The sequence below is a fragment of the Chiloscyllium plagiosum genome, unplaced genomic scaffold, assembly GCF_037043375.1.
Source record: "Chiloscyllium plagiosum isolate Xiang-an unplaced genomic scaffold, Cpla_swu_hap1 HiC_scaffold_50, whole genome shotgun sequence".
In the NCBI taxonomy this organism is placed as follows: domain Eukaryota; kingdom Metazoa; phylum Chordata; class Chondrichthyes; order Orectolobiformes; family Hemiscylliidae; genus Chiloscyllium; species Chiloscyllium plagiosum.
Genome location: NW_028270188.1, coordinates 49812996 through 49954008, shown reverse-complemented (window position 1 = coordinate 49954008; position 141013 = coordinate 49812996). Strand labels below are relative to the sequence as shown.

At 56.0% G+C, this 141013-nt stretch overlaps 1 protein-coding gene across 2 annotated transcripts; it reads right to left on the bottom strand.

The window, feature by feature from the left end:
* Positions 1-23671: 23671 nt before the first annotated feature.
* LOC122545672 (thrombospondin type-1 domain-containing protein 4-like) lies at positions 23672-126779 on the bottom strand. Of its 2 annotated transcripts, none has more exons than XM_087984964.1 (18): positions 126723-126779; positions 106465-106636; positions 101127-101199; positions 97388-98040; positions 90616-91624; positions 84217-84319; positions 53829-53965; positions 52940-53144; positions 52666-52835; positions 43333-43438; positions 41192-41428; positions 40624-40753; positions 39346-39550; positions 34623-34796; positions 33143-33316; positions 30687-30866; positions 29925-30069; positions 23672-25550 (listed from the first exon to the last, which is right to left on the bottom strand). In XM_087984964.1, exons 2-18 carry the CDS (start codon positions 106491-106493, stop codon positions 25384-25386), a joined length of 3897 nt encoding a protein of 1298 aa, XP_087841090.1. In that variant the 5' UTR covers positions 106494-106636; positions 126723-126779; the 3' UTR covers positions 23672-25383. The 2 variants fall into 2 exon arrangements, with proteins under 2 accessions (XP_087841090.1, XP_087841089.1); XM_087984963.1 differs by lacking the exon at positions 126723-126779 and adding an exon at positions 126453-126710.
* Between the last annotated feature and the right edge of the window lie 14234 nt (positions 126780-141013).

Genomic DNA, 141013 nt, shown 5'->3' with positions numbered 1-141013 from the left:
GAAACCTGGGGGAAAGGCAACGTTACGCACCTTGGAGGGAAGGGCAGAGAAGCTGAACGTTATTTCAATGGAGAAAGACTGCAGAAAGCTACAGCGCTGAGGGACTTGAGAGATGTACAGCATGGAAGCAGACCCTTCAGCCCAAGTCGTCCATGCCGACCAGACATCCTAACCCAATCTAGTCCCATTTAGAGTCACAGAGATGTACTGCGCGCAAACAGACCCTTCAGTCCAACACATCCATGCCGACCAGATATCCTAAATTAATCTAGTTCCATTTGCCAGCACTTGGCCCATATCTCTCCAAACCCTTCCTATTCATGTCCCCATCCAGATGCCTTTTAAATGCTGTAATTGTACCAGCCTCCACCACTTCCTCTGGCAGCTCATCCCTTACATGCACCACCCTCTGGGTGAAAATGTTGCCCCTCTCACCCTAAACCCATGCCCCTCTCGTTCTGGACTCCTCATCCATCAATCCCAAAAAAGCAGGTCATTGTCACGGCAAATGGACTGTTGGCCTTTATCACAAAGGGAACAGAGTGTAAAAGTCGGCAGGCTTTGCTAACCCCGTGAATGGTTTCAGGGCCCTGTATCCAAGCAAAGATAGACTGGAGGCAGTCCAGATGAGGTTCACTCGCCTGATCCTGGGGATGGAGGGACTGTCTTATGAGGGAGAGGTCAAGTCGGTTGGGACCTGTACCTCATTGGAGTTAAGAAAAATGGGGTCAGTGAAAGAATCTCAGGACAAGAACAGAAACTGCTGGAAAAGCTCAGGCAGATCTGGCAGCATCTGTGGAGAGAAAACAGAGTTAATGTTCTGGGTCGTGGGATTCTGAGGAAGGGTCACCGGACCCGAAATGTTAGCTCTGATTTCTCTCCGCAGATGCTGCCAGATCTGCCTGGGCTTTTCCAGCAGTTTCTGGTCTGCAGTATCCACAGTTCTTTCAGTTAATGTTCTCAGGGGGATGTTGACAGGGTGAGATGTGGAGAGGGTGGTTCCCCTCTGTGTGTGGGAGAGTCTAGGGACCAGAGGGAGCATCATCTCAGAGTGAGGGGCTTCCCCATCGAAGACAGAGATGAGGAGGGATTTATTTTCTCTCTCTCTCAGGGGAGTGAGTCTGTGGGATTCTTTCCCACAGAGGGCTGTCAAGGCTGGGTCATTCAGGATATTCAAGGCTGAGGCAGACTTTTATTCAGGAAGGGAATAGAGGGTATTTGGGCAGGAGTGGGGGTAAAAGGCAGGGACATGGAGCCCCCCCCCCCCCCTCCACACTCACCCAATTTCCCTACCTTATCCAAATTGGCAGAGTAAGTGCCTGATTGAGGATGTCACTCAGGGTCCTGACCCTGAACCATCTCTGCTCTCACCTTCCCCGACCACCAATACCAAACCTCCAACCTCCCCCCTTACCTCACCCTAAAGGGAGACACATGTTGCACCAGCTTTTCATCGTCCTTGCTTCAGGACACACGGGCAAGAATACCAAATCCAGCGATTTGCAACACAGGGAGAAAACTGTGCCGCTTGCTGCTCTGATTGGTGGGGCGTGTAACAGGGAACGCTAGGCAAAGAGGCGACTTTGCAACGGCCCTTTTCTCCACGTGCTGGGTAATTGTTGTGAGAATTTGCAGCATGGCACTCTTGCGGTGGATCCTGAGGAGTGCAAGGTGATGAGTTTCGCTCGGGCCAGCTGAGGCACGGCCCGGTTTCCTGGCAGCATGCTCTCTCCATGTCTCCCTATTGTTTAAGGACTTTCCTTCTTCCTTTTTTTTGTTGTCATTAAAAAAATGCTAATGTGCAGAAACCAAACATGACTTTGCACTTCCTGGAAAATTCCACATTGGTTGCCTGGCGACAACCAGTGGGGCTTAAAAAGAGACACACTTGGAATTTCCACTGTGTGTGTGTGTGTGTGTGTGTGTGCACTGTGGCATTTATTTTAAAACGTGTGTAGATCTCCATGTTTGTATTGATATATTCCCTCTCTGTGGCCTGTACTTGCAGTGTTAATGTTTGACCTTGTTCTGTGTGCCCAGTGCTTGCAAGGTCTCTGAGCACCCTCAGCTAGTCTGACCATGGACACCACAATGGCTCATGGTTACTGTGCTTGCACCGGTTCCCAGTGAGGGATCAGCTGCCAGTGGAGATCAAAGGGAGGTTTTCAGTGTAGCCCAACCAGGATAAAGCTGGACTGGCTCCCCCCTAAACACACCCCAGGATAGGGACAGCACGGGGTTAGAGACAGGGTAAAGCTCCCTCTACACTGTCCCCCCATCAAACACTCCCAGGGATAGCACGGGGTTAGATACAGGGTAAAGCTCCCTCTACACTGTCCCCCCATCAAACACTCCCAGGGACAGGGACAGCACGGGGTTAGATACAGGGTAAAGCTCCCTCTACACTGTCCCCCCATCAAACACTCCCAAGACAGGGACAGCACGGGGTTAGATAGAGGGTAAAGCTCCCTCTACACTATCCCCCATCAAACACTCCCAGAGACAGGGACAGCACAGGGTTAGATACAGAGTAAAGCTCCCTCTACACTGTCTCCCATCAAACACTCCCAGGGATAGCACGGGGTTAGATACAGGGTAAAGCTCCCTCTACACTGTCCCCCCTCATCAGACACTCCCAGGACAGGGACAGCACAGGGTTTGATACAGAGTAAAGCTGCCTCTACACTGTCCCCACATCCAACACTCCCAGGACAGGGACAGCACGGGGTTAGATACAGAGTAAAGCTCTCTCTACACTGTCCCCCCATCAAACACACCCAGGACAGGGACAACATGGGGTTAGATACAGAGTAAAGCTCCCTCTACACTGTCCCCCATCAAACACTCCCAGGACAGGGACAACATGGGGTTAGATACAGAGTAAAGCTCTCTCTACACTGTCCTCTTCATCCAACACTCCCAGGTCGGGGACAGCACAGGGTTAGATAGAGAATAAAGCTCCCTCTAGATGGTGCCCCATCAGGTACAGAGTGAGGCTGTGGGATTTGGATGGGGTGGGAATGCTAGTGAGATAGCTGGAGCTTCCTTACTGAACAGTGAGCTGACCTTGGTTCAGTGTTGGGTGCTGTTGTTGCTGATTGAGGTGACCCTGTGTTACCCATGACCCACTGTGGTATCCCACAATGCAGCATGCCGTGCTTGGTGCTGCCCATTACTGATTGCTGAGCATGTCTTACCCACCATTAACCACTCTCTCTCTTTCTCCCCCTTTCTCTTTCACTCTCTCTCTCCTATTATCACCATCTTGTCTCTTCCCCTATTTATCTCATCCTTGTCCCCATCTCTAATTTCCACTCTCCCCTTTCACAATCACTCCGTCCTCCCCTGCACCCAAAACATTGTTGCGCCCTCTCTCCCCACCACATCTTCCATGCTGTCCAATCCCCACCATCCTTCCCCCAACCTCATGTTGGCCTCTCTCCCTCCCTCCTCCCTGAATCCTCACCATCTCTTCTTGCCCCATCCCTCATTGCTCTCCACCTCGCCACCCTCACCTCCCTTGCCAACACTCCCCCCATCTTCATCCCTCCCTCCCCAACACTCCCCCCATCTTCATCCCTCCCTCCCCAACACTCCCCCCATCTTCATCCCTCCCTCCCCAACACTCCCCCCATCTTCATCCCTCCCTCTCCAACACTCCCATCTTCATCCCTCCCTCCCCAACACTCTCCCCGTCTTCATCCCTCCCTCACCTCCCTCCCCAACACTCCCATCTTCATCCCTCCCTCACCTCCCTCTCCAACACTCCCCCGTCTTCATCCCTCCCTCCCCAACACTCCCCCATCTTCATCCCTCCCTCCCCAACACTCCTCCCATAACTGTTTTCATCTCCCTCACCTCAACACCCCCGTGTCACATTCTTCAATCTCCCTACTTCAATTACCCCCCTCCCCCACGTTGTTTTGGTCTTCCTCATCATGTTCCCCCCACCCACCCCTCCTCTGTTTCCTCTCCGTACTCTGCACCCCCCCACCCCCCTCGTCCATCCCACCTTCTCTCTCCTGAACTCCAATCTGTTCTAGGCTCATTGCTGGAAGGAGATGTCAGACTGTTTCCTCTCTCTCCTCCCCCTACCCCGTTTTCTCCCCCAAACCCATCTCTCCCAGCACAGTCCTCCTCCGGCCAGCTCTTCGGGAGGGACACCTCGCAACCGGACGCCATTCCCAATTTCCTGCCCTGGTCTCTGCAGGTGGGATGTGACCTGGGTAGCCCAATCGATGGATTGCTGTCTTTTCACTTGGAAGTTTGCTCCATTTAGGTGTTGTTGTTTGTGGTGGGGGGGGGGGGGGGGGGGGAGTGGGTGCAAATGGAAAGGAGGGGCGTGGGGAGAGGTGGGGAAACCACAGCTAACATGAAGCAAGCCAGAGACTGACCCGTGCTCCCCTTCCCCCATCCCCTCCAGAGTCTCTCCACCCTCCCATTCTCCTTTTGCTCAAGTTGCCCCCCCCCCCCCCCCCTTTCCCCGGGGGATGAGTTGTTCAACTGGGGAGGGCATGGTGATGCCACCTGATGCCATCCAAACTTCAAATTATACTTATCCCCCCCCCCATCCATCCTACACCCCAAAACGTCATTGAACAGGAAGGGTGCCCCAAGGCATGAGGTGACACTACCTTGATGCCCTCACTGCAAAGTCTATGCCCTGAAGGATGACAAAAGCTGGCATTGTGGAAAACAGAAGTGAGAGTAGGCCATTCGGCCCGAGTCCACCATTCAATCGTCCGACTGAGTCCCCTGTTCCTCGCTTTCTCCCCTTTAGAACGGTATCCCACTCCTTCCTGAAACTGTTCAATGCTCTGGCCAGAGGATTCCACAGGCTCCCCCACTCTCTGGGTGAAGACCTTTCTCCCTATCTCAGTCCCACCCCGTCTCCTTTAGCCTGTAACCATTGACAAACCACCCGAGGCCTCACATACTCTCTTGACAAAAGCTTCAAGCATTTTCTGTTTTGTGGGGCACACATTTTAAGTGATCCCCGTCTCTCTCTCTCTCTGGGGACAGGAACAAGAAACGGGTCAAGGGGAAAGCTGCTGTTTATATGTGAATGAAAGCTGGCAGATTTCCTTCCTCGTTACTGAACTCCTTCCCTCCCCCCTCGGGTATTTTTAAACCACAATCAATTACAGTTGTCGTGATCTGACGAGAAACCAAATCCAGGTTTCATTATTTATTTGAATTTAAATTCGACCAGCTGCTAGTTTGGGATTCAAATCCACTTCCCCAGAGCATTATTCTGGGCCCCTCACCCCCACCCCGGCTTACTAGATTGCCACTAATCAGCACCTGAAGAGATCTCCCCCATTCACGCCACAGCCCAGTTTTCATCTCTAGGGGAGTCTAACCATCACCCCCTTGACGTACAATGGTGTTATCATCACTGAATTCCCCCCCCCCCCCACTGTCAACATCCTGGGGACTACCGTCTCCAACAAGAGAGTCTAACCATCACCCCCTTGACGTACAATGGTGTTATCATCACTGAATTCCCCCCCCTCACTGTCAACATCCTGGGGACTACCGTCTCCAACAAGAGAGTCTAACCATCACCCCCTTGACGTACAATGGTGTTGCCATCGCTGAATCCCTCCACTGTCAGCTTCATGAGGGTTACCATTGACCAGAAACCGAGCTGGTCCCACCATATAAGCCCAGTGGTTACAAAAGCAGGTCAGAGGCTGGGAATCCTGCATGGAATACCTCACCTCCTGACTCCCCCAAAGCCTGTCCACCATCTACAAGGCACAAGTCAGGAATGTGTGGCAATACTCCCTACTTGCCCTGGATGGGGGCAGCTCTGACAACACTCAAGAAGCTCAACACCACCCAGTACAAAGCAGTCCCCACTTGATTGGCACCACATCCACTCCCTCCCCTACTGACGCTCAGTAGCAGCAGTGTGTACCATCTACAAGATGCACTGCAGACATTCACTGAGGCTGGACAACACCTTCCAAACCCACGTCCTCTTCTGTCCAGGAGGTACACGGAAACAACCGCAAGTCCTTCTCTGTGCCGCACACCATCCCGATTTGGCTGTCCCTTCAGGTTCACTGGGTCAAAATCCTGGAGTTCACTCCCGAAACAGCACCAGCCCTACATCAGATGGGGGGGTGGGCGTGGGGAGGTGCTGTAGCGGTTCAAGAAGGCAGCTCACCCCCCACCTTCTCAAGGGAGGGGGGGGGGGGTTGAAAAGACCACGTCCTCTGTGTGTGGTCCCCTGGTTGACAATGCCACACTTTCTGAAGAGTGGTGGACTTGAAAATGGAGGCACAGTCTCAGAAGTATTGCTCATCTTCTGCCATCTACCCCACCACCCCTCTGTATATGGCATCGAGTAAATATTTATTGCACATTTGGATAAAAAGGGGTGTTGAAGAAATTTCGATCCGAATTGTGACATCCCCAGAAAATCCTGCATTAGCAGAGCCCTGAGACACGAGCGAGGGTCCAGTGAGAGCAATAGGATGAGGCTGTGGGTAATGAATACGCACTGCAGATTATCATAGCACCTCTGTCTCTCTCTGTCCATGTTTCGATAGTGCAATATGGGAGAGCCTTTACAATATTCCAGTAGGTGAAAGATGTTGGAATCGGGTTCTGATTTAATTTATTTTTAATTTATTCTTTTATTTAAAAGGCAAAAAAAAACTTTAGCTCAATTCAATAAAAAATTTCCAAAAATCTAAATCTGCCTGATTGTTTGCTTTCAACTTGAGTGAGTGTTTATAACGTGTTCCCACCCCCTCTTAGTTGTTCTCAGCTCAGGAGCGGGGGCGAGGGTGTTCGGGGAAGGAGTTGGGGTCCCGCCCTCTGATTCTTTGCAGAGTGTGGCTGAGGCATAATCTGCTCTGGCCCAATTGGCAAGCAGTTGCAGAGGGAGCTGGGTGCCCGCGTGGATGAACCACAGGTTAGTGAGCAGGTACAGCGGGTAATTTGGAAAGCTAATAGAATGTTGTTGTTTGTCAAGAGGGGATGGTAATAAAGAAATCGGGAGGCTATGCATCAGTTTGACAGGGCTGCCATTGAGACCCAAAGATAGTCTGAAAGTTTGTGATTCCAAATAAACCGGTTAGTCTAATAACCTGGTGCTGTGCGACTTCCGATTTGGGGCACCCCAGCAGCTCCACATCATCATTAGAGTGAGGCGAATGGTGATGGCTGAACCATCAATGCTTCAGGGAGAGCTCGAGGAGAGTCCATCCTTGTAACCTCAATCAGTGCGGGAATCGAACCCATGTCGTTGGCATCACTCTGTCAGTGCTGGAGGACCAGAGTGGGACAGTGGCTCAGCAACAGACTTGACACGGCTGCCTCACAGCACCAGGGACCCGGGTTCGATTCCCCCCTCGGCCGACTGTCTGTGTGGAGTTTGCACATTCTCCCCGTGTCTGCGTGGGTGTGCTCCAGGTCATCCAGTTTCTTCCCACAGTCCAAATCGTGCAGGTTAGGGTGGGATTGGCCGTGGGAAATTGTCCCATAGTGCCCAGGGATGTGCAGGTTAGGGTGGATTGGCCGTGGGAAATTGTCCCATAGTGCCCAGGGATGTGCAGGTTAGGGTGGGTTGTCCATGGGAAATTGTCCCATAGTGCCCAGGGATGTGCAGGTTAGGGTGGATTGGCCGTGGGAAATTGTCCCATAGTGCCCAGGGATGTGCAAGTCAGGGTGGATTGGCCACGGGAAATTGTCCCACAGTGCCCAGGGATGTGCAGGTTAGGATGGGTTGGCCACGGGAAATTGTCCCACAGTGCCCAGGGATGTGCAGGTTAGGGTGGATTGGCCACGGGAAATTGTCCCACAGTGCCCAGGGATGTGCAGGTTAGGGTGGATTGGCCGTGGAAAATTGTCCCACAGTGCCCAGGGATGTGCAGGTTAGGGTGGATTGGCCGTGGGAAATTGTCCCACAGTGCCCAGGGATGTGCAGGTTAGGGTGGATTGGCCGTGGGAAATTGTCCCACAGTGCCCAGGGATGTGCAGGTTAGGGTGGATTGGCCGTGGGAAATTGTCCCACAGTGCCCAGGGATGTGCAGGTTAGGGTGGATGGGCCGTGGGAAATTGTCCCACAGTGCCCAGGGATGTGCAGGTTAGGGTGGATTGGCCGTGGGAAATTGTCCCATAGTGCCCAGGGATGTGCAGGTTAGGGTGGATTTGCAGTGGGAAATTGTCCCATAGTGCCCAGGGATGTGCAGGTTAGGGTGGGTTGGCCGTGGGAAATTGTCCCATAGTGCCCAGGGATGTGCAGGTTAGGGTGGGTTGGCCGTGGGAAATTGTCCCATAGTGCCCAGGGATGTGCAGGTTAGGGTGGGTTGGCCGTGGGAAATTGTCCCATAGTGCCCAGGGATGTGCAGGTTAGGGTGGATTGGCCGTGGGAAATTGTCCCATAGTGCCCAGGGATGTGCAGGTTAGGGTGGATTGGCTGTGGGAAATTGTCCCGTAATGTCCAGGGATGTGCAGGTTAGGGTGGATTGGCCGTGGGAAATTGTCCCGTAATGTCCAGGGATGTACAGGTTAGGGTGGATTGGCCGTGGGAAATTGTCCCGTAATGTCCAGGGATGTACAGGTTAGGGTGGATTGGCCGTGGGAAATTGTCCCGTAATGTCCAGGGATGTGCAGGTTAGGGTGGGTTGGCCGTGGGAAATTGTCCCATAGTGCCCAGGGATGTGCAGGTTAGGGTGGATTGGCTGTGGGAAATTGTCCCATAGTGCCCAGGGATGTGCAGGTTAGGGTGGATTGGCTGTGGGAAATTGTCCCATAGTGCCCAGGGAGATAGAACATAGAACAATCCAGCGCAGAACAGGCCCTTCGGCCCTCGATGTTGTGCCGACCTTTGAACAATACTGAGCTCGTCCCCCTGCACTATCCCAAAATCATCCACGTGCTTATCCAAGGATTGTTTAAATCTCCCTAATGTGGCTGAGTTGACTACATTAGCAGGTAGGGCATTCCACACCCTTACCACTCTTTGAGTAAAGAGCCTGCCTCTGACATCTGTCTTAAATCTATCACCCCTCAATTTGTAGTTATGCTCCCTCGTACACGCTGACATCATCATCCTAGGAAAAAGACTTTCACTGTCTACCCTCTCTAATCCTCTGATCATCTTGTATGTCTCTATCAAATCCCCTCTTAGCCGCCTTCTTGCCAATGAGAACAGGTTCAAGTCTCTCAGCCTTTCCTTGTAAGACCTTCCCTCCAGACCAGGCAACATCCTGGTAAATCTCCTCTGCACCTTTTCCAATGCTTCCACATCCTTCCCGAAATATGGGGACCAGAACTGTACACAATATTCCAAGTGTGGTCTCACCAGCATTTTGTATAGTTGCAGCATGATATTGCGGCTCTGGAACTCAATCCCTCTACGAATGAAACCTAACACACTGTATGCCTTCTTAACAGCACTATCCACCTGGGGGGCAACTTTCAGGGATCTATGTACATGGGACTCCAAGATCCCTCTGCACATCCACACTACCAAGAATCTTTCCATTGACCCAGTAATCTGCCTTCCTGTTATTGTTCCCAAAGTGCATCACTTCACATTTAGTTTCATTGAACTCCATTTGCCATCCCTCAGCCCAATTCTGCAATTTATCCAAATCCCTCTGCAACCTGTAACATTCTTCCACACTGTCCACTACTCCACCAACTTTAGCGTCTGCAAACCCATCCACCTGTACCGCGTCCATGTCATTTATAAAAATGACAAACAGCAGTGGTCCCAAAACAGACCCTTGTGGCACACCACTAATAACCGGACTACAGACTGAATATTTTCCATCAACCACCACTCGCTGCCTTCTCACAGAAAGCCAGTTTCTAATCCAAACTGCTAAATCACCCTCAATTCCATGCCTCTGCATTTTCTCCAACAGCCTACCATGGGGAACCTTATCAAAGGCTTTACTGAAGTCCATGTATACCACATCAACTGCCCTACCCTCATCTACATGCTTAGTCACCTTCTCATAAAAATCAATGAGGTTTGTGAGACATGACCTGTCCTTGACTATCTGAAATCAAATTGTTGGCTTGCTAGATGATCTTATCTCTTATTATGTGCAGGTTAGGGTGGATTGGCCATGGGAAATTGTCCCATAGTGCCCAGGGATGTGCAGGTTAGGGTGGGTTGGCCATGGGGAATTGTCCCATAGTGCCCAGGGATGTGCAGGTTAGGGTGGATTGGCCTTGGGAAATTGTTCCATAGTGCCCAGGGATGTGAAGGTTAGGGTGGGTTGGCCGTGGGAAATTGTCCCATAGTGCCCAGGGATGTGGAGGTTAGGGTGGGTTGGCCATGGGAAATTGTCCCATAGTGCCCAGGGATGTGAAGGTTAGGGTGGGTTGGCCGTGGGGAATTGTCCCATAGTGCCCAGGGATGTGCAGGTTAGGGTGGGTTGGCCGTGGGAAATTGTCCCATAGTGCCCAGGGATGTGAAGGTTAGGGTGGGTTGGCCGTGGGAAATTGTCCCATAGTGTCGAGGGATGTGCAGGTTAGGGTGGGTTGGCCATGGGGAATTGTCCCATAGTGCCCAGGGATGTGCAGGTTAGGGTGGATTGGCCATGGGAAATTGTCCCATAGTGCCCAGGGATGTGAAGGTTAAGGTGGGTTGGCCGTGGGAAATTGTCCCATAGTGCCCAGGGATGTGGAGGTTAGGGTGGGTTGGCCGTGGGAAATTGTCCCATAGTGCCCAGGGATGTGAAGGTTAGGGTGGGTTGGCCGTGGGAAATTGTCCCATAGTGCCCAGGGATGTGCAGGTTAGGGTGGGTTGGCCGTGGGAAATTGTCCCATAGTGCCCAGGGATGTGCAGGTTAGGGTGGGATTGGCCATGGGAAATTGTCCCATAGTGCCCAGGGATGTGCAGGTTAGGGTGGATTGGCCATGGGAAATTGTCCCATAGTGTCCAGGGATGTGCAGGTTAGGGTGGGTTGGCCGTGGGAAATTGTCCCATAGTGCCCAGGGATGTGCAGGTTAGGGTGGATTGGCCGTGGGAAATTGTCCCATAGTGCCCAGGGATGTGCAGGTTAGGGTGGGTTGGCCGTGGGAAATTGTCCCATAGTGCCCAGGGATGTGCAGGTTAGGGTGGGTTGGCCGTGGGAAATTGTCCCATAGTGCCCAGGGATGTGCAGGTTAGGGTGGATTGGCCATGGGAAATTGTCCCATAGTGCCCAGGGATGTGCAGGTTAGGGTGGATTGGCCATGGGGAAATTGTCCCATAGTGCCCAGGGATGTGCAGGTTAGGGTGGGATTGGCCATGGGAAATTGTCCCATAGTGCCCAGGGATGTGCAGGTTAGGGTGGATTGGCCATGGGAAATTGTCCCATAGTGTCCAGGGATGTGCAGGTTAGGGTGGGTTGGCCGTGGGAAATTGTCCCATAGTGCCCAGGGATGTGCAGGTTAGGGTGGATTGGCCGTGGGAAATTGTCCCATAGTGCCCAGGGATGTGCAGGTTAGGGTGGGTTGGCCGTGGGAAATTGTCCCATAGTGCCCAGGGATGTGCAGGTTAGGGTGGGTTGGCCGTGGGAAATTGTCCCATAGTGCCCAGGGATGTGCAGGTGAGGGTGGATTGGCCGTGGGAAATTGTCCCCTGGTGTCCAAGGCCGTGTGGGTTAACCATGCGAAATGCAGGCTTACATGGAGAGGGTGAGGTGCTTGGTGGAGACTAGATGAGCAGAATGGTCTCTTTCCGCACCGTAGTGAGTCGGGGGGAGGTAACTGCATTGGGACGGGTTCAGGTCTGGTCAATGTTGACCAGTCTCATACCCAGACTGGAGCTGGGTTGTCTAGGGTGGAGAAGGCTTGGGCAGACCTGGCTCATACCCAGACTGGAGCTGGGTTGTCTGGGGTGGAGAAGGTTGGGCAGACCTGGCTCATACCCAGACTGGAGCTGGGTTGTCTGGGGTGGAGAAGGCTGGGCAGACCTGGCTCATACCCAGACTGGAGCTGGGTTGTCTGGGGTGGAGAAGGCTGGGCAGACCTGGCTCATACCCAGACTGGAGCTGGGTTGTCTGGGGTGGAGAAGGTTGGGCAGACCTGGCTCATACCCAGACTGGAGCTGGGTTGTCTGGGGTGGAGAAGGTTGGGCAGACCTGGCTCATACCCAGACTGGAGCTGGGTTGTCTGGGGTGGAGAAGGCTGGGCAGATCTGGCTCATACCCAGACTGGAGCTGGATTGTCTGGGGTGGAGAAGGTTGGGCAGACCTGGCTCATACCCAGACTGGAGCTGGGTTGTCTGGGGTGGAGAAGGCTGGGCAGACCTGGCTCATACCCAGACTGGAGCTGGGTTGTCTGGGGTGGAGACGGCTTGGGCAGACCTGGCTCATACCCAGAATGGAGCTGGGTTGTCTGGGGTGGAGAAGGTTGGGCAGATCTGGCTCATACCCAGACTGGAGCTGGGTTGTCTGGGGTGGAGAAGGCTGGGCAGACCTGGCTCATACCCAGACTGGAGCTGGGTTGTCTGGGGTGGAGAAGTCTGGGCAGATCTGGCTCATACCCAGACTGGAGCTGGGTTGTCTGGGGTGGAGAAGGTTGGGCAGATCTGGCTCATACCCAGACTGGAGCTGGGTTGTCTGGGGTGGAGAAGGTTGGGCAGACCTGGCTCATACCCAGACTGGAGCTGGGTTGTCTGGGGTGGAGAATGCTGGGCAGACCTGGCTCATACCCAGACTGGAGCTGGGTTGTCTGGGGTGGAGAAGGCTGGGCAGACCTGGCTCATACCCAGAATGGAGCTGGATTCTCTGGGGTGTAGACGGCTTGGGCAGACCTGGCTCATACCCAGACTGGAGCTGGGTTGTCTGGGGTGGAGAAGGCTGGGCAGACCTGGCTCATACCCAGACTGGAGCTGGATTGTCTGGGGTGGAGAAGGCTGGGCAGACCTGGCTCATACCAGACTGGAGCTGGGTTGTCTGGGGTGGAGAAGGCTGGGCAGACCTGGCTCATACCCAGACTGGAGCTGGGTTGTCTGGGGTGGAGAAGGCTGGGCAGACCTGGCTCATACCCAGACTGGAGCTGGGTTGTCTGGGGTGGAGAAGGTTGGGCAGACCTGGCTCATACCCAGACTGGAGCTGGATTGTCTGGGGTGGAGAAGGCTGGGCAGATCTGGCTCATACCCAGACTGGAGCTGGGTTGTCTGGGGTGGAGAAGGTTGGGCAGACCTGGCTCATACCCAGACTGGAGCTGGGTTGTCTGGGGTGGAGAAGGTTGGGCAGACCTGGCTCATACCCAGACTGGAGCTGGATTGTCTGGGGTGGAGAAGGCTGGGCAGATCTGGCTCATACCCAGACTGGAGCTGGGTTGTCTGGGGTGGAGAAGGTTGGGCTGATCTGGCTCATACCCAGACTGGAGCTGGGTTGTCTGGGGTGGAGAAGGTTGGGCAGACCTGGCTCATACCCAGACTGGAGCTGGGTTGTCTGGGGTGGAGAAGGTTGGGCAGACCTGGCTCATACCCAGACTGGAGCTGGGTTGTCTGGGGTGGAGAAGGTTGGGCAGACCTGGCTCATACCCAGACTGGAGCTGGGTTGTCTGGGGTGGAGAAGGTTGGGCAGACCTGGCTCATACCCAGACTGGAGCTGGGTTGTCTGGGGTGGAGAAGGCTGGGCAGACCTGGCTCATACCCAGACTGGAGCTGGGTTGTCTGGGGTGGAGAAGGCTGGGCAGACCTGGCTCATACCCAGACTGGAGCTGGGTTGTCTGGGGTGGAGAAGGTTGGGCAGACCTGGCTCATACCCAGACTGGAGCTGGATTGTCTGGGGTGGAGAAGGCTGGGCAGATCTGGCTCATACCCAGACTGGAGCTGGGTTGTCTGGGGTGGAGAAGGCTTGGGCAGACCTGGCTCATACCCAGAATGGAGCTGGATTGTCTGGGGTGGAGAAGGTTGGGCAGACCTGGCTCATACCCAGACTGGAGCTGGGTTGTCTGGGGTGGAGAAGGTTGGGCAGACCTGGCTCATACCCAGACTGGAGCTGGGTTGTCTGGGGTGGAGAAGGCTGGGCAGACCTGGCTCATACCCAGACTGGAGCTGGGTTGTCTTGGGTGGAGAAGGCTGGGCAGACCTGGCTCATACCCAGACTGGAGCTGGGTTGTCTGGGGTGGAGAAGGCTGGGCAGACCTGGCTCATACCCAGACTGGAGCTGGGTTGTCTGGGGTGGAGAAGGTTGGGCAGATCTGGCTCATACCCAGACTGGAGCTGGGTTGTCTGGGGTGGAGAAGGTTGGGCAGACCTGGCTCATACCCAGACTGGAGCTGGGTTGTCTGGGGTGGAGAAGGTTGGGCAGACCTGGCTCATACCCAGACTGGAGCTGGGTTGTCTGGGGTGGAGAAGGTTGGGCAGACCTGGCTCATACCCAGACTGGAGCTGGGTTGTCTGGGGTGGAGAAGGTTGGGCAGACCTGGCTCATACCCAGACTGGAGCTGGGTTGTCTGGGGTGGAGAAGGTTGGGCAGATCTGGCTCATACCCACTGCAGTATCGAAGCGGGGGGGGCGGATGATGGTGAAAAGATACCAAGAGGTCTTGGCCAGATGGATGTGGAGAAGATCATCCCGGGTTCAATTCCACCCTCGGGCGACAGTGTGGAGTTTGCACATTCTCTCCCTGCATCTGCGAGAGTTTCCTTCGGGTCCTCCAGTTCGTTCCCAAAGTCCAAGGGAAGGTGGGAGGGGGAACGCTGTTGACAAATCAGGGCTATCGCCCACAGAAAACCGAGAACACGGACCTGAGATGTGAACGAGGGTCCAGTGTTAATGTGGTGAGGCGGTGGGGGGGGCGGTGAGGGGAGGGGATGACGACGAATGTTCAGTGCACCCAAAGGTGGTGGTGATCCTTTGGGGAAAAGGTGCTGGTCCCCGAACCTCTGTGTGTGGGCTTCCCATGGGGAAGGAGGAGCAGGCACATCAACACAACTGACGTGCGGGCAGCGTGGGAATCACTGACCAGAGACTGTGCGTGGTACTTTCAACGGAATTTATTTCCATAAAACACGACTCCTGTGTAAAATATATACCTTTAAAATTTCTTGCCAGCACTTACTTCTTTTTAAAAAATAAATTATAGCGGGGGGGGGGGGAGGTCACAGCAATACGGGTCTAACGATAATCGCAAGGTCTGGTCTCAGTCGAGTGGCAAATAGAAATAAACATTTTTAAATATTGTGGCCCCTCTTACCAGTCAGAGCAGCTGCCGTTTACTAAACACCAAAGGTCAGCCCCACAATAAACTGGCACTTCCACAGCCAACTGAATACTGTATATGGTTAACAGCATCCTTATGTTCTCCATGGTAGGGAGAGTCTCTCTCTCTCTCTCTCTCTCTTTCTCAGAGATATCAACCCCACTCCAACTTCCTTCCGGACACCAGGTCCTGCACCCCAACTATAAACAAACCATCTCTCGGAACTGGCTGGGAATACAATGTCTGAGAGACGGAGGTGTGATCAAACACTGTGCTAACCTGGGTAGGAACTTACATCTGCTTCACTTCAGACTCACTCAGTCAAGGGACGCCAGCTAATTCAAACACTCCCAGGGACAGGGACAGCACCGGGTTAGATACAGAGTAAAGCTCCCTCTACACGGTCCCCAATCAAACACTCTCAGGGACAGGGACAGCACCGGGTTAGATACAGAGTAAAGCTCCCTCTACACTGTCCCCAATCAAACACTCTCAGGGTCAGCGACAGCACCGGGTTAGATACAGAGTAAAGATCCCTCTACACTGTCCCCCCATCACACACTCCCAGGACAGGGACAGCACAGGGTTAGATACAGAGTAAAGCTCTCTCTACACTGTCCCCAATCAAACACTCCCAGGGACAGGGACAGCACGGGGTTAGATACAGAGTAAAGCTCCCTCTACACGGTCCCCAATCAAACACTCTCAGGGTCAGGGACAGCACCGGGTTAGATACAGAGTAAAGCTCCCTCTACACTGTCCCCCCATCACACTCCCAGGACAGGGACAGCACGGGGTTAGATACAGAGTAAAGCTCCCTCTACACTGTCCCCAATCAAACATTCTCAGGGACAGGGACAGCACGGGGTTAGATACAGAGTAAAGCTCCCTCTACACTGTCCCTCCATCACACACTCCCAGGACAGGGACAGCACGGGGTTAGATACAGAGTAAAGCTCCCTCTACACGGTCCCCAATCAAACACTCTCAGGGTCAGGGACAGCACCGGGTTAGATACAGAGTAAAGCTCCCTCTACACTGTCCCCCCATCACACACTCCCAGGACAGGGACAGCACGGGGTTAGATACAGAGTAAAGCTCCCTCTACACTGTCCCCAATCAAACACTCTCAGGGTCAGGGACAGCACCGGGTTAGATACAGAGTAAAGCTCCCTCTACACTGTCCCCCCATCACACACTCCCAGGACAGGGACAGCACGGGGTTAGATACAGAGTAAAGCTCCCTCTACACTGTCCTCCCATCACACATTCCCAGGACAGGGACAGCACGGGGTTAGATACAGAGTAAAGCTCCTTCTACACTGTCCCCAATCAAACACTCTCAGGGTCAGGGACAGCACCGGGTTAGATACAGAGTAAAGCTCCCTCTACACTGTCCCCCCATCACACACTCCCAGGACAGGGACAGCACGGGGTTAGATACAGAGTAAAGCTCCCTCTACACTGTCCTCCCATCACACATTCCCAGGACAGGGACAGCACGGGGTTAGATACAGAGTAAAGCTCCCTCTACACTGTCCCCAATCAAACACTCTCAGGGTCAGGGACAGCACGGGGTTAGATACAGAGTAAAGCTCTCTCTACACTGTCCTCCCATCACACACTCCCAGGACAGGGACAGCACGGGGTTAGATACAGAGTAAAGCTCCCTCTACACTGTCCCCCATCAAACACTCCCAGGGACAGGGACAGCATGGGGTTATTTACAGAGTAAAGCTTCCTCTACACTGTCCCCCATCAAACACTCCCAGGGACAGGGACAGCACGGGGTTAGATACAGAGTAAAGCTCTCTCTACACTGTCCCCCAATCAAACACTCCCAGGGACAGGGACAGCATGGGGTTAGATACAGAGAAAAGCTCTCTCTACACTGTCCCCCATCAAACACTCCCAGGGACAGGGACTGCATGGGGTTAGATACAGAGTAAAGCTCTCTCTACACTGTCCCCCAATCACACACTCCCAGGGACAGGGACAGCACGGGGTTAGATACAGAGTAAAGCTCCCTCTACACTTTCACCCATCACACACTCCAGGGACAGGGACAGCACGGGGTTAGATACAGAATAAAGCTCCCTCTACACTGTTCCCCATCAAACACTCCCAGGGAGTGATACTCCCAGGGTTAGATACTGAGTAAAGCCTCCTCTACACCCTCCCCCTATCAAACACTCCCAGGGACAGGGACTGCATGGGGTTAGATACAGAGTAAAGCTCTCTCTACACTGTCCCCCCATCAAACACTCCCAGGGATAGGGACAGCACGGGGTTAGATACAGAGCAAAGCTCCCTCTACACTGTCCCCCCCATCAAACACTCCCAGGGACCGGGACAGCACGGGGTTAGATACAGAGTAAACCTTGCTGTATATTAATTGCCCTCTGAAATAGCAAGCCAGTCAGTGATACGAGAACATAGCGAGGAATCTGTGGGGAGTACCTTCCCCACACTGACTGCAGCATTCTGAAAGGCACAACTCGGAATGAGGCAATGAAATGGCCCCCTTCCTAGTTACACCCACCTTCCCTTGAAATAAAATCCTGCTCGTCTGGCCACAGGTATTTCTGTTCAGATGGGCAACCAGATCCGAATTTCACACTTCGCACTAATTACAAATGCAGCGTCATCAAGCTCCAGGCATTGTATAGATAAATGAAGGAGTTAAACCCGGGGGAATAAACTGGTACGGTAGGAATAGAGAGACAGGTGGAACTCTAACAGCAAACTGATGGGTTTCCCCTCCTTATACTGGAAAGCCCAGAGTACACTTCTCAGCTTGTTCCCCATCCTGCAGAGGGTTTCAGTGGGTGACTGATCTGTATGGAGTGGGCAGCCTGGGTTTCTGTGGCTATCACTTACACCTCCAACCACCCTTCCCTTGGACATCTCCGCAGTGGCTGAGGGTGCTCAGTGGGGCACAACAGGCCACATGCCCCACCCAGACTGCAAAAGGCTGGTGCAGGAAGGCACCCAGAGCCCAGGGAGAGACAGGGAGACGGGGAGAGGGAGAGACGGTGATATGGGGGGAGAGGGAGAGATGGTGATACGGGGGGGGGGGGGAGGGAGAGACGGTGGTATGGGGTGAGAGGGAGAGACGGTGATACTGGGGGAGAAGGAGAGACGGTGATACTGGGGGAGAGGGAGAGACGGTGATACTGGGGGAGAGGGAGAGACGGTGATACGGGGGGGGGGAGAGACGGTGATACGGGGGGAGAGGGAGAGACGGTGATATGGGGGGAGAGGGAGAGACAGTGATATGGGGGGAGAGGGAGAGACGGTGATACGGGGGGAGAGGGAGAGACGGTGATACAGGGGGGGAGGGAGAGACGGTGATACGGGGGGAGAGGGAGAGACGGTGATACGGGGGGAGAGGGAGAGACGGTGATACGGGGGGAGAGGGAGAGATGGTGATACGGGGGGAGAGGGAGAGACGGTGATACGGGGGGGAGAGGGAGAGACGGTGATATGGGGGGAGAGGGAGAGACGGTGATATGGGGGGGAGGGAGAGACGGTGATACGGGGGAGAGGGAGAGACGGTGATACGGGGGGTGAGGGAGAGACGGTGATACAGGGGGGGAGGGAGAGACGGTGATACGGGGGGAGAGGGAGAGACGGTGATACGGGGGGAGAGGGAGAGACGGTGATACGGGGGGAGAGGGAGAGATGGTGATACGGGGGGAGAGGGAGAGACGGTGATACGGGGGGAGAGGGAGAGACGGTGATACGGGGGGGAGGGAGAGACGGTGATACGGGGGGGAGGGAGAGACGGTGATACGGGGGGAGAGGGAGAGACGGTGATACGGGGGGAGAGGGAGAGACGGTGATACGGGGGGAGAGGGAGAGACGGTGATACGGGGGGAGAGGGAGAGACGGTGATACGGGGGGAGAGGGAGAGACGGTGATACGGGGGGAGAGGGAGAGACGGTGATACAGGGGGGAGGGAGAGACGGTGATACGGGGGGAGGGAGAGACGGTGATACGGAGGGAGGGAGAGATGGTGATACGGGAGGAGATGGAGAGTCAGTGATACGGGGGGAGAGGGAGAGACGGTGATACGGGGGAGAGGGAGAGACGGTGATACGGGGGAGATGGAGAGTCAGTGATACAGGGGGGAGAGGGAGAGACGGTGATACGGGGGGAGAGGGAGAGACGGTGATACAGGGGGGAGGGAGAGACGGTGATACGGGGGGAGAGGGAGAGACGGTGATACGGGGGGAGAGGGAGAGACGGTGATACAGGGGGGAGAGGGAGAGACGGTGATACGGGGGGAGAGGGAGAGACGGTGATACGGGGGGAGAGGGAGAGACGGTGATACAGTGGGGGATGGAGAGACAGTGATATGGTGGGGAGGGACGGTGATATGAGGAGGGAGGGGGGCGAGGGAGAGATGGTGATACAGGGGGGGGAGAGACGGTGATACGGGGGGAGAGGGAGAGACGGTGATACGGGGGGGTAGAGACGGTGATACGGGGGGAGAGGGAGAGACGGTGATACGGGGGGGGGAGAGACGGTGATACGTGGAGGGGAGGGAGAGACGGTGATACGGTGGGGGGGGGAGAGAGATACGGCGATACGGGGGGAGGGAGAGACGGTGATACGGTGGGGGGGGAGAGAGATACGGCGATACGGGGGGAGGGAGAGACTGTGACACGGGGGGAGAGGGAGAGACTGTGACACGGGGGGAGAGGGAGAGACGGTGATACGGGGGGGGAGGAGAGACGGCGATACGGGGGGGGGGGGAGAGACGGCGATACGGGGGGAGGGAGAGACTGTGACACGGGGAGGGAGGGAGAGACGGTGATACGGGGGGAGAGGGAGAGACGGTGATACGGGGGGGGGAGAGACGGCGATACGGGGGGAGGGAGAGACTGTGACACGGGGAGGGAGGGAGAGACGGTGATACGGGGGGGGGGGAGAGACGGTGATACGAGGGGAGAGGGAGAGACGGTGATATGGTGGGGGAGGGAGAGACGGTGATACGGGGGGGGAGAGACGGTGATACGGGGGGGGAGAGACGGTGATACGGGGGGGGAGGGAGAGACGGTGATACGGAGGGGGGAGGGAGAGACGGTGATACGGGGGGGGAGGGAGAGACGGTGATACGGGGGGAGAGGGAGAGACGGTGATACGGGGGGGGGGAGGGAGAGACGGTGATACGGGGGGAGAGGGAGAGACGGTGATACGGGGGGAGAGGGAGAGACGGTGATACGGGGGGGGAGGGAGAGACGGTGATACGGGTGGGGAGGGAGAGACGGTGATACGGGGGGGAGGGAGAGACGGTGATACGGGGGGAGAGGGAGAGACGGTGATACGGGGGGGGAGGGAGAGACGGTGATACGGGGGGAGAGGGAGAGACGGTGATACGGGGGGAGAGGGAGAGACGGTGTTACGGGGGGAGGGAGAGACGGTGATACGGGGGGAGAGGGAGAGACGGTGATACGGGGGGAGGGAGAGACGGTGATACGGGGGGAGAGGGAGAGACGGTGATACGGGGGGAGAGGGAGAGACGGTGATACGGGGGGAGAGGGAGAGACGGTGATACGGGGGGAGAGGGAGAGACGGTGATATGGGGGGGAGGGAGAAACGGTGATACGGGGGGGGAGGGAGAGACGGTGATACGGGGGGAGAGGGAGAGACGGCGATACGGGGGGGGGGGGGAGTGACGGCGATACGGGGGGAGGGAGAGACTGTGACACGGGGAGGGAGGGAGAGACGGTGATACGGGGGGAGAGGGAGAGACGGTGATACGGGGGGGGGGGAGAGACGGCGATACGGGGGGAGGGAGAGACTGTGACACGGGGAGGGAGGGAGAGACGGTGATACGGGGGGGGGGGGGGAAGAGACGGTGATACGAGGGGGGGGGAGAGACGGTGATACGGGGGGGGAGAGACGGTGATACGGGGGGGGGAGGGAGAGACGGTGATACGGAGGGGGGAGGGAGAGACGGTGATACGGGGGGGGAGGGAGAGATGGTGATACGGGGGGAGAGGGAGAGACGGTGATACGGGGGGGGGAGGGAGAGACGGTGATACGGGGGGAGAGGGAGAGACGGTGATACGGGGGGAGAGGGAGAGACGGTGATACGGGGGGAGAGGGAGAGACGGTGATACGGGGGGAGAGGGAGAGACGGTGATACGGGGGGAGAGGGAGAGACGGTGATATGGGGGGGAGGGAGAAACGGTGATACGGGGGGGGAGGGAGAGACGGTGATACGGGGGGAGAGGGAGAGACGGCGATACGGGGGAGGGGGGAGTGACGGCGATACGGGGGGAGGGAGAGACTGTGACACGGGGAGGGAGGGAGAGACGGTGATACGGGGGGAGAGGGAGAGACGGTGATACGGGGGGGGGAGAGACGGCGATACGGGGGGAGGGAGAGACTGTGACACGGGGAGGGAGGGAGAGACGGTGATACGGGGGGGGGGGGGGAAGAGACGGTGATACGAGGGGGGGGGAGAGACGGTGATACGAGGGGAGAGGGAGAGACGGTGATATGGTGGGGGAGGGAGAGACGGTGATACGGGGGGGAGAGACGGTGATACGGGGGGGGAGAGACGGTGATACGGGGGGGGGAGGGAGAGACGGTGATACGGAGGGGGGAGGGAGAGACGGTGATACGGGGGGGGAGGGAGAGACGGTGATACGGGGGGAGAGGGAGAGACGGTGATACGGGGGGGGGAGGGAGAGACGGTGATACGGGGGGAGAGGGAGAGACGGTGATACGGGGGGAGAGGGAGAGACGGTGATACGGGGGGGGAGGGAGAGACGGTGATACGGGGGGGGAGGGAGAGACGGTGATACGGGGGGGAGGGAGAGACGGTGATACGGGGGGAGAGGGAGAGACGGTGATACGGGGGGGGAGGGAGAGACGGTGATACGGGGGGAGAGGGAGAGACGGTGATACGGGGGGAGAGGGAGAGACGGTGTTACGGGGGGAGGGAGAGACGGTGATACGGGGGGGGAGGGAGAGACGGTGATACGGGGGGAGGGAGAGACGGTGATACGGGGGGGGAGGGAGAGACGGTGATACGGGGGGAGAGGGAGAGACGGTGATACGGGGGGAGAGGGAGAGACGGTGATACGGGGGGAGAGGGAGAGACGGTGATACGGGGGGAGAGGGAGAGACGGTGATATGGGGGGGAGGGAGAAACGGTGATACGGGGGGGGGGTGGGAGAGACGGTGATACGGGGGGAGAGGGAGAGACGGTGATACGGGGGGGAGGGAGAGACGGTGATACGGGGGGAGAGGGAGAGACGGTGATACGGGGGGAGAGGGAGAGACGGTGATACGGGGGGGGAGGGAGAGACGGTGATACGGGTGAGAGGGAGAGACGGTGATACGGGGGGGGAGGGAGAGACGGTGATACGGGGGGAGAGGGAGAGACGGTGATACGGGGGGAGAGGGAGAGACGGTGATATGGGGGGGAGGGAGAGACGGTGATACGGGGGGGGAGGGAGAGACGGTGATACGGGGGGGGAGGGAGAGACGGTGATACGGGGGGAGAGGGAGAGACGGTGATACGGGGGGAGGGAGAGACGGTGATACGGGGGGAGGGAGAGACAGTGATACGGGGGGGAGAGACGGTGATACGGGGGGGAGGGAGAGACGGTGATACGGGGGGAGAGGGAGAGACGGTGATACGGGGGGAGAGGGAGAGACGGTGATATGGTGGGGGAGGGAGAGACGGTGATACGGGGAGGGGAGGGAGAGACGGTGATACGGGGGGGGAGGGAGAGACGGTGATACGGGGGGGAGGGAGAGACGGTGATACGGGGGGGGAGGGAGAGACAGTGATACGGGGGGGGGGGGAGGGAGAGACGGTGATACGGGGGGGGGAGGGAGAGACGGTGATACGGGGGGGGAGGGAGAGACGGTGATACGGGGGGGAGGGAGAGACGGTGATACGGGGGGGGAGGGAGAGACGGTGATACGGGGGGGAGGGAGAGACGGTGATACGGGGGGGAGGGAGGGAGAGACGGTGATACGGGGGGGGAGGGAGAGACGGTGATACGGGGGGGGAGGGAGAGACGGTGTTACGGGGGGGGAGGGAGAGACGGTGATACGGGGGGGAGGGAGAGACGGTGATACGGGGAGGGAGGGAGAGACGGTGATACGGGGGGGAGGGAGAGACGGTGATACGGGGGGAGAGGGAGAGACGGTGATACGGGGAGGGAGGGAGAGACGGTGATACGGGGGGAGAGGGAGAGACGGTGATAAGGGGGTGGTAGAGACAGTGATTTGGGGGGGGGAGGGAGAGACGGTGATACGGGGGTGGGGAGAGACGGTGATACAGGGGGAAGGGAGAGACAGTGATACGGGGGGAGAGACGGTGATACGTGGAGAGGAGGGAGAGACGGTGATACGGGGGGCTGTGGGAGAGACAGTGATACGGGGGGGGAGGGAGAGACGGTGAATACGGTGGGGGGGAGATCAAAAGAGAAAGAGAGGGAGAGACGGGGAGGGAGGGAGAGACGGGGAGGGAGGGAGGGAGAGAAAGAGAAATGGGAAGGGGGAGACAGGATAGAAGACAGTGAGAGATGAGGGGGGGAGGGAGAGAGTGAGAGAGAAAGAGAGAGATAGGGGGAGAGTGAGCAACGGATAAGGTGGGAGGGGGAGAGAGAGAGAGAGAGAGATTTGGGGGACAGAGAGACAGGAAGGGAAAGAGGGAGTGAGAGAGAGGAATGACAGTGATGGGGAGGGAGGAAGTGAAAGAAATGGGGAGGGAGAGAGGGAGTGAGAGAGACAGGGAGGGAGAGAGTGAGTGAGAGAGAGGGAGAGGGAGAGAGAGAAAGGGAGATAGGAAGGGAGGGAGAAGCTGGGTTTGTTCCCCTCAGCGTGGAGGAGGTTAAGGGAGAGATTGAATCGAGGCGTTTCCATTCACAAAGGGGAGTTCGATAGAGGGGACTGAGGCAGAATCATCTCTCACCGGCAGACGGTTCAGTCATTCCAGGGGAGGGGGATGCAGATGGAGGGGAACTGGGAAATGAACCAGAGGAGGAGAAGTTGAGAGGCGTGGTCAGGAACACGCTGTCCCAGAGAGGGAGTAGACTCTTCAAGAGGAACATCCAAAAGGGACAGAATCTCGGGACTAAAACACCTCATTCAGAAAATCACAGGATAGCAGGGAGATGGGGGTCGACAGATGGGAAATATAGGATGGAACATCACGACAGCACCAGACCCTTCAGCCCCTTGGGCTAGTGCTGTTATCCCACAGTTTGACCAGTACCTGAACACTGCCATCCAGCTCCAGAACAGCGATAAACCTGGCTTCCCCTGGGGCTCCCCCGAGGACCCTGCTGCCCACCCACGGACAGCACTGACAGAGCAGACAGAAGCACAGAGAGAGGGAGCAGTCAAGGATTCGGAGAAGGGACAGTGAGAGTCGGGACTGCGGGCCCGATGATCAGAGGGAGCGGGGAGTTCTGATAGACTGGGACAGGACACCATGTGCTGGCCCTCCCAGTCCGAGATGGTGCAAACAGGCCCATAATCCAGGCCGTGATCAGGTCCCACTGCCCCAATGGGGGATACTCCAGAGGCTGGGGCTGGCGGAACTGACAGAGATAGGGAGGGGGTATAGGGGCTGGAGGGGGTTACAGAGATAGGGAGGAGGTGTCGGGGCTGGAGGGGGGTGACAGAGATAGGGAGGGGTGTAGGGGGCTGGAGGAGGTTACAGAGATAGGGAGGGGGTGCAGTGGGCTGGAGGGGGGTTACAGAGATAGGGAGGGGGTGTAGGGGCTGGAGGGGGGTGACAGAGATAGGGAGGGGGTGCAGTGGGCTGGAGGGGGCTGACAGGGATAGAGAGGGGGTGTAGGGGACTGGAAGGGGTGACATAGATAGGGACAGAGTGTAGGGGCTGGAGGGGGTGACAGAGATAGGGAGGGCATTTATGGGGCTGGAGGAGGTTACAGCGATAATAAATAAAACTGGTTTTAAAGACGGCCCTGACCCACGTACATTGCCCTCGAGGGATACCAAAGTGTTGTGTCCGAGGGGAAGCAGCTGTGCAGGCTGCCCGCCAGGCCTGAGGCCCAGTCGGTTGCCATGGGCGACGGCAGAGCCCAGGAGGGATGGCGTCAGTTGCCCGATGGCTCTTGGCTTGGGGTCTGTGACTATACAGAGGGTGGTGGTGGACGAGTGGGTGGGGAGGGTGGAGGGGAGGAGGATGAGGGGAGGATCCTCAGGTTCCCCTGCCCCTTCCTGCAGCATGGCGTCCTCGTGGGTCTGAGGCTCGGCGCTCAGCGTGTGTGCAGGCCGCACAGCAGACATTCTTGTAGTAGGAGTAGACACAGAGGCGGGCCTGAACCACCACCTGACAGTTGTAGTACTTGTCCTTGCAGTTTTCATCTGGGGTGGGGCGGGAACAAAGAGAAGGTAAAACACTCAGCGTTAGCTCTGTCTTGGGGACCGGCGAGCAGACATTTCGTCAAGGGGACACCATTTTGCCTCGCTCAGACATGCCAGAATGGCCTCCTCCTGTCTCTGAAACAGGCTCAAGAGACAGGACTGAACAGCCTCCTGTCCCTGTGACACAGGCTGGAGGAGGGGGCTGAATGGCCTCCTATTCCTGTGTAACAGGCTGGAGGAGGGGGGGCTGAATGGCCTCCTGTTCCTGTGTAACAGGCTGGAGGAGGGGGGCTGAATGGCCTCCTGTTCCTGTGTAACAGGCTGGAGGAGGGGGGGCTGAATGGCCTCCTGTTCCGTGTAACAGGCTGGAGGAGAGGGGGCTGAATGGCCTCCTGTTCCTGTGTAACAGGCTGGAGGAGAGGGGGCTGAATGGCCTCCTGTTCCTGTGTAACAGGCTGGAGGAGAGGGGGCTGAATGGCCTCCTGTTCCTGCGTAACAGGCTGGAGGAGGGGAGGCTGAATGGCCTCCTGTCCCTGTGTAACAGGCTGGAGGAGGGGGGCTGAATGGCCTCCTGTTCCTGTGTAATAGGCTGGAGGAGGGGGGGCTGAATGGCCTCCTGTTCCTGTGTAACAGGCTGGAGGAGGGGGGGCTGAATGGCCTCCTGTTCCTGTGTAACAGGCTGGAGGAGGGGGGGCTGAATGGCCTCCTGTCCCTGTGTAACAGGCTGGAGGAGGGGGGGCTGAATGGCCTCCTGTTCCTGTGTAACAGGCTGGAGGAGGGGGGCTGAATGGCCTCCTGTTCCTGTGTAACAGGCTGGAGGAGGGGGCTGAATGGCCTCCTGTTCCTGTGTAACAGGCTGGAGGAGGGGGGGCTGAATGGCCTCCTGTTCCTGTGTAACAGGCTGGAGGGGAGGGGGCTGAATGGCCTCCTGTTCCTGTGTAACAGGCTGGAGGAGGAGGGGCTGAATGGCCTCCTGTCCCTGTGTAACACGCTGGAGGAGGGGCTGAATGGCCTCCTGTTCCTGTGTAACAGGCTGGAGGGGAGGGGGCTGAATGGCCTCCTGTTCCTGTGTAACAGGCTGGAGGAGAAGGGGCTGAATGGCCTCCTGTCCCTGTGTAACAGGCTGGAGGGGAGGGGGCTGAATGGCCTCCTGTTCCTGTGTAACAGGCTGGAGGAGGGGGGGCTGAATGGCCTCCTGTTCCTGTGTAACAGGCTGGAGGGGAGGGGGCTGAATGGCCTCCTGTTCCTGTGTAACAGGCTGGAGGAGGAGGGGCTGAATGGCCTCCTGTTCCTGTGTAACAGGCTGGAGGGGGGCTGAATGGCCTCCTGTTCCTGTGTAACAGGCTGGAGGGGAGGGGGCTGAATGGCCTCCTGTTCCTGTGTAACAGGCTGGAGGAGGAGGGGCTGAATGGCCTCCTGTTCCTGTGTAACAGGCTGGAGGGGGGCTGAATGGCCTCCTGTTCCTGTGTAACAGGCTGGAGGGGAGGGGGCTGAATGGCCTCCTGTCCCTGTGTAACAGGCTGGAGGGGAGGGGGCTGAATGGCCTCCTGTCCCTGTGTAACAGGCTGGAGGGGAGGGGGCTGAATGGCCTCCTGTCCCTGTGTAACAGGCTGGAGGAGGGGGGCTGAATGGCCTCCTGTCCCTGTGTAACAGGCTGGAGGAGGGGCTGAATGGCCTCCTGTCCCTGTGTAACAGGCTGGAGGAGAGGGGGCTGAATGGCCTCCTGTCCCTGTGTAACAGGCTGGAGGGGAGGGGGCTGAATGGCCTCCTGTCCCTGTGTAACAGGCTGGAGGAGAGGGGGCTGAAAGGCCTCCTGTCCCTGTGTAACAGGCTGGAGGAGGGGGGGCTGAATGGCCTCCTGTTCCTGTGTAACAGGCTGGAGAAGAGGGGGCTGAATGGCCTCCTGTTCCTGTGTAACAGGCTGGAGAAGAGGGGGCTGAATGGCCTCCTGTTCCTGTGTAACAGGCTGGAGGAGGGGGGGCTGAATGGCCTCCTGTTCCTGTGTAACAGGCTGGAGAAGAGGGGGCTGAATGGCCTCCTGTTCCTGTGTAACAGGCTGGAGGGGTGGGGCTGAATGGCCTCCTGTTCCTGTGTAACAGGCTGGAGGAGAGGGGGCTGAATGGCCTCCTGTTCCTGTGCAACAGGCTGGAGGGGAGGGGGCTGAATGGCCTCCTGTCCCTGTGTAACAGGCTGGAGGGGAGGGGGCTGAATGGCCTCCTGTTCTTGTGTAACAGGCTGGAGGAGGGGCTGAATGGCCTCCTGTCCCTGTGTAACAGGCTGGAGGAGGGGGGCTGAATGGCCTCCAGTTCCTTTGTCACAGGCTGGAGGAGGGGCTGAATGGCCTCCTGTTCCTGTGTAACAGGCTGGAGGAGGGGGGCTGAATGGCCTCCTGTTCCTGTGTAACAGGCTGGAGGAGGGGGGGCTGAATGGCCTCCTGTTCCTGTGTAACAGGCTGGAGGAGGGGCTGAATGGCCTCCAGTTCCTTTGTCACAGGCTGGAGGAGGGGCTGAATGGCCTCCTGTTCCTGTGTAACAGGCTGGAGGAGGGGGGCTGAATGGCCTCCTGTCCCTGTGTAACAGGCTGGAGGAGGAGGGGCTGAATGGCCTCCTGTCCCTGTGTAACAGGCTGGAGGAGGGGCTGAATGGCCTCCTGTTCCTGTGTAACAGGCTGGAGGAGGGGCTGAATGGCCTCTTATTCCTGTGTAACAGGCTGCAGGAGGGGGGCTGAATGGCCTCCTGTTCCTGTGTAACAGGCTGGAGGAGGGGCTGAATGGCCTCCTGTTCCTGTGTAACAGGCTGGAGGAGGGGCTGAATGGCCTCTTATTCCTGTGTAACAGGCTGGAGGAGGGGGGCTGAATGGCCTCCTGTTCCTGTCGGACAGGCTCGAGGAGGGGGCTGAATGGCCTCCTGTTCCTGTCGGACAGGCTCGAGGAGGGGGCTGAATGGCCTCCTGTTCCTGTCGGACAGGCTGGAGGAGGGGGCTGAATGGCCTCCTGTTCCTGTCAGACAGGCTCGAGGAGGGGGGCTGAATGGCCTCCTGTTCCTGTCGGACAGGCTCGAGGATGGGGCTGAATGGCCTCCTGTTCCTGTCGGACAGGCTCGAGGAGGGGGCTGAATGGCCTCCTGTTCCTGTCGGACAGGCTGGAGGATGGGGCTGAATGGCCTCCTGTTCCTGTCGGACAGGCTCGAGGAGGGGGCCTGAATGGCCTCCTGTTCCTGTCGGACAGGCTCGAGGATGGGGCTGAATGGCCTCCTGTTCCTGTCGGACAGGCTCGAGGAGGGGGCTGAATGGCCTCCTGTTCCTGTCGGACAGGCTGGAGGATGGGGCTGAATGGCCTCCTGTTCCTGTCGGACAGGCTGGAGGAGGGGGCTGAATGGCCTCCTGTTCCTGTCGGACAGGCTGGAGGAGGGGGCTGAATGGCCTCCTGTTCCTGTCGGACAGGCTCGAGGATGGGGCTGAATGGCCTCCTGTTCCTGTCGGACAGGCTCGAGGAGGGGGCTGTATGGCCTCCTGTTCCTGTCGGACAGGCTGGAGGAGGGGGCTGAATGGCCTCCTGTTCCTGTCGGACAGGCTGGAGGAGGGGGCTGAATGGCCTCCTGTTCCTGTCGGACAGGCTTGAGGAGGGGGCTGAATGGCCTCCTGTTCCTGTCGGACAGGCTCGAGGAGGGGGCTGAATGGCCTCCTGTTCCTGTCGGACAGGCTCGAGGAGGGGGCTGAATGGCCTCCTGTTCCTGTCGGACAGGCTGGAGGATGGGGCTGAATGACCTCCTGTTCCTGTCGGACAGGCTCGAGGAGGGGGCCTGAATGGCCTCCTGTTCCTGTCGGACAGGCTCGAGGAGGGGGCTGAATGGCCTCCTGTTCCTGTCGGACAGGCTGGAGGATGGGGCTGAATGGCCTCCTGTTCCTGTCGGACAGGCTGGAGGATGGGGCTGAATGACCTCCTGTTCCTGTCGGACAGGCTCGAGGAGGGGGCCTGAATGGCCTCCTGTTCCTGTCGGACAGGCTCGAGGAGGGGGCTGAATGGCCTCCTGTTCCTGTCGGACAGGCTGGAGGATGGGGCTGAATGACCTCCTGTTCCTGTCGGACAGGCTCGAGGAGGGGGCCTGAATGGCCTCCTGTTCCTGTCGGACAGGCTCGAGGAGGGGGCTGAATGGCCTCCTGTTCCTGTCGGACAGGCTGGAGGATGGGGCTGAATGACCTCCTGTTCCTGTCGGACAGGCTCGAGGAGGGGGCCTGAATGGCCTCCTGTTCCTGTCGGACAGGCTGGAGGATGGGGCTGAATGGCCTGCTGACCATCAGGGACTGGAACCGTGGCAGCCAGGGGAGAGAGTCTCACCCCTTCCCCCACCCCCTCCCCCCACCAGCCTCACTCACCAAGATCCGGGATGCAGGGGTGGCTGTGGCAGATCCTCTGGTCACTGGGTCTCTGGGCCTCATTGCAAAGGTTGCTGGGAAAGCCGCCATCGTCCAGGCATCGCACCTCCCTCGCTTGGACTCCTCCCATGCAGGACTTGGAACACTGGGGGGGGGGGGGGGGGGTCACGGAAACCAATCAGTGAACTCCCTCCCTCACGTTGCCCACCCACCCATCGTTCCTGCCCCTCCCAACCTGACCCTCCGCCATCCCTTCTCGCCCCGCAGCAAGACGCCCTCCCTCGCCCTCGTCACTCCTCTCCCTGAAACAGCGACGAGGTGAACTCGAACCACCCTCCATCAGTCAGGGGAAGGGGGGGAGGGACTTGGTGGGGGCGCATGGGGGGGGGTGTGGTGGACAGACAGGGGCAAGGGGCTTGGTTACCTGAACCAGTGGCCTACAGCCGGGCCCCCGCGCCACGGCAGCCACATCCCTCGAGAGCCTCAAACTCTGAATGGAGGATTGAGGCATGCTCTGTTCTACGGGAGGGTGGGGTTCAGGTTAGCTGTGGGGAGGGGTGGGGGGTGGTCGGAAGGGCCCAGGACACCCCTACCCTGGGGGACCTCTGCAGCAAAGGTCACGGTGTGCCCCACACCACCCCCCTCCCCAAAGGAGGTGACATCCTGCCCACAATGTGGACGACATCCCCTATCCATCCAGGTCACCCTCCCTCGACCGGCAGCGCTGGCTGCCTCGGCTACAGGGGGACGGTCAGCGCTCACCTCGCTCCAGTCTGTGGTGAACCAGCGAGGGCCGCACGCACCCGCACTGCAAGGCTGCACCGAGGGAGGCTTCTCGAGGTGGGCACACTCTGCTGGCGCCATGACAGTGAAATTGTTGCCCACTTTGATGACGCAGATGAGGTCTCGATTCTGAGTCGCGTTCCCACACTGAACAGGGCACTGCAAGGGAGAAAGAGCAGAGTTAGTCAAATGTGAAGGAACAGCCTCCCTACACCCCCTCCCTGTCCCTGTTACCCCCTCCAGCCCCTACACCCCCTCCCTATCCCTGTCACCCCCGCCATCCCGCTACACCCCCTCCCTGTCCCTGTCACCCCCTCCAGCCCCTACACCCCCTCCCTATCCCTGTCACCCCCGCCATCCCGCTACACCCCCTCCCTGTCCCTGTCACCCCCTCCAGCCCCTACACCCCCTCCCTATCCCTGTCACCCCCTCCAGCCCCTACACCCCCTCCCTATCTCTGTCACCCCCTCCAGCCCTACACCCCCTCCCTATCTCTGTCACCCCCTCCAGCCCCTACACCCCCTCCCTATCTCTGTCACACCCTCCATCCCCCTACACCCCCTCCCTATCTCTGTCACCCCCTCCATCCCCTCCCTGTCCCTGTCACCCCCCTCCACCCCCTCCCTATCCCTGTCACCCCCTTCATCCCCGACACCCCCTCCCTATCCCTGTCACCCCCTCCATCCCCTCCCTATCCCTGTCACCTCCTCCATCCTCTCCCTATTCCTGTCACCCCCTCCATCCCCCTACACCGCCTCCCTATCGCTGTCACCCCCTCCATCCCGCCCAACCGCTCCCTATCCCTGTCACCCCCTCCATCCCCCTACACTCCCTTCCTGTCCCTGTCACCCACTCCATCCCCCTACACCCCCTCCCTATCCCTGTCACCCCCTACATCCCCCTACACCCCCTCCCTATCCCTGTCACCCACTCCATCCCCCTAAACCCCCTTCCTGTCCCTGTCACCCCCTCCATCCCCCTACACCCCCTCCCTGTCCCTGTCACCGCCCCCAGCCCCTATACCCCCTCCCTATCCCTGTCACCCCCTCCAGCCCCCTACCTATCCCTGTCACCCCCTCCATCCCCCTACACCCCCTCCCTATCCCTGTCACCCCCTCCAGCCCCTACACCCCCTCCCTATCCCTGTCACACCCTCCAGCCCCTACACTCCCTCACTATCTCTGTCACCCCCTCCATCCCCCTAAACCCTCTCCCTATCCCTGTCACCCCCTCCATCCCCCTACACCCCCTCCCTGTCACTGTCACCCCCTCCATCCCCCTACACCCCCCTCCCTATCTGTGTCACACCCTCCATCCCCCTACAACCCCTCCCTGTCACCCCCTCCATCCCCCTACACCCCCCTCCCTATACCTGTCACCCCCTCCATCCCCCTAGACCCCCTCCCTATCCCTGTCACCCCCTCCATCCCCTCCCTATCCCTGTCACCTCCTCTATCCCCCTACACCCCCTCCCTATACCTGTCACCCCCTCCATCCCCCTACACCCCCTCCCTATCTCTGTCACCCCCTCCAGCCCCTACACCCCCTCCCTATCTCTGTCACCCCCTCCAGCCCCTACACCCCCTCCCTATCTCTGCCACCCCCTCCAGCCCCTACACCCGCTCCCTATCTCTGTCACTCCCTCCAGCCCCTACATCCACTCCCTATCTCTGTCACCCCCTCCAGTCCCTACACCCCCTCCCTATCTCTGTCATCTCCTCCAGCCCCTACACCCCCTCCCTATACCTGTCACCCCCTCCATCCCCCTACACCCCCTCCCTATCTCTGTCACCCCCTCCATTCCCTACACCCCCTCCCTATCTCTGTCACCTCCTCCAGCCCCTACACCCCCTCCCTATCTCTGCCACCCCCTCCAGCCCCTACACCCCCTCCCTATCTCTGTCACTCCCTCCAGCCCATACACCCCCTCCCTATCCCTGTCACCCCCTCCATCCCCCTACACCCCCTCCCTATCTCTGTCACCCCCTCCAGTCCCTACACCCCCTCCCTGTCACCCCCTCCAGCCCCCTACCTATCCCTGTCACCCCCTCCATCCCCCTACACCCCCTCCCTATCCCTGTCACCCCCTCCATCCCCTCCCTATCCCTGTCACCCCCTCCATCCCCTCCCTATCCCTGTCACCCCCTCCAGCCCCTACACTCCCTCCCTATCTCTGTCACCCCCTCCAGCCCCTACACCCCCTCCCTATCTCTGTCACCCCCTCCAGCCCCTACACTCCCTCCCTATCTCTGTCACCTGCTTCAATGCTTCGATTCTGCTCTCTGTGCCAGAGGATTCCTCAGGCTCCCCCACTCTCTGGGTGAAGACATTTCTCCCCGTATCAGTCCCAGTCCATTGCCTTTAGACTCATTCTCCTTAACCCCAGTGATTACCGTCCTGACTGATCCAAACCCCCGCCACCACAAGGCACCCACCTCGTTCCAGGGACTGGCGTACCACTGGACCTGCCGGGGGCAGTGTGGCCGGGTACATGCCCTGCTGTCGGGGGGTCTCAGACCCTCGCAGCTGCTCGCCGAATGTTCCTCGATTTCGTTGTTCAAACAGACCACGGACCGCTTCTGTATCCCGAGGCCACAGTCCACGGAGCACTGTAACAGAGGGGAGCCCCAGGGAGGCAGGGAGAGGTATTCCCGGGGGATACACAGGAGGGAGGGAAAGCCCGGGGGTGGGGAAACAGGGGAGGGAGGGGTCGCACAAGGGGAAAAAGGCTGTCAATGATGGGCATCGGCAGGAACCCTCTTAAGGTAGAGAGTGTCTCTTCTACCCCTCCCCACCTCCAATTCCCCCCCCACCTCCCCCCCAATCCCACTGGGACCCACCGCCCCCCCCCCCCCGCCACTTATCCTCACCCCCACCCCCTTTGGGAGAATCTCCCAGCCCCATTTCCCATCCTGTGCCCTCCCCGCTCCCAATTACATCCTCCCCTCACCCCGCCCCACTACCACCAGACCCCTGGGAGACCTTGCCCCAGCAGTTCCTACAGCACACCCCCCCAAACCTCCGAGACCCCAATGCCTGCAGGTCATCCATCTCCATCCCTCTCCACGCCCACGACCGTCCCCCCCGTGGGAAATGGACACCCTGCCCTCCTTGTTGAATAGCCGATCCCCCCCACTTTGGGAGACTATCCATTCTGCAGCCGACAGGGGTTGGTGGCGGGGTATCAGTTTCCATCTACCAACCTCTGGTGAGCGTTACACCCCCAGCTGAGGAGAGACACATCCTTCCCACTCAGGTCAACAACGCCCCCCCCCCCCGCCCCACCACCTCACTGGGAGACATGGCAGAGTGGTTAGACTAAACGTTCCCAGGGACACAGGTTCAATCTCCCCCAAGGCCCCTTGGAGGAATTTAAATTCAATCCTGAAAATGCAGAATTGGAAACGAGTTCAATCCGGGGCCGTACGGGTCACTGACAGGGGCCAGCGCTTACTGCCCTGCTCCTGTTGGCCCTGCCGCCTCGCAGCATCAGGGATCTGGGCTCAATTCGATTCACTGGTGGGTGGGGGTGAGCTGCCTTCTGGAACCGCCGCAGTCCACCTGCTGTGCGTCGTCCCTCAGGGAGGGAATTCCAGGATTCTGACCCCGAGGGAAGGGCCGAAATATTCCCAAGCTGAGGGGCTCGGAGGGGAACTTGCAGGGGGTCGGTGTTCCCGTGTATCTGCTGCCCCTTGTCCTTCCAGATGGAAGTGGTGGCGGGTTTGGGAGGTGTTGTCTGAGGATCTTTGGTGAATCTCTGCAGGGCAGCTTGGAGACGGTCCACACAGCTGCCACTGAGTGTCAGTGAGGGAGGGAGGGGGGCATGGTGCTAGTCTAGCGGGGTCTGCGTTGTCCTGGACGGTATCGAGTGTTCAGTGAAACCAGGGTGAGCCCACTCCTCCAGCCCCAGCTCACCTTGTTGCTCCAGTCCGTATAAAACCAGCTGGTCACACAGGGGCCCATGTCACACGCCTCACTGTCGGTGGGTTTCTGCTTGGCGCTGCACTCTCCCTCACCTACCACGTTGCCCTGGTTACTGACGCAGCGGATGCTTCTCTTCCTCTGTCCCACTCCGCACGGCACAGAACACTGTGGGCACAGATAGACTGGCATGAGCAGAGGGGCTGGCAGGCCGCGGAGGGGCCAAGGGGTCAGCTACTCATCGCAGGGCGGGGTGGGACGCAGGCCCGAATGGCCCCTGTGGCAGGGGAATACGTACAGGGCAGAGAGCAGCGCTGCACCGTGCGGCCATCAGGGAAGTGGGGGGAGAATGGGGGACTCGCTCCCACGGGGAGTGGGGGGAGAATGGGGGACTCGCTCCCACGGGGAGTGGGGGGAGAATGGGGACTCGCTCCCACGGGGAGTGGGGGGAGAATGGGGGATTCGTTCCCACGGGGAGTGGGGGGAGAATGGGGGACTCGCTCCCACGGGGAGTGGGGGGAGAATGGGGGATTCATTCCCACGGGGAGTGGGGGGGAGAATGGGGGACTCGCTCCCACGAGGAGTGGGGGGGAGAATGGGGGATTCGTTCCCACGGGGAGTGGGGGGAGAATGGGGGACTCGCTCCCACGGGGAGTGGGGGGAGAATGGGGGACTCGCTCCCACGGGGAGTGGGGGGGAGAATGGGGGACCCGCTCCCACAGGGAGTGGGGGGAGAATGGGGACTCGCTCCCACGGGGAGTGGGGGGAGAATGGGGGACTCGCTCCCACGGGGAGTGGGGGGAGAATGGGGGACTCGCTCCCACGAGGAGTGGGGGGGAGAATGGGGGATTCGTTCCCACGGGGAGTGGGGGGAGAATGGGGGACTCGCTCCCACGGGGAGTGGGGGGAGAATGGGGGATTCGTTCCCACGGGGAGTGGGGGGAGAATGGGGGACTCGCTCGCACGGGGAGTGGGGGGAGAATGGGGGACTCGCTCCCACGGGGAGTGGGGGGGAGAATGGGGGACTCGCTCCCACAGGGAGTGGGGGGAGAATGGGGGACTCGCTCCCACGGGGAGTGGGGGGGGGGGGGAGAATGGGGACTCGCTCCCACGGGGAGTGGGGGGAGAATGTGGGACTCGCTCCCACAGGGAGTGGGGGGAGAATGGGGGACTCGCTTCCACGGGGAGTGGGGGGGTAGAATGGGGGACTCGCTTCCATGGGGAGTGGGGAGGAGAATGGGGACTCGCTCCCACGGGGAGTTGGGGGGAGGGGGAGAATGGGGAGAGAATGGGGGACTCGCTCCCATGGGTGTGGAGGGGAGAATGCGGGACTCGCTCCCACGGTGAATGGGGGGAGAATGGGTACTCGCTCCCACGGGGAGTGGGGGGAGAATGGGGACTCGCTCCCACGGTGAGTGGGGGGAGAATGGGGGATTCGCTCCCACGGTGAGTGGGGGGAGAATGGGGACTCGCTCCCACGGGGAGTGGGGGGAGAATGGGGACTCGCACCCACGGTGAGTGGGGGGAGAATGGGGGACTCGCTCCCACGGGGAGTGGGGGGAGAATGGGGGACTCGCTCCCACAGGGAGTGGGGGGAAAATGGGGGACTCGCTCCCACGGGGAGTGGGGGGAGAATGGGGGACTCGCTCTCACGGGGAGTGGGGGGAGAATGGGGGATTCGTTCCCACGGGGAGTGGGGGGAGAATGGGGGACTCGCTCCCACGGGGAGTGGGGGGAGAATGGGGGACTCGCTCCCACGGGGAGTGGGGGGGAGAATGGGGGACTCGCTCCCACAGGGAGTGGGGGGAGAATGAGGGACTCGCTCCCACGGGGAGTGGGGGGAGAATGTGGGACTCGCTCCCACAGGGAGTGGGGGGAGAATGGGGGACTCGCTCCCACGGGGAGTGGGGGGAGAATGTGGGACTTGCTCCCACGGTGAGTGGGGGGAGAATGGGGGACTCGCTCCCACGGGGAGTGGGGGGAGAATGTGGGACTCGCTCCCACAGGGAGTGTGGGGAGAATGGGGGACTCGCTCCCACAGGGAGTGGGTGGAGAATGGGGGACTCGCTCCCACAGGGAGTGGGGGGAGAATGGGGGACTCGCTCCCACAGGGAGTGGTTGGAGAATGGGGGACTCGCTCTCACGGGGAGTGGGGAGGGGGGTGGGTGGGGGAGAAAGGGGACTCGCTCCCACGGTGAGTGGGGGGAGAATGGGGGACTCGCTCCCACGGGGAGTGGGGGGAGAATGGGGGACTCGCTCCCACAGGGAGTGGGGGGAGAATGGGGGACTCGCTCCCACAGGGAGTGGGGGGAGAATGGGGGACTCGCTCCCACAGGGAGTGGGGGGAGAATGGGGAACTCGCTCCCACGGGGAGTGGGGGGGGGGGGGGGGGGGGGGGGGGGGGAGAATGGGGACTCGCTCCCACGGGGAGTTGGGGGGAGGGGGAGAATGGGGAGAGAATGGGGGACTCGCTCCCATGGGTGTGGAGGGGAGAGAAATGGGGGACTCGCTCCCACAGGGTGTGGAGGGGAGAATGGGGGACTCGCTCCACGGGGAGTGGGGGGGGTGGGGGAAGAATGGGGACTCGCTCCCACGGGGAGTGGGGGGGGGGGGGGGGGAGGAGAATGGGGGGACTCGCTCCCACGGGGAGTGGGGGGGAGGGGGAGATTGGGGACTCGCTTCCACGGGGAGTGGGGGGAGAATGGGGGACTCGCTTCCACAGGGAGTGGGGGGCGGGGGGAAATGGGGGACTCGCTCCCATGGGAAGTGGGGGGAGAATGGGGGACTCGCTCCCACGGGGAGTGGGGGGAGAATGGGGGACTCGCTCCCACAGGGAGTGGGGGGAGAATGGGGGACTCGCTCCCACAGGGAGTGGGGGGAGAATGGGGGAACTCGCTCCCACGGGGAGTGGGGGGGGGGGGGAGGGGAATGGGGACTCGCTCCCACAGGGAGTGGGGGGAGAATGGGGAACTCGCTCCCACGGGGAGTGGGGGGGGAGAATGGGGGACTCGCTCCCACAGGAGTGGGGAGGAGGGGGAGAATGGGGGACTCGCTCCCACGGGGAGTGGGGGGAGAATGGGGGACTTGCTTCCACGGGGAGTGGGGGAGAATGGGGACTCGCTTCCACGGGGAGTGGGGAGGAGGGGGAGAATGGGGACTCGCTCCCACGGGGAGTGGGGAGGAGGGGGAGAATGGGGAACTCGCTCCCACGGGAGTCGGGGAGCGGGGGGGGGGGGAATGGGGGACTCGCTTCCACGGGGAGTGGGGGGGTAGAATGGGGGACTCGCTTCCATGGGGAGTGGGGAGGAGAATGGGGACTCGCTCCCACGGGGAGTTGGGGGGAGGGGGAGAATGGGGAGAGAATGGGGGACTCGCTCCCATGGGTGTGGAGGGGAGAATGGGGACTCGCTCCCACAGGGTGTGGAGGGGAGAATGGGGACTCGCTCCCACGGGGAGTGGGGGGGGTGGGGGAAGAATGGGGTCTCGCTCCCACGGGGAGTGGGGGGGGGGGGGGGGGGAGGAGAATGGGGGGACTCGCTCCCACGGGAGTGGGGGGGAGGGGGAGATTGGGGACTCGCTTCCACGGGGAGTGGGGGGAGAATGGGGGACTCGCTTCCACAGGGAGTGGGGGGCGGGGGAAATGGGGGGACTCGCTCCCATGGGAAGTGGGGGGAGAATGGGGGACTCTCTCCCACGAGGAGTGGTGGGTGGGGAGAATGGGGAACTCACTCCCACGGGGAGTGGGGGGAGAATGGGGACTCGCTTCCACAGGGAGTGGGGGGTGGGAATGGGGACTCGCTCCCACGGGGAGTGGGGGGAGAATGGGGGACTCGCTTCCACAGGGAGTGGGGGGGGGAGGAGGAAGAATGGGGACTCGCTCCCACGGGGAGTGGGGGGAGAATGGGGGACTCGCTTCCACAGGGAGTGGGGGGGGGGGGGGGGGAAATGGGGGGACTCGCTCCCACGGGAAGTGGGGGGAGAATGGGGGACTCTCTCCCACGAGGAGTGGTGGGTGGGGAGAATGGGGAACTCACTCCCACGGGGAGTGGGGGGAGAATGTGGGACTCGCTTCCACGGCGAGTGGGGGGAGGGGGAGAATGGGGACTCGCTCCCACGGGGAGTGGGGGGGGTTAACTGGGGAGAACTGGGACTGGAGGGGGTGACAGAGATAGGGAGGGGTGTAGGGGCTGGAGGGGGTGACAGAGATAGGGAGGGGGTGTAGGGGACTGGAGGGGGTGACAGAGATAGGGAGCGGGTGTAGGGGCTGGAGGGGGTGACAGAGATAGGGAGGGGGTGTAGGGGCTGGAGGGGGGTGACAGACATGGGGGGGGTGTAGGGGACTGGAGGGGGTGACAGGAATAAGGAGGGGGTGTAGGGGCTGGATGGGACAGAGATAGGGAGGGGTGTAGGGGGCTGGAGGGGGTGACAGGAATAAGGAGGGGTGTAGGGGCTGGATGGGACAGAGATAGGGAGGGGGTGTAGGGGTGACAGAGATAGGGCGGGGATGTAGGGGCTGGAGGGGGTGACAGAGATAGGGAGGGGGTGTAGGGGACTGGAGGGAGTGACAGAGATAGGGAGGGGGTTGTAGGGGCTGGAGGGGGTGACAGAGATAGGGAGGGGGTGTAGGGGCTGGAGGGGGTGACAGAGCTGGGGAGGGGGGAGGACAGTGATTGACTAAACCAGCTGGGGGTACGTCCCGATATCCTGCTGTATTTACCGATTCCCAGTCCGTTTGGATCTGCCAGTGGGTACAGGGTCGGGTCTCACACGGCTGGGTGGTGTTGGGTTTCTCCAGGTGGGCACAGTGACGTGGGTGAACTGCCACAGTGCGGTTTGCATAGGCCTGTCGACACAGCACCTGCCGATGGTAAATGCCCTTTCCACAGCTCTTACTGCATTGGGACCAGGAACCCACACTCCAACTGGAGAACAGGAACCACACACAACAGGGAGAGACAATCAGACACTGTCATTGTATATACAACCCCCCCACCCCCAACCCATCCCCTCAATTAGATTCCAGCCTGGAACCCTCTCGTGGGTACAGGTTATTCTGTATATAAACCCCTCGATTAGATTCCAGTCTGTAACTCCCTCCCGGGTATCTGTTATTCTGTATATAAACCACCCCGAACCCCTCGATTAGATTCCAGTCTGTAACTCCCTCCCGGGGTATCTGTTATTCTGTATATAAACCCCTCGATTAGATTCCAGTCTGTAACTCCCTCCCGGGGTATCTGTTATTCTGTATATAAACCCCTCGATTAGATTCCAGTCTGTAACTCCCTCCCGGGTATCTGTTATTCTGTATATAAACCCCTCGATTAGATTCCAGTCTGTAACTCCCTCCCGGGGTATCTGTTATTCTGTATATAAACCCCACCCCGAACCCCTCGATTAGATTCCAGTCTGTAACTCCCTCCGGGTATCTGTTATTCTGTATATAACCCACCCTGAACCCCTCGATTAGATTCCAGTCTGTAACTCCCTCCCGGGTACACGTTATTCTGTATATAAACCACCCCGAACCCCTCGATTAGATTCCAGTCTGTAACTCCCTCCCGGGTATCTGTTATTCTGTATATAAACCCCTCGATTAGATTCTGGTTTGTAACCACGCTGGGTGTTAAGATTTTTTTAAACTCAGTCAGAATGCTGTAGTACCACTATCGCCCCGTGGGTGGCACAGTAGGACAGGTCTGCCTTGCGCAGACCTGGGATCACATCCCCAGGTTCGTGCTGTTTGACAGTGTATTCACTTTCCCATTAAGTGCCCAAAGGTACAGAGTGTCCCAGCACCAGCCCAAGTCCATTCGGGGTGTAGGTCTAAAGTCACAGGCTGCACGGAGAGAGAGGTATGGCGAATGAGCGCTGGCCGCGCGATGCAATGGCCCTGTGGTCTGGGAGAGAGTGAGTGCCTCAGGTAGCTGGCATGACTATCTGTTGGGGGAGGATTGTGGAGAGGAAAAGGTGACCTCAGGTTGCGAATACTTACAAAGCAGGGCAGGGCTGGGTGTTACAGGACTGGGCCACACTTGCAGGTTTGGATGCTGAGTCACAAAGGGCATCTGACACTAACTCCTGGGTATCCTGGGCCAGGCAGCGGAAGGTGGGGTACTGGAACCCTGCAGACACAGACAGAGAGAGATAGAGAGACGGCAGGGGTATAGTCAATTGTCTGCAATTCCCTCACAATCCTCCAAAGATCCACCCTCGCTGTACCCCCCCACTTCTCACCATGTTGTCCCTTCCCCACAGATCCCAGTCAAAACGCTGCCTGGAAGAGGGAGACACGTTCCGACTTGCGTTGGTCAGGACACCACGGCAAGAATGCCAAATTTCTGACGATTGCAGCAATGACTCGGGGAACAGCAGAGGGATACCCGATTGCACAGGGAGTCATCCTTTCCCCCATGGCAGTACGAAGGCTGATCCGAGTCAGCTCATCGCCACCCTTTTCTCCGTGGGTGACACTCAGCAGAAGTTCGGCACTCTTGCCAGGTGTCCTGATGACAAACGTCTTGGAGAAAGGGCCTCGCCAGCCCTGCTCCCCCTGCACACACCTTTCCCACAGGAGACGGAACACTCGGTCAGACTCTGGGACATCCAGCGGTAAATTGGCGGAGCCAGCGCGGGATCCTCCTGTGCGTCGGTGTGATAAACCTGCAGGCGACGGTCACGCTGCCCACCGCGGACCCTGGGGGGATTGGGGATGGTGTGGTGCGTGCCTCGGTGGCTAAGAGCCGGGATGCTGGACAATGCTGACACGTCCCTCAGGTCTCCGGTACTCTGGGAGCTGGCTGGGAGGGGGCAAAAGGAAGACAGAACCAAGTCAAACCGTGAACAATGGGACACAAGAGTCAACAGATCAAACATAAGGCAACCCAAGCTGGCTTCCATTCATCACATACATATCAGCTCCCTCAGCACTGACCCTCCCATAGTGCCGACTCCCTCAGCACTGACCCTCCGATGGTGTCCACTCCCTCAGCACTGACCCTCCGACAGTGCCCACTCCCTCAGCACTGACCCTCCGATGGTGTCCACTCCCTCAGCACTGACCCTCCCATAGTGCCGACTCCCTCAGCACTGACCCTCCGATGGTGTCCACTCCCTCAGCACTGACCCTCCGATGGTGTCCACTCCCTCAGCACTGACCCTCCGATGGTGTCCACTCCCTCAGCACTGACCCTCCGATGGTGTCCACTCCCTCAGCACTGACCCTCCGACAGTGCCCACTCCCTCAGCACTGACCCTCCAACAGTTCCCACTCCCTCAGCGCTGACCCTCTGACAGTGCCCACTCCCTCAACACTGACCCTCCAACAGCGCCCACTCCCTCAGCATTGACCATCTGACAGTGCCCACTCCCTCAGCACTGACCCTCCGACAGTGCCCACTCCCTCAGCGCTGACCCTCCAACAGTGCCCACTCCCTCAGCACTGACCCTCCGACAGTGCCCACTCCCTCAGCACTGACCCTCCGACAGCGCCCACTCCCTCAGCACTGACCATCTGACAGTGCCCACTCCCTCAGCACTGACCCTCCGACAGTGCCCACTCCCTCAGCCCTGACCCTCCGACAGTGCCCACTCCCTCAGCCCTGACCCTCCGACAGTGCCCACTCCCTCAGCACTGACCCTGCGACAGCACCCGCTCTCTCGGCACTGACCCTCCGACAGCGCCCACTCCCTCAGCACTGACCCTCCAAAAGTGCCCACTCCCTCAGCACTGACCCTTCGACAGTGCCCATACCCTCAGCACTGACCCTCCGACAGTGCCCACTCCCTCAGCGCTGACCCTCCGACAGTGCCCACTGCCTCAGCACTGACCCTCCGACAGTGCCCACTCCCTCAGCGCTGACCCTCCGACAGCACCCACTCCCTAAGCACTGACCCTCCGACAGTGCCCACTCCCTCAGCACTGACCCTCCGACAGTGCCCACTCCCTCAGCGCTGACCCTCCGACAGTGCCCACTCCCTCAGCGCTGACCCTCCAAACGTGCCCACCCCCTCAGCACTGACCATTTGACAGTGCCCACTCCCTCAGCGCTGACCCTCCGACAGTATCCGCTCCCTCAGCGCTGACCCCCCGACAGTGCCCACTCCCTCAGCGCTGACCCTCCTACAGTGCGGCGCTCCCTCAGCACTGACCCTCCCACAGTGCAGCGCTCCCTCAGCACTGACCCTCCCACAGTGCCCACTCCCTTAGCACTGACTCTCCGACAGCGCCAGCTTCCTCAGCACTGACCCTCCAACAGTGCCCACTCCCTCAGCACTGACCCTCCGACAGTGCGGCACTCCCTCAGCACAGACCATCCGACAGTGGCCACTCCCTCAGCACTGACCCTCCGACTGTGCCCGCTCCCTCAGCACTGACCCTCCGACAGTGCCCACTCCCTCAGCACTGACCCACCCACAGTGCCCGGGCCCTCAGCACTGACCCTCCGACAGTGCGGCACTCCCTCAGCACTGACCCTCCGACGATGCCACCCCCTCAGTGCTGACCCTCCGACTTAGTCAGTCTCATACTGGGAGTATGTGTGCAATGTGAGCTGCAGTTTCAATGGGGCTCAGGCACATTACTGCAGGGTTTTGGGGGAGGACAGAGCTCCCACAGAGATAAAGTTGGCCAATAACACAGACACACAGCTGCACAGCCACCTCCCTGACAATATCACGTATCATTTTTTCCGCTGTTTCTTACTGTGTGTCTGGCTGGGAAGGTGGGGATTTGGCTGGGGAGGAGTGGGCTTCTCCACAGGGAGTACAAATTGGTAGTGAATTCCAGGATTATCCTGTTGGAAGATCATCTGAAATAAAAAAAACATTAATTTGTGGAAGTAAAGCTTCCTCTACACTGTCCCCCATCAAACACTCTCAGGGACAGGGACAGCACAGGGATAGATACAGAGTAAAGTTCTCTCTACACTGTCCCCCATCAAACACTCCCAGGACAGGGACAGCACCGGGTTAGATACAGAGTAAAGCTCCCTCTACACTGTCCCCCATCAAACACTCCCAGGACAGGGACAGCACAGGGTAGATACAGAGTAAAGCTCTCTCTATACTGTTCCCCCTCGCCCCCATCAAACACTCCTAAGGATAGGGACAGCATGGGATTAGATACAGAGTAAAGCTCCCTCTACACTGTCCACCATCAAACACTCCCAGAACACCAAAATTGGAGGTGTAGTGGACAGCGAAGAGGGTTACCTCAGATTCCAACAGGATCTGGACCAGATGGGCCAATGGGCTGAGAAGTGGCAGATGGAGTTTAATTCAGATAAATGCGAGGTGCTACATTTTGGGAAAGCAAATCTTAGCAGGACTTATACACTTAATGGTAAGGTCCTAGGGAGTGTTGCTGAACAAAGAGACCTTGGAGTGCAGGTTCATAGCTCCTTGAAAATGGAGTCGCAGGTAGATAGGATAGTGAAGAAGGCGTTTGGTATGCTTTCCTTTATTTGTCAGAGTATTGAGTACAGGAGTTGGGAGGTCATGTTGCGGCTGTACAGGACATTGGTTAGGCCACTGTTGGAATATTGCGTGCAATTCTGGTCTCCTTCCATTGGAAAGATGTTGTGAAACTTGAAAGGGTTCAGAAAAGATTTACAAGGATGTTGCCAGGGTTGGAGGATCTGAGCTACAGGGAGAGGCTGAACAGGCTTGGGCTGTTTTCCCTGGAGCGTCGGAGGCTGAGGGGTGACCTTATAGAGGTTTATAGAATTATGAGAGGCATGGATAGGATAAATAAGCAAAGTCTTTTCCCTGGGATGGCATTGGTTTAGGGTGAGAGGGGAAAGATTTAAAAGAGACCTAAGGGGCAACGTTTTCACGCAGAGGGTGGTAAGTGTATGGAATGAGCTGCCAGAGAAAGTGGTGGAGGCTGGTTCAATTGCAACATTTAAGAGGCATTTGGATGGGTATATAAATAGGAAGAGTTTGGAGGGATATGGGCCGGGAGCTGGCAGGTGGGACTAGATTGGGTTGGGATATCTGGTCGGCATGGACGGCTTGGACCGAAGGGTCTGTTTCCATGCTGTACACCTCTATGACTCTATGACAGGGACAGCATATGGTTAGATACAGAGTAAAGCTCCCTCTACACTGTCCCCACCATCAAACACTCCCAGGACAGGGACAGGGTTACATACAGTATAAAGTTTCCTTACCCCGTACACTGGTCAAACACTCTCTAAATCAGGTCCCCACCCACATCCACAACCCACCATCCCCCGCAATTTGTGTCCCGGTCAGGGGGCAGGTGAGGTCAGTGTGGTGGATGCCTATCTGTACAATTTTTATGGGTGGGGGTGGAAGGGGGAGGTGTGTTGTAGTAGGGGGGTGGCAGATTTGTTGTGGGGTAGGGAGGAGATGTGTGTTATGGGGGGAGCGGACAGGTGTGTTGAGGGGGGGGGGGGAGGTGTGTTGAGGGGGTGGGGGAGGTGTGTTGAGGGGGTGGGGGAGGTGTGTGGAGGGGGTAGGGGAGGCGTGTTGAGGGGGTGGAGGAGGTGTGTTGAGGGGTGGGGGGAGGTGTGTTGAGGGGGTGGGGGAGGTGTATTGAGGGGGTGGGGGGAGGTGTATTGAGGGGGTGGGGAGAGGTGTATTGAGGGGGTGGGGAGAGGTGTATTGAGGGGGTGGGGAGAGGTGTATTGAGGGGGTGGGGGGAGGTGTATTGAGGGGGTGGGGAGAGGTGTATTGAGGGGGTGGGGAGAGGTGTGTTGAGGGGGTGGGGAGAGGTGTGTTGAGGGGGTGGGAGAGGTGTGTTGAGGGGGTGGGAGAGGTGTGTTGAGGGGGTGGGGAGAGGTGTATTGAGGGGGTGGGGGGAGGCCTGTTGGGGTGAGGGGAGGCGTGTTGAGGGGGTGGGGGGAGGCGTGTTGAGGGAGTGGGGGGAGGCGTGTTGAGGGAGTGGGGGGAGGCGTGTTGAGGGAGTGGGGGGAGGTGTGTTGAGGGGGTGGGGGAGGTGTGTTGAGGGGGTGGGGGAGGTGTGTTGAGGGGGTAGGGGAGGCGTGTTGAGGGGGTAGGGAGAGGTGTGTTGAGGGGTGGGGGGAGGTGTGTTGAGGGGGTGGGGGAGGTGTGTTGAGGGGTGGGGGGAGGTGTGTTGAGGGGGTAGGGGAGGTGTGTTGAGGGGGTGGGAGAGGTGTGTTGAGGGGGTGGGGGGAGGCGTGTTGAGGGGATGGAGGAGGTGTGTTGAGGGGTGGGGGGAGGTGTGTTGAGGGGTTGGGGGAGGCGTGTTGAGGGGGTGGGGGGAGGCGTGTTGAGGGGGTGGGGGAGGTGTGTTGAGGGGTGGGTGGAGGTGTGTTGAGGGGTGGGGGGAGGTGTGTTGAGGGGGTGGAGGAGGTGTGTTGAGGGGTGGGGGGAGGCGTGTTGAGGGGGTGGGGGGAGGCGTGTTGAGGGGTTGGGGGAGGCGTGTTGAGGGGGTGGGGGAGGTGTGTTGAGGGGGTGGGGGAGGTGTGTTGAGGGGGTGGGGGAGGTGTGTTGAGGGGGTGGGGGGAGGCGTGTTGAGGGGGTGGGGGGAGGCGTGTTGAGGGGGTGGGGGGAGGCGTGTTGAGGGGTTGGGGGAGGCATGTTGAGGGGGTAGGGGAGGCGTGTTGAGGGGGTGGGGGGAGGCGTGTTGAGGGGGTAGGGGAGGTGTGTTGAGGGGGTGGGGGAAGGCGTGTTGAGGGGTTGGGGGAGGCGTGTTGAGGGGGTGGGGGAGGTGTGTTGAGGGAGTGGGGGGAGGCGTGTTGAGGGGGTAGGGGAGGTGTGTTGAGGGGGTGGGGGAGGTGTGTTGAGGGGGTGGGGAGAGGTGTATTGAGGGGGTGGGGGAGGTGTGTTGAGGGAGTGGGGGGAGGCGTGTTGAGGGGGTAGGGGAGGTGTGTTGAGGGGGTGGGGGAGGTGTGTTGAGGGGGTGGGGAGAGGTGTATTGAGGGGGTAGGGGAGGTGTGTTGAGGGGGTAGGGGAGGTGTGTTGAGGGGGTGGGGGGAGGCGTGTTGAGGGGGTGGGGGATGTGTATTGAGGGAGTGGGGGAGGCGTGTTGAGGGGGTGGAGGAGGTGTGTTGAGGGGGTGGGGGGAGGTGTGTTGAGGGGGTAGGGAGAGGTGTATTGAGGGGGTGGGGGAGGTGTGTTGAGGGGTGGGGGGAGGCGTGTTGAGGGGGTGGGGGATGTGTATTGAGGGAGTGGGGGGAGGCCTGTTGGGGTGAGGGGAGGCGTGTTGAGGGAGGAGGCATGTTGAGGGGGTGGGGGGAGGCGTGTTGAGGGAGTGGGGGGAGGCGTGTTGAGGGGGTAGGGGAGGTGTGTTGAGGGGGTGGGGGAGGTGTGTTGAGGGGGTAGGGAGAGGTGTATTGAGGGGGTAGGGGAGGTGTGTTGAGGGGGTAGGGGAGGCGTGTTGAGGGGGTGGGGGATGTGTATTGAGGGAGTGGGGGGAGGCGTGTTGAGGGGTGGGGGGAGGCGTGTTGATGGGGTGGAGGAGGTGTGTTGAGGGGGTGGGGGGAGGCGTGTTGAGGGGGTGGGGGGAGGCGTGTTGAGGGGTGGGGGGAGGCGTGTTGAGGGGGTGGAGGAGGTGTGTTGAGGGGTGGGGGGAGGCGTGTTGAGGGGGTGGGGGGAGGCGTGTTGAGGGGTGGGGGGAGGCGTGTTGAGGGGGTGGGGAGGCGTGTTGAGGGGTGGGGGGAGGCGTGTTGAGGGGGTGGGGGAGGTGTGTTGAGGGGGTGGGGGGAGGCGTGTTGAGGGGGTAGGGGAGGTGTGTTGAGGGGTGGGGGGAGGCGTGTTGAGGGGGTAGGGAGAGGTGTATTGAGGGGGTAGGGGAGGTGTGTTGAGGGGGTAGGGGGAGGCGTGTTGAGGGAGGAGGCGTGTTGAGGGGGTGGGGGGAGGCGTGTTGAGGGGGTGGGGGGAGGCGTGTTGAGGGGGTGGAGGAGGTGTGTTGAGGGGGTGGGGGGAGGCGTGTTGAGGGGGTGGAGGAGGTGTGTTGAGGGGGTGGGGGAGGTGTGTTGAGGGGGTAGGGAGAGGTGTATTGAGGGGGTAGGGGAGGTGTGTTGAGGGGGTGGGGGAGGTGTGTTGAGGGGGTGGGGGAGGTGTATTGAGGGGGTGGGGGGAGGGGTGTTGAGAGGGTGGGGGGGTGTATTGTGGGAGGAGGCATGTTGGGGGGTGGGAGGAGGCGTGTTGAGGGTGTGGGAGGAGGGGTGTTGAGAGGGTGGGGGGGTGTATTGTGGGAGGAGGCATGTTGAGGGGGTGAGGGAGGTGTGTTGAGGGGGTGGGGGGGGCGTGTTGAGGGGGTTGGGGAGGCGTGTTGAGGGGGTGGGGGAGGCGTGTTGAGGGGGGAGGCGTGTTGAGGGAGGAGGTGTGTTGAGGGAGGAGGTGTGTTGAGGGAGGAGGTGTGTTGAGGGGTGGGGGAGGTGTGTTGAGGGGGTGGAGGAGGTGTGTTGAGGGAGGAGGCGTGTTGAGGGAGGAGGTGTGTTGAGGGGGTGGAGGAGGTGTGTTGAGGGGGTGGGAGGAGGTGTGTTGAGGGGGTGGGAGGAGGCGTGTTGAGGGTGTGGGAGGAGGGGTGTTGAGAGGGTGGGGGGGGTGTATTGTGGGAGGAGGCATGTTGAGGGGGTGGGAGGAGGCGTGTTGAGGGTGTGGGAGGAGGGGTGTTGAGAGGGTGGGGAGGGTGTATTGTGGGAGGAGGCATGTTGAGGGGGTGAGGGAGGTGTGTTGAGGGGGTGGGGGGGGCGTGTTGAGGGGGTTGGGGAGGCGTGTTGAGGGGGTGGGGGAGGCGTGTTGAGGGGGTAGGGGAGGCGTGTTGAGGGGGTAGGGGAGGCGTGTTGAGGGAGGAGGCGTGTTGAGGGAGGTGGTGTGTTGAGGGGGTGGGGGGGGCGTGTTGAGGGGGTTGGGGAGGCGTGTTGAGGGGGTGGGGGGGGCGTGTTGAGGGGATGGAGGAGGTGTGTTGAGGGGTGGGGGGAGGTGTGTTGAGGGGTTGGGGGAGGCGTGTTGAGGGGGTGCGGGGAGGCGTGTTGAGGGGGTGGGGGAGGTGTGTTGAGGGGTGGGGGGAGGTGTGTTGAGGGGTGGGGGGAGGTGTGTTGAGGGGGTGGAGGAGGTGTGTTGAGGGGTGGGGGGAGGCGTGTTGAGGGGGTGGGGGGAGGCGTGTTGAGGGGTTGGGGGAGGCGTGTTGAGGGGGTGGGGGAGGTGTGTTGAGGGGGTGGGGGAGGTGTGTTGAGGGGGTGGGGGAGGTGTGTTGAGGGGGTGGGGGGAGGCGTGTTGAGGGGGTGGGGGGAGGCGTGTTGAGGGGGTGGGGGGAGGCGTGTTGAGGGGTTGGGGGAGGCGTGTTGAGGGGGTAGGGGAGGCGTGTTGAGGGGGTGGGGGGAGGCGTGTTGAGGGGGTAGGGGAGGTAGGGGGTGGGGGAAGGCGTGTTGAGGGGTTGGGGGAGGCGTGTTGAGGGGGTGGGGGAGGTGTGTTGAGGGAGTGGGGGGAGGCGTGTTGAGGGGGTAGGGGAGGTGTGTTGAGGGGGTGGGGGAGGTGTGTTGAGGGGGTGGGGAGAGGTGTATTGAGGGGGTGGGGGAGGTGTGTTGAGGGAGTGGGGGGAGGCGTGTTGAGGGGGTAGGGGAGGTGTGTTGAGGGGGTGGGGGAGGTGTGTTGAGGGGGTGGGGAGAGGTGTATTGAGGGGGTAGGGGAGGTGTGTTGAGGGGGTAGGGGAGGTGTGTTGAGGGGGTGGGGGGAGGCGTGTTGAGGGGGTGGGGGATGTGTATTGAGGGAGTGGGGGAGGCGTGTTGAGGGGGTGGAGGAGGTGTGTTGAGGGGGTGGGGGGAGGTGTGTTGAGGGGGTAGGGAGAGGTGTATTGAGGGGGTGGGGGAGGTGTGTTGAGGGGTGGGGGGAGGCGTGTTGAGGGGGTGGGGGATGTGTATTGAGGGAGTGGGGGGAGGCCTGTTGGGGTGAGGGGAGGCGTGTTGAGGGAGGAGGCATGTTGAGGGGGTGGGGGGAGGCGTGTTGAGGGAGTGGGGGGAGGCGTGTTGAGGGGGTAGGGGAGGTGTGTTGAGGGGGTGGGGGAGGTGTGTTGAGGGGGTAGGGAGAGGTGTATTGAGGGGGTAGGGGAGGTGTGTTGAGGGGGTAGGGGAGGCGTGTTGAGGGGGTGGGGGATGTGTATTGAGGGAGTGGGGGGAGGCGTGTTGAGGGGTGGGGGGAGGCGTGTTGATGGGGTGGAGGAGGTGTGTTGAGGGGGTGGGGGGAGGCGTGTTGAGGGGGTGGGGGGAGGCGTGTTGAGGGGTGGGGGGAGGCGTGTTGAGGGGGTGGAGGAGGTGTGTTGAGGGGTGGGGGAGGCGTGTTGAGGGGGTGGGGGGAGGCGTGTTGAGGGGTGGGGGGAGGCGTGTTGAGGGGGTGGGGAGGTGTGTTGAGGGGTGGGGGGAGGCGTGTTGAGGGGGTGGGGGAGGTGTGTTGAGGGGGTGGGGGGAGGCGTATTGAGGGGGTAGGGGAGGTGTGTTGAGTGGTGGGGGGAGGCGTGTTGAGGGGGTAGGGGAGGTGTGTTGAGGGGTGGGGGGAGGCGTGTTGAGGGGGTAGGGAGAGGTGTATTGAGGGGGTAGGGGAGGTGTGTTGAGGGGGTGGGGGGAGGCGTGTTGAGGGAGGAGGCGTGTTGAGGGGGTGGGGGGAGGCGTGTTGAGGGGGTGGGGGGAGGCGTGTTGAGGGGGTGGAGGAGGTGTGTTGAGGGGGTGGGGGGAGGCGTGTTGAGGGGGTGGAGGTGGTGTGTTGAGGGGGTGGGGGAGGTGTGTTGAGGGGGTAGGGAGAGGTGTATTGAGGGGGTAGGGGAGGTGTGTTGAGGGGGTGGGGGAGGTGTGTTGAGGGTGTGGGGGAGTTGTATTGAGGGGGTGGGGGGAGGGGTGTTGAGAGGGTGGGGGGGGTGTATTGTGGGAGGAGGCATGTTGAGGGGGTGAGGGAGGTGTGTTGAGGGGGTGGGGGGGGCGTGTTGAGGGGGTTGGGGAGGCGTGTTGAGGGGGTGGGGGAGGCGTGTTGAGGGGGTGGGGGAGGCGTGTTGAGGGGGTGGGGGAGGCGTGTTGAGGGGGGAGGCGTGTTGAGGGAGGAGGTGTGTTGAGGGAGGAGGTGTGTTGAGGGAGGAGGTGTGTTGAGGGAGGAGGCGTGTTGAGGGGGTGGGGAGGCGTGTTGAGGGAGGAGGCGTGTTGAGGGAGGAGGCGTGTTGAGGGAGGAGGTGTGTTGAGGGAGGAGGTGTGTTGAGGGAGGAGGTGTGTTGAGGGGTGGGGGAGGTGTGTTGAGGGGGTGGAGGAGGTGTGTTGAGGGAGGAGGCGTGTTGAGGGAGGAGGTGTGTTGAGGGGTGGGGGAGGTGTGTTGAGGGGGTGGAGGAGGTGTGTTGAGGGGGTGGGAGGAGGCGTGTTGAAGGGGTGGGAGGAGGCGTGTTGAGGGTGTGGGAGGAGGGGTGTTGAGAGGGTGGGGGGGGTGTATTGTGGGAGGAGGCATGTTGAGGGGGTGGGAGGAGGCGTGTTGAGGGTGTGGGAGGAGGGGTGTTGAGAGGGTGGGGGGGTGTATTGTGGGAGGAGGCATGTTGAGGGGGTGAGGGAGGTGTGTTGAGGGGGTGGGGGGGGCGTGTTGAGGGGGTTGGGGAGGCGTGTTGAGGGGGTGGGGGAGGCGTGTTGAGGGGGTGGGGGAGGCGTGTTGAGGGGGTGGGGGAGGCGTGTTGAGGGGGTGGGGGAGGCGTGTTGAGGGAGGAGGCGTGTTGAGGGAGGAGGTGTGTTGAGGGAGGAGTTGTGTTGAGGGAGGAGGTGTGTTGAGGGAGGAGGCGTGTTGAGGGGGTGGGGAGGCGTGTTGAGGGAGGTGGCGTGTTGAGGGAGGAGGTGTGTTGAGGGAGGAGGTGTGTTGAGGGAGGAGGCGTGTTGAGGGGTGGGGGAGGTGTGTTGAGGGGGTGAGGGGAGGTGTGTTGAGGGAGGAGGCGTGTTGAAGGAGGAGGTGTGTTGAGGGTTGGGGGAGGCGTGTTGAGGGGGTGAGGGGAGGCGTGTTGAGGGAGGAGGCATGTTGAGGGGGTGGGGGGAGGCGTGTTGAGGGGTGCGTGGAGGTTTGTTGAGGGGATGGGAGGTGTGTTGAGGGAGGAGGTGTGTTGAGGGAGGAGGTCTGTTGATAGAGGAGGCGTGTTGAGGGGTGGGGGGAGGTGTGTTGAGGGGATGGGAGGTGTGTTGAGGGAGGAGGCGTGTTGAGGGAGTGGGGGGAGGCGTATTGAGGCGGTGGGGAGGCGTGTTAAGGGGGTGGGAGGAGTCGTGTTGAGGGGATGGGAGGACGTGTGTTGGAGGAGGCGTGTTGAGGGGGTGGGGGGGTGTATTGTGGGAGGAGGCATGTTGAGGGGGTGGGAGGAGGCGTGTTGAAGGGGTGGGAGGAGGCGTGTTGAGGGGTGGGGGAGGCGTGTTGAGGGAGTGGGGGGAGGCATGTTGAGGGAGTGGGGGGAGGCATGTTGGGGTGGGGGGAGGCGTGTTGAGGGGGTGGGGGGAGGCGTGTTGAGGGAGGAGATGTGTTGAGGATGGGGGAGGCGTGTTGAGGGGGTGGGGGGAGGTGTGTTGAGGGGGTGGGGGGAGGCGTGTTGAGGGGGTGGGGGGAGGCGTGTTGAGGGAGGAGATGTGTTGAGGATGGGGGAGGCGTGTTGAGGGGGTGGGGGGAGGTGTGTTGAGGGGGTGGGGGGAGGTGTGCTGTGTGTGGGGTGGGGGAGGCTTTTGCGGGGGTGGGGGGAGGCATGTTGAGGGGGTGGGGGGAGGCATGTTGAGGGGGTGGGGGGAGGTGTATGGAGGGGGTGGAGGGAGGTGTGTTGTGGGCAGTGTGGGGGAGGTGTGTTGTGGGCGGGGTGGGTGGGTATATTGTGGAGGGGGGGGGGGTCATGTTGTGGGCTGAGAGGGGAGGTATGTTGGGAATGGGGTGGGCGAGATGTGTTGTGGCATATGGGGAGGGGGGGGGAAGATGTGTTGGGGGGTGGGTGAGGGGGAGTCATGTTGTGTGTAGGGATGGGAGGTGTGTTTTCGGGGGCGGCGGGGGCGGAGCTGGGGGCAGGGTGTGCTGTGTAGTTGACCCGAAAGCCTTGTTGGGGCCTCCCCCGGACACTCACGTAAACCTCGATGGGTTCGGTGGTGGGGCCCATAGCGTGGACCCTCTCTCCGACAGTGCCCTCTGAGGGCCTGACGTAGGTGAAAGTGGTTCCTGCTCCCTCGTACTGGCCTGGCCTATCGATCGCCCAGTTCCCATTGATGATCGATTGGCCCGAGTGACTCCTCAGGGCTGTGGGGGCAATGGCCAGAGCATTGGTCAGTCGACATCGCGAATACCGGCCGCCCCCCTCCCCTCCCCCAACTCCCTCCACACTGCCAGCTCAGGATACCCACCCAGGTAGTTCCGACTGCGGGCTGCCTCCGTTATGTTGATGCGGGTGGCTCCAGCGGGAATGGAAATGATCCGATGGTAACCGACGTTGACCTGGGAATCCTCAAACAGCCCGAAAACCAGCTCACAGGAGGAACCATCCCCTCCACACACTCCACAACGGTCAGGCCTCGTCCCTGAACCTAGAGTGCCATCACAGCCCGCTGTCTGTGAGAGAGAAAACACAGAGAGAGACAGTGAGAATGAGTGAGAGAGTGTGTGTGTGTGTGTGCGCACGCACAAGTGAGAGAGACAGTGAGACAGAGATTGTGAAAGAGATGCAGAGAGTGAGAGAGCATGTGCATGTGAGACACAGTGTGTGCGAGAGAGAGAGAGAGTGTGTGAAAGGGAGAGAGAGAGAGAGAGTGTGTGAAAGGGAGAGAGAAAGAGACAGCAGGCGTGTGTGACAGAGAGAGTGAGAAAGAGAGAGAGAGATAGAGAGAGTGTGAGAGACAGAGTATGCATGTGAGAGAGATGGGGGGAAAATGTGAGAGAGAGGGAGAGAGACAGTGAAAGAAATGGAGTGTGTGAGTGAGAGAGAGAGAGAGAGAGTGAGAGGGAGAGAGTGAGAGGGAGAGAGTGAGAGGGAGAGAGTGAGAGGGAGAGAGTGAGAGGGAGAGAGTGAGAGGGAGAGAGTGAGAGGGAGAGAGTGAGAGGGAGAGAGTGAGAGGGAGAGAGTGAGAGGGTCTGGTGGGCGAGACAGAGATAGGGAGGGGGTGTAGGGGCTAGAGGGAGTGACAGGGATAGGGAGGGGGTGGAGGGGGTGACAGGGATAGGCAGGGGGTGGAGGGGGATGGAGGGGGTGACCAGGATAGGGAGGGGGTGTAGGGGCTGGAGGCAGCGGGTACTCACCAGACACTGACCACCCACACACACGTCCGTGGAGTTAGCCTCACACGGTGTCCCATCCTGCACCCGGTCTGAGTGACGGACATAGAAACGATACCCTGAGGGTCGACAGTTCAGCTCACATCGCTGTTCCTTTCTCACTGCAGGGGAGGGAGGTGAAAGAGGAAGAGAGGTGGGAGAGAGAGAAAAACAGACATACATCATGGTACTCATTTTAAAACGGCCAAGTGTAATGGCGGTGGGACAGACAGATAAAGGGGTCACTGACAGTGTGACCCCAGACACAGAGGTCTCTGAGTGAGATTCTGTATAAAATAGTCCCTGACAGAGTCTGGATAAGAGGGATACGCAGATTGCGTGGATAAAGGGGACACGGACAGGGGGGGCAGTGTGGATAAAGGGGACACTGATAGGGGGAGGGCAGTGTGGATAAAGGGGACACTGACGGGGAAGCAGTGTGGATAAAGGGGACACTGACGGGGAGGCAGTGTGGACAAAGGGGACACTGACGGGGAGGCAGTGTGGATAAAGGGGACACTGACAGGGGGGCAGTGTGGATAAAGGGGACACTGACGGGGAGGCAGTGTGGACAAAGGGGACACTGACGGGAAGGCAGTGTGGACAAAGGGGACACTGACAGGGGGGCAGTGTGGATAAAGGGGACACTGACGGGGAGGCAGTGTGGATATAGGGGACACTGATGGGGTGGGGCAGTGTGGATAAAGGGGACACTGACGGGGTGGGGCAGTGTGGATAAAGGGGACACTGACGGGGTGGGGCAGTGTGGATAAAGGGGACACTGACGGGGTGGGGCAGTATGGATAAAGGGGACACTGACGGGGTGGGTCAGTATGGATAAAGGGGACACTGACGGGGGGCAGTGTGGATAAAGGGGATATTGACGGGGGGAGGGCAGTGTGGATATAGGGGACACTGACAGGGGGGCAGTGTGGATAAAGGGGACACTGACAGGAGGGCAGTGTGGATAAAGGGGATATTGACAGGGGGGGAGGGCAGTGTGGATATAGGGGACACCGACAGGGGGGCAGTGTGGATAAAGGGGACACTGACGGTGGGAAGGTCAGTGTGGATAAAGGGGACACTGACAGGGGGGCAGTGTGGATAAAGGGGACACTGACGGGGGGGCAGTGTGGATAAAGGGGACACAGACGGGGAGGGCAGTGTGGATAAAGGGGACACTGACAGGGGGGCAGTGTGGATAAAGGGGACACTGACAGGGTGGGTCAGTGTAGATAAAGGGGACACTGACGGGGGGGCAGTGTGGATAAAGGGGACACTGACAGGGTGGGTCAGTGTGGATAAAGTGGTCACTGACAGGGGGCAGTGTAGATAAAGGGTTCACTGATGGGGGGCGCAGTGTGGATAAAGGGGACACTGACAGGATGGGACAGTGTGGATAAAGGGGGCACTGACAGGGTGGGGCAGTGTGGATAAAGGGGTCACTGTCGGGGGGCAGTGTGGATAAAGGGGACACTGTCGTGGGGCAGTGTGGATAAAGGGGACACTGACAGGGGGGCAGTGTGGATAAAGGGGACACTGACGGGGGGGCAGTGTGGATAAAGGGGACACAGACGGGGAGGGCAGTGTGGATAAAGGGGACACTGACAGGGGGGCAGTGTGGATAAAGGGGACACTGACAGGGTGGGTCAGTGTAGATAAAGGGGACACTGACGGGGGGGCAGTGTGGATAAAGGGGACACTGACAGGGTGGGTCAGTGTGGATAAAGTGGTCACTGACAGGGGGCAGTGTAGATAAAGGGTTCACTGATGGGGGGCGCAGTGTGGATAAAGGGGACACTGACAGGATGGGACAGTGTGGATAAAGGGGGCACTGACAGGGTGGGGCAGTGTGGATAAAGGGGTCACTGTCGGGGGGCAGTGTGGATAAAGGGGACACTGTCGTGGGGCAGTGTGGATAAAGGGGACACTGACGTGGGGGCAGTGTGGATAAACAGGACACTGACATGGGGGTGCAGTGTGGATAAAAGGGACACTGACAGGGGCGCAGTGTGGATAAAGGGGACACTGACAGGGTGGGGCATTGTGGATAAAGGGGACACTGACAGGGTGGGGCATTGTGGATAAAGGGGACACTGACAGGGAGAGAATGTGCAGAAACCGAAGAAACTGTCCCCTGGCTCAGGGCTGGTGCAGGATGACGCAGAGGGTAGGGAGGTTGGTGTTTACAAGTCCAGTTTTGCCATGACGTGATAGTTTGATGAGGCCTCCCTCAGACATCAGACCCCACACACAGCTCACACTCACATCTCAATTCTCACAGCCTCCCACTAAATCTGCGGCTGTGTTTGGCAGAACACATTCAGATAGGAACACTGCCATCTGGTACATGCCAATTCTCTCCCTCTGTCTCAGTCTCCCTTTCACTCTTTCCCTCTCTCATAAAAACATCTATTTGTTCCATCTGTGTAATCATCTCACTCCGGATCTTGAAAACTAAACACAGTCGATAGCAAACTCTCAATAAAACAGCTGGAGACTGCAGCAGTGAGGCATTCTGTTCAGCAGGAGCCTCTAACCCCACATTATTACAGCTGTCCCTCAGTAAACGTCCCGATAATCTCAGGGTCAGTGCTGGGGTAGTGGGTACTGTTGGAGGGTCAGTGCTGAGGGAGTGGGCACTGTCGGAGGGTCAGTGCTGAGGGAGTGGGCACTGTCGGAGGGTCAGTGCTGAATGAGCGGGCACTGTCGGAGGGTCAGTGCTGAGGGAGCGGGCACTGTCGGAGGGTCAGTGCTGAGGGAGCGGGCACTGTCGGAGGGTCAGCGCTGAGGGAGTGGGTACTGTCAGAGGGTCAGTGCTGAGGGAGTGGACACCATCAGAGGGTCAGTGCTGAGGGAGTGGGCACTGTCGGAGGGTCAGTGCTGAGGGAGTGGGCACTGTCGGAGGGTCAGTGTTGAGGGAGTGGGCCCTGTCGGTGGGTCAGTGCTGAGGGAGTGGGCACTGTCGGAGGGTCAGTGCTGAGGGAGTGGGCACTGTCGGAGGGTCAGTGTTGAGGGAGTGGGCCCTGTCGGTGGGTCAGTGTTGAGGGAGTGGGCACTGCCGGAGGGTCAGTGCTGAGGAAGTGGGCACTGTCGGCGGGTCAGTGCTGAGGGAGCGGGCACTGTCGGAGGGTCAGTGTTGAGGGAGTGGGCCCTGTCGGTGGGTCAGTGTTGAGGGAGTGGGCACTGTCGGAGGGTCAGTGCTGAGGAAGTGGGCACTGTCGGAGGGTCAGTGCTGAGGGAGTGGGCACTGTCAGAGGGTCAGTGTTGAGGGAGTGGGCCCTGTCGGAGGGTCAGTGTTGAGGGAGTGGGCACTGTCGGAGGGTCAGTGCTGAGGGAGCGGGCACTGTCGGCGGGTCAGTGCTGAGGGAGTGGGCACTGTCGGCGGGTCAGTGCTGAGGGAGCGGGCACTGTCGGCGGGTCAGTGCTGAGGGAGCGGGCACTGTCGGCGGGTCAGTGCTGAGGCAGCGGGCACTGTCAGAGGGTCAGTGCTGAGGGAGCGGGCACTGTCGGCGGGTCAGTGCTGAGGGAGTGGGCACTGTCGGAGGGTCAGTGCTGAGGGAGTGGGCACTGTCGGAGGGTCAGTGCTGAGGGAGTGCCGCACTGTCGGAGGGTCAGTGCTGAGGGAGCGGGCACTGTCGGAGAGTCAGTGCTGAGGGAGCGGGCACTGTCGGAGGGTCAGTGCTGAGGGAGCGGGCACTGTCGGCGGGTCAGTGCTGAGGGAGTGGGCACTGTGGGAGGGTCAGTGCTGAGGGAGCGCCGCACTGTCGGAGGGTCAGTGCTGAGGGAGTGCCGCACTGTCGGAGGGTCAGTGCTGAGGGAGTGGGCACTGTCAGAGGGTCAATGCTGAGGGAGTGCCGCACTGTCGGAGGGTCAGTGCTGAGGGAGTGCCGCACTGTCGGAGGGTCAGTGCTGAGGGAGTGGGTGCTGTCAGAGGGTCAGCGCTGAGGGAGTGGGCGCTGTCAGAGGGTCAGCGCTGAGGGAGTACATCTGCCATTTGTACCCAGTCTGGCCCTACACGTGACCACAGACCTCAGCGATGGTGTCAATGTCTAACCGCCCTGGAGGAAGAATGGGGAGAAAGGATAAACCAAAGGATGTAAATAAAATCTCTCATAAATCCTGCTGGGGACATCTCTGGGGAATATCCTCCTCCCCTCCCCTCAGCTCCCTCCCTGCTGCCCCCACCCCTGTAACCCTTGTAGAGTCAGGGCTTGTCCAGGGCCAGTCCTGAGTAAGGCCAGGGGGGGGGTTGCAAAGGGCCTGTCTGTTTCCCATGGTGCTGTCAGCCTTTACGGGACACACATGTCTCTGAGGTTTTTCCCGGATTGAAGCCATCTCTGTCCCACAGGATAAACAGAGTGAGAAAATTAATAACAAGGGCGTGTTTACATTCCCAGCTGCTTCCCAGCCCACAGAGCTTGGCAGTAAGGCTGTGAGAAAAGCTAACGGGATGCAACTCGCTGCGAGAGTCCAGGGACATGCCAACCTGCATAGCGGTGTACACGAGTGCCTGTGGTCCCAGAGCTTCCTGGCACAGGGGAGATGGAGGCTGTCCAGCCCATTCCTGCTATCACAAGGTCTTGATTTGGAGATGCCGGTGTTGGACTGGGGTGGACAAAGTTAACAATCACACAACACCAGGTTATAGTCCAACAGGTTTAATTGGAAGCACACTAGCTTTCGGAGCGTCGCTCCAAAATCACCTGATGAAGGAGCGATGCTCCGAAAGCTAGTGTATTTCCAATGAAACCTGTTGGACTATAACCTGGTGTTGTGTGATTGTTAACTCATCACAAGGTCTGTTGGATACCTCGTTGCCCCAGTCTGAGCTGGTCATGTTTGGAAAGGGTAAATGCTGGGACTAAGAGATGGCGCAGCACTCCCTCAGCACTGACCCTCCGACAGTGCCCACTCCCTCAGCACTGACCCTCCGAAAGTGCCCACTCCCTCAGCACTGACCCTCCGACAGTGCCCACTCCCTCAGCACTGACCCTCCGACAGCGCCCACTCCCTCAGCACTGACCCTCCGACAGCGCCCACTCCCTCAGCACTGACCCTCCGACAGTGCCCAATTCCTCAGTGCTGACCCTCCGACAGTGCCCACTCCCTCAGCACTTACCCTCCGACAGTGCCCACTCCCTCAGCACTGACCCTCCGACAGTGCCCACTCCCTCAGCACTGACCCTCCGACAGTGCCCACTCCCTCAGCACTGACCCTCCGACAGTGCCCACTCCCTCAGCGCTGGCCCTGTTACAGTGCGGCACTCCCTCAGCACTGACCCTCCAACAGTGCCCACTCCCTCAGTGCTTACCCTCTGACAGCGCCCACTCCCTCAGTACTGACCCTCTGACAGTGCCCACTCCCACAGCACTGACCCTCCGACAGTGCCCACTCCCTCAGCACTGACCCTCCAATAGTGCCCACTCCCTCAGCACTGACCCTCCAACAGTGCCCACTCCCTCAGCGCTTACCCTCTGACAGTGCCCACTCCCTCAGCACTGACCCTCCGACAGTGCCCACTCCCTCAGCGCTGACCCTCCGACAGTGCCCACTCCCTCAGCACTGACCCTCCGACAGTGCCCACTCCCTCAGCGCTGGCCCTGTTACAGTGCGGCACTCCCTCAGCACTGACCCTCCAACAGTGCCCACTCCCTCAGTGCTTACCCTCTGACAGCGCCCACTCCCTCAGTACTGACCCTCTGACAGTGCCCACTCCCACAGCACTGACCCTCCGACAGTGCCCACTCCCTCAGCACTGACCCTCCAATAGTGCCCACTCCCTCAGCACTGACCCTCCAACAGTGCCCACTCCCTCAGCGCTTACCCTCTGACAGTGCCCGCTCCCTCAGCACTGACCCTGTTACAGTGCCCGCTCCCTCAGCACTGACCCTGTTACAGTGCGGCGCTCCCTCAGCACTGACCCTGTTACAGTGCGGCACTCCCTCAGCACTGACCCTCTGAAAGTGCCCGCTCTCTCAGTGCTGACCCTGTTACAGTGCCCACTTCCTCAGTGCTGACCCTGTTACAGTGCGCACTTCCTCAGTGCTGACCCTGTGACAGTTCCCGCTCCCTCAGTACTGACCCTCTGACAGTGCCCGCTCCCTCAGTGCTGACCCTCTGACAGTGCCCGCTCCCTCAGTGCTGACCCTCTGACAGTGCCCGCTCCCTCAGTGCTGACCCTCTGACAGTGCCCACTCCCTCAGCGCTGACCCTCTGACAGTGCCCACTCCCTCAGCACTGACCCTCTGACAGTGCCCACTCCCTCAGCGCTGACCCTCTGACAGTGCCCACTCCCTCAGCACTGACCGTCTGACAATGCCCGCTCCCTCAGCGCTGACCGTCTGACAATGCCCGTTTCCTCAGCACTGACCCTCTGACAGTGCTGGCTCCCTCAGTGCTGACCCTGTTACAGTGCCCACTCCCTCAGTGCTGACCCTGTTACAGTGCCCACTTCCTCAGTGCTGACCCTCTGACAGTGCCCGCTCCCTCAGTACTGACCCTCTGACAGTGCCCGCTCCCTCAGTGCTGACCCTGTTACAGTGCCTGCTCCCTCAGTACTGACCCTCTGACAGTGCCCGCTCCCTCAGTGCTGACCCTGTTACAGTGCCTGCTCCCTCAGTACTGACCCTCTGACAGTGCCCGCTCCCTCAGTACTGACCCTCTGACAGTGCCCGCTCCCTCAGTGCTGACCCTGTTACAGTGCCTGCTCCCTCAGTATTGACCCTCTGACAGTGCCCGCTCCCTCAGTATTGACCCTCTGACAGTGCCCGCTCCCTCAGCACTGACCCTCTGACAATGCCAGCTCCCTCAGCGCTGACCATCTGACAATGCCCGCTCCCTCAGCGCTGACCATCTGACAATGCCCGCTCCCTCAGCGCTGACCATCTGACAGTGCCTGCTCCCTCAGTACTGACCCTCTGACAGTGCCCGCTCCCTCAGTACTGACCCTCTGACAGTGCCCGCTCCCTCAGTGCTGACCCTGTTACAGTGCCTGCTCCCTCAGTACTGACCCTCTGACAGTGCCCGCTCCCTCAGTGCTGACCCTGTTACAGTGCCTGCTCCCTCAGTACTGACCATCTGACAATGCCAGCTCCCTCAGCGCTGACCATCTGACAATGCCCGCTCCCTCAGCACTGACCTTTCTTCGCCGCTCACTCCCTCAGCATTCACCCTCTGACGGCGCTGTATTGGGTCTGTTAGTCTGCGTTTTGTGCTGGAGTTCCCCAATCTGGGGTCTTCAAACCCACAAACCCGAGCCTCAGCGGATGGCGTGCTCGCCTCTGAGCCAGAGGGGGAGGGAGGGGCTCACTGGCCCCTACCCAACCACCCACAACAAACACTGCAGGCAGCCTCAGGAAGTGGCATGGTCTGAGCTCAAATGCTGGCAGAAAACCAGATGTGTGAGCTTAGAAAATCCCAAGCAGGAGTGCGCCTCTGAGCTCTGCCATTCAATAATATCCTGCTAAAACCGGCACGCTCACACGTTGCTGAATCCTCTCTGTAGCCCCCAATGCACCCGTTTCACAACTTCCCTAACTTTGTGTTGTCAGCAAATTTCATCCCTTCGACATGTCATCGATATAAATTATAAAAAGTAACAGCCCCCAGCACTGAATCCCCGTTGCACCCCACTCATATCGTGCCATCCAGAAATTGGCCTACTTTTTGCTTCCCATTAGCCAGGCCCCGTTTAATCCAGGCCAGCATGTTACCCCCACCAATATCCTGAGCTCTCACAGAGTCATCGAGCTGTGCAGCCTTGGACCCTTCGCTCCAACGCGGCCATGCCGACCAGATGTCCTGAACTCAACTTGTCCCCATTTACCAGCACTTGACCCATATCCCTCTAAACCCTTACTAGTCATGTCCCCATCCAGATGCCTTTTAAATGCTGTCATTGTACCAGCCTCCACCACTTCCTCTGGCAGCTCATTCCATACACGTACCACCCTCTGTGTGAAAAGGTTGCCCCTTCGGTCCCTTTCCCCTTTCACCTTAAACCTAAGGCCCTCTAATTTGGGCCTCTCCCATCCCAGGGAAAAAAACTTGTCTATTTACCCTATCCATGCCCCTCATGGATGCATAAACCTCGATAAGATTAGATTAGATTACATTACAGTGTGGAAACAGGCCCTTTGGCCCAGCATGTCCACACCGACCCGCCAAAGCGCAACCCACCCATACCCCTACATTTACCCCTTACCTAACACTACGGGTAATTTAGCACGGCCAATTCACCTGACCTGCACATCCTTGGATTGTGGGAAGAAACCGGAGCACCCGGAGGAAACCCACGCAGACACGGGGAGAACGTGCAAACTCCACACAGTCAGTCGCCTGAGGCGGGAATTGAACCCGGGTCTCTGGCGCTGTGAGGCAGCAGTGCTAACCACTGTGCCACCTTGCCGCCCACGATAAGGTCACCCCTCAGCCTCCGACACTCCAGGGAAATCAGCCCCAGCCTTTTAGTCTCTCCCTGTAGCTCAAACCCTCTAACATCCTTGTAAATCTTTTCTGAACCCTTTCAAGTTTCACAACATCCTTCAGATAGGAAGAAGACCAGAATTAAACGAGTGTTCCAAAACGTCTACAATGACCCTTGATCTGGCAACTCATCAAATGCCTCCTGAAAATCCAGATACAATATGTACACGTGTTCCCCTTTATCAACAACACACATTACCTGGCCGGCAAACTTGAGGAGAGCAGTGAGGCTGTGGGGGGGGGGGAGGGGGGGGGGGGGTGGTCACTAAGGCCCAGCACTCTTTACCAGGACATTGCCAGGGTTGGAGGATTTGAGCTACAGGGAGAGGCTGAACAGGCTGGGGCTGTTTTCCCTGGAGCATCGGAGGCTGAGGGGTGACCTTAGAGGTTTATAAATCATGAGGGGCGTGGATAGGGTAAATAGGCAAAGTCTTTTCCCTGGGGTGGGGGAGTCCAGAACAAAAGGGGATAGGTTTAAGGTGAGAGGGGAAAGATATAACAGGGACCCGAGGGGCAACGTTTTCACGTAGAGGGGAGTGAATGGATTGAGTCTGAAATCTCGGTTAAATTTCTCTCAGAACCAACACCCATAGATTTCAAACTCCTACGGGATTGGGTGGGGGGGAAGAGTTCCTTTCTATTCATTCATGGCTAGGCCAGCATTCATTGCCCACCCCTAATTGCCCAGAGGGTGTTTGAGGGTTGACCACACATTGCTGTGTGGGTCTGGAGTCGCATGTTGACCAGGCCCAGGAAGGACATCAGTGAGTTTCTCCGACAATCGGAAATGTGGCCATTGTTAGACTCTTAATCCATATGGAATTCAAATTCCACCATCTGCCCATGGTAGGATTTAAACCCTGCGTCGCCCAGAACATTACCTGGGTCTCTGGGTTAACAGTCCAGTGATGTCACCACTCAGCCATTGGCCTCCCCCTTGACTTAATCAAAGCCCCAGGAGTGCATGTGCGTGTAGCTGCTATTGAACAGCAGAAGGGGAGGAAGCCGATACCAGGACGCACAGTTGGTGATAGATGCGGTAAGGCAGCACCTCAGGGATGAGGAACAGGGTTTGGGGGGGCGGATTTAGATAATGCTGGCCGGCAAAGTTGAGCAGAGGGGTGGCGCTGGGGGTCACTATAGCCCAGCACTCCCACCCCCTCATCCCAGACCATGGGATAATAAGGGAAGGGATCTGGAGAGAGGAGGATTGAATTTGGGGATGCAGACTGTCTCACAGTCTGCCTCAGAGAGGGCACTGAACGAGTTCATACGGCTCACGGATGGCGCTGACTCAATATTGGAACAAACAAAGGAAGAAAGCATCTGGCATGTAAACATCTGTAACAAACACATTCGCCCAAGCACCAACCCCTCCGGGGACCTGAGGAAGCGAGAGGCCTGAGCTTTCCAGATGGAAAGGCTCTGCCAACAACACCTCGTAGCCTGACCAAGGACACGTGCTGTCATTGCAGTATCAGACACTGTGTGTTAGCAAGCCAGAAGAGGACCATGTCAGTAACTGGTGAGCAGACACCGTAGCAGCGGCGCTAGAGTCAAGGTGCACCTAAACTGAGAGAGAGAGAGAGAGAGAGAGAGAGAGAGAGAGAGAGAGAGAGAGAGAGCGCGCGCGATAGATAAGATAGATAGACCGACCTAGAGGAATAGGGAGGGAGTGCTGAACAAAGGAGGTAAGAGCGAAAGGGAGGGGGTGTAGGGGGATGGAGGAGGTGACAGAGATAGGGAGGGGGTGTAGGGGCTGGAGGGGGTGACAGAGATAGGGAGGGGGTGTAGGGGCTGGAGGAGGTGACAGAGATAGGGAGGGGGTGTAGGGGGCTGGAGGGGGTGACAGAGATAGGGAGGGGGTGTAGGGGGATGGAGGAGGTGACAGAGATAGGGAGGGGGTGTAGGTGCTGGAGGGGGTGACAGAGATAGGGAGGGGATGTAGGGGCTGGAGGGGGTGACAGAGATAGGGAGGGGGTGTAGGGGCTGGAGGGGGTGGCAGAGATAGGGAGGGGGTGTAGGGGCTGGAGGGGGTGACAGAGATAGGGAGGGGGTGTAGGGGCTGGAGGGGGTGGCAGAGATAGGGAGGGGGTGTAGGGGCTGGAGGGGGGTGACAGAGATAGGGAGGGGGTGTAGGGGCTGGAGGGGGTGGCAGAGATAGGGAGGGGGTGTAGGGGCTGGAGGAGGTGACAGGGATAGGGAGGGGGTGTAGGGGGCTGGAGGGGGTGACAGAGATAGGGAGGGGGTGTAGGGGCTGGAGGGGGTGACAGAGATAGGGAGGGGGTGTAGGGGCTGGAGGGGGTGGCAGAGATAGGGAGGGGGTGTAGGGGCTGGAGGAGGTGACAGGGATAGGGAGGGGGTGTAGGGGGCTGGAGGGGGTGACAGAGATAGGGAGGGGGTGTAGGGGGCTGGAGGGGGTGACAGAGATAGGGAGGGGGTGTAGGGGCTGGAGGATGTGACAGAGATAGGGAGGGGGTGTATGGGCTGGAGGGGGTGACAGAGATAGGGAGGGGGTGTAGGGGCTGGAGGGGGGACAGAGATAGGGAGGGGGTGTAGGGGCTGGAGGGGGGACAGAGATAGGGAGGGGGTGTAGGGGCTGGAGGAGGTGACAGAGATAGGGAGGGGGTGTAGGGGCTGGAGGAGGTGACAGAGATAGGGAGGGGGTGTATGGGCTGGAGGGGGTGACAGAGATAGGGAGGGGGTGTAGGGGCTGGAGGGGGTGACAGAGATAGGGAGGGGGTGTAGGGACTGGAGGAGGTGACAGAGATAGGGAGGGGGTGTAGGGGCTGGAGGGGTTGACAGAGATAGGGAGGGGGGTGTAGGGGCTGGAGGGGGTGACAGAGATAGGGACGGGGTGTAGGGGGCTGGAGGGGGTGACAGAGATAGGGAGGGGGTGTAGGGGGCTGGAGGGGTGCAGGGGCTGGAGGGGGTGACAGAGATAGGGAGGATCTGAAGCCACAATGGAGTATGAACAGGAGGGGGTGCATTGTGATACAGAATGACAATGCTTGTCTCTGGAGAAAGGGGAAATGGGATTTAGCGGGGGTCTGAGGAAATGGGATTCGGTGGGGGTTGGAAGGGGCAAGATGAGATGTGCTGTGCGTTGGGGGGAGATGAGATTCAGTGGATGTTGGGAGGGATGATGGGATTTGATGAGGGTTTTGGGGTGGTGGTGGTGGGGTGGGGGAGATGGAATTCCGTGGGTGTTTAGGGGGAGATGGGATTCGGTGGGGATTGGAGGGGGGATGATGGGATTCGGTGGGGATTGGGTGAGATGAGATTTGATGGGAGTTGGTGGGGGGGGGAGATGGGATTTGGTGTGATCGGGTGATAGATACAGGACAGTTGAGGGACTGATGTCTGCAATAGAAATTGAGTTGAACCTTTTCGAGAGAGTTCAGCGATACAGAGATATCCCTCACCACCAACTTCACCTGGACCTAGGCACCCATTGCCCCATTTCCCAGAACTACACTGGGCTCAGGAAGGCAATGACTGAGATCTGGACCTGGGACGGTTATGGTCAGGAAAGGACTGCTCGTTGTTTCAGATTCCTGGAAAGGAGCCTTTGCTGATCTCCTGGTGACATCCTTGACCTGTCCTAGTTGAAAGCATTCCAATATTCCAGGGCTGTTAAAAATATCTCGGCCTCCAGGATGTTTTGATATTTCCTAGTCCCCTTGGCTTATCATTCTCCAGCCTGTGGAAACACCGCCTGCCGCCACTAACATCCTCCAGCGACCTCGGCAGTGTGTGGAAATTGGAACAGGTGGAGGCCGTTCGGCCCTTCAAGTCTGCTTCCCCATTCTGCTCACTTGAGAAAGGATGTACTGGTCTCTGGAAGGGGGCGCACAGGAGATGTGCTCCGGAGTGGGAGAGGGTTACCTTGAGCGGAGAGATTTAGGAGACTGGGACTACACCCATTGGAATTTGGAAGAAGGAGGGAGGAATCTTATAAAATGATGAAGGAACTTGAACGGTGGTTGTGCTTAAGTGAGGACTGCAGATGCTGGAGATCAGAGCTGAAAAATGTGTTGCTGGAAAAGCGCAGCAGGTCAGGCAGCATCCAGGTAACAGGAGAATCAACGTTTCCTGAAGAAGGGCTTGTGCCCGAACCGTCGATTCTCCTGGTCCTTGGATGCTGCCTGACCTGCTGTGCTTTTCCAGCAACACATTTTCAGCTCTTATTCTGTAAGAGCCAACAGCTGCAATTGCTTTCCCGCACCTCACCGCCGACACTGAGGTAACAGCATGTCTGGGCACGGATTGGACTAGACTCCCATCCCTTGGGAAGCAAGTGGGAGTTGGGGAAATCCCTGGAGAATGGCTGTCAATGATTTCCGCGAGGATTCTGTTGACAGGATTGATTCTCTCTCTCTCTCTCTCTCTCTTTGCGTGCTTCATTACAATCCTGCCAAGCCCTCCCTTCCCAGATTCCAGGGCAGTGATTGGGCATTTTTGGCTTCGGTTTCTACTAAGAATCTCGAGATGACCAGGAATCCTTTGACATTTATTGGGAAAAACCCATCTGGTTCACTCATGTCCTTCAGGGAAGGAAACTGCCATTCTTACCTTACCACGTGACTCCAGACCCTCACAGCAATGGGATTGACTCCTGACTATCCTCTGGGCAATTTGGAATAGGTGATAAATGCTGCACAGCCAACAACACCCTCATCCCATGAAAGAGTACATCGTTTAAAGGTTTTGAGAGGCCAGGGAACAGAGTCTGTCCCCCAGGGCTCCCCCCTCAACCCCAAGAGATCCCTCAATGAAATTCTGGTAAGGACAGGGGTCACCTTGGTCTGTACAAAGGAGGAAGGGTGCAGTGACCATTAGCAATGGGGGGATGGACCCTGTCCTGTCCTGGTGGCTCTGTAAGTAGGGGTTCGAAGGGGGGGACAGATATGCCCAAGGAGGGGGGAGTCTTCAGGCCTCAGCTGGCACTGAGTGGACGATCTTCGGATAAAGTCTAGATTAGAGTGTTGCTAGAAAAGCACAGCAGGTCAGGCAGCATCCAAGGAGCAGGAAAATCAATGTTTCGGGCAAAAGCTCTTCGCAAAATCTTCGGATAAACCCCTACACAGCTACAAGAACTGGTGTCCTTTCCCCGATCGGAAGCATACCATCTCCCACTGCAAGCCCCCCCCCACCACAATCTCACCAATACCGCAGGATTGCGCCTCAAAGACAGAGGATCAGGAGCAGAAAGAGGCCACTTGGCCCCTCAAACCTGCCACACCATTTGATACAAACATGGCTCCTATCATCTTCGCCTCAACTCTAAATTCCTGCTCGCCCTCCAATCTCCCCCTGAAATTTACTCAGTGTCCTGACCACCACTGCACTCTGGGGGAGTTTTAAAAAAATTAATTCCCGCCCTCTGGACTGCAGCGGTTCAAGATGGCAGCTCACCACCTGAGGGGGTAACAGGGGACGGGCAATACTCGCTGGGCCCAGCCAGTGACCCCCACGTTCCACAAATGAGTAAATGTTTAAAATAAAACACAGGATTTGTGGCCCATCCACAATTGCCCTGAGGGTGGTTCAGAGTCAACCACATTGCGATGTGGGTCTGGAGTCACGTCTAGGCCAGACCTTCCCGGAAGGACATTAATAAATTCCGGAGATTGAGGAGCCTTTGAGACAAGCAGTTTCTCCTTGTCTCGGGTTTAGGTCTACGACCCGGGAATCTGAAACGACGGCTTCTCACTCTGGCTGGCCCCACATGAGGGAACTGCCTCTCTATATCCACATTGTCAATTGCCTTCAGTATCTTGTGTAAATCAATTACATTGCCTCCCATTCTTCTACACTCCAGGGTGTAGGAGCTGGACGGGGTGACAGGGATAGGGAGGGGATGTAGGGGCTGGAGGGAGAGACAGAGATAGGGAGGGGGTGTAGGGGCTGGACGGGGTGACAGGGATAGGGAGGGGATGTAGGGGCTGGAGGGGGTGACAGAGATAGGGAGGGGGTGTAGGGACTGGAGGGGGTGACAGAGATAGGGAGGGGGTGTAGGGGCTGGAGGGGGTGACAGGGATAGGGAGGGGGTGTAGGGGCTGGAGGGTGTGACAGAGATAGGGAGTGGGAGAGGGTTACCTTGAGCGGAGAGATTTAGGAGACTGGGACTACACCCATTGGAATTTGGAAGAAGGAGGGAGGAATCTTATAAAATGATGAAGGAACTTGAACGGTGGTTGTGCTTAAGTGAGGACTGCAGATGCTGGAGATCAGAGCTGAAAAATGTGTTGCTGGAAAAGCGCAGCAGGTCAGGCAGCATCCAGGGAACAGGAGAATCAACGTTTCCTGAAGAAGGGCTTGTGCCCGAACCGTCGATTCTCCTGGTCCTTGGATGCTGCCTGACCTGCTGTGCTTTTCCAGCAACACATTTTCAGCTCTTATTCTGTAAGAGCCAACAGCTGCAATTGCTTTCCCGCACCTCACCGCCGACACTGAGGTAACAGCATGTCTGGGCACGGATTGGACTAGACTCCCATCCCTTGGGAAGCAAGCGGGAGTTGGGGAAATCCCTGGAGAATGGCTGTCAATGATTTCCGCGAGGATTCTGTTGACAGGATTGATTCTCTCTCTCTCTCTCTCTCTCTTTGCGTGCTTCATTACAATCCTGCCAAGCCTGGAGGGGGTGACAGAGATAGGGAGGGGGTGTAGGGGCTGGAGGGGGTGACAGAGATAGGGAGGGTGTGTAGGGGGATGGAGGGCGTGTAGGGGGATGGAGGGCGTGTAGGGGGATGGAGGGGGTGACAGGGATAGGGAGGGGATGTAGGGGCTGGAGGGGGTGACAGGGATAGGGAGGGTGTGTAGGGGCTGGAGGGGGTGACAGAGATAGGGAGGGGGTGTAGGGGCTGGAGGGGGTGACAGAGATAGGGAGGGGGTGTAGGGGCTGGAGGGGGTGACAGAGATAGGGAGGGGGTGTAGGGGCTGGAGGGGGTGACAGAGATAGGGAGGGGGTGTAGGGGCTGGAGGGGGTTACAGAGATAGGGAGGGGATGTAGGGGCTGGAGGGGGTTACAGAGATAGGGAGGGGGTGACAGAGATAGGGAGGGGGTTACAGAGATAGGGAGGGGGTGACAGAGATAGGGAGGGGGTGACAGAGATAGGGAGGGGGTGACAGAGATAGGGAGGGGGTGTAGGGGGCTGGAGGGGGTGACAGAGATAGGGAGGGGGTGTAGGGGCTGGAGGGGGTGACAGAGATAGGGAGGGGGTGTAGGGGCTGGAGGGGGTGACAGAGATAGGGAGGGGGTGTAGGGGCTGGAGGGGGTTACAGAGATAGGGAGGGTGTGTAGGGGCTGGAGGGGGTGACAGAGATAGGGAGGGGGTGTAGAGGCTGGAGGGGGGGACAGAGATAGGGAGGGGGTGTAGGGGCTGGAGGGGGTGACAGAGATAGGGAGGGGGTGTAGGGGGCTGGAGGGGGGGACAGAGATAGGGAGGGGGTGTAGGGGCTGGAGGGGGGGACAGAGATAGGGAGGGGGTGTAGGGGCTGGAGGGGGGCACAGAGATAGGGAGGTGGTGTAGGGGGCTGGAGGGGGTGACAGAGATAGGGAGGGGGTGTAGGGGCTGGAGGGGGTGACAGAGATAGGGAGGTGGTGTAGGGGCTGGAGGGAGTGACAGAGATAAGGAGGGGGTGTAAGGGCTGGAGGGGGTGACAGAGATAGGGAGGGGGTGACGGAGATAGGGAGGGGGTGTAGGGGGCTGGAGGGGGTTACAGAGATAGGGAGGGGGTGTAGGGCCTGGAGGGGGAACAGAGATAGGGAGGAGGTGTAGGAGCTGGAGGGGGGTGACTGCGATAGGGAGGGGGTGTAGGGGCTGGAGGGGGTGACAGAGATAGGGAGGGGGTGTAGGGGCTGGAGGGGGGTGACAGCGATAGGGAGGGGGTGTAGGGGCTGGAGGGGGTGACAGAGATAGGGAGGGGGTGTAGGGGCTGGAGGGGGTGACAGAGATAGGGAGGGGGGTGTAGGTGCTGGAGGGGGTGACAGAGATAGGGAGGGGTGTAGGGGCTGACAGAGATAAGGAGGGGGTGTAAGGGCTGCAGGAGGTGACAGGGATAGGGAGGGGGATGTAGGGGCTGGAGGGGGTTACAGAGATAGGGAGGGGGTGTAGGAGCTGGAGAGGGTGACAGAGATAGAGAGGGGGTGTAGGGGCTGGAGGGGGTGACAGGGATAGGGAGGGGGATGTAGGGCCTGAGGGGGTGACACAGATAGGGAGGGGGTGTAGGAGCTGGAGGGGGTGACAGAGATAGGGAGGGGGTGTAGGGGGCTGGAGGGGGTGACAGAGATAGGGAGGGGGTGTAGGGGGCTGGAGGGGGTGACAGAGATAGGGAGGGGTGTAGGGGCTGGAGGGGGTGACAGAGATAGGGAGGGGGTGTAGGGTCTGCAGGGGGTGAGAGGAACAGGGACAGTGAGAATGTTGTAAATGGGAAAGCTGGGAGAAACAAGGGGAATTTATCTTGAAACTCTGGGGTGTTGTCCTGTTTGAATACAGGCCTCAGACAGAATTGTACTGCTGCCTCCCTGCCACTGGCTGAGAGACAAGACAGCTCCCCCCTGTCCCCACATGAAAGCTCGGGCCCCCTCGACACACATGGTCTCAATCTCGACCTTCAATGAAAACATTCCACAGCAAGTTCGGCTGGAGCTGACAACAACGCAGTCCATTCGTCAGAGGCTAGCAGGGAGCAGGGGAGCTGGGTGGGGGTGGCATGTCCAGAGCTCAGGCAAACTCCCCGGGAATAGAGAAGAGGGGCTGGGAGTGAGATGGTGGGGAGAGAGAGGCGGGAGAGGAGGAGAGAGAGGGAAGGGGAGAGAGGAAGGGGGAGGGGAAGAGAAAGGGATGGGCTGGGGGTAGGCGGAGAGAGAGGGAGGAAGGAGAAGGCGGGGGGAGAGAGAGGGGGGGATGAGACAGCAGGAGGGGAGGGGGAGGGAGAGGGGAGGAGGGAGAGAGAGAGAGAGAGAGAGAGGGAGGGAGGAGAAGGAGGGGGAAGAGAGAGGGGGGATGAGAGAGCACGAGGGGAGGGGGAGGAAGATGGGAGAGGGCAAGAGGAGAGATGGGGGAGAGAGAGAGACAGACAGACAGAGAAGGAAGGGGAAGGGAGAGACAGGGAGGGGAGAGAGACAGAGCAAGGTGCGAGAGAAAGCAAAAGAAAGGAGGATAGAGAGAGGGAGGGAAGGGAGAGAGGCAGAGAGGTGGGGGAGAGGGGGAAGGAAGGGGTAGAGAGGGAGAGGAGAGGAAGAGGGTGAAATAGAGGGGAGATGAAGAGGGAGGGAGGGAAGTGGGTGAAAGAAGAAGAGAGCGGGATGAAGAGAGTGAGAAAGAGGGAAGGAGAGAGAGGGGGAGGGGGTAGGAGGGGAGGGAGAGGTAGGGATTAAGAGAGACAGGGATTAGACAGAAAAGGAGGGGATGGTGAGAGAGAGGGAGGGAGAAAGTGGTGAGGGGGAAGCAGGGGGAAAGGAGAAAAGGGTGGGAAACAAGGGAGGTGGGGGGAAGCGAGGGGGGATGAGGAGGGTAGGAAGGGGCAGAAGAGGGGTGTAGGGGAACTGAGTGAAGGGATGAAGAGAGAGGGAGAGAGAGGGAAAAGGGAGGGAAATGAGGGGGAAAGCAAGGGTGGGAATCGATGGGGGATGTGAGGGGCGGGGGGGAGGAAGCAGGGTTAGCGAGGGGGGGAAACGAGGGGAAAGCGAGGGGGGAAGGAAAGGGAAGGAAGGGGAAGTAAGCAGGGAAAGTGAGGGGGGAAGGGGGAAGAAGCAGGGGAAGCGAGGGGGGCAAGGGAGAGAAAGTGGGGGAAGCGAGGGGGAAGGGGGAGGAAGCGGGATTGGGAAGGGGGAAGGGGGAGGAAGCGGGGAAAGTGAGGGGGGAAGGGGAGGGTAGAAGTGGGAGGGGAAACAAGTGGGGAAGTGAGAGGGGGAAGAGAAGTAGGCTGGGGGGAAGCAAAGTGAGGTGGAGTTGGAGGGGAGTGTAGGGGGGAGGGGGAAGTGAGTGAGGGAATGGAGAGAGAGAGAGAGAGACAGAGAGAGACAGAGAGAGTGATGGCGCAGTGGGGGAGAGAAAGGGGAAAGAGAGAGAGAGACGGAGAGGCGCTAGAGAGAGTGAGGGGGGGAAGAGAGAGTGAGGGGGGAAGAAAGGGATTGGGAAGAGAGCAGGGAATACGGAGAGAAAGGGATGGGACAGAGGGAGGTGGTGTGGGAGAGAGGGGGGCAGTGGGAGAGAGTGATGGAGACGCTGGAGGGTGATGTCTGACGTTACTGCTGGAGATGTATGCTCAGGCCGTGGAGTCTGGGCGCTCTGGCATAATGGGGACATTCCAAAGCCTGCCCTCCGTCCACGTCGGAGAGGAGAGAGCGAGATTGCCCCTTCCCCACCCTTGCCACCTTCCCAACAGGCAATCGGGAATCTCTCTCTCTCTCTCGCTCTCTGGTGTGATTGCTGCCGCCCAGAGTTTCATCATACCCTGCGCAGGGCAAATTCTGTCCCCTCCACCTTCCTCCCGAGCCCTGTCCAACTTGCAGGAGCACGGTCCCCTCTGAGAGAAACATAAACATGTGGGACTGCCAAAGGAACTTGGCAGAAAGCTTCTAATTCAAAAGGGTAGGCGTGGGGGGAGAGGAGGTGGGGTTGGGGGGGGAGGGGGGGGGAGAAAATAGAATCACAAATGTCTGGACCAATTTCAGAATAAGTGCTCACACATTCATAAAGTCAAAAACAAACCCCAAGCAGTGGGTAACGCCCAGAGAGTGTGGAGGGACTGTGACCACACACTAGCCATTGGAGAACTGTCAGGGCACCATGCCAGAGGAACACAGTGGTGCCAACCAGTCCGACCACCCTCCCCGCCACAGAATCTGTGGCTGGGCTGGAACTTCCTGGGCAGAATCGGGGAGCGTTATGTTGGCTCTTCAGCCCATCGTGTCTGCATTAGCCCTTCTCTAATGGGCACCCTTACCCAGCACCCAATCCTTCCTTCTCTCCAAGTCCTTGCCCATGAACACCATCTCCATCCAATGTCCGTCTCGAGGTGTCTGCCATGTCTCCAGACCCTATCCACTCATGATGCTCCGAATCTTGCTTCCTTTGCACAACACCAATCCACACCCTGACCTCCCATCCTTGTTCCTTACCAGTGGGAACAGTTTCCCTCTAATTATTCATCTCTGCCTCCCCTTCCCTACTACCTCCAAGAACTTGGACTCAGAGATGTACACAACGGAAACATCCCTTGGCCCAACTTGTCCATGCCAACCGGATATACTAAATTAAACCATTCCTGTTGAGAGTTACAGAGAGTGAGGGCGAGGGCCCGACAGAGAGCGAGGGAGAGGGCCCGACAGAGAGCGAGGGAGAGGGCCCGACAGAGAGCGAGGGAGAGGGCCTGATAGAGAGCGAGGGAGAGGGCCCGACAGAGAGCGAGGGAGAGGGCCCGACAGAGAGCGAGGGAGAGGGCCCGACAGAGAGCGAGAGAGAGGGCCCGACAGAGAGCGAGAGAGAGGGCCCGACAGAGAGCGAGAGAGAGGGCCCGACAGAGAGCGAGGGAGAGGGCCCGACAGAGAGCGAGGGAGAGGGCCCGACAGAGAGCGAGGGAGAGGGCCCGACAGAGAGCGAGAGAGAGGGCCCGACAGAGAGCGAGAGAGAGGGCCCGACAGAGAGCGAGAGAGAGGGCCCGACAGAGAGCGAGAGAGAGGGCCCGACAGAGAGCGAGAGAGAGGGCCCGACAGAGAGCGAGGGAGAGGGCCCGACAGAGAGCGAGGGAGAGGGCCCGACAGAGAGTGAGGGAGAGGGCCCGACAGAGAGCAAGGAAGAGGGCCTGACAGAGAGCGAGGGAGAGGGTGTGACAGAGAGCGAGGGAGAGGGCCCGACAGAGAGCGAGGGAGAGGGCCCGACAGAGAGCGAGGGAGAGGGCCCGACAGAGAGCGAGGGAGAGGGCCCGACAGAGAGCGAGGGAGAGGGCCCGACAGAGAGCGAGGGAGAGGGCCCGACAGAGAGTGAGGGAGAGGGCCCGACAGACAGTGAGGGAGAGGGTGTGACAGAGAGCGAGGGAGAGGGCCCGACAGACAGTGAGGGAGAGGGCCCGACAGACAGTGAGGGAGAGGGTGTGACAGAGAGCGAGGGATAGGGCCCGACAGAGAGTGAGGGAGAGGGCCCGACAGAGAGTGAGGGAGAGGGCCCGACAGAGAGTGAGGGAGAGGGCCCGACAGAGAGTGAGGGAGAGGGCCCGACAGAGAGTGAGGGAGAGGGCCCGACAGAGAGTGAGGGAGAGGGCCCGACAGAGAGTGAGGGAGAGGGCCCGACAGAGAGCGAGGGAGAGGGTGTGACAGAGAGTGAGGGAGAGGGCCCGACAGAGAGTGAGGGCCCGACAGAGAGCGAGGGAGAGGGCCCGACAGAAAGCGAGGGAGAGGGTGTGACAGAGAGCGAGGCAGAGGGCCCGACAGACAGTGAGGGAGAGGGCCCGACAGACAGTGAGGGAGAGGGTGTGACAGAGAGCGAGGGATAGGGCCCGACAGAGAGTGAGGGAGAGGGCCCGACAGAGAGCGAGGGAGAGGGCCCGACAGAGAGCGAGGGAGAGGGCCCGACAGAGAGCGAGGCAGAGGGCCCGACAGAGAGCGAGGCAGAGGGCCCGACAGAGAGCGAGGCAGAGGGCCCGACAGAGAGCGAGGGAGAGGGCCCGACAGAGAGTGAGGGAGAGGGCCCGACAGAGAGTGAGGGAGAGGGCCCGACAGAGAGTGAGGGAGAGGGTGTGACAGAGAGCGAGGGAGAGGGCCCGACAGAGAGCGAGGGAGAGGGTGTGACAGAGAGTGAGGGAGAGGGTGTGACAGAGAGCGAGGGAGAGGGCCCGACAGAGAGCGAGGGAGAGGGTGTGACAGAGAGTGAGGGAGAGGGTGTGACAGAGAGCGAGGGAGAGGGCCCGACAGAGAGCGAGGGAGAGGGTGTGACAGAGAGCGAGGGATAGGGCCCGACAGAGAGTGAGGGCCCGACAGAGAGCGAGGGAGAGGGTGTGACAGAGAGCGAGGGAGAGGGCCCGACAGACAGTGAGGGAGAGGGCCCGACAGAGAGTGAGGGAGAGGGTGTGACAGAGAGTGAGGGAGAGGGTGTGACAGAGATCGAGGGAGAGGGCCCGACAGAGAGCGAGGGAGAGGGTGTGACAGAGAGTGAGGGAGAGGGTGTGACAGAGAGCGAGGGAGAGGGCCCGACAGAGAGCGAGCGTGTGACAGAGAGCGAGGGATAGGGCCCGACAGAGAGTGAGGGCCCGACAGAGAGCGAGGGAGAGGGTGTGACAGAGAGCGAGGGAGAGGGCCCGACAGACAGTGAGGGAGAGGGCCCGACAGACAGTGAGGGAGAGGGTGTGACAGAGAGTGAGGGATAGGGCCCGACAGAGAGTGAGGGAGAGGGCCCGACAGAGAGCGAGGGAGAGGGCCCGACAGAGAGCGAGGGAGAGGGTGTGACAGAGAGCGAGGCAGAGGGCCCGACAGAGAGTGAGGGAGAGGGCCCGACAGAGAGTGAGGGAGAGGGTGTGACAGAGAGCGAGGCAGAGGGCCCGACAGACAGTGAGGGAGAGGGCCCGACAGACAGTGAGGGAGAGGGTGTGACAGAGAGCGAGGGATAGGGCCCGACAGAGAGTGAGGGAGAGGGCCCGACAGAGAGCGAGGGAGAGGGCCCGACAGAGAGCGAGGGAGAGGGTGTGACAGAGAGCGAGGCAGAGGGCCCGACAGAGAGTGAGGGAGAGGGCCCGACAGAGAGTGAGGGAGAGGGCCCGACAGAGAGCGAGGGAGAGGGTGTGACAGAGAGCGAGGCAGAGGGCCCGACAGACAGTGAGGGAGAGGGCCCGACAGACAGTGAGGGAGAGGGTGTGACAGAGAGCGAGGCAGAGGGCCCGACAGACAGTGAGGGAGAGGGCCCGACAGACAGTGAGGGAGAGGGTGTGACAGAGAGCGAGGGATAGGGCCCGACAGAGAGTGAGGGAGAGGGCCCGACAGAGAGCGAGGGAGAGGGCCCGACAGAGAGCGAGGGAGAGGGTGTGACAGAGAGCGAGGCAGAGGGCCCGACAGAGAGTGAGGGAGAGGGCCCGACAGAGAGTGAGGGAGAGGGCCCGACAGAGAGCGAGGGAGAGGGCCCGACAGAGAGCGAGGCAGAGGGCCCGACAGAGAGCGAGGGAGAGGGCCCGACAGAGAGCGAGGGAGAGGGCCCGACAGAGAGCGAGGGAGAGGGCCCGACAGAGAGCGAGGGAGAGGGCCCGACAGAGAGCGAGGGAGAGGGACCGGTAGTGAGAGAGGGCGGGTGTGGCACTCGAGAGAGTGAGTGCGAGTATCCATGGCCCGTGAGCGTCTGGATTACACACAAAGTGCAGAAAGGTGGTGAGATAACACACGGCTGTCTTTACTGCGAGGGACATTTTCTCTTCAGGGACTCCTGTCAGTTTGCAGGAAATGGTGGGAGCTGCTGGCAATGTGTTGGGGTTGTTAGGCTCTGTCTGAAACTGGAAGTGAACACTCTCAGGCTGCCTCGATTGGAAAGGAAACCCAGCCCTCACAGCTGCTAATACAAAAGGTCACTGTGACTCAAAGGTTAGTATCTGCAGCTACGGCCACAAAACGTTTCCATCGCTTTAAAGGAAGCAACAAGCTTTTAACTCCAAGGCTTTCCACTCCCTAAAGGGGCTGTCTCTCACTGGAATATGGGGTCTCCCTCCCCCTCCTGAAGGTGCTGACTCTCACTGGGGTATGGGGTCCCCTACCCCCTCCTGAAGGGGCTGGCTCTCACTGGGGTATGGGGTCTCCCTCCCTCGCCTGAAGGGGCTGAATCTCACTGGGGTATGGGGTCCCCCTCCCTCTCCTGAAGGGGCTGACTCTCACTGGGGTACGGGGTTCCCCTCCCCATCCTGAAGGGCTGACTCTCACTGGGGTACGGGGTCTCCCTCCCAAACTGAAGGGGCTGACTCTCACTGGGGTATGGGGTCCCCCTCCCTCTCCTGAAGGGGCTGACTCTCACTGGGATACGGGGTGCCCCTCCCTCTCCTGAAGGGGCTGACTCTCACTGGGGTACGGGGACCCCTCCCACTCCTGATGGGGCTGACACTCACTGGGGTACAGGGTCTCCCTCCCCCTCCTGAAGGGGCTGACTCTGATTGGGGTACGGGGTCTCCCTCCCCATCCTGAAGGGGCTGACTCTCACTGGGGTATGGGGTCCCCCTCCCTTTCCTGAAGGGGCTGACTCTCACTGGGGTACGGGGTCCCCTTCCCCTTCCTGAAGGGGCTGACTCTCACTGGGGTACGGGATCCCCCTCCCCCTCCTGAAGGGGCTGACTCTCACTGGGGTACGGGGTCCCCTTCCCCATCCTGAAGGGGCTAACTCTCACTGGGGTATGGGGTCCCCCTCCCTCTCCTGAAGGGGCTGACTCTCACTGGGGTACGGGGTCCCCTTCCCCCTCCTGAAGGGGCTGACTCTCACTGGGGTACGGGATCCCCCTCCCCCTCCTGAAGGGGCTGACTCTCACTGGGGCTTGGGGTCCCCTTCCCCTTCCTGAAGGGGCTGACTCTCACTGGGGTACGGGGTCCCCTTCCCCTTCCTGAAGGGGCTGACTCTCACTGGGGTACGGGATCCCCCTCCTCCTCCTGAAGGGGTTCACTCTCACTGGGGTATGGGGTCTCCCTCTCTCTCCTGAAGGGGCTGACTCTCACTGGGGTATGGGGTCCCCCTCCCTCTCCTGAAGGGGCTGACTCTCACTGGGGTAAGGGGTCCCCCTCCCCCTCCTGAAGGGGCTGGCTCTCATTGGGGTACGGGGTCCCCTTCCCTCTCCTGAAGGGGCTGACTCTCATTGGGATACGGGGTCCCCTTCCCCTTCCTGAAGGGGCTGACTCTCACTGGGGTACGGGATCCCCCTCCTCCTCCTGAAGGGGTTCACTCTCACTGGGGTACGGGGTTCCCCTCCCCCTCCTGAAGGGGCTGACTCTCACTGGGGTATGGGGTCTCCCTCTCTCTCCTGAAGGGGCTGACTCTCACTGGGGTACGGGGTCCCCCTCCCCCTCCTGAAGGGGCTGACTCTCACTGGGGTACGGGGTCCCCCTCCCCCTCCTGAAGGGGCTGACTCTCACTGGGATACGGGGTCCCCCTCCCTCTCCTGAAGGGGCTGACTCTCACTGGGATACGGGGTCCCCCTCCTGAAGGGACTGCTCTCACTGGGATACGGGGTCTCCCTCCCCATCCTGAAGGGGCTGACTCTCACTGGGGTACGGGGTCCCCCTCCCTCTCCTGAAGAGGCTGAATCTCACTGGGGTATGGGGTCCCCTTTCCCTTCCTGAAGGGGCTGACTCTCACTGGGGCACGGGGTGCCCCTCCCTCTCCTGAAGGGGCTGACTCTCACTGGGGTACGGGATCCCCTTTTCCTCTCCAGAAGGGGCTGACTCTCACTGGGGTATGGGGTCCCCTTCCCTCTCCTGAAGGGGCTGACTCTCACTGGTGTATGGGGTCCCCTTCCCTCTCCTGAAGGGGCTGACTCTCACTGGGGTATGGGGTCCCCTTCCCTCTCCTGTACATCCTGGTGTGTAGGGTTGGAGTGACAGAGATGGGGAGGAGGGCTGTCCCAGTCAGTGTGGTGACTCCAAGACACTAGAGCGACTAGGAGGGAGTAGATTTCGAGCAGTATTTATGGGTTGGTATGATTAGTTTTCACTAAAACCATCTGAGTGCTGGGTGTCTGCATCATCAAGTCCTTGTCTCGTGCAGGACAGGATGCAGTGGAGACTAAGAGGATATCTGACAGAGGCTCAGATGCTTTAGTCTGAATAAACAAAGAGGAACATCTTCCCTAAGACACGCTGCGCAGCAGGGAGCCAGGCTCTGAAGGCACTGACAACATGTCAGGCGTAATGACTATCCCAACAGAGCGATGGACTCAGGAAGCTGGGGTCTCCATCGATAGGCAAAAGTGAGGACTGCAGATGCTGGAGATTAGAGTAAAGATTAGCATGGCGCTGGAAAAGCACAGCAGGTCAGGCAGGATCCCAGGAGCGAGCAGAAAAATCGACATTTCAGCAAAAGCTGGGAGCCTCGGGGGTGGAGAGATAAATGGGAGGGGGGTGGGGGTGGAGGTGGGGGAAGGTAGCCGAGAGTGCAATAGGTGGATTGGGGGGGCGTAATGGTGATGGTGGAGGGTGGTGCAGATAGGTGGGAAGGAAGGTGGACAGATGGGACAGGTCATGAGGACGGTGCTGAGCTGGAAGGTTGGAACTGGGGTAAGGTTGGGGGGGGGGGGGGAAATGAGGAAACGGGTGAAGTCCACATTAATGCGATGGGGTTGGAGGGCCCTGAGGCAGAGGGTGAGGCGTTCTTCCTCCAGGCGTTGGTTAGTGAGGGAGTAGCCATGGAGAACGCACTTCCTCACATGTCATTTACTGTATCCATTGCTCCCGATGCGGCCTCCTCTACATTGGGGAGACTGGACGCCTCCTCGCACAGTGCTTCAGAGAACATCTCTGGGACACCCGCACCAATCAACCCCACTGCCCCATGGCCCAACATTTCAACTCCCCTTGTGCTCTGCCGAGGACATGCAGGTCCTGGGCTCCTCCATCGTCTTTACCCCCACCTCCATCCACCTATTGCACTCTCAGCTATCTACCACCAGCCTCACCTCCATCCCATTTATCTCTCCACCCCCGAGGCTGATTAAGGGCTTTTCCCAGTACGTCGATTTTCCTGCTTCTCGGATGCTGCCTGACCTGCTGTGCTTTTCCAGCAACGCTCTAATCTTGTCTCCACCTGATAGTGGAGTGCGTTCAAAGTTCAGTATCTGCCTCTCAAAGGAGGGAAATTAAATAGGGGGGGGGGAATCAATGGGAGAGTGAGAGAGGGAGAAGGTGAGAGGGGCAAGAGAGAAGAAAGAGGATTGGAGAGAGAGTGAGAGGGGAAAAAGAGTGGGAGGCATGAGGGTAGATTGGTGGAGAAGAGAGAGAATGGGGCAGAGAGAGAAGGAGGGCAGCGGGGGAGACAGCAAGGGGAGAGAGCACAGAAACTAGAGGGAGAGAGCGTGAGAATGAAGGAGTAGACCGCGCGAGAACGAGGGAGAGAGAGCGCAAGCGGCAGGGGAAGAGAGCGCAAGAGCAAAGGGGGAGAAAGGGAGTGAGAGCAGGTCTGTCTGTGAGAGCACGAGAGAGAGGACAGAGAGGGAGAGGGAGATATAGAAAGAGAGAAAGCAGCAAGTGAGACAGTGAAAGTGAGAGAGAGAGTGCAGAAAGAGAGGAAGAGAGAGAGAGGAGGGTGGGGTGGTAGACAGAGAGAGAGAGAGAAAAAGGGCAGAGAGAGAGAGCGCGCGTGCATGGGGAGGGCAGGCAGAGACGGGGAGAGAGAGAGAGGAAGGGCAGAGAGACAGCACACGCGCGCATGGGGAGGGCAGGCAGAAATGGGGAGAGAGAGAGAGAGAGGAAGGGCAGAGAGAGAGCGCGCATGCGCACATGGGGAAGGCAGACAGAGACGGGGAGAGAGAGAGAGAGAGAGAGAGAGAGCAGAGAGAGAGGAAGGGCAGAGAGAGAGGGCAGAGAGAGAGGAAGGGCAGAGAGAGAGGGAGCACGCGCGCATGGGGAGGGCAGGCAGAGACGGGGACAGAGAGAGAGAGAGGGCGCGCATGGGGAGGGCAGTCAGAGACGGGGAGAGAGAGAGAGAGGGCAGAGAGAGAGAGAGAGGGCAGAGAGAGAGAGGGCAGAGAGAGAGGAAGGGCAGAGAGAGAGCGCGCGCATGGGGAGGGTGGCAGAGACAGGGAGAGAGAGAGAGCGCGAGCAGAGAGAGAGAGGGCAAAGAGAGAGGAAGGGCAGAGAGAGAGAGAGCGCGTGCATGGGGAGGGCAGGCAGAGACGGGGGGAGAGAGAGAGGGCAGAGAGAGAGAGAGGGCAAAGAGAGAGGAAGGGCAGAGAGAGAGGAAGGGCAGAGAGAGAGAGAGCGCGCGCATGGGGAGGGCAGGCAGAGACAGGGAGAGAGAGAGAGAGAGAGAGAGGAAGGGCAGAGAGAGAGGAAGGGCAGAGAGAGAGGAAGGGCAGAGAGAGAGAGCGCACGCATGGGGAGGGCAGGCAGAGACAGGGAGAGAGAGAGAGAGAGAGGAAGGGCAGAGAGAGAGGAAGGGCAGAGAGAGAGGAAGGGCAGAGAGAGAGAGCGCACGCATGGGGAGGGCAGGCAGAGACAGGGAGAGAGAGAGGAAGGGCAGAGAGAGAGTGTGCGAGCGCGCATGGGGAGGGCAGGCAGAGACAGGGAGAGAGAGAGGAAGGGCAGAGAGAGAGTGTGCGAGCGCGCATGGGGAGGGCAGAATTGGCACTGCCACAGGACTGCTCTTCAAAAGAGCAGGTACAGATTGAATAGGCTGAATGGTCCACCCATATTGATTCACCCGTCCCTCTCACAGACTTTGCATGTCTCTTCCCGCCCTGGCTTCGTCCAGCACCCACCTCCTCCCTTTCTTCCCCACCCTTTGCCCACTCCCTATCCCTGGAGCCAACATTAGTGATCCACCACCAATGGCTATTTCTGCTGGTGTACCGCTATGAGTGCAGGGACAGGCCTGGGATAGGCCTCCACAGTGAGAGAGTCATACAGCATATACCTCCTTCCTTCAGGTCTGGGGGCCCACAGTCTGTACACTCTGACAGCACTGAGAGAGGGGGGGGGGGCATCTTCTCAATGCGCCACACTCCCGGGCCCTCCAAAACAACCCAGTTCCACTTGTTAAACAAAGCTCCGACTCTCAGAGCCCAGTAAAGATGTCATTGCAATCTCCGCTCTTTATCTCTGCCAGCGAGGAGTGCACTGCTGTGAGTGACAGTGTCTACAACACAGTCCAGGACTCGCTTGCCGTCATCGGTCAGGGTGTAGAGTGTAAAGACTGACAGGTCAGGTTGCAGCTGTACACAACCTCAGTTCGGCCACATTCGGAATATAACGTACAGCTCTGGTCACCACACATGCCAGAGGGATGTGGAGGCTTTGGAGAGGGTACAGAAATAATTGTTGCCTGACTTGGAGGCTACTGGTTGCGAGGAGAGATTGGACACACTCGATTTGTTTTCACTTGAATGTTGGAAGCCAAGGGACTACCTGATAGAAGTTTACAAAATTCTGAGAGACACAGAGTCAGGAGATTTCCATGTGCAAACCAAACCCCCCCACTCCTCCACTCCGGCAGAAATGTCAATTACCGGGGGATGCCAAGTCAAAGGGGATAAAAGTTTAAAGTTTAAACCTGTGAGAAGCAAGGTTTTTAAAAAAAAATACAGAGGGTGGTAAGTGCTTGGAATGTGCTGCCAGAGATGATAGGAGACAATAGTTTGAGAGGCAGTGAGGCAGGGAATAGAGGGATGCAGACCATGTCGAGGGAAGAGCTTTTTAGTTTACAAAGGCATCACGTGTCAGGCACAGTCCAGATGGGCCGAAGGGCCTGTTCCTGCACTGGACTGTTATCTGACTGGAAACACACACACGTAGTCACAAACTGAATAGAGAGTGAGGCCTTGTCGTGTGAACAAATAACAAACCATAGGAAAGAGACCAGCCCCACTATTTACTCACGATCACAAAGCCATACAGCACAGAAACAGACCCTTCAGCCCAACACATCCATGCTGACCCAGATATCCTAACTTCACCTAGTCCCATTTAGACTCATAGAGCTGTACAGCACAGAAACAGACCCTTCGGCCCAACACATCCATGCTGACCCAGGTATCCTAGCTTCACCTAGTCCCATTTAGATTCATAGAGCTGTATAGCATGGAAACAGACCCTTCGGCCCAATGTATCCATGCTGACCCAGGTATCCTAACTTCACCTAGTCCCATTTAGACTCATAGAGCTGTACAGCACAGAAACAGACCCTTCGGCCCAACACATCCATGCCAACCAGATATCCTAAACTAATCTAGACCCATTTGCTAGCATTTGGCCCATATCCCTCTAAACTCTTCCCGTTCAGATGCCTTTTAAATGCTGTCATTGTACCAGCCTCCACCACTTCCTCTGGCAGCTCATTCCATACACGTACCACCCTCTGTGTGAAAACGTTGCCCCTCAGGTCTCTTTCTCCTCTCACCTTAAACCTATGCCCTCCATTTTTGGACTCCCCCACCCCAGGGAAAAGACCTTGTCTATTTATCCTATCCATGCCCCTCATGATTTTATAAACCTCTATAAGGTCACCTCCTCAGCCTCTGACACTCCAGGGAAAACAGCCCCAGCCTATTCAGCCTCTCCCTATAACTCAATTTTAACTGGTCCCATTCAGGTCCCTGACCTGGAAGAGGTCAGGATTTACCCACATCCACTCTGTCAAGTCCCAGTATCTATTTTCATCAGGGCACCTCTCCTCTACACTACAGGCCCAACCTTCCCACTAAGGACGTGACCTGGGACTCAAAGGAAACAGCTCAGCAAACCTGCTCTGACTTGCCTCCAGCACTCAAATCTGACCCTCCAAGACCTGAACTGGGTACCGGTGATCTTACCCCAGTCCCAACCTTTCAGCTCAGCACCGCCCTCATGACCTGTCCCACCTGTCAATCTTCCATCCCATCCACCTATCCGTTCGACCCTGCTCTCCGACCTATCACCTTCATCCCCACCTCCAACCACCTATTGCACTCTCAGCTATCTTTCCCCCCTCCCATTTAGATCTCCACGTCCCGATGCTCCCAGCCTCATTCCTGATTAAGGACTCCAGCTGGAAACGCTGATTTTCCGGCTCCTCGGATGCTGCCTGACCTGCTGTGCTTTTCCAACAATACACTCTGATCCCCAGCATCTGCAGACCTCACTGTCCCCAGCTCCCCCCACCTGGCCCCACTCCCTGAGCACACCCTCATACCTCTGCGTAAACGCCACCAACTCATTTCTCCGTCTCCACTCACCTTCAGAGAAAGGTTCCCACTTGTAGTACCGACCCATGAACTGCAGGTTGTTGAAGCGAGCGCACTGGACTTTACGGGGGTCCGTCTCACCAGACAGGCAGGGCTGGACAGAGAGAGAGAGAGAGAGAGAGAGAGAGAGAGAGATTGTTAATGCAGTCCTGGAGGTAATTCCAAGGAAATCTTTCCACATATCACTATTAAACTGGAGAGGGTTCATAAGAGATTTACCAGGATGTTGCCGGGTGTGGAAAGTTTGAGTTATAAAGAATGTGGTGGTGGGGGATTACTTTTCAGACTGCAGGCCTATTCCCAGCGGTGTTCCACAGGGATCGGCTCTGGGTCCTCTTTTGTTTGTCCTTTATATAAATGATTTGGATGAGAATATACGAGGCCTGGTTTGCGGATGACACCGAAATTGGTGGCATTGTCACAGTGAAGAAGGCTTTCAAAGATTAAAAGGGATCTTGATCAAATGGGTCAATGGACTGAAAAATGGCAGATGGAGTTCAATCTGGATAAATGAGAGGTATTGCATTTTGGTACAACCAATAAGGGTAGGGCTTATACAATTAATGGTAGGGCTCTGGAGTCTGCAGAACAAGGAGACTTAGGGGTGCAGGTTCATTATTCTTTGAAGTCTGTGTCATGGTGGGGGGGGGGGTTAAGAAGGTGTTTAGCAAGCTCATCACTTTGAGTATAGGAGTTGGGACGTCGTGTTGAGGTTGTACAGGACATCAGTGAGGCCTCTTCTGGAATATTGTGTCCAGTTCATAGTAGGAAACCCAGTCTGAAACCCAGGCCCCCACCTCCTAACGGCAAGGAGAAATTTTAATTAGTTTGGGGGCCTTGGATACGGCTGGGCTGGATCCCTAGTTGCCCCTCGAGGTTGTGATGGTCAGCTGCCTTCGTCACGGTCATCAAGCTGAAGAGGGACAGTGTTTGTCCTGGGATTCGGGAGATTGTCGGAAGGAAGGAAGCAGGGCGGACAGATACAGGGGATTTGGCGATAGGCCACAGGCAATACTCTGGCGGTCAGTGGCATAGTGGAAGCGACTGGGGGCCAGGAGTGGCAGCAGAGTGGGTCGGTCAGCAGCGAGGTATGGGGTTAGTGATCAAATCCCTCATGGGAAAAGCCCAGTCTGGAGCAACAGCAGACCCATGACTAAAGGAGGACTGTAATTTGGAACTTCTAACCTTATTTCCTATTGATAGTTTTTGTCAGTATAAAGTAGTAATGTCGAACTTGCAACTAACTTCTTTATTTTTCTATTGATCCTACAGAGGTACTTTGTCCCTAAGGCAGCACCATGAATGGTGACCTTGTACACTTTTCACTGGACTCCTGTATCCCTGGACTGGAATACTCGTGACAACAAAACCTCATTCGAAATAGAGTTCAGATAAAGCTCAGCCAGAATCTGATTGAAACTTACAGAATACTGAGCGTATGTGAAAGAGGGTGACAGAGAGAGAGAGAGACAGACAGACAGAGAGAGAGCGGGAGATGAGGAGGGGGGGAGAGAGGGGGAGGGAGAGGGTGTGCGAGGGAGAGGGTGCGCGAGGGAGAGGGTGCGCGAGGGAGGGGGTGCGCGAGGGAGGGGGTGCGCGAGGGAGGGGGTGCGCGAGGGAGGGGGTGCGCGAGGGAGGGGGTGCGCGAGGGAGGGGGTGCGCGAGGGAGGGGGTGCGCGAGGGAGGGGGTGCGCGAGGGAGGGGGTGCGCGAGGGAGGGGGTGCGCGAGGGAGGGGGTGCGCGAGGGAGGGGGTGCGCGAGGGAGGGGGTGCGCGAGGGGGAGGGTGTGCGAGGGGGAGGGTGTGCGAGGGGGAGGGTGTGCGAGGGGGAGGGTGTGCGAGGGGGAGGGTGTGCGAGGGAGGGTGTGCGAGGGAATGAGGGGGATGCTGTGAGGGGAAGAGAAAGTGAAGGTCTGAGAATGAGGGGGCGAGGGAGTGAGGGGGAGGGAGTGAGGGGGATGCTGCGAGGGGGAGAGGGAGTGAAGAACAGAGAATGAGGGGGCGAGGGAGTGAGGGGGAGGGAGTGAGGGGGGAAGATGACTCCACCAGTAGGAGAGACTGGGAAGCAAGGGCACTGCCTCAGAGTGAAGTGATGACCCTTTAGAACTGAGGTGTGGAGCAATTTCTTCAGGCAGAGGGCGGGGAATAGGTGGAACTTGCTGCTACAGAGGCCAATCATTGAATGTCTTTAAGACATTAAGCAAAACACAATTTACTTAAACACTATAGTTAAAATACGAACAAAACAAAGAAAAACTTAGAATAACTGAAGTTCTGGGAAAGGTCACTTGACCCCAAACATTAACTTTGATTTCTCTCCACAGATGCTGCCAGACGTGCTGAGGTTTTCCAGCAATTTCTCCTTTGGTTCGAGTACCTTGACTCTATTGGAAAACATAACAGAATAGCAGATACAGTAACTATTCCTAATTACCTTCCCATATTGTCACATTCCTTGACTGGTAAGGAGATCAAGGATTACGGGGAGAAAGCAGGAGAATGGGGTTGAGAAACACATCAGCCATGATCGAGAATGGCAGAGCAGACTGGATGGGCCGAATGGCCTATTTCTGCTTCTATATCTAATGGAGGAAACATTCCTTCATCCAGAAAGGAATGAAGCTGTGGAATGCTCAACCACAGAAAACTATGGAGGCCAGGTCACTCAGTAAATTTAAACCAAAAAACGAGAGATAATGGATGATATTAAAAGGGATGTAGGAGAAAGCGTCGAGAAAGAGAGGAGCCTAATGACTGGTGGGGCAGACCTGAAGGGCTTACTCCTTGTTTCTACATTGTTGGTTGTCGCAGTCACCAGGTTTGGAATTCTACTTGGGGTCTGTGCCGGGATTTTAACCAATGCTCCCAGTATGAATTAATAGCCCAATGATGCTCTCACTGCTTTTTGTCCTGGTTTCTTTCAGCAGAGAGAGATCAAACGAGAGGTCTGAGTTGACTGTGATAATGTAAACAGCTTGGGAGGCCTTAGGGGTTTTTTTTCAAAGTTGGAACAATAGAAGCAGTCTGGCTGGGTGTGGCCAGCTGTCACAGAATCAGGATTTCTTGGTTTTTTTTTTAAGATTCAACAGAAGTTGCTTTTTTTTCCCCTCTCTCTCTCTGTGACAGAATCTGGAGTTTCTCTTCCTACTATGAACGTTGCTCTTGAGACAATTTGTTTTTGAATTTGCCTTTTTGCCAAGGGGGTGTGTTTATGGAATGTGACAATATGGGAAGGTAATTAGGAATAGTTACTGTATCTGCTATTCTGTTATGTTTTCCAATAGAGTCAAGGTACTCTAACCAAAGGAGAAATTGCTGGAAAACCTCAGCACGTCTGGCAGCATCTGTGGAGAGAAATCAAAGTTAATGTTTGGGGTCAAGTGACCTTTCCCAGAACTTCAGTTATTCTAAGTTTTTCTTTGTTTTGTTTGTATTTTAACTATAGTGTTTAAGTAAGTTGTGTTTTGCTTAATGTTGAGTAGTAGTGCATCTGGAACACAGCACGTTACATTGACCTCAAAGTAAGAAAAAGTTACAGTCCAGTCTACCTTCTTAGGATAGTGAAGATGACATTTGGTATGCTTGCCTATATTGGTCAGTTCATTGAGTATACAATTTGGGAGGTCATGTTGTGGGTGTATAAGACATTGGTTAGCGACTGCCTGCCCCTCTTCCGCGGCTACGTTAGAGCCCGGGTGTCCTTGGAGAAGGAGCACGCGGTGTCGACCAACACCCTGGAGTTGTTCAGGGAGAGGTGGGCGCCGCAGGGAGTGGAGTGCATCATTTCTCCCTCCAACTCTATTTTGATTTAGTCCCTACCCTCCCCTTCACTGTTTTGATCACACAGCATTGCCCTTTGATGTGAAGGGCAGTGTTTGTCACTGGCCACCCGGGTGTTTTCCTATCTTCCTGATGGTGGAATTTGAATAAAGATTGGTGCACTTTGTGTCTTCCACTGTGTCTCACACCTGCACACACACACCATGGGTGCTGGGGATAACATAAGCACTACCGCACTTAGGTGGTAGTGTGGGGGTTAAAAAAAAATATTAAAAAAAAGAAGAAGAAAATAAATAAATAAATAAATAAATAAATAGGGATTCAAGGGCAGTGTTTGTCACTGGCCACCCGGGTGTTTTCCTATCTTCCTGGTGGTAGCAAAAAAAAAATAAGACATTGGTTAGGCCACTTTTGGAATACTGTGTGAAATTCTGGTCTCCCCGTTATCGGAAGGATGTTGTGAAATTTGAAAGGGTTCAGAAAAGATTTGCAAGGATATGGCCAGGGTTGGAGGGTTTGAGCTACAGGGAGAGGCTGAACAGGCTAGAGCTATTTTCCTTGGAGTGTGACCTTATAGAGGTTTATAAAATCACAAGGAGCATGGATAGGGTAAATAGACAGGGTTTTCACCCCCAGGGTATGGGAGTCCAAAACTGGAGGGCACATGTTTATGGTGAGAGAGGAAAGATTTAAAAGGGACCTAAGGGGCAACTTTTTCACGCAGAGGGTGGTGCGTATATGGGATGAGCTGCCAGAGGAAGTGGTAGAGGTTGGTACAATTACAAATTGAAAAGGCATCTGGATGGGTAGATGAATAGGAAGGGTTTGGAGGAATATGTGCCAATTGCTGGCAAATGGGACTAGATTAATTTAGGATGTCTGGTCAACGAGGACAAATTGGACCGAAGGGTCTGTTTCCGTGCTGTACAGCTCTACGACTCTAAAATATTTTGAGGGTGTCTGGTCTGGTCCATAAGCACTGAGAGACTTTAGACCAGGATACAGTGGGTTAATGCAGAGTTTATTGTCGGAGGCATTTAGAGATTTCACAAGTGTCTGATCAAGTCAATTGGGAAAAAGACTGTTTCCTTTGCTCAAACAATCACAGATAAGAGACAGTCAGCATCAATTCAAACAAGGGGATTTGTTAATGTACACAGACATACATAGAGAGTATTGTACATGGAATGCGGATGACGAAAAAACCCTTGCAAAGATAACTGACCTTTACAACGCCAATGAATCAGAGGGAGAGATAGCGAGAGACACAGAGATTTGGGAAAACAGTTTAATGAAGTTACAGTAACATCAACTGTTCCTCAGACTGCTGCGCCTGGCTAAGGACACTGCATTTTTGCCAAGAGGAGATGAGAATCAAGTGACAATGGAGGCCAATTGGAACAAGCTCGTTTTTCATCCAGGCACTGCATGAGTCAGCAGAGTATTTGTAACATACACACAGGCAAAGGCCATTAAGTGAGATTCGAAACCCAGACACAAACATTAGCGTAAATGAATGAATTATAGCTGGTAATGTATACAGCAGTGTTATTCCAACACCCAGCTTGTTATTGTAATGTATAAATACAGACAGTGACATTGTGTACATAATCACACCAACCATTATATTATGCACACAAAGTTACATGATAACTTTGCAAGATTGGCTAAGACACGGCATTTACACAGGACATGTAGGACCGGTACACTTTTATTTCAGAGAGTAGACTTTTGTCCGACAACAATCTTGATACACCCGGTAATGCGCAGTGGGTTGTTATACATGTAGACTAATTAATAAAGTTAGATCGCATGGGATTCAGGGAGAAGCTGGCCAGTTGGATACAAAATTGGCTTGACAGTAGGAGACAGAGGGCGGTGGTGGAGGGTTGCTTTTCAGACTGGAGGCCTGTCCCCCAGCAGTATTCTGCAGGGAGCAGTCCAGGTTCACTTTTGTCTGTCATTTATATAAATGATTTGGATGAGAATATAGGAGGCACAGTTAGTAAGTTTGCAGATGACGCCAAAATTGGTGGTACAGTAGAAGGATATCTAAGATCACAGAGGGCTCTTGATCAAATAGGCCAACGGACGAAAAATGGAGTTTAATTTACCAGGATGTTGCTAGGCATGGAAGGTTTGAGTTATAAAGAAAGGCTGAGACGTAGGAGGTTGAGAGGTGACCTTATAGCAGTTTATAAAATCATGAGAGATATGGATAAGACTTAATGGTAGGTGTCCTTTCCCTAGGATGGGGGATTTCAAGACTAGGGGACATTTTTAAGGTGAGAGGAGAAAGACTTAAAAAGGACATGAGGGACTTTTTTTTGACCCAGAGGGTGGTTCATGTGTGGAATGAACTTCCTGAGGAAGTGATGGATGTGGGCACAAAAACAATGTTTAAAAGACACTTGGATAAGAACATAAATAGGAAAGGATGAGAGGGATATGGGCCAGAAGCTGGCAGGTGGGACTCATTTAGTTTGGGATTCTGGTCAGCACGGATTGGTTGGATTGAAGGGTCTGTTTCCATGCTGGATGACTTTATGACTACATACAGAGTTACAACACACACACACACACACACGTTAAAATGGACCTGAAGACTCACCGACACGCTGCAGGTTTTGTATTGCTTGTCAGCTCCTGGACATGACACAGTGGGCCACTGATGTGGATTCCAATCCTGGTGGCTCTCAGCTCCAAGATCCAGCAGCCCGCCGTAGTTCTGCCTCCGCAGCCGGCTGACTCTCTGCCCAGACGCCTGGCGGTTCCTGCGACGCTCCTTCGACCCCTTGGCCTGGACCCGAAGGCTTGGCCTTGACGACTCGTTGTAGGCCGGCCATACCAGTGTCCCCTCCTCGGCCAGGGGAAACTCGGCGATGGGGCTAGCTCGCCGCTCGCCCTTCCTGACAATGACCTCCTGCCTCTGTTGTACCGTCACAGGACCCAGCTCGGGGGAGAGGTGGCGCCTCCTCCTGGTTTGAGGGTCAATCTGGCTCGGGGGCTGTGCTCGGGGTCTCCGTCTGTGGGCCGACCCTCCCACAGCATCCTCTCGCACCTTTCTGATGGACTCGCTGGTGTCCAGGACCCAGGAAATAGGACCGTCAAGTGAGGTGAAACCTAGCTTCCGAGAAGCCTGACTGGTAGGCCTCAGCGACCATGTTTCATCAGCTGTCAAGGGCCAAAGGTCTCTTTGACGACGCACGGCCCTGCTAGGTTCCTCAGGAGAGAGGTGATCTTCAGGATGCGGTGAATTGGCAGGTCCATCTCCCTCTTCTGGGTCAAGTGTCTTGGCAAAGGAGATTTGGCGGGGCTCGATGAGCGGGCTGCTGCTGACTGGAGCTTCCGAGGCTTGGCCGTCAGCAACCTGCCAATTCCGGCCCTCAATGGAACCTTCGGGCTGGCCCTCTGACGCCCTCTGCACCCGGCTTGCCCCCCACCTCCTCTGGGACGAGGTGTCCGAGACTGCGGTCTGGTGGGAGCCACCCTCATCTGCCACATGGAGTCGGCCAGGAGTTGTCTGCAGGAGGTGAGCCATGGCCCCGTTCAGCTGGAAGTTCGAGGGGACCCTTCCGTATCCGTACTGTCCAGGACGGATCACGCTCCTGGCCTGGGATCTGCAGGAAAAGCAAAAGGGAAAAGGAACAAATCGTCAACCTGAGCGCAAATTCCGAATCTCTGCCAACCCCAAGCGCCAATTTCCCCCCTACTGTCTGCTCTGCAAGGGACAGGTAAGAACTGGTCAATAGGAGGATACAGGGGGAGGGGATGGAGGAAGAGACGGAGACCAAGAAGGTGGTGTAGGGACTCACAGGGATTGGGGTGTAGGGGGGAGTCACATGGGATGGTGAGAGGGCCATGGGGAAGGGTCACCAGGATGGGGAAGAGGGGTGGCACAGAGGGGTAGGAAGGAGTCACATGGACGAGGAGAGGGAGGTTTTGGCGGGAGCACAGGGGTGGAATCACAGGGAAAGGGGAGGGTGGTGTTGGCAGGGAGTAAGAGAGATGAGAGGACAGGTCAAAAGAGATGGGGTATATGAGATGGATGCCATGGGAGGAGGTGGGGTATGTGTGGGCCATTTCAGGATTGTGTGTGTGTGTGTGTGTATGGGTTGGGCGTGTGTGTGTGTGGGGGGGGGGGGGTGTATGTGTGGGGGTGTATGTGTGGGGGTGGACTGTCAGTGGGGTGGTGGGGTATGTGTGAGGGTGGAGTGTGCGTGGGGGGGTGTGCGTGGGTATGGGTGGGGGGGTCGGTGTGTGTGTGTGTGGGGGGGAGGGGTCGGTGTGTGTGTGTGTGGGGGGGGGTCGGTGTGTGTATGTTTGTGGGGGTGGTGGTGTGTATGTGGGTGGGGGGTGGTGTGTGTGGGTGGGGGTTGGTGTGTGGGTGGGGGTTGGTGTGTGGGTGGGGTGGGGTGTGTGGGTGTGTGTGTGTGGGGGTGTGTGTGTGGGGGTGTGGGGGTGTGTGTGAGGGGGTGTGTGTGGGAGTGTGTGTGGGAGTGTGTGGAGGGGTGTGTGGGGGAGTGTGTGGGGGAGTGTGTGGGGGAGTGTGTGGGGGAGTGTGTGGGGGAGTGTGTGGGGGAGTGTGTGGGGGAGTGTGTGGGGGAGTGTGTGGGGGAGGGTGTGTGTGGGGAGGGTGTGTGTGGGGAGGGTGTGTGTGGGGAGGGTGTGTGTGGGGAGGGTGTGTGTGGGGAGGGTGTGTGTGGGGAGGGTGTGTGTGGGGGGGGTGTGTGTGGGGGGTGTGTGTGGGGGGTGTGTGTGTGTGGGGGGGGTGTGTGTGTGTGGGGGGGTGTGTGTGGGGGGGTGTGTGTGGGGGGGTGTGTGTGGGGGGGTGTGTGTGGGGGGGTGTGTGTGTGGGGGGGTGTGTGTGGGGGGGTGTGTGTGGGGGGGTGTGTGTGGGGGGGTGTGTGTGGGGGGGTGTGTGTGGGGGGGTGTGTGTGGGGGGGTGTGTGTGTGTGGGGGCGTGTGTGTGTTGGGGGGGCGTGTGTGTGGGTGGGGTGTGTGGGGGGGTGTGTGTGTGTGTGTGGGGGATGTGTGTGTGTGGGGGATGTGTGTGTGTGTGTGTGCGTGTGCGTGGGGGGGGTCGGTATGTGTGGGTGTGTATGTGTGTGTGGGTGGGGTGGGGTCGGTATGTGTGGGGGGGGTCGGTATGTGTGGGTGGGCGGTGGGGTGATGTGTAAGTGGTGTGGGCGTGGCTGTGTGTGGGATCTGTGTGTGTGTCTGTGTGGGGTGGGTGGTGTTTGGGAGGGTGGCGGTGTGTGTGTGTGTGGGGGGGATGTATGCCTGTGTTGATTGTGTGTGTGTGTGCCTGTGTGTGTGCGTGGGGGGGGGGGGGGGGGGGGTCGGTGTGTGCGTGTGTCTGGGGAGTGTGTGGGGGGGTCTGTGTGTGTGCGTGGGGGGGTCTGTGTGTGTGTGGGGGATGTATGAGGGGGGTGTTTGTGGGGCTGGTGCGTGCATGCCTTTGTATGGGGGGTGCGGGAGTGTGTGTGTGTGTGTATATGGTGTGTGTGGGGGGGGTGGGGGAAGTGTGTGTGTGTGTGTATATGGTGTGTATGGGGAGAGTGTGTGTGTATATGGTATGTGTGGGGGGAGTGTGTGTGTATATATGGGCTGTGTGGGGGAGTGTGTGTGTGTGTGTGTGTATATGGTGTGTGTGTGGGGGGGTGGGGGGAAGTGTGTGTATGTGGTGTGTGTGTGGGGGGGTGGGGGGAGTGTGTGTGTGTTTGTGGTGTGTGTGTGGGGGGTGAGGGGAGTGTGTGTGTATATGGGGTGTGTGTGGGGGGAGTGTGTGTGTGTATATGGTGTGTGTGTGGGGGGACTGTGTGTGTGTATATGGTGTGTGTGATGTGTGTATATGGTGTGTGTGGGGGGAGTGTGTGTGTGTATATGGTGTGTGTGGAGGGAGCGTGTGTGTCTATATGGTGTGTGTGTGGGGGGAGTGTGTGTGTCTATATGGTGTGTGTGTGGGGGGAGTGTGTGTGTCTATATGGTGTGTGTGTGGGGGGAGTGTGTGTGTGTATATAGTGTGTGTGTGTGGGGGGAGTGTGTGTGTGTGTGTATATGGTGTGTATGAGGGGGGTGGGGGGAGTGTGTGTGTATATGGTGTGTGTGAGGGGGGTGGGGGGAGTGTGTGTGTATATGGTGTGTGTGGGGGGGTGGAGGGAGTGTGTGTGGGGGGGTGGAGGGAGTGTGTGTGTGGGGGGGTGGGGGGAGTGTGGAGGGGGGTGGGGGGAGTGTGTGTGTGTATATATGGTGTGTGTGGGGGGGTGGGGGGAAGTGTGTGTATGTGGTGTGTGTGTGGGGGGGTGGGGGGAAGTGTGTATGTGGTGTGTGTGTGGGGGGGTGGGGGGAGTGTGTGTGTGTTTGTGGTGTGTGTGTGGGGGGTGAGGGGAGTGTGTGTGTATATGGGGTGTGTGTGGGGGGAGTGTATATGGTGTGTGTGTGGGGGGACTGTGTGTGTGTATATGGTGTGTGTGATGTGTGTATATGGTGTGTGTGGGGGGAGTGTGTGTGTGTATATGGTGTGTGTGGAGGGAGTGTGTGTGTCTATATGGTGTGTGTGTGGGGGGAGTGTGTGTGTCTATATGGTGTGTGTGTGGGGGGAGTGTGTGTGTCTATATGGTGTGTGTGTGGGGGGAGTGTGTGTGTCTATATGGTGTGTGTGTGGGGGGAGTGTGTGTGTGTATATAGTGTGTGTGTGGGGGGAGTGTGTGTGTGTGTGTATATGGTGTGTATGAGGGGGGTGGGGGGAGTGTGTGTGTATATGGTGTGTGTGAGGGGGGTGGGGGGAGTGTGTGTGTATATGGTGTGTGTGGGGGGGTGGAGGGAGTGTGTGTGGGGGGGTGGAGGGAGTGTGTGTGTGGGGGGGTGGGGGGAGTGTGGAGGGGGGTGGGGGGAGTGTGTGTGTGTATCTGGTGTGTATGAGGGGGGTGGGGGGAGTGTGTGTGTATATGGTGTGTGTGAGGGGGGTGGGGGGAGTGTGTGTGTATATGGTGTGTGTGAGGGGGGTGGGGGGAGTGTGTGTGTGTATATATGGTGTGTGTGAGTGGGTTGGGGGGAGTGTGTGTGTATATGGTGTGTGTGGGGGGGGGGGGAGTGTGTGTGTGTGTATATGGTGTGTGTGTGGGGGGAGTGTGTGTGTGTATCTGGTGTGTGTGAGGGAGGTGGGGGGAGTGTGTGTGTATATGGTGTGGGGGGGGGGGAGTGTGTGTGTGTATATGGTGTGTGGGGGGAGTGTGTGTGTATATGGTGTGTGGGGGGAGTGTGTGTGTGTATCTGGTGTGTGTGAGGAGGTGGGGGGAGTGTGTGTGTATATGGTGTGTGTGGGGGGGTGGGGGAGTGTGTGTGTGTATCTGGTATGTGTGTGGGGGGGTGGAGGGAGTGTGTGTGGGGGGGTGGAGGGAGTGTGTGTGGGGGGGTGGAGGGAGTGTGTGTGGGGGGGGGGGTGGGGGGAGTGTGGAGGGGGGTGGGGGGAGTGTGTGTGTGTATCTGGTGTGTATGAGGGGGGTGGGGGGAGTGTGTGTGTATCTGGTGTGTGTGAGGGGGGTGGGGGGAGTGTGTGTGTATATGGTGTGTGTGAGGGGGGTGGGGGGAGTGTGTGTGTATATGGTGTGTGTGAGGGGGGTGGGGGGAGTGTGTGTGTGTATCTGGTATGTGTGTGGGGGGGTGGAGGGAGTGTGTGTGGGGGGGTGGAGGGAGTGTGTGTGTGGGGGGGTGGGGGGAGTGTGGAGGGGGTGGGGGGAGTGTGTGTGTGTATCTGGTGTGTGTGTGGGAGGGGTGGGGGGAGTGTGTGTGTGTGTGTATCTGGTGTGTGTGGGGGGGTGGGGGGAGTGTGTGTGCATATGGTGTGTGGGGGGAGTTTGTGTGGGGGTGGGGGTGTGTGTGTGGGGGGTGGGGGGAATGTGTGTGGGGGGTGGGGGGAGTGTGTGTGTGTATATGGTGTGTGTGTGGGGGGGTGGGGGGAGTGTGTGTGTATATGGTGTGTGTGGGGGGAGTGTGTGGGGGGGGTGGGGGGAGTGTGTGTGTATATCTGGTGTGTGTTTGTATCTGGTGTGTATGGGGGGGTTGGGGGGAGTGTGTGTGTATCTGGTGTGTGTGTGTGTGGGGGGGTGGGGGTGTGTGTGTGTGGGGGGGGTTGGTGGTGTGTGTGTGTGGGGGGGGTGGGGGGGTGTGTGTGTGGGGGGGGTTGGGGCTGTGTGTGTGGGTGGAGGTGGGGGGAGTGTGTGTGTATATGGTGTGTGTGGGGGGGTGGGGGGAGTGTGTGTGTATATCTGGTGTGTGTTTGTATCTGGTGTGTGTGGGGGGGGGTGGGGGGAGTGTGTGTGTGTATCTGGTGTGTGTGTGTGTGTGGGGGAGGTGGGGGTGTGTGTGTGTGGGGGGGGTTGGTGGTGTGTGTGTGGGGGGGGGTGGGTGTGTGTGTGTGTGGGGGGGGGGTTTGGGGGTGTGTGTGTGGGGGGAGGTGGGGGGAGTGTGTGTGTATCTGGTGTGTGTGTGTGTGTGGGGGGTGGGGGGAGTGGGTGTGTGGGGGGGCGTGGGGGGGAGTGTGTGTGTGGGGGGGGTGGGTGTGTGTGTGTGGGGGGGTGGGGGGAGTGTGTGTGTATCTGGTGTGTGTGTGTGTGGGGGGGGTGGGGGGAGTGGGTGTGTGGGGGGGCGTGGGGGGGAGTGTGTGTGGGGGGGGTGGGGGTGTGTGTGTGTGTGGGGGGGGTGGGGGGAGTGTGTGTGTATCTGGTGTGTGTGTGGGGGGGGTGGGGGTGTGTGTGTGTGTGGGGGGGGTGGGGGGAGTGTGTGTGTATCTGGTGTGTGTGTGGGGGGGGTGGGTGTGTGTGTGTGTGTGTGTGGGGGGGTGGGGGGAGTGTGTGTGTATCTGGTGTGTGTGTGAGAGGGGGTGGGGGTGTGTGTGTGTGTGGGGGGGGGTGGGGGGAGTGTGTGTGTATCTGGTGTGTGTGTGGGGGGGGGTGGGGGGGAGTGTGTGTGTATCTGGTGTGTGTGTGGGGGGGGTGGGGGTGTGTGTGTGGGGGTGTGTGTGTGTGTGGGGGGGGGTGGGGGGAGTGTGTGTGTATCTGGTGGGTGGGGGGAGTGTGTGTGTATCTGGTGTGTGTGTGGGGGGGGTGGGGGTGTGTGTGTGTGGGGGTGTGTGTGTGGGGGGGGGGTGGGGGTGTGTGTGTGTATCTGGTGGGTGGGGGGAGTGTGTGGGGGGGGTGGGGGGAGTGTGTGTGGGGGTGTGTGTGTGGGGGGGGTGGGGGTGTGTGTGTGTATCTGGTGGGTGGGGGGAGTGTGTGGGGGGGGGTGGGGGGAGTGTGTGTGTATCTGGTGTGTGTGTGTGGGGTTTGTCGGGGGGGTGTTTGTCGGTTGGTGGGGGCGGGGCGGGGCGGGGCGGGACTGACCTGTTGCTCGGGGTCACCTCCTGTCGGTTGAGGGACCTCCTGTTGCCCGTGGTGACCCTCCAGCTCGGCACGCTCCGTTGCCGGGGCTGCGGCGCCGCGCTCTGATTGGGCGCCCGCTCGGGGCTCGCGGCCGAGCCGGGCTCCCGGCCAGCTGAACCCCGAGCCCCTCCGGCCGGGCCCCGCCCCGCCCTGCCGTGATTGGGCGGCCGCTCTTGGCGGTAAAGGGGCACCGAGCCCCGATTGGCCGGCCGCCGGTAGAGGTGGAGCGAAGGCGGCTCGCCATTGGTTGGCGCGTAGAGGCTGGGGCCTGGTTGGCTGGCGGCGGCGCGGGCGTCCCCGTAGAGGGGCAGCGCGTGGCGGTTGGCGGTTGACGGTTGGGCCTCGGCGTCCACGTGCAGCGGGTAGGCCCGCCTCAGCGCCGACACCGCCCGCCCGGGGTAGGCCTCCCACCGCTCCTCCGCCTCCTCAGGCCGGCTCGGCGCCCAGCCACGGGCCCCGGCCTCTGGCTCGGCCTCCCGTGGGAGGCAGCGGCGGCTTTGCTGCGAGATCCCGGAGCCGCACGAGCTGGAACACGAAGACCACGGCCCCCAGGAGCTCCAGACCCCGGCGATCGCCTCCTCGGCCGCCGCCTGCCTCGATTTCCGCTGAGGGACCTGCGATGAGAGAGAGAGAGCTATCAGCAAAACGACGGAAAACAGTAGCTGGGTGAGGCCATTCAGCCCGCTGCGCCGTGCTATACCATCCTTTTGGTCCTTGGACACTCACAGTGTGGGAGCAGGCCATTCAGCCCACACCAACCCGCCAAAGGATATCCCACTCAGCCTGTGGTCCTGCATTCCCCACGGCCAATCCACCCTAACCTGCACATCCCTGGGCACTATGGGACAATTTCCCATGGCCAATCCACCCTAACCTGCACATCCCTGGGCACTATGGGACAATTTCCCACGGCCAATCCACCCTAACCTGCACATCCCTGGGCACTATGGGACAATTTCCCACGGCCAATCCACCCTAACCTGTACATCCCTGGGCACTATGGGACAATTTCCCACGGCCAACCCACCCTAACCTGCACATCCCTGGGCACTATGGGACAATTTCCCATGGCCAATCCACCCTAACCTGCACATCCCTGGGCACTATGGGACAATTCCCCACGGCCAATCCACCCTAACCTGCACATCCCTGGGCACTATGGGACAATTCCCCACGGCCAATCCACCCTAACCTGCACATCCCTGGGCACTATGGGACAATTCCCCACGGCCAATCCACCCTAACCTGCACATCCCTGGGCACTATGGGACAATTCCCCACGGCCAATCCACCCTAACCTGCACATCCCTGGGCACTATGGGACAATTCCCCACGGCCAATCCACCCTAACCTGCACATCCCTGGGCACTATGGGACAATTTCCCATGGCCAATCCACCCTAACCTGCACATCCCTGGACACTATGGGACAATTTCCCATGGCCAATCCACCCTAACCTGCACATTCCTGGGCACTGTGGGACAATTTCCCACGGCCAACCCACCCTAACCTGCACATTCCTGGGCACTGTGGGACAATTTCCCACGGCCAACCCACCCTAACCTGCACATTTTTTGGACCGTGCGAGGAAACCCACAGATACATGGGGGAGAACATGCAAACTCCACACAGACGGAAGGCTCGAATCGGAATCATACCCAGGTCCCTGACGGTGACGCAGCATTGCTAACCTGAGTCACCGTGCTGCCCTTTCAGAAGTGTCAGGAAAATCTATTACTCGTCCTTGAAAGCTGTCAGCGTTTCGCCCCTGCTGGTTTCTGTGACAGAGAATCCCACAGACTCCCCACACTCTGGGTGAGGACGTTTGTTCCCATCGCTGTCTCACCCCGTCTCCTTTCGATTGTGACCTCCTGGTTCTAGGCCCTCCCTGGTCATCAGGAACATCCTTCTGTACAGTCCTGTTAGAATTTTTGTAGGTGCCTGAGATTGTCCCCCTCATTATTCTAAGCTCCAGTGAATGTAGTCCCAAACCATCCAGTCTCTCCACATTACGTCAGTCCTGCCATCGCAAGGATCAGTCTGGGAAGCCTCACTGCGCTCCTCCATCCCAGGACATCCTTCATGAGACACAGAAAACAGCAGGACACACAATATTCCAGGTGTGGACTGAGCAGAGCCTTGTCCAACAGCAGCAAGACATTCCTGCTGCTGTAATGCTTTTACTATGAGGGCAAACATACAGATTACTGCTTGATGCACCTGCATGTTTTCATTGCACGAGGACACTCAGATCTCATTCAACATTCCTCCTTTCCCAGTCAAATAATAAATTAAATAGCAACAGGGTTTGAAGTGCCAAATTATCCCTTACACCACTATGGAGAGACAATTGTGCTGAACTGTTCGTCTAGAGGCCCAGATGACGTTCTGGGGAAAGTGAGGACTGCAGATGCTGGAGATCAGATCTGAAAAATGTGTTGCTGGAAAAGCACAGCAGGTCAGGCAGCATTCAAAGGAGCAGGAGAATCGACGTTTCAGGAATAAGCCCTTCATATTCCCGAAACGTCGATTCTCCTGCTCCTTGGATGCTGCCTGACCTGATGTTCTGGGGACCCAAGTTCAAATCCTGCCACGGCAGATGGTGGAATTTGAATTTGATATTTAAAAATTGTAATTAAAAGTCTAATGATGACAGTGAATCCATTCACAATTATCAGAAAAAAATCCATTTAGGTTCACTGATGTCATTTCGGAAAGAAAACTGTCACCCTTACCTGACTCCAGACCACAGCTATGTGGTTGACTTCTAAATGCCCTCTGAGCAGTTAGAAATGGGCAATAAATGCTGCCTGCCTGTGACACCCTCATCCTGTGAGTGAATTGAAAAGAAAATCCCTCCCTATCTCCGTCACCTCCTACAGCCCCTCCCTATCTCTGTCACCCCCTCCAGCCCCTACACCCCATCCCTATCTCCGTCACCTCCTCCAGCCCCTCCCTATCTCCGTCACCCCCTCCAGCCCCTACACCCCCTCCCGATCTCCATCACCCCCTCCAGCCCCTACACCCTCTCCCTGTCTCTGTCACCCCCTCCAGCCCCTACACCTCCTCCCTATCTCCATCACCTCCTCCAGCCCCTACACCCCCTCCCTATCTCCATCACCCCCTCCAGCCCCTACACCCCCCCCCGTCTCTGTCCCCCCCTCCAGCCCCTACACCCTCTTCCTATCTCTGTCCCCCCCCTTCCAGCTCCTATACCCCCTCCCTATCTCTGTCACCCCCTCCAGCCCCTACACCCCCTCCCTATCTCTGTCCCCCCTCCAGCCCCTACACCCCCTCCCTATCTCTGTCCCCCCCCTTCCAGCCCCTACACCCCCTCCCTATCTCTGTCACCCCCTCCAGCCCCTACATCCCCTCCCTATCTCTGTTCCCCCCCTCCAGCCCCCTACACCCCCTTCCTATCTCTCGCTATCTCCATCACTCTCACTCTCTTTCACATTGACTCTCCCTTCCTCCCTCCCTCACCCTCTCCCTCCCTCTCTCACCCTCTCCCTCACCCCCCCCCCCCCCCCCCCCACCCTCCCTCTCCCTCTCTCGGAGTCTCATTACAATTGTCTCAAGCCCACCCTCCCTGATTTCAGTGCAGCATTCCCTGGTTTTGGCCTGAGATTTGGGCAAGGCTGGGGACTGGGGTCTTTCAGTGAGGGACAGCAATGAGGAGACACAGTCGATAGTGACTCACCTTCCTGTGTGTGTACGAGCACTGAACGGTGGTCAAAAGGTGGAATCCAACAAACACAAACGTCCAGGAAAGCCTTGAAAGGAATTAGGAAGCCATGTCAATGCAGGTGTTTGTCACAACAATAACTGAGCCTCTCTATACAGATCCTCATCGCCTCAAGACACACACAGCAAACACTTTGGAACAGAGCTCCTCAGACAGCACCTTCCAAACCTATGATCACTTCCATCTAGAAGGACAAGGACAGCAGATACATGGGAACACCACCCCCTGCAAGTTCCCCTCCGAGCCCTCACCATCCTGACCTGGAAATGTGTTTGCTGTTCCTTCAATGTCATTGGGTCAAAATCCAGGAATTCCCACCCCTAAGGGCATTGTGGGTGTCCCTACACCATATGGACACTCCCAGCACTGATCCACCAACAGTGCCCACTCCCTCAGCATTGTCATTTATAGGAGGTGTGCACATTGGAAAAGCTGTGTACATATATTGGCCATCCCTAATTGTGCCTCAAACAGAGAAAAGGAAAGTATTTTTTTTTAGATTAGATTACTTACAGTGTGAAACAGACCCTTCGGCCCAACAAGTCCACACTAACCCTCTGAAGAGCACCCCACCAGACCCATTCCCCTACATTTACCCCTTCACCTAACACTACGTGCAATTTAGCGTGGCCAATTCACCTAACCTGCACATCTTTGGACTGTGGAAGGAAACTGGAGCACCCGGAGGAAACCCACGCAGACACGGGGAGAATGTGCAAACTCCACACAGTCACCTGAGGCGGGAATCGAACCCGGGTCTCTGGCGCTGTGAGGCTGAGTGCTAACCACTGTGCCACCGTGCCACCTGGGTAGCAGGGACACAATGTCTTGAATGGCTTCACTGTGGCTGGTTCAGATAGCCATTTCAGAGAGGCAGCAAGGATTGGGTCTGGAGTCATGTGTAGGTCCTCACTGGGTAGGGATGGCAGAATCCCCTCTCTAAAGGGCATTAGTGAACTCGATTAAAACCAGACAGAATTTACTTTCTGACAGTTTGACATTGTCAGGAGTGCACCATTCATGGGAACAGTCTAGAGACCCTCAGTCTACACGTGACTCCAGACACCACACAGAAATGAGGTTGGCTTTTAACTGCCCTCTGAAATGGCCCACGCCAGATACCGAGTTCAGCGGGCAGTTGGAGATGAGAGAGAGTGAAAGAGCAAATGAGAGAGAGAGAGAGAAAGTGAACAAGAGAGAGAGAGAAAGCCAGTGAGGAAGAGTGAATGAGAAAGAGAGGGAGGGAGTGAACGAGGGAGAAAGAGCAAGTGAGAGAAAGCGAGCGAAAGAGTAAATGAAAGAGAAGAGAGATATGGAGAAAGTGATTGAGAGAGGGAGGGAGAGATAGCCACGCATTGAGGGGAGGGAGATGGTTGCAGAGATACTAATGGATGAGCTCTGAAAGATGACGTAGCCTGGGAAGATGGACTTTAAAGAGCAGGGCGTTGCTAACACAACCCAAAAGCTGACAAGATACTTTGCAGGGGAATCTTTTTGTCTAGGCTCCTCATCAATTGTAACTTAGACTCTAAACTTCCTAATAACATGACAAAAGAAACATTAATCTCCCAGCTCAATGATCCAGTTCCCTGCCAGACTGCCAGAGGAAAGAGAGGCCTGTGTTAATAACATGCCTTTCATCAACTCTATCTTAAGTGCAGTTCAGAGACATCAAACAGTGAATTGTTTGATTAACCTGGCGGACGTTTGGCTGGGGAAGGCAAGGGCATAAAGAGATGCTGAGGGAGTGGGCACTGTCAGAGAGTCAGTGCTGAGGGAGTGGGCATTGTCAGAGAGTCAGTGCTGAGGGAGAGCTGCACTGTGGGAGGGTCAACACTGAGGGAGTGGACACTGTCAGAGGGTCAGTGCTGACAGAGTGGACACTGTTGGAGGGTCAGCGCTCAGGAAGTGGGCAGTGTTGGAGGGTCAGCACTGAGATAGTGGGCACTGTCGGAGGGTCAGCATTGAGGGAGTAGACCCTGTCATAGAATCAGTGCTGAGTGAGTGGGTATTGTTGGAGGGTCAGCTTGAGGGTGTGGGTAATGTTGAAGAGTCCGTGCTGAGGGAGTAGGTATAGAACATAGCGCAGAACAGGCCCTTCAGCCCTTGATGTCACCGACCTGTGAACTATTCTCAGCTCGTCCCCCTGCAATATCCCAAAATCATCCATGTGCTTATCTAAGGATTGTTTAAATCTCCCTAATGTGGCCGAGTTGACTACATTAGCAGGTAGGGCATTCCACACCCTTACCACTCTTTGAGTAAAGAGCCTGCCTCTGACATCTGTCTTAAATCTATCACCCCTCAATTTGTAGTTATGCCCCCTCGTACACGCTGACATCATCATCCTTGGAAAAAGACTTTCACTGTCTACCCTCTCTAATCCTCTGATCATCTTGTATGTCTCTATCAAATCCCCTCTTAGCCGCCTTCTTGCCAATGAGAACAGGTTCAAGTCTCTCAGCCTTTCCTTGTAAGACCTTCCCTCCAGACCAGGCAACATCCTGGTAAATCTCCTCTGCACCTTTTCCAATGCTTCCACATCCTTCCCGAAATATGGGGACCAGAACTGTACACAATATTCCAAGTGTGGCCTCACCAGCATTTTGTATAGTTGCAGCATGATATTGCAGCTCTGGAACTCAATCCCTCTACGAATGAAACCTAACACACCGTATGCCTTCTTAACAGCACTATCCACCTGGGGGGCAACTTTCAGGGATCTATGTACATGGGACTCCAAGATCCCTCTGCACATCCACACTACCAAGAATCTTTCCATTGACCCAGTAATCTGCCTTCCTGTTATTGTTCCCAAAGTGCATCACTTCACATTTAGTTTCATTGAACTCCATTTGCCATCCCTCAGCCCAATTCTGCAATTTATCCAAGTCCCTCTGCAACCTGTAACATTCTTCCACACTGTCCACTACTCCACCAACTTTAGCGTCGTCTGCAAACCCATTCACCTATGCCTGCGTCTAAGTCATTTATAAAAATGACAAAGAGGAGTGGTCCCAAAACAGACCCTTGTGGCACACCACTAGTAACTGGACTCCAGGCTGAATATTTTCCATCAACCACCACTCGCTGCCACCTTTCAGAAAACCAGTTTCTAATCCAAACTGTTAAATCGCCCTCAATCCCATGCCTCTGCATTTTCTCCATCAGCCTACCATGTGGAACCTTATCAAAGGCTTTACTGAAGTCCATGTGTACCACGTCAATTGCTCTACCCTCATCTACATGCTTAGTCACCTTCTCAAAAAACTCAATGAGGTTTGTGAGACTTGACCTGCCCTTGATGAAACCATGTTGACTATCTGAAATCAAATTATCGGAGGGCTGTTGTGCCCAGTGTTGTCAACAAACATCAGGGAAAGGAAAAAACAGCATGAAGTGGGGCCTCTAGCCATGTAGCTGACTGTGGGATCTTGTTGTGCACAAGATGGCAGGTGTGATCCCCACTGGGCTTCCAAAAGCACCCCCTCACCTGGTGCCTGTACCAGACTCTGGGGCAGCCAGATGCAAAGGGTACTACAGCAATGCAAGTCTTTGTCTCATGTGTATGGTTTACCTCTGACTGCCTTAGGCCTTTACTACAGCAAGTGTCCAAATGAGGCGGGGGTTCCGGGGGGGGGATTCAAAATCCAGTAATTTCCCTGGCCTCTGGGGGGGTCAATGGGAAATGCGCCAATCATCGACATTGGCAGTACTGTCGCCTAAGATTCTGAATCTAAAAATAAACAACATGCTCTGGTCGAGAATAACAGACTCGGAACAGACTTTCTGTTCCCACATTTGAGGATCATTTCTCCCTATTGTTTATTGATTCAGAATACGTCTCCAATTTCTGCCAAATTCAGTGTGCCTCTCTTCTCTTTCCCTCCGTGAACTGAGGCCCACTTTGGTTGGGCCTGGATCTCTGTTGCCAAATCTAAATGAATCACAGCAAAATAAACTAGCCGAGTGCCAGGTCTGACTGAAAAGGGCCTTTAACTCTCCACACCGTTGGACATAAGGTGCACTGCCCACACTCGTGCGACAAGAGCAGAGGTAGAGGTGAAGATAGGCCTGAGACCTGGGAACCAGGCCTGAAGCCTGCTTGGGAGTGATGCCAATGTCCTGATCCAGCTATAAATCACCAAAGACTACCACCAACCCCCCCCCGAACCATGTTAGATCCAAAGGACGTGTCCAACTCCGACAGAAAAAAACAGCCAGAAGGATCTCTGCCGTCCTTGGGTGACAGGGACAGCATGGGGTTAGAGATAGAGTAAAGCTCCCTCTACACTGTCCCCCATCACACACTCCCAGGGACAGGGACAGCACAGGGTTAGATAAAGAGTAAAGCTCACTCTACACTGTCCCCCCCATCAAACACTCCCAGGGACAGCAGGGGGTTAGATACAGAGTAAAGCTCCCTCTACACTGTCCCCCATCAAACACTCCCAGGACAGGGACAGCACGGGGTCAGATACAGAGTAAAGTTCTCTCTACTCTTTAACTGAAAGTGAAGATTAATCTTTTAAACTGAAAGTGAAACAGAAGTAATACTGTACTCCCTTTATTTTCTTAATCTGAAAGTAAAGTCTCCTCAAAACAATCCCAAGTGACAGGGTTAGGCAGGGGGATAGGGGCTGGAGGGGGTGACAGAGATAGGGAGGAGATGTAGGGGCTGGAGGGGGTGACAGAGATGGGGAGGGGGTGTAGGGGCTGGAGGGGGTGACAGAGATAGGGAGGGGGTGTAGGGGCTGGAGGGGGTGTAGGGGCTGGAGGGGGTGACAGAGATAGGGAGGGGTTGGAGGTGCTGGAGGGGGTGACAGAGATAGGGAGGGGGTGTAGAGGCTGGAGGGGGTGACAGAGATAGGGAGGGAATGCAGGGGCTGGAGGGGGTGACAGAGATAGGGAGGGAATGCAGGGGCTGGAGAGGGTGACAGAGGTAAGGAGGGGTGTAGGGCCTAGAGGAAGTGACAGATATGTAGGGAGCTGGAGGGGATGACTGATGTAGGGAAGGGGTGTGGGGGTTGGAGGAGGGGTGTAGGGGCCTAGAGGAGGTGACAGATAGGGAGGGGATGTAGGGGGCTGGAGGAAGTGATAGGGAGGGGTGTGGGACTATGAAGAGAATGGGAAGTATCCATTCGGAACGGGTAACAGTTGAAGGTGATTCACAGGAGGAAGGGTGTGTAAGAGGAATGGGAACGATGTGAGTGTTCCCATGTGGGGTGAGATGTGACAGAAAGGGAGCAGGTACTCAATTAAACACACCAACCATGGGAAAAAGTCTTCTCACCTACTCATCCATCGTTGTCTGTCTCTCATACTCCCACCGCAGTCAGTCCCAGAGGCTGCTGCCTGTTTGTTAGGAACCAGGCCGCTCCCCCGTCTACATGTGGCTAGCCCAGAGTGAGCTTTGTAGAGTCTTGAAACTGGTGAGAGGTTTGGGCTGTGGAGCCCGACTGTGCCTGAACAGAGAGAGAGAGAGATCGATCGCCTTGATCTGCACTGGCCCGTTTGCCTTTATTTTCACTTTGCTTTTACTCTGAAGCTCATCTGTAAAAGGTCTCACTCAGACAGATTTCAATCTGCAATGATTCATGCCCCTGCCTTTTCCAGCTGCTGTCTGTGACCCGAAGCTGCCCGATGACCACGTCATGGCCCCAGCTCTTAATTGGTCTGTGTCTAAATGGGGCAGGTCACTATGCGGGGGTCCTGCTCCTTGGCACTGACTGGCACAGACCACACAGCAAAGTTACATGTTGGGCGTCAGGGCAGTGTGAACTATTACAGTGAGAGAGAGATACACACATACAGTTACAGACAGAGACACATGCACACATTAACACAGATGTGAACACACACACACACACAAATAGACACACTAACACACAGACACTAATGTATAGACACATATTAACAGTCATGCTAATTTACAGACACACAATAATACACAAACACTAATTTACAGACACACTAACTTAGACGAACACTAACACACAGACACACTAACTTACAGACATAGACTAACACACAGCCACACAATAACTTACAGATACACACTAACACATTCTAACTTATAGACACACACTAACTTACAGATCTACACTAATACACAGATACACACTAACTTACACACTAATACTCAGACACAGTTAACACACAGACTAACTTACAGACACTAACAGACACACAATAACCTACAGATACACACTAATACACAGACACACTAACTTACAGACACACACACTAACACAGACACAGTAACTTACAGGCACACACTAACATACAGACACACTAATTTACAGACACAGATTAATACACAGACACACTAATTTACAGACACAGATTAATACACAGACACACACTAATTTACAGACACAGATTAATACACAGACACACACTAATTTACAGACACACAATAACCTACAGATACACACTAACAGATACACTAACTTACAGACACACACACTAACATACAGACACAGTAACTTACAGATACACTAACTTACAGGCACACACTAACATACAGACACACACTAACACAGACACACTAACACACAGACACACTAACTTATAGACACAGATTAATACACAGACACACACTAACACAGTCACACACACACACTAACTTACAGACAGATTAATACACAGACACACACTAACTTACAGGCACACACAGACACACTAATACATTAACACACAGACACACTAATACATAAACACACACTAATACACAGACACAGATTAATACACAGACACATTAATACACAGACACACTAACTTATAGACACAGATTAATACACAGACACACACTAATACACAGACACTAACTTACAGACACACACCAACACACACACTAGCTTACACATGCACACTCAGGCTCTAACACAGACCCCAAGACACAAACTAAAACACTAACTTACAGGCACACAGTCAAACACTAACACACACAGACACAACACACACTCAGAGTCCTGTCTCTTGTTAGCATGGATATCAATGGTCCAGCCACAGGGGATGGGTTCACCTTCCCTGAAGTTTTGAGGCGATGCTGAGCCCGGTGAAACTGAGAACATTCCTAGTGGACATGACAGAATGAGCTAGGGACTGTAATAAATAATGGTTATCGAACCACCTCTGTTCAGACACGTTAGGAGACCAAGCTGTGTGTCCAGGTGGGTCGCAAATCCAGAGCCTGCAGTCTAACCAAGGGCCACATCTTCAGAAGGAGGGAGCAGCCTGGTTAGGACTAAGGTGTGGAGGAATTCCTCCACTTTGAGGCTGACAAGCCTCAGGAATTCTCTTTCCCCAGAGGGCAAGGGGAGGGGTCAGTGTTTGAAGAAAGGGTTTCTAGAGACAGACTGAAAGGGGCTCCCATTCCCGGCTGTTTTAAAATTTCCTTGACCAGACTGTCGGGGAGTGCTGGGGAAGGAGGCGTGGTATATCTTTACATGAGATGAAAAGGAATACAAGGCATGGCAGGGGGAGAAAAAGACCACAAATGTGAAAGCCACAGATTTTGTAAAGACACTGTGGGACTGTTCCCAGACACAGAGAGAAAAGGCAGGAGAGATTAGTGGATGCAGATATTGAACATTATGAGGGGTTTTTTTCAGGGTCAACATGAACAAGAGAATCATTTAAATTCACAGAGACGTACGTGCTCAGCATCTCTCAGGCAGTCCCAAATTGCTCTGTGCGAGGGTGGAGGGTGAACAGTTACAAATTTCCCCCCCCCCCCCCCAATGTGAGGTAGGGACAGTGCCCTTAGTGATGGAATTCCGGGGTTTTGACAATGAAGGAGTGATGATAGATTTCCAAGTCGGGATGCTGTGGGGCTCAGAGGGGAATCTTGTCTCCTAACCAAGAGAGGCTCAGTCACAGGACCCAATTTCATATTTAAACTCTATGTATTAAATCTGAGAATCTCAACAATGAGGACCATGAGAAACATCACCCAATATGATTTTTTTTAAAAACTGCAGAAGGAGCACAGGAAATCTGCCACCCTAACCTAGTCTGGAATTAAATGTGACTCCAGACCCCTCTGCAAAGGGCCTGGCTCCCCTCTGAAATGCCCCAAGTGAGTTACACAGTTCACAGGGCAATTAGGGATGAGCAAAACAACAAAATCAAGGGCTGGCCCAGCCAGTGATGCCCGTGAGCCGAAGGGAAGCATCACCAGTGTAGGTCAAAGGCCCTTCGGCTGCAAGCATTGGCTCCAATAGGAGATTGACAGAAATTACAAAAGGTCTTGTATCTCTATGAGAGAGAGTGAGTGAGTGTGAGAGAGCAAGTGTGTGAGAGAGAGAGTGAGTATGTGAGTGAGACTGTATGTGAATGAGTGTATTTAAGAGAGTGAGTGTATGTGAGTGTGTGCAAGAGAGTGAGTGTGTGTGTATGTGAGCGTGTGCGAGAGAGAGAGTGTATGTGAGTGAGTGTGTGTGTGAGAGAGTGAGTGTATGTGAGTGAGTGTGTGAGAGAGAGTGAGTGAATGTGAGTGGGTGTATGTGAGTGAGTGTATGCGAGTGGGTGTATGCGAGTGGGTGTATGCGAGTGAGTGTATGCGAGTGAGTGTATGCGAGTGAGTGTATACGAGTGAGTGTATACGAGTGAGTGTATGTGTGAGTGAGTGTGTGAGAGAGAGTCAGTGTAATTGAGTGTGTGTGAGAGTGAGTGTATGTGAGAAAGAGTGAGTGTATGTGAGAGAGAGTGAGTATGTGAGAGAGAATGAGTGTGTGCGAGAGTGAGTGTGTGAGTGAGTGTGTTTAAGAGTGTGTGTGAATGAGTGTGTGTGAGAGAGTGAGTATGTGAGTGTGTATGAGAGTGTGTGTGAGAGAGTGTATGTGAGTGAGTGTGAGAGAGTCAGTGTATGAGTGAGTGTGTGTGTGAGAGTGAATATATGTTAGAGAGAGTGAGTGTATATGTGTAAGTGTTAGAGAGTGTGTGTGTATGTGAGTGTGTGCAAGACAGTGTGTATGTGTGTGAGACAGAAAATGAACGTATGTGCGAGAGAGTATGTGTGAGAGTGAGTGTAAGTGAGTGTGTGTGTATGTGAGCATGTGTGAGAGTGAGTGTATGTGAGTGCGAGAGAGAGTGAGTGTGTGAGAGAGTGGGTGTATGTGAGTGAGTGTGTGAGAGAGTGAGTGTGTGAGAGTGAGTGTGTGAGAGAGTGAGTGTGTGTGAGAGTGAGTGTGTGTGAGAGTGAGTGTATGTGAGTGAGTGTGTGTGAGAGAGTGAGTGTGTGTATATGTGTAAGTATGAGAGTGTGTCTGAGTGAGTGTATGAGTGCGAGAGAGAGTGAGTGTATGTGAGTGAGTGTGTGCGAGTGAGTGTATGTGAGTGTGAGAGAGAGTGAGTGTATGTGAGTGAGTGTGTGAGAGAGAAAGTCAGTGTGAGTGTATGTGAGAATGAGTGTATGTGAGAGTGAGTGTATGTGAGTGTGTGAGACTGAGTATGTGTGTGTGACAGAAAATAAGTGAGTGTGTGAGAGACTGAGTGTATGTGAGCGAGTGTGTGTGAGAGTGAGTATGTGAGTGTGTGTGAGAGAGTGAGTGTGTGTGAGAGAGTGAATGTGTGTATATGTGTAAGTATGAGAGTGTGTCTGAGTGTATGTGAGTGCGAGAGAGAGTGAGTGTATGTGAGTGAGTGTGTGCGAGAGAGTGAGTGTATGTGAGTGTGAGAGAGAGTGTATGTGAGTGAGTGTGTGAGAGAGAAAGTCAGTGTGAGTGTATGTGAGAGTGAGTGTATGTGAGTGTGTGTGAGACTGAGTATGTGTGTGTGAGAGAGTGAGTGTATGTGAGTGTGTGTGAGACAGTGTATGTGAGTGTGAGAGAGAGAGTATGTGTGTGTGACAGAAAATAAGTGAGTGTGTGAGAGACTGAGTGTATGTGAGCGAGTGTGTGTGAGAGTGAGTATGTGAGTGTGTGTGAGAGAGTGAGTGTATGTGAGTGAGTGTATGTGAGTGAGTGTGTGCGAGAGAGTGAGTGTATGTGAGTGTGAGAGAGAGTGTATGTGAGTGAGTGTGTGAGAGAGAAAGTCAGTGTGAGTGTATGTGAGAGTGAGTGTATGTGAGTGTGTGTGAGACTGAGTATGTGTGTGTGAGAGAGAGTGAGTGTGTGTGAGACTGTATGTGAGTGTGTGAGAGAGAGTATGTGTGTGTGACAGAAAATAAGTGAGTGTGTGAGAGACTGAGTGTGTGTGAGAGTGAGTATGTGAGTGTGTGTGAGAGAGTGAGTGTATGTGAGTGTGTGTGTGAGAGAGTGAGTGTGTGTATATGTGTAAGTGAGAGTGTGTCTGAGTGAGTGTATATGAGTGCGAGAGAGAGTGAGTGTATGTGAGTGAGTGTGCGAGAGAGTGAGTGTATGTGAGTGTGAGAGAGAGTGTATGTGAGTGAGTGTGTGAGAGAGAAAGTCAGTGTGAGAGTGAGTGTATGTGAGTGAGTGTGTGAGAGAGAAAGTCAGTGTGAGAGTGAGTGTATGTGAGTGAGTGTGTGAAAGAGAAAGTCAGTGTGAGAGTGAGTGTATGTGAGTGTGTGTGAGACTGAGTATGTGTGTGTGAGAGAGAGTGAGTGTATGTGAGAGTGAGTGTGTGTGAGACAGTGTATGTGAGTGTGTGAGAGAGAGTATGTGTGTGTGACAGAAAATAAGTGAGTGTGTGAGAGACTGAGTGTATGTGAGTGTGAGAGAGACTGAGTGTGTGAGAGAGAGTGAGTGTGTCTGATCGTGTTTTTGGGATCCTTTGGGGGGAGGGAGAGCAGCCCCAAGTCATGGTCCACATTGGCACCAACGACATAGGTCAGAAGAGAGATGGGGACTTGAGGCAGAAATTCAGGGAGCTAAGATGGAAGCTTAGCGCTAGGACAAACAGAATTGTTGTCTCTGGTTTGCTGCCCGTGCCACGTGCTAGTGAGGTGAGGAATTGGGAGAGAAAGGAGGTGAACACGTGACTACAAGGGTGGTGCAGGAGGGAGGGTTTCGGGTTTTTGGATAATTGGAGCTCTTTCTGTGGTAGGTGGGACCTCTACAAGCAGGATGGTCTTCATCTAAACCAGAGGGGTACAAATATCCTGGGTGGGAAATTCGCTAAAGCTATTAAAGTGGATTTAAACTAATACAGCAGGGGGATGGGAACCAAAATTGTGGGACAGGTACAGAAGAAGATGAGAGTAGGGAGTTCCCAAATCAAGTATCTGACACTGGCAAGCGAGAACCTGGATTGAAGTGTGTGTACTTCAACACGAGGAGCATCCGAAATAAAGTGGGTGAACTGGCAGCGTGGGTTGGTACCTGGGACTTCGATGTTGTGGCCATTATGGAGACATGGATAGAGCAGGGACAGGAATGGCTGTTGCAGGTTCCGGGATTCAGATGTTTCAGTAAGAACAGAGAAGATGGTCAAAGAGGGGGAGGTGTGGCATTGTTGATCAGGGACAATATTACAGTTGTAGAAAGGATGTTTGGGGAATCGTCAACTGAGGCAGTATGGGCTGAGGTTAGAAACAGGAAAGAAGTCACCATGCTGGGAGTTTTCTATAGGCCTCCGAATAGTCCCAGAGATGTAGAGGAAAGGATAGCAAAGATGATTCCCGATAGGAGTGAGAGAGGCAGGGTAGTTGTCATGGGGGACTTCAACTATCCAAATATTGACTGGGATCACGACAGTACGAGTACTATAGATGGGTCAGTTTTTGTCCAGTGTGTGCAGGAGGGCTTCCTGACATAGTATGTAGACAGGCCTACAAGGGGCGAAGCCACTTTAGATTTAGTACTGCGTAATGAGCCTGGCCAGGTGTTAGATTTGGAAGTAGGTGAGCACTTTGGAGACAGCGATCACAATTCTGTCAGGTTTACTTTAGTGATGGAAAGTGATAGGTGTACTCCACCGAGCAAGCGTTACAGCTGGGGGAAGGGAAATTACGGTGCAATTAGGAAAGATTTAGGAAGCGTAGAATGGGGAAGGAAACTGCAGGGGATGAGCACATTAAAAATGTGGAGCTTATTCAAGGAAAAGCTCCTGTGTATCCTAGATAAGTATGTACCTGTCAGGCAGGGAGGAAGATACAGAATGTGTGAGCCATGGTTTACTAAGGAAGTGGAATCCCTGGTAAAGAAGAAGAAAGTGGCTGATGTTAGGACAAAATGTGAAAACTCAGGGCGCTTGAGGGTTACAAGGAAGTCAGGAAAGACCTAAAAAGAGAGCTCAGAAGAGCCAGGAGGAGACATGAGAAGTTGTTGGTGGATAGGATCAGGGTTAACCCTAAGGCTTTCCATAGGTATGTCAGGAATAAAAGAATGACAAGAGTTAAATTAGGGCCAGTCAAGGATAATAGTGGGAAGTTGTGTGTGGAGTCAGAGGAGATAGGGGAAGCACTGAATAAATATTTTTCGACAGTGTTCACTATAGAAAATGAAAATGTTGGCGAGGAAGATACAGAGATACTTGCACCTAGACTAGAAGAGATTGAGGTTCACAAGGAAGAGGTATTAGAAATACTGCAGTGTGTGAAATAGACAAGCCCCTGGGCCGGATGGGATCTATCCTAAGATCCTCTGGGAAGCAAGGGAAGAGATTACCGAGCCTTTGGCATTAATCTTCAAATCATCATTGTCTACAGGAATAGTGCCTGAGGACTGGAGGATAGCAAATGTGGTTCCCTTGTTCATAAAGGGTAGTAGAGACAACCCGAGTAATTACAGACCAGTGAGTTTCACTTCAGCTGTTGGTAAAGTGTTGGAAAAGGTTATAAGAGATAGGATTTATAACCATCTAGAAAAGAATAATCTGATCAGGGACAGTCAGCACAGTTTTGTGAAGGGTAGGTCATGCCTAACGAATCTTATTGAGTTTTTTGACAAAGTGACCAAACAGGTAGATGAGAGTAAACCAGTGTATATGGTGTATATAGATTTCAGTAAGGCATTCGATAAGGTTCCCCACAGTAGGCTATTATACAAAATGCGGAGGAATGGGATTGTGGGAGACATAGCAGCTTGGATCAGTAATTGTCTTGCTGAAAGAAAACAGAGGGTTGTAGTTGATGTATCATGTTCATCTTGTTGTCCAGTTACTAGCGGTGTACCGCAAGGATCGATGTTGGGTCCACTGCTGTTCGTCATTTTTATAAATGACCTGGATGAGGGCTTAGAAGGGTGGGTTAGTAAATTTGCCGACGACACTAAGGTCGTGGAGTTGTGGATAGTGACGAAGGATGTAGTAGGTTGCAGAGAGACATAGATAGGATGCAGAGCTGGGCTGGGAGGTGGCAAATGGAGTTTAATGTGGACAAGTGTGAGATGATACACTTTGGACGGAGTAATCGGAATGCAAAGTACTGGACTAATGGTAGGATTCTTGGGAGCACAGATGAGCAGAGATCTGTGTCCATGTACACAGATCCCTGAAAGTGGCCACTCAGATTGACATGGTTGTTAAGAAGGCATACAGTGTTTTGGCCTTTATTAATGGAGGGATTGAGTTCCTGAACCAGGAAGTTATGCTGCAGCTGTACAAAGCTCTGGTACGGCCACACTTGGAGTATTGTGTACAGTTCTGGTCACCGCATTATAAGAAGGATGTGGAAGCTTTGGAAAGGGTGCAGAGGAGATTTACTAGGATGTTGCCTGATATGGAAGGAATGTCTTACGAGGAAAGGCTGAGGGCCTTGAGGCTGTTCTCGTTAGAGAGAAGAAGGTTGAGAGGTGACTTAATAGAGACGTACAAGATAATCAGAGAGTTAGATAGGATGGACAGGGAGAGCCTTTTTCCAAGTATGGGGACTGCAAACACGAAGGGACACAACTTTAAAGTGAGGGGAGATAGGTATAAGACAGATGTCAGAGGTAGTTTCTTTACTCAGAGAGTAGTATGGATATGGAAAGCTTTGCCTGCATCGGTCGTAGATTTGCCAAGTTTAAGTGCATTTAAGTCGCCATTGGACAGACAAATGGATGTACATGGAATAGTGTAGGTGGGATGGGCTTCAGATTAGTATGACAGGGCGGCACAACATCGAGGGCCGAAGGGCCTACACTGCGCTGTAATGTTCAATGTTCTATAAGTGTATGTGAATGAGTGTATGTGAGTGAGTATATGTGAGAGAGAGGGAGTGTGTGAGAGAGAGTCAGTGTATGTGAGTGGGTGTGTGTGAGAGAGAGTCAGTGTATGTAGTGAGTGTGTGTGAGAGAGAGGGAGTGTGTGAGAGAGTCAGTGAATGTGAGTGTGAGAGAGCGAGTGTATATGAGTGAGTGTATGCGAGTGAGTGAGTGTGTGAGAGTGAATGTGAGTGAGTGTGAGAGAGAGTGAGTGTGTGTGAGTGTGTGTGAGAGAGAGTGAGTATATGTGAGTGAATGGGTGTGAGAAAGAGTGTATGAGTGTGAAAGAGAGAGTGAGTGTATGTTAGTGAGTGGGTGTGAGAGAGTGTATGTGACTGAAAGAGAGGGTGAGTGTATGTGATTGGGTGTATGTGAGAGAGAGTGAGTGCATGTGAGTGAGTGGGTGTGAGAGAGTGTATGTGAGTGTGAAAGAGAGGGTGAGTGTGTGTGAGTGAGTGTGTGTGAGAGAGAGTGAGTGTGTGTGTGTGAGTGTGTGTGAGAGTGAGTGTATGAGTGAGTGTGTGTGAGAGAGAGAGAGTGTATGTGAGTGTGAAAGAGAGGGTGAGTGTATGTGAGTGAGTGTATGTGAGGGAGTGTGTGAGAGTGAGCGAGTGTGTGAGAGAGTGAGTGTGTGTGAGAGTGTGTGTGTGAGAGAGAGTGAGTATATGTGAGTGAATGGGTGTGAGAGAGAGTGTATGAGTGTGAAAGAGAGAGTGAGTGTATGTTAGTGAGTGGGTGTGAGAGAGTGTATGTGACTGAAAGAGAGGGTGAGTGTATGTGATTGAGTGTGTTTGAGAGAGAGTGAGTGTATGTGAGTGAGTGGGTGTGAGAGAGTGTGTGAGTGTGAAAGAGAGGGTGAGTGTATGTGAGTGAGTGTGAGAGAGAGTGAGTGTATGTGAGTGAGAGTGAGAGAGAGTGTATGTGAGTGAGTGTGAGAGAGTAAGTGTATGTGAACATGTGTGAGAGAGAGTGAGTGTATGTGAGTGAATGGGTGTGAGAGAGAGTGTATGAGTGTGAAAGAGAGAGTGAGTGTATGTTAGTAAGTGGGTGTGAGAGAGTGTATGTGACTGAAAGAGAGGGTGAGTGTATGTGATTGAGTGTGTGTGAGAGAGAGTGAGTGTATGTGAGTGAGTGGGTGTGAGAGAGTGTATGTGAGTGTGAAAGAGGGTGAGTGTATGTGAGTGAGTGAGTGTGAGAGAGAGTGAGTGTATGTGAGTGTGAAAGAGAGGGTGAGTGTATGTGAGTGAGTGTGTGTGAGAGAGAGGGAGTGTGTGAGAGTGAGTGTATGTGAGTGTGTGTGAGAGAGAGTGTGTATGTTAGTGAGTGTGTGTTAGTGTGTGTGAGTGAGTGTGTGTGAGTGAGTGTGAGAGAGTGAGTGTGTGAGAGTGAGTGTGTGTGAGAGAGGGGGAGTGTGTGAGAGTGTGTGTGTGAGAGAGGGGGAGTGTATGTGAGTGTGTGTGAGAGAGAGTGAGTGTATGTTAGTGAATGTGTGTGAGAGGGAGTGTGTGAGAGAGTGTATGTGAGTGAGTGTGTGTGAGAGAGAGTGAGTGTATGTAAGTGTGTGAGAGAGAGTGTATGTTAGTGAGTGTATGTGAGAGAGTGAGTGTATGTGAGTGAATGGGTGTGAGAGAGTGTATGAGTGTGAAAGAGGGAGTGAGTAAGTGGGTGTGAGAGAGTGTATGTGAGTGTGAAAGAGAGGGTGAGTGTATGTGAGTGAGAGTGAGAGAGAGTGTGTGTGAGAGAATGCGTGTGTGAGTGAGTGAGTGTGTGTGAGAGAGAGGGAGTGTGTGAGAGTGAGTGTATGATAGTGAGAGTGTGTGTATGTGAGCATATGTGAGAGTGTGTGTGTATGTGAGCGTGTGGGAGAGAGTGAGTGTATGTGAGAGAGTGTGTGAGAGTGTGTGTGTGTGAGAGTGTGTGTATGTGAGAGTGTGTGTGTATGTGAGCATGTGTGAGAGAGAGTGAGTGTATGTGAGTGTGAGAGAGTGAGTGTATGTGAGTGTGAGAAAGAGTGAGTATGTGAGTGTTTGTGAGAGAGTGTGTATATGTGAGCATGTGTGAGAGAGAGTGAGTATGTGAGTGTTTGTGAGAGAGTGTGAGTGTATGTGAGAGAGTGTGAGTGAGTGTATGTGAGAGAGTGTGAGTGAGTGTATGTGAGAGATGAGTGTGTGAGAGTGAGTGTATGTGAGTTGAGTGTATATGAGAGTGTGAGAGAGTCAGTCTATGTGAGTGAGAGTGAGTGTATGTGAGTGTTTGTGAGAGAGAGTGAGTGTATGTGAGTGAGTGTATGTGAATGAGTGTGTGAGAGAGAGTGTATGTGAGAGAGTGTATGTGAGAGTGTGAGTGAGTGTGAGAGAGTAAGTGTATGTGAACATGTGTGAGTGAGAGTGAGTGTATGTGAGTGTGTATGTGAGTGAGAGTGAGTGTATGTTAGTGAGTGTGTGTGAGAGTGAGTGTATGTGAGTGAGTGTGTGAGAGAGTGAGTGTGTGTGAGAGAGTAAGTGTATGTGAGCATGTGTGAGAGAGAGTGAGTGTGTGTGAGAGAGAGTGAGTGTTTGTGAGAGAGAGTGAGTATGTGAGTGAGTGTATGTGAGAGAGAGTGAGTGTATGTTAGTGAGTGTATGTTAGTGAGAGTGAGTGTATGTGAGAGTGAGTGAGTGTATGTGAGAGAGAGTGAGTATGTGAGTAAGTGTGTGTGTGAGAGGGAGTGCATGTGAGAGAGAGTGAGTGTATGTTAGTGAGTGTGTGTGAGAGGGAGTGTGTGAGAGTGTATGTGAGTGAGTGTGTGTGAGAGAGAGTGAGTGTATGTAAGTGTGTGAGAGAGAGTGAGTGTATGTTAGTGAGTGTGTGTGAGAGAGTGAGTGTATGTGAGTGAATGGGTGTGAGAGAGTGTATGAGTGTGAAAGAGGGAGTGAGTGAGTGGGTGTGAGAGAGTGTATGTGAGTGTGAAAGAGAGGGTGAGTGTATGTGAGTGAGTGTAAGAGAGAGAGTGTGTATGTGAGTGAGAGTGAGAGAGAGTGTGTGTGAGAGAGAGTGAAGGGATGTGTGAGAGAGTGCGTGTGTGAGAGAGAGGGAGTGTGTGAGAGTGAGTGTATGTGAGCATGTGTGAGAGTGTGTGTATGTGAGCGTGTGTGAGAGAGTGAGTGTATGTGAGAGAGTGTGTGAGAGTGTGTATGTGAGAGTGTGTGTATGTGAGCATGTGTGAGAGAGAGTGAGTGTATGTGAGTGTGAGAGAGAGTGAGTGTATGTGAGTGTGAGAGAGAGTGAGTATGTGAGTGTTTGTGAGAGAGTGTGTATATGTGAGCATGTGTGAGAGAGAGTGAGTATGTGAGTGTTTGTGAGAGAGTGTGAGTGTATGTGAGAGAGTGTGAATGAGTGTATGTGAGAGAGTGAGTGTATGTGAGAGAGTGTAAGTGAGTGTATGTGAGAGAGTGTAAGTGAGTGTATGTGAGAGAGTGAGTGTGTGAGAGTGAGTGTATGTGAGTGAGTGTATGTGAGAGAGTGAGTGTATGTGAGTGTTTCTGAGAGAGTGAGTGTATGTGAGTGAGTGTATGTGAATGAGTGTGAGAGAGAGTGTATGTGAGAGTGTGAGTGAGTGTGAGAGAGTAAGTGTATGTGAACATGTGTGAGAGAGAGTGAGTGTATGTGAGAGAGAGTGAGTGTATGTGAGTGAGTGTATGTGAGAGAGAGTGAGTGTATGTTAGTGAGTGTGTGTGTGAGTGAGTGTATGTGAGTGAGTGTGTGAGAGTGAGTGTGTGGTGAGAGAGAGTAAGTTGAGTGTATGTGTGTGTGTGAGAGTGAGTGTGTGTGAGATAATGAGTGTGTGTGAGAGGTGAGCGAGTGTATGTGAGTGTGTGTGAGTGAGTGTGTGTGAGAGAGAAGTGTATGTGAGTGTGTGTGAGTGAGTGTATGTGTGTGATAGAGAATGAGTGTATGTGAGTGTGTGAGAGGGTGTGAGTGTATGTGAGCGTGTGTGAGAGAGTGAGTGTATGTGAGAGAGTGTGTGAGAGTGTGTGTATGTGAGAGTGTGTGTATGTGAGATGTGTGAGAGAGAGTGAGTGTATGTGAGTGTGAGAGAGAGTGAGTATGTGAGTGTTTGTGAGAGAGTGTGTATATGTGAGCATGTGTGAGAGAGAGTGAGTATGTGAGTGTTTGTGAGAGAGTGTGAGTGTATGTGAGAGAGTGTGAATGAGTGTATGTGAGAGAGTGAGCGTATGTGAGAGAGTGTGAGTGAGTGTATGTGAGAGATGAGTGTGTGAGAGTGAGTGTATGTGTGTGATAGAGAATGAGTGTATGTGAGTGTGTGAGAGAGTGTGAGTGTATGTGAGTGTGTGAGAGAGAGTGAGTGTATGTTAGTGAGTGTGTGAGAGAGAATGTGTGTATGTGAGAGTGTGTGTGTATGTGAGCGTGTGTGAGAGAGAGTGAGTGTACAAAGCGTGTGTGTGAGAGAGTGTGAATGAGTGTATGTGAGAGAATGAGTGAGTGTGAGAGTGAGTGTATGTGAGTGAGTGAGTGTATGTGAGAGTGAGTGTATGTTAGTTTGTGAGAGAGAGTGAGTGTATGTGAGTGGGTGTGAGTGTGTGAGAGTGAGTGTATGTGAGAGTGTATGAGAGAGTGAGTGAGATAATGAGAGAGTGAATGTGTGTGAGAGAGTGAGTGTGTGTGAGAGAGTATGTGTGTGTGTGATAGTGTATGTTAGTGAGCGTGTGTGAGTGTGTGTGTGAGATAATGAGTATGTGAATGTGTGTGAGAGAGTGAGTGTGTATGTGTGTGTTTGAGAGAATGAGTATATGTGAGTGAGTGTGTATGTGATTGTGTGTGAGAGAGTGAGTGTATGTGTTTGTGAGAGAGAGAGAGTGTATGTGAGTGAGTGTATATGAGAGAGTGTGTGAGTGTATGTGGTGTGTGTGTGAGAGGTGTGTGTGAGTGTATGTGAGTGTGTGTGAGTGAGAGTGAGTGTGTGTGAGTGTATGTGAGTGTGTGAGAGACTGTGAGTGTGTGTGAGAGAGAGAGTGAGTATATGTGAGTGAGTGTGTAGAGAGAGAGTGTGAGTGAGTGTGTGCAGAGAGTGTGTGTATGTAAGTGTGTGTGAGAGAGAGTGAATGTATGTTAGTGAGTGTGTGTGTGAGAGAGAGTGAGTGTGTGTGTGAAGAGAGTGAATGTATGTTAGTGAGTGTGTGTGAGAGAGAGTGTGTGTGTGTGTGGGTGTGTGATGGGTGTGTGTGAGTGAGAGTGATGTATGTTAGTGAGTGTGTGTGTGTGGAGATGTGTGTGGTGTGAGAGTGAGTGGTGTCGTGTGTGTGAGAGTGAGGAGTGTGTATGTGAGTGTGTGTGTGTGAGAGAGTGAGTGTATGTATGTTTGTGAGGGAGAGAGAGTGTGGGTGAGTGAGTGTATGTGTGAGAGGTGTGGAGTGTGTGAGAGAGCGAGTGAGTATATGTGTGTTTGTGAGAGTGAGTGTGAGATAATGAGTATGTGTGTGTGCTGAGTGAGTGTGTGTTGAGACAGTGAGCGAGTGTATGTAAGTGTGTGTGTGAGAGAGTGTGAGTGTATGTGAGTGAGTGTGTATGAGAGAGTGAGTGAGTGTATGTGTGTGTGATAGAGAATGAGTGTATGTGAGTGTGTGAGAGAGTGAGTGTATGTTAGTGAGTGTGTGAGAGACAGTGTGTGTGAGATAATGAGTATGAGTGTGTGAGAGTGAGTGAGTGTGTATGTGTGCGTGTGAGAGAGAGTGAGTATATGTGTGTGTGAGAGAGTGTGTGAGTGTGAGTGTACGTGAGTGTGAGTGTATGTGTGTGTGTATGTGTGTGTGAGTGTGTGAGAGAGTGTGTGAGATAATGAGAGTGAGTGAGAGAGTAAGTGTATGTGAGTGTGTGTGAGAGAGTGTATGTGTGTGTGATAGAGAATGTGTATGAGAGCGTGTGAGAGAGAGTGAGTGTATGTTAGTGTGTGAGAGTTGGTGTGTGAGATAATGAGTATGAGTGTGTATGTCAGAATGAGTGAGTGTGTATGTGTGTGTGAGAGAATGAGTGTATGTGAGTGAGTGCATATGTGTGCGTGTGAGAGAGAGTGAGTATATGTGAGTGTGTGAGAGAGTGTGTATGTGAGTGTGTGTGTATGTGAGCGGTGTGAGAGTGAGTGTTTGTGAGAGTGAGTGTATGTGAATGAGTGTGTCTGAGAGTGAGTGAGTGTATGTGAGAGTGTGTGTGTGAGAGAGTGTGTGTAAGATAATGAGTGAGAGTGTGTGTGTGAGTGAGTGTGTGAGTGTATGTGAGTGAGTGAGTGAGTCTGAGAGTGAGAGAATGACTATGTGAGTGAGTGAGAGAGAGTGAGTGTATGTGAGTGTGTGTGTGAGTGAGTGTGTGTGAGAGAGTGTATGTGAGTGAGTGAGTGAGTCTGAGAGTGAGAGAATGACTATGTGAGTGAGTGAGAGAGAGTGAGTGTATGTGAGTGTGTGTGAGTGAGTGTGTGTGTGTGAGAGAGAGTGTGTGAATGAGTGTGTATGAGAGAGTGAATGTATGAGAGAGAGAGAGTGTGTGTATGAGAGAGAGTGTGTGTATGAGAGAGAGAGTGAGTGTATATGAGTGTGTGTGAGTGAGTGTGTGTGTGAGAGAGAGTGTGTGTGAATGAGTGTGTATGAGAGAGAGTGTGTGTATGAGAGAGAGAGTGTGTGTATGAGAGAGAGAGTGTGTATGTGTGAGAGTGTGTGTGTGTGAGAGAGAGTGTGTGTGAGAGAGAGTGAGTGTGTGTGTGTGAGAGTGTGTGTGTGAGTGTGAGTGTGTGTGTATATGCCTAGGAGGGACTGTATGTGTGCATCAGTGTGTGTGTGGAGGAGACAGTGCAAGTTTGTAATGCCCCTGCAGTTGATTAGCCCGTTCCTAGCAGACAGCAGTGGAAAAGCCTGAAGTGGATCGGGGGGGAGCTGATGACGCCTAGAACAGTGTCCGTCTGCTCCCCAAACCCACCCTTCTTCCCACGCATCAAGAATTTCGGGACTGCAACCCAAGAGTAGGGCCCCTTGAACATCCTGAAGCCAGGGTCTTGAGCGCAGATCACCCAGAGAATGGAGGGACATTGCAGGGTGTTTTCTACAGAGTGAGTACACAACACAATTCACTTTCTCTAACACAACACAGCAGAAACAGAATCCCCCTGTGTGTGTGTCTCTCTCTCTCTCTCTCTCTCTCACTCACTCATTAACTCTCTCTCTCTCTCTCACACACACAAACACACACACACAGAGCTGGACGTAGTGCACACACTTAGCCCAACTTGACCAGAACCCACTCCCAATCTCCTCCATCCCTCATCAAAACCTTCCAGCAGTCTCTGTGCCAGAGATTTTGCAGTCACTGTGATTTCTCACTCCCCTTTGGCTGCTCTTTTTCTCCAGCCCTTTCTCTCGTCTGGATTTCTCCCTCTGTTTCTCTGCCACCTCCCCCTGAGTCGTTCCTCCTTTCATCTGCCCATTGCAGTCTGTCTGTAATTATGGCACCAGCATCTCCGCTCTTTCAACTTCTTTTTTGTATCATTAACAAGCTCAGTCCTCACATGGATCCCTCTGTGATCTTTATTCCTTCTTCCCACTCGTTTCCTGATTTTCCTCTGTGAGGGACTGCCACACTCTGTCGGCTCTCTGCCTTTAGCATCAAATTCCTGCTGCACAATTAAGCTGCTCGACCCATCTGCTTCATTCTAGGTTTCAACTCCATGCTCGCCTCTTGCCCAGTCATCCTACTCTCCCTCCCTGTGTTTATCCAGCTGACCCACTCACTTCAATTTTGGCTATTTACCCTCCCCCACTCCCCGTGGGAGCTAGTCCCCCATTCTCCGCCCCCACTCCCCGTGGGAGTGAGTCCCCCATTCTCCACCCCCCCCCCCCCCCCCCCCCCCCCCACTCCCCATGGGAGCGAGTCCCCCATTCTCCCCCCACTCCCCGTGGGAGTGAGTCCCCCATTCTCCACCCCCCCCCCCCCCCCCCACTCCCCATGGGAGCGAGTCCCCCATTCTCTCCCCACTCCCCGTGGGAGCGAGTCCCCCATTCTCCCCCCACTCCCTGTGGGAGCGAGTCCCCCATTCTCCCCCCACTCCCCGTGGAAGTGGGTCCCCCCTTCGCCCCCCCCCCCCACTCCCCGTGGGAGCGAGTCCCCCAATCTCCCCCCACTCCCCGTGGGAATGAGTCCCCCATTCTCCCCCCACTCCCCGTGGGAGTGAGTCCCCCATTCTCCTCCCCCCCCACTCCCCGTGGGAGCGAGTCCCCCATTCTCCCCCCACTCCCCGTGGGAGCGAGTCCCCCATTCTCCCCCCACTCCCCGTGGAAGCGGGTCCCCCCTTCGCCCCCCACTCCCCTTGGGAGCGAGTCCCCCAATCTCCCCCCACTCCCCGTGGGAGTGAGTCCCCCATTCTCCCCCCACTCCTCGTGGGAGCACGTCCCCCATTCTCCCCCCACTCCCCGTGGGAGCACGTCCCCCATTCTCCTCCCCCCCCCCACTCCCCGTGGGAGCGAGTCCCCCAATCTCCCCCCACTCCCCGTGGGAATGAGTCCCCCATTCTCCCCCCACTCCTCGTGGGAGCACGTCCCCCATTCTCACCCCACTCCCCGTGGGAGCACGTTCCCCATTCTCCCCCCACTCCCCGTGGGAGCACGTCCCCCATTCTCCCCCCACTCCCCGTGGGAACACGTCCCCCATCCAGAGAAATATCAGAGTTGGTTCTTTGAGGATTTCAAATGAAATTTGTATCTGACAAGATTTCAGAACTGAACACCGAAGGTGGGAGGGAGCTGAGATGGGCAAGATAAGCAACCCCCCCTCGCCACCAACCAGACAATCGGGAACCCTGTTTCTTGAGATCCTGCGGGCCTGTGGCACCACATTAGAAAAGAAAGAGACTGTTCATCCCATTAGGTCTGCCCCACTATTGAGTGCTTCATCCCATAACCCTGGCTGCTGTTTCTCAATGGAAACAAATAAACCCACTCTGTCTCAGCTACGTGACCGAAACAGAGGGCTTGGGGGGAGGAGTGGGGGGAAGGTTGGTGTTCCTGGGATGAGGTAGAACGTTTGGATTTGAGTCCCACTGTAGTTAAACCAACCCCTCTCCAGTGTGTGGGTATACCCCTTTGGAGGGGGGTGTTGGGGGTGGAATCTGAGTGCAAGAGTGTGGTGCTGGAAAGGCACAGCCAGTCAGGCAGCATCCAAGGAGCAGGAGTCTATGCCTCGACCATAAGCTCTTCATCAGGAATGATTTGGAGGCGTTGGTGTTGGACTGGGGTGTACAAAGTTAAAATCACACAACACCAGGTTATAGTCCAACAGGTTTAATTGGAAGCACACTAGCTTTCGGAGCGTCGCTCCTTCATCAGGCAATCACCTGATGAAGGAGCAGCACTCCGAAAGCTAGTGTGCTTCCAATTAAACCTGTTGGACTATAACCTGGTGTTGTGTGATTTTTAACTTCTTTAGGAATGAGGGGATGGCCCAAGCGGGCTGAGAGATAAATGGGAGGGGAGTGGGGCTTGTGGGGGAAGGGAGCTGAGAGTGCGATCGGTAGATGAAGGTGGGGGCGAAGGTGATAGGTCAGAGAAGAGGGTGGAGCTAATAGGTGTGAAGGAAGATGGACAGTTCAAGAGGGCGGTGACAAGTTGGAGGGTTGAATCTGAGATAAGTTGGGGGTGAGGAGAAATGAGGAAACTGGTGAAATCCATATTGATCCCGTGGGTTTGGAGGGTCCCAAGGCGGAAGATGAGGTGTTCTTCCACCAGGCATGTCCTCGGCAGAGTGGGAGGGTGAGTTGAAGTGTTCAGCCACAGGGCGGTGGAGTTGTTTACTGCATGTGTCCCAGAGATGTTCTCTGAAACGTTCCACAAGTTAGGAAGGAAACCTGTCTACCTTACCCAGTCCGATCTTATACGTGACTCCAGACCCCACACAGTGATGGGGCTGACTCTGAACTGTCTTCTGAAACGTCCCTGAGTTAGGTCAAGGGGGTAATTAGGGTTGGGTTACACTGCTGGCCCAGGCAGTAACCCACCCTCTTGAGATGACAGTCGTCCCTGCATCTTCCTACATTGGCACATTTAATTTCCACTTGGTTCCTCTCTCTCTCTCTCCTCTCCACCCCCTCCCCCCCCCCCCCAACACACATTTCTACATCCTTGTTTGAATCTGTCTGTACTCTTTCAGGATTAAGAAATTTAATTTTTTTATGCTTCCTGTCCAATTCCTGCTAAGCCTCTCAACTCTCTAAAGATCTTTAATCTCTCTCTCTCTCACACCCAGACATGCATTCACTCACAGCGACACACACACACACACTCAGACATATGCACACTCACTCACAGACATATACATACAGAGACACACAGCCACACACTCTCAGACTCACAGAGACACATTTACACAGTCACATAGATGCACAGACACACCCACACTCTCAGACATACACACTCAGAGACTCACACACACTCACAGACACACTCAAATACACAAACTCACAGGTACGCTCATAGAGACAAACACACATCCAGAGATGCTCATACATACACACACACAAATACACAAACTCACAGACACACTCTCATACAGAGATACGCTCATAGAGACACACACCCCCCCAAACTCACAGACACACACATGCAGAGACTCTCTCACACACACACACACATGCAGAGACTCTCTCTCACACACACATATCCCCAAACTCACAGACACACACATGCAGAGACTCTCTCATACACACCCAAATACACAAACTCACAGACACACTCTCATACAGAGATACGCTCATAGAGACACACATATCCCCAAACTCACAGACACACACATGCAGAGACTCTCTCACACACACATATCCCCAAACTCACAGACACACACATGCAGAGACTCTCTCACACACACATATACCCAAACTCACAGACACACTCTCATACAGAGATACGCTCATAGAGAAACACACATCCCCAAACTCACAGACACACACATGCAGAGACTCTCTCATACACACATATACCCAAACTCACAGACACACTCTCATACAGAGATACGCTCATAGAGACACACACATCCCCAAACTCACAGACACACACATGCAGAGACTCTCTCATACACAAACACACGCACACAGAAAACAAATGCATATTTTTGAAAAGGTTCCCCCTTTAAAACTAAAACAGAAGAATTGAGAGCAAACCTTTGAGTTTGCAGGCAGTTTCTGCTCCTTTACAGTCTCCCGCCCAGCTCTCAATCCCACAGGCAGCTTCAGTTGAGAGACGCTTTGCCACTCTGAAATTTTTCACATTACTGCGAGTTTCAAAAACAAGGTTGAGTTCTTGGTTCCTTCACTGAAGAGCGGGGGAGGTTCTCTCTTGCTCCAATCTTTTCTCTCTCTCACACACACACACACACACTGCAGCCTCTCTCCTTTTCTTAAAAAACAATAGCCTTCAGCTACTTTGCTTACCGTCCCTTCCTAAGCCACAGACTCTCCGCAGCGTTCAGAGCTGTAGCTTCCCAGCTCTCAGACACTGGAAGGTCCAGCATTAACCCCCTGTGCCCCATTTCCTTCTGAGTTTAACCCCCTGTGTCCCAGATCCCTCTCACCTTTAACCCCACATAGGCCAGGATCCCTATGCTTTAACTCTGTGATCAGAGCTGTCTCTGACCAGTTTGACCCGGGTTTAGCCCTGTCAGTCTCGGTTCAGTTTGACCCAGGTTTAGCCCTGTCTGTCCTGATTCAGTTAATCTGGGTTTAGCCTTGTCTGTCCCAGTTCAGTTTATCCTGGGTTTAGCCCTGCCTGCACTCGTTCGATTTGACCCAGGTTTAGAGTTGTCTGTCGTGTTTCCTTTTAATTTGAGTTTAGCCCTGTCTGTCCCGGTTCAGTTTCAGCTGGGTTAGCTCTGTCCTGGATCAGTTTGACCTGGGTTAGCCCTGTCCCGGATCAGTTTGACCTGGGATAGCGCTGACTGTCCTATTTCAGTTTCACCTGGGTTTAGCCCTGTCTGTTCCAGTTCAGTTTGACCTGGGTTTAGCCCAGTCTGTCCCGGTTCAGTTTGACCTGGGTTTAGTCCTGTCTGTCCCGGACCAGTTCGACGTGGGTTTAACCCTGTCTGTCTCGGTTCGGTTTGACGTGGGTTTAGTCCTGTCTGTCCCGGTTCGGTTTGACGTGGGTTTAGTCCTGTCTGTCCCGGTTCGGTTTGACGAGGGTTTAGTCCTGTCTGTCCTGGAGCAGTTTAACGTGGGTTTAGCATTCTCTGTCCTAGTTCAGTTTGACCTGGGTTTAGCCCTGTCCCGGTTCAGTTTGATCTGGGTTTAGTCCAGTCTGTCCCGGTTCGGTTTGACGTGGGTTTAGCCCTGTCTGTCCCGGATCAGTTTGACGTGGGTTTAGCCCTGTCTGTCTCGGTTCGGTTTGACGTGGGTTTAGCCCTGTCTGTCTCGGTTCAGTTTGACCAGGGTTTAGTCCTGTCTGTCCGGTTCGGTTTGACTTGGGTTTAGCCCTGTCTGTCCCAGTTCAGTTTGTCGTGGGTTTAGCCCTGTCTGTCTCGGTTCAGTTTGACCAGGGTTTAGTCCTGTCTGTCCGGTTCGGTTTGCCGTGGGTTTAGCCCTGTCTGTCCCAGTTCAGTTTGACGTGGGTTTAGTCCTGTCTGTCCTGGATCAGTTTAACGTAAGTTTAGCATTCTCTGTCCTAGTTCAGTTTGACGTGGGTTTAGCCCTGTCTGTCCTGGATCAGTTTAACGTGAGTTTACATTCTCTGTCCTAGTTCAGTTTGACGTGGGTTTAGCCCTGTCTGTCCTGGTTCAGTTTGACGTGGGTTTAGTCCTGTCTGTCCTGGATCAGTTTAACGTGGGTTTAGCATTCTCTGTCCTAGTTCTGTTTGACGTGGGTTTAGCCCTGTCTGTCCTGGTTCAGTTTGACCTGGGTTTAGCCCTGTCTGTCCCGGTTCAGTTTGACCTGGGTTCAGCCCTGTCTGTCTTGGTTCAGTTTGACCTGGGTTTAGCCCTGTCTGTCCCGGTTCAGTTTTACCTGGGTTCAGCCCTGTCTGTCCCGGTTCAGTTTGACGTGGTTTAGCCCTGTCTGTCCCGTTTCAGTTTGACGTGGGTTTAGCCTTGTCTGTCCCAGTTCAGTTTGACCTGGGTTTAGCCCTGTCTGTCCTGGTTCAGTTTGACCTGGGTTTAGCCCTGTCTGTCCCGGTTCAGTTTGATCTGGGTTTAGCCCTGTCTGTCCCAGTTCAGTTTGACGTGGGTTTAGTCCTGTCTGTCCTGGATCAGTTTAATGTGGGTTTAGCATTCTCTGTCCTAGTTCAGTTTGACGTGGGTTTAGCCCTGTCTGTCCTGGTTCAGTTTGACGTGGGTTTAGTCCTGTCTGCCCTGGATCAGTTTAACGTGGGTTTAGCATTCTCTGTCCTAGTTCAGTTTGACGTGTGTTTAGCCCTGTCTGTCCTGGTTCAGTTTGACCTGGGTTTAGCCCTGTCTGTCCCGGTTCAGTTTGACCTGGGTTCAGTCCTGTCTGTCTTGGTTCAGTTTGACCTGGGTTTAGCCCTGTCTGTCCCGGTTCAGTTTTACCTGGGTTCAGCCCTGTCTGTCCCGGTTCAGTTTGACGTGGTTTAGCCCTGTCTGTCCCGTTTCAGTTTGACGTGGGTTTAGCCCTGTCTGTCCCTGTTCAGTTTGACCTGACTTTAGCCCTGTCTGTCCCGTTTCAGTTTGACCTGGGTTTAGCCCTGACTGTCCCATTTCAGTTTGACCTGCGTTTAGTCCTGTCTGTCCCAGTTCAGTTTGACCTGGGTTCAGCACTGTCTGTCCTGGTTCAGTTTGACCTGGGTTTAGCCCTGTCTGTCCCGGTTCAGTTTGACCTGGGTTCGGCCCTGTCTGTCTCGGTTCAGTTTGACCTGAGTTTAGCCCTGTCTGTCCCGGTTCAGTTTGACCTGGGTTTAGCCCTGTCTGCCCCAGTTCAGGTTGATCTGGGTTTAGCCCTGTCTGTCCCAGTTCAGGTTGATCTGGGTTTAGCCCTGTTTGTCCCGGTTCAGTTTGACCTGGGTTTAGCCCTGTCTGTCCCAGTTCAGTTTGACGTGGGTTTAGCCCTGTCTGTCCCTGTTCAGTTTGACCTGACTTTAGCCCTGTCTGTCCCGTTTCAGTTTGACCTGGGTTTAGTCCTGACTGTCCCATTTCAGTTTGACCTGCGTTTAGTCCTGTCTGTCCCGGTTCAGTTTGACCTGGGTTTAGCCCTGTCTGTCCCGGTTCAGTTTGACTTTAGCCCTGTCTGTCCCGGTTCAGTTTGCCGTGGGTTTAGCCCTGTCTGTCCCGGTTCAGTTTGCCGTGGGTTTAGCCCTGTCTGTCCCAGTTCAATTTGACCTGGGTTTAGTCCTGTCTGTCCCGGTTCTGTATGACCTGGGTTTAGCCCTGTCTGTCCCGTTTCAGTTTGACCTGCGTTTAGCCCTGACTGTCCCATTTCAGTTTGACCTGGGTTTAGTCCTGTCTTTCCCATTTCAGTATGATCTGGGTTTAGCCCTGTCTCTCCCAGATCAGTATGACCTGGATTTAGCCCAGTCTGTCCTCTTTCAGTTTGACCTGGGTTTAGCCCTGACTGTCCCAGATCAGTTCAACTTGGGTTTAGCCCTGTCTGTCACGGTTTAGATTGACCTGGGTTTAGCCCTGTCAGTTCAGGATCAGTTTGTCCTGGGTTTAGCCCTGTCAGTCCCAGTTCAGTTTGACGTGGGTTTAGTCCTGTCTGCCCCAGTTCAGTTTGACCTGTGTTTAGCCCTGTCTGTCCTGGTTCAGGTTGACCTGGGTTTAGCCCTGTCTGTCCCAGTTCAGTTTGACCTGGGTTTAGCCCTGTCTGTCCCGGTTCAGTTTGACCTGGGTTTAGTCCTGTCTGTCCCGGTTCAGTTTGATCTGGGTTTAGTCCTGTCTGTCCCGGTTCAGTTTGACGTGGGTTTAGCCCTGTCTGTCCTGGATCAGTTTAGCGTGGGTTTTGCCCTGTCTGTCCCGGTTCAGTGTGACCTGGGTTTAGTCCTGTCTGTCCTGGTTCAGTTTGACCTGGGTTTAGCCCTGTCTGTCCCGGTTCAGTTTGACCTGTGTTTAGTCCTGTCTGTCCCGGTTCAGTTTGACCTGCGTTTAGCCCTGACTGTCCCAGATGTGTTCAACTTGGGTTTAGCCCTGTCTGTCTCAGTTCAGTTTGACCTGGGTTTAGCCCTGTCTGTCCCGGTTCACTATGACCTGGGTTTAGCCCTGTCTGTCCCGGATCAGTTTGACCTGCGTTTACCCCTGTCTTTCTCAGTTCAGTTTGACCTGGGTTTAGCCCTGTCTGTCCCGTTTCAGTTTGACCTGGGTTTAGCCCTGTCTGTCCCATTTCAGTTTGACCTGTGTTTAGCCCTGTCTGTCTCAGTTCAGTTTGACCTGTGTTTAGCCCTGTCTGCCCCAGTTCAGTTTGACTTGGGTTTAGCCCTGTCTGTGCTGGTTCAGTATGACCTAGGTTTAACTGGATTGGGGAGGTGATCCCTGACCATTCTGTCTCGGGGCGCAGAGTCAGCCCGACTTGTGCCCATCCCTCCCTCCCAACGTGACATTGATGAAATTCCTATCTGAAGTTTAAAGCTCCAAGTGTCTGCTCGGTGACTCATCTGTGTGTTTGGACCTTGGTATCCCGCGCTGACTCCTGCATGTTTAGGCTGACATGTCTCTGTTTCGTAACTACACTGAATCAAGGTTGGGAAAACAGGCTTCGGGCAAAATAAACTTCCTCTTTCTGTCCCTGCTTCACTCCTCGTTCTGTTTTGTACCCACACATATACACTTTCTTTAATCCTCTGACACCTCACACCCACTCCACTCGCCCGAGGCCCAACGACTTGCATTCAGTTAGCACCGTGATCAGTGGATAAGTATCCCGCGGATGTGAATCAGGAGAGGCCAGCAGCCTACAAACCTGGACAGGGAGGGCACTCAGGAGAGTCTTCTGAAAGCAGGGGGGGAGGCGAGAGAGAGACGCAGAGAGGTTGAGGGAGGCAATTCCTGAGAACCTATACCCCCTCCTTATCTCTGTCACCTCCTCCAGCCCCTAAACCCCCTCCTTATCTCTGTCACCCCCTCCAGCCCCTACACCCCCTCCCTATCTCTGTCACCCCCTCCAGCCCCTAAACCCCCTCCTTATCTCTGTCACCCCCTCCAGCCCCTACACCCCCTCCTTATCTCTGTCACCCCCTCCAGCCCCTAAACCCCCTCCTTATCTCTGTCACCCCCTCCATCCCCCTACACCCCCTCCCTATCTCTGTCACCCCCTCCAGCCCCTACACCCCCTCCCTATCCCTGTCACCCCCTCCAGCCCCTACATCCCCTCCCTATCTCTGTCACCCCCTCCAGCCCCTACATCCCCTCCCTATCTCTGTCACCCCCTCCAGCCCCTAAACCCCCTCCTTATCTCTGTCACCCCCTCCAGCCCCTATACCCCCTCACTATCTCTGTCACCCCCTCCAGCTCCTACATCCCCTCCCTATCTCTGTCACCCGCTCCAGCCCCTACACCCCCTCCCTATCTCTGTCACCTCCTCCAGACCCTACACACCTTCCCTATCTCTGTCACCTCCTCCAGACCCTACACACCTTCCCTATCTCTGTCACCCCCCTCCAGCCCCTACAGCCCCTCCCTATCTCTGTCACCCCATCCAGTCCCTACACCCCCTCACTATCTCTGTCACCCCCTCCAGCCCCTACACCCCCTCCCTATCTCTGTCACCCTCTCCAACCCGTACACCCCCTCTCTATCTCTGTCACCCCCTCCAGCCCCTTACACCCCCTCCCTATCTCTGTCACCCCCTCCAGGCCGTACACCCCTCCCTATCACTGTTACCCCCTCCAGCCCGTACACCCCTCCCTATCACTGTCACCTCCTCTGACCCTCTGAAGTCTCTGCACCCCTCTAACCCCGGTCTTTCAGGAGTTCCCCAATTCCCATCGCTCCGCCATTGGGAGGCCATGGCTTCAGCCATGTTGAGGAGGAGATTCCGAAGGTCTCGAATTCCCTCCCTAGACCTCTCTGCGCCTCTCTATCGTTCTATAAAATGCTTCTTAAAGCAGTCCCCTTTGACCAAGATATTGGTCACCCATCCCAGTATCTCTGAACAAGACTCAGGGTCAAATTCTGACGCTGTGCGAAGGCTCTGGGAAAGTTTGCGTTTAATGTTGTTAGAGAATTAGAATTAGAATCCCTGCCATGTGGAAACATGCCCTTCAGCCCAACATTTTCACACCAACCCTCTGAAGAGTAACTCACCCAGACCCATTCCCGACAATATTATCCTATATTTACCCCTGGCAAATGCACCTAGCCTACACATCCCTGGGCACGATGGGACAATTTCCCACGGCCAATCCACCCTAACCTGTGCATCCCTGGACATTACGGGACAATTTCCCATGGCCAATCCACCCTAACCTGCATATTCCTGGGCACTATGGGACAATTTCCCATGGCCAACCCACCCTAACCTGCACATCCCTGGGCACTATGGGACAATGTCCCATGGCCAATCCACCCTAACCTGCACATCCCTGGGCACTATGGGACAATTTCCCACGGCCAATCCACCCTAACCTGCACATCCCTGGGCATTATGGGACAATTTCCCACGGCCAATCCATCCTAACCTGCACATCCCTGGGCACTATGGGACAATTTCCCATGGCTAATCCACCCTAACCTGCACATCCCTGGGCATTACGGGACAATTTCCCACGGCCAATCCATCCTAACCTGCACATCCCTGGGCACTATGGGACAATTTCCCATGGCTAATCCACCCTAACCTGCACATCCCTGGGCACTATGGGACAATTTCCCATGGCCAACCCACCCTAACCTGCACATCCCTGGGCACTATGGGACAATGTCCCATGGCCAATCCACCCTAACCTGCACATCCCTGGACACTATGGGACAATTTCCCATGGCCAATCCACCCTAACCTGCACATCCCTGGACACTATGGGACAATTTCCCACGGCCAATCCACCCTAACCTGCACATCCCTGGGCACTATGGGACAATTTCCCATGGCCAATCCACCCTAACCTGCACATCCCTGGGCACTATGGGACAATTTCCCATGGCCAATCCACCCTAACCTGCACATCCCTGGGCACTATGGGACCATTTCCCATGGCCAACCCACCCTAACCTGCACATCCCTGGGCATTACGGGACAATTTCCCACGGCCAATCCACCCTAACCTGCACATCCCTGGGCACTATGGGACCATTTCCCATGGCCAACCCACCCTAACCTGCACATCCCTGGGCATTACGGGACAATTTCCCACGGCCAACCCACCCTAACCTGCACATCCCTGGACACTATGGGACAATTTCCCATGGCCAATCCACCCTAACCTGCACATCCCTGGGCACTATGGGACAATTTCCCATGGCCAATCCACCCTAACCTGCACATCCCTGGGCACTATGGGACAATTTCCCATGGCCAATCCACCCTAACCTGCACATCCCTGGGCACTATGGGACAATTTCCCATGGTCAATCCACCCTAACCTGCACATCTTTGGACTGTGGAAGGAAACCAGAGCACCCAGAGGAAACCCACGCCGACACAGGGAGAACGTGCAAACGCCACACAGACAGTCGCCTGAGGCTGAATTCGACCCCGGATCCCTGGCGCTGTGAGGCAGCAGTGCTAATCACTGTGCCGCCCTGCAGGTGAGATACAAATGGGGGTTGTTGTTGGCAGGGATCAAATGTGATCTGCAATCAGCTGGTGTACCATCTCCCTCGTAGTCCCCCGTTGCTTAGGGAACTTTCTGGAACCACAGTCTTGTTGGGGTTTCCTCACCCTCCTGTGCTCATCGTGGGATAACTGGTAGGGAGAGAGGGAGAGCAGGAAAAACGAGGAGGCGCAGAGGGTTGGACAGAACAGGAAAGAGAAGGGCAGAACGAGAGGTTTGGGTTTAGTGCACAGCAAGATCCCACAAACGAGTTTTCACCAACCCTTCCCTGCGTCGCTCCTTATCAGGCTTTATGAGTGGAATACCAGAAAAGTGCAGGATCCACGCACCCATTTGTCTCCCAGGGGATTGGATCCCCCCACCGTCATCCTGCTAGGAGATCCCACAAACCAATCAATCCCAGATCTCGAGGGGATTTGACAGAGTGGATGGGGAGTGTTTGATGGGGGGGGACAGTGTAGAGGAAGCTTTACTCTGTATCTAACCCCATGCTGTCCCTGTCCCTGGGAGTGTTTGATGGAGGACAATGTAGAGGGAGCTTTACTCTGTATCTAACCCCGTGCTGTCCCTGTTCTGGGAGTGTTTGATGGGGGTCAGTGTAGATGGAGCTTTACTCTGTATCTAACCCCGTGCTGTCCCTGTCCTGGGAGTGTTTGATAGGGGGACAGTGTAGAGGAAGCTTTACTCTGTATCTAACCCCGTGCTGTCCCTGTCCTGGGGGTGTGTGATGGGGGGATAGTGTAGAGGGAGCTTTACTCTGTATCTAACCCCATGCTGTCCCTGACCCTGAGAGTGTTTGATGGGGGACAGTGTAGAGGGAGCTTTACTCTGTATGTAACCCCATGCTGTCCCTGACCCTGAGAGTGTTTGATGGGGGGACAGTGTAGAGGGAGCTTTACTCTGTATCTAACCCCGTGCTGTCCCTGTCCCTGGGAGTGTTTGATGGGGGGAACAGTGTCACTGTTGTATGTCTTGAAGTGCTGGAGGGAACCTTTCCAACAGCAGTACACACACACAGTAGTTGGGGGGGGCACGTGAACCCCCCCCCCAAATCCGTGATCTCCCCAGAAATCGGGGATGGGGTCTTGGGATCTTGTCCCTCCTTCTCTTTTCCCCCCTCTCCGCCCCGATATTGCACTGGGCCAGGGAGCAACAGCCTGGATTGCTGGCTGAAGACTCTGGGGTGGAGCCAGGGTGCTCACAGTCCAACAGTTGTCAGAGGGTTAAATGTCGCTGCTCTGATGGGAACTAGCGAGTTGACCGCACTGGCCTATGACCTCAGTCTTGACACTCACTGTACCCGGTGCTCATGAGGAAACTGCAGCTTAGCAACGGCATAAATGGCAACCCTTCAAAAAAAAGCAGCAAAAATAATGAGAACACGGCCCTGCCAGATGTTCTTCCAAACATCAATTCAGCGAGGGAGCGGCGTAGGAAATGTGTCGAAATACAATTTAATCTCAGCACTGCACTGAAATATTTGAGGCCCCAGCAGGGGGTTACTGAGGAGTTTTGGATCATACTCCAAATACGTGTCAAATATTTAACACACATTACTGTCCCCACTTCAAACACTCCCAGGGCAGGGCAGTACTGAGGTAGGTACAGCGTAAAGCTCCCTCTACACTGTCTGCCGCATCGAACCTCCCAAGACAGGGACAGCACGGGGTTAGATGCAGAGTAAAGCTCCCTCAACACTGTCTGCCGCATCGAACACTCCCAGGACAGGGACAGCACGGGGTTAGATACAGAGTAAAGCTCTCTCTACACTGTCCCGCCATCACACACTCCCAGGACAGGGACAGCATGGGGTTAGATACAGAGTAAAGCTCTCTCTACACTGTCCCGCCATCACACACTCCCAGGACAGGGACAGCACGGGGTTAGATACAGAGTAAAGCTCTCTCTACACTGTCCCCCCATCAAACACTCTCAGGACAGGGACAGCATGGGGTTAGATACAGAGTAAAGCTCTCTCTACACTGTCCCGCCATCACACACTCCCAGGACAGGGACAGCATGGGGTTAGATACAGAGTAAAGCTCTCTCTACACTGTCCCGCCATCACACACTCCCAGGACAGGGACAGCACGGGGTTAGATACAGAGTAAAGCTCCCTCTACACTGTCCCGCCATCACACACTCCCAGGACAGGGACAGCACGGGGTTAGATGCAGAGTAAAGCTCCCTCAACACTGTCTGCCGCATCGAACACTCCCAGGACAGGGACAGCACGGGGTTAGATACAGAGTAAAGCTCTCTCTACACTGTCCCGCCATCACACACTCCCAGGACAGGGACAGCATGGGGTTAGATACAGAGTAAAGCTCTCTCTACACTGTCCCGCCATCACACACTCCCAGGACAGGGACAGCACGGGGTTAGATACAGAGTAAAGCTCTCTCTACACTGTCCCCCCATCAAACACTCTCAGGACAGGGACAGCATGGGGTTAGATACAGAGTAAAGCTCTCTCTACACTGTCCCGCCATCACACACTCCCAGGACAGGGACAGCATGGGGTTAGATACAGAGTAAAGCTCTCTCTACACTGTCCCGCCATCACACACTCCCAGGACAGGGACAGCACGGGGTTAGATACAGAGTAAAGCTCCCTCTACACTGTCCCGCCATCACACACTCCCAGGACAGGGACAGCACGGGGTTAGATACAGAGTAAAGCTCCCTCTACACTGTCCCGCCATCACACACTCTCAGGACAGGGACAGCATGGGGTTAGATACAGAGTAAAGCTCTCTCTACACTGTCCCCCCATCAAACACTCTCAGGACAGGGACAGCATGGGGTTAGATACAGAGTAAAGCTCTCTCTACACTGTCCCGCCATCACACACTCCCAGGACAGGGACAGCATGGGGTTAGATACAGAGTAAAGCTCCCTCTACACTGTCCCGCCATCACACACTCCCAGGACAGGGACAGCACGGGGTTAGATACAGAGTAAAGCTCCCTCTACACTGTCCCGCCATCACACACTCTCAGGACAGGGACAGCATGGGGTTAGATACAGAGTAAAGCTCTCTCTACACTGTCTACCGCATCGAACACTCCCAACACAGGGACAGCACGGGGTTAGATACAGAGTAAAGCTCACTCTACACAGTCCACCCATCAAACACTCCCAGAACAGGGACAGCACAGGGTTAGATACAGAGTAAAGCTCCCTCTACACTGTCCCCCCATCGAACACTCCCAGGACAGGGACAGCACGGGGTTAGATACAGAGTAAAGCTCTCTCTGCACTGTCCCCCCCATCAAACACTCCCAGGGACAGGGACAGCACGGGGTTAGATACAGAGTAAAGCTCCGTCTACACTGTCTACTGCATCGAACACTCCCAGGGACAGGAACAGCACAGGGTTAGATACCTATAGCCCAATGTTCCTCCTGCTCTCTGGTGTAAACTGCGGGGTGGGGATGGATTCTGCCTTTGAGGCAGTTTTGATGGAGAGTGAGCAGAGCACATCATCATTGGGGAGACTGCAAACAGGGGGGTGTTTATGAACATGGAGAGACCACCACAAACCAACCAGCATCAAAACACTCTGGTGACCACCCCCCTCCCCTTGGAGGGAGTGGGTGATGGGTGCATTGGGGTAAGGGCAGTGCCACGTCTGACTGGTTACGCATGGAGATGAGAGAGCTCTATGAGGAGCAGGCCACACTCCTAGACACTCTCCCCACCCCCAAACCACCCACTCACTGCCGCCACTCTCCAAACCCACCGACCACACAGAGGGAGAAGGCTAATCCCAGACGGGCGAGACAGATAGAATCGACAGGCCGAAGGGCCTCCTGTACTGTGGCTGGGGCAGGTTGATCGAGATGGGGAAGGGGTGTGGAACGGAGAGGAGGGGGGGGAACGTGTCTGCGTCTCACTCAGCGTGGCGATCCACTCCCACCTTTACCCTGACCCTTCCCGCGCAACCCAGCCCAGATGGAGCAACTCGTGCTCGGCCCCGGGGGGGGGCTTTCTAACCGACTTCGGGACCTTCTGAAGGCGTTCCCTCTGTGTCCTCGGGAGTGTGTGGAGTGCCGGAAACCCCTCAAACACTGAGGTCACAGGGACCAGGCTTTGTTTTGGGTTGGTCTCAGAGACCCTCAATAGGACAGGGCCAATGTGGATCATACTGTGCATCCACTATCACCCTGAAACAATAGGACATTAGCCTGACCTGGAGCCCGTCATCGAGCTGGACAACACAGAAACAGACCCAACCAACCTAGATATCCAAAACTAACCTAGTCCCACTTTCCTTTCGCCATTCACAGGATGAAGGTGTTGCTGGCTAGGCAGTATTTACTGCCCGTTCCTAATTGCCCAGGGGACAGTTAAGAGTCAACCACGTTGCTGTCGGTCAGGAGTCACGTGGAAGCCAGGTCAGGTAAGGATAGCAGTTTCCTTTCCTAAAGGACATTAATGGGTTTTTCCTGACAATCACCACTGGATTCCTGGTCATGAGGAGACTCTTCATTCCAGATATTTACTGAACTCAAATTCCACCATCTGCCGTGGCAGGATTCAAACCCAGGTCCCAGAACATTCTCTGGATTAACAGTTCAGCGATAATACCACTAGGGCATCACCTCTCCATTTGCTAGGCCCATTTGCCAGCACTTGGCCCATATCCCTCTAAACCCTTCCTATCCAAGTACCCATCCAGATGCCTTTTAAATGTTGTAATCGTACCAGCCTCCGCCATTTCCTCTGGCGGCTCATTCATACGCATGCCATCCCCTGCGTGAAAAGATTGCCCCTTAGATCCCTTTCCCCTCCCACCGTTAAGTTCTGGACTCCCCTACTCTGGGGAGAAATTCAGCCTATCGCCATGATTTTATAACCTCTGTGAGGTGACACCCGCCAACGAGAGACAGGCGCAGGAAGCAGGTAAGAATTCACTCCGTAACTACGTAAGGGATGCTTCTGAGTATCTTGTGGCAAACCCCCCCCCCCTTCCTCACTGCAGCAGCTGTGGGAGTTAGTTTAAAATCCGATAATTAAACAAATCTGGGGATATTTTAACAGAGTAAAAAGAGAAAAGTCGTATGGCGACCAGATTGTCGGGAAAACGGTTTTCAGGAAACCCCCATCTGGTTCACTCGAGGTGGGTGGGAGGTGAGGATGGAGGGAAATCTGTCAGCCTGACCCAGTGTGGGCCTACACATGACTCCAGACCCTGAGCTATGGGGTTCATGGCACTCCAACCCTGAAAACTGCCCTGACGAGATTTTCTTGGGGAGGGGGGGGTCATTGGGTGGGGTTGGGATCAGTAACTCCCCCAACAGAATCCTTATTTCTTCCGAGGCCATTTGTTCACCCTGTCTCGAACTGACCCTCTGTCAGACCACCTGACTGAGTGGGCAGTTGAATGTCCAGAAGGAGACGGGGTGGGATTGAGGTGAGGCTGAATGGCCTACTCTGGCTCCTGTTTCCTGAGTTTCGCTGTGGGGTCTGGAGTCACGTGAAGGCCCAGACTTGGTAATGAGCTTCCTTCCGGTCAATGAAGCCCCGAGGGGTTCTGAGAACAAGCTATGAGGCTAAATCCTGACTTTTATCGGTCAAATTTAAATGCCATTGGCTGCTCTGGTGAGATTCGAACTCGCCCCAAGGGACTCTGGCACACTCCCGGTCCCAGGACTTCCTTTCCTTGTGTTAAATAAAGCTGTGATACCAGGCCAGCTAGACAGGAGGGTTACACACAGCAGGGCAAAGGCAGAGGAGCAAGGAGGGATCGAGGGAGAGGTGAGGAAGACAAGGTGAACGCTTGGGGAGTGGCAAAGGAAGAGATTGGCATCAGATGGAGGACAAGACAGAGAGAGAGAAGCCAGTAAACCATAAGATACAGAAACAAAATTAGGCCATTTGGCCCATCGAGTCAGCTCTGACATTCGATCATGGCTGATATGTTTCTCAACCCCATTCTCCCCATAACCTTTGATCCCTTTCCCCATCCATCGCTGGCTTAAAGACACTCAATGACTTGGCTTCTGTGGCATTGAGGTCCACAGATTCCCCAGCCTCTGGCTGAAGAAGTTCCTCCTCATCTCAGTCCCTTCACTCTGAGGTTGTGCCCTCGGGTTCTCGCCTCTCCTACTGACGGGAACATCTTCTCCCCGTCCACACCTCCCAGTATCTAATCAGATCACCGCCCCCACCCCCAACCCCACCTCCATCCCTTCGAAAACTCCAGACCCAGAGTCCTCAACCGCTTCCCATTATGACAAGCCCATCATCCCCAGGATCATTCTTGTGAATCTCCTCTGGAGTTCCTCCAAGGCCAGGACATCCTTCCTTGGATACGGGGCCCAAACCTACTCACTGTATTCCAAGTGCAGTCTGACCAGAACCTCAGCAGTACATCCCTGATCTTGTATTCTAAGCTTCTTGCATTTGTCTTCCTGAGCATCAACTGAACCTGCATGTTCGTCTTAAGAGAATCGTATGCTCAAGTCTCTTTGTGCTTCAGATTTCTGTAGCCTTTTCGCTGTTTCGAAAATTGCCTTCGCCTCTCTCCCTCCCAAAGTGCATCATCTCACTGTGAGACAAAATGAGACATGGAGAAGTGGGCAGTTGGCAAGTAGTGATGGAGGCTGAGGGGGAAGAGAGAGAGGGAGAGAGGAACGGCAAGCTTGTGAGTAAGGCCCAGTGTGGTGTGGTGGTAGTGTCCCTACCTCTGAGCCAGGGTTCCAGCCCTTGATGTGTAATAACGGCTCGGAACAGCTGCGTTAAGGAACGTGCAAAGTTTGAGGGTTAAAATGAAACACAGAGAGAGTCAGAGAGGCACCAGGAGGCATCCATATAGGATCAGACAGGGACCACACAGGGAGAGATTTACATCGACTGGTTTACCATTGTCTGCGGGTGCCGGAGGAGACGCTCACCGAATCTGACAGGGCTATTCAACCGTGGAGATAATCACAGTCCAGCCAAAGAAAACTGTTCCCAACACGTTCCAACAGCTGTGTCTGGGCGGGCACCAATGGGAAACTGACCACTTTCAATG

Coding starts and splice junctions, on each gene's coding strand:
- LOC122545672 (XM_087984964.1), bottom strand. CDS start 106,493: ATGAGAGACAGACAACGATGGATGAGTAG. Junction 43,439..52,665: donor CCGAACCCATCGAGGTTTAC/GTGAGTGTCCGG, acceptor TTTTTATTTCAG/ATGATCTTCCAACAGGATAA. Junction 41,429..43,332: donor CCTTCCCAGCCAGACACACA/GTAAGAAACAGC, acceptor GCCCCCTCCCAG/CCAGCTCCCAGAGTACCGGA.